At 37.1% G+C, this 144179-nt stretch overlaps 1 long non-coding RNA gene across 1 annotated transcript; it reads right to left on the bottom strand.

Annotated features, from left to right (window-relative positions):
• Window positions 1-68358: 68358 nt before the first annotated feature.
• Window positions 68359-140334, bottom strand: LOC130455996 (uncharacterized). The gene is made up of 3 exons (XR_008914284.1): window positions 140081-140334; window positions 128542-128626; window positions 68359-68674 (listed from the first exon to the last, which is right to left on the bottom strand). It is a non-coding gene; the product is annotated as an uncharacterized LOC130455996 (long non-coding RNA).
• Between the last annotated feature and the right edge of the window lie 3845 nt (window positions 140335-144179).

Raw genomic sequence — 144179 nt, 5'->3', positions numbered from 1 at the left:
AACATACTTAAGCATGCCTTAGGGGAAGATAAAGTTGTAAACTCCTTGCTGAACAATGAAAGATACTTAAACCCATACTTGTAGTAGGACAAAAGTTCTTAAGCTGTGCCTATTTTGGGTTTATTGAATAATTGGGACAAAAGGGTGCTAAGTACCTATAAAGGTCAGACAACTTGTGAACTTACAAGGAGCAAAGAGGTGAAAACTTACTCAGAGATTCTAGTCTACTCAGGTGTGAATTACTCAAAAAAAATTAGTCTACTCAGATGTGTACTAAGAATGGTCTGTCCTTTGAAAAACATCTACTGTGATTGGTATATATAAGGACTTAGGGGAGGTAACATAGGAGAAAATGCCCTTTAAATAGGAGCTCAGATTCATTCAGAGGGGCATTCAGATTAAGGGTTGAGCTGGTGGAGGCAGCTGAGATGATGCTGGCCTGGTGTCACTAGAATCCTTGCTTGGACAGATCTTGTGGTGAGTGATTAAGGACTGACTGATCTTTCTCTTAAGGGCTTAGGCCTGGGTTGGCCAGGGCTGGCCTGGGCTGGCCTATCCTTTTCTCATTATTCCCCTTTTTCTCTCTTTCTCTCCTTTTCTTTAATTCCTCATTTGTACTAATTAAAATCTATATAAAACCCAGTTGACTTGGGTATATTTGAATAATTGGGAATATTTCCCTGGCGACCACCTTATATTTGATTTAAAAACAAAACACTGTAGTGAAAACATATTTCCTGCGGTCACAACATACGCATCCACTCTTATATCTATTACAATTTAAGTCTTCCACTATTTTAACTCACTACAGTTTATGACCTAAACCATTTTAATTATAACAGTAGTATGTTGTTGAAAGATACTAACAGCTGGCAGAGCAGGTCAAATTCCTTCCTTAGGGATCCTCCTTCCTCAGTGCCCTCAAAGCAGCAGCAGCAGCAGCATCTGGTGTGCCTAGATTTAGTTTGTGGTATTTACCAAAGGGTCAAAAATCCCATGGTTAAGACAGGGAGAGACACAGACAGACAGACAGACTGACAGACACACACACACACACACACACAGATTGGTATTAGTTGTTCTTTGAATGTTTGATAGAATTCATTTGTGAATCCATCTGGACCTGGAGATTTTTTCTTAGGGAGTTCTTTGATGGCTTGTTTAATTTCTTTTTCTGATATGGGATTGTTTAGGTAATCTATTTCTTCCTCTGTTAGTCTAGGCAATTTATGTTTTTGTAAATAATCATCCATATCATTTAGGTTGCCATATTTGTTGCCATATAATTGGGCATAATAGTTTTTAATGATTGCCTTAATTTACACTTCATTAGAGATGAGGTTTCCCTTTTCATCTTGGATACTGTCAATTTGGTTTTCTTCTTTCCTTTTTTTAATTAGACTGACCAGTACTTTGTCTATTTTATTTGTTTTTTCAAAGTACCAGCTTCTAGTCTTATTTATTAAATCATTAGTTCTTTGACTTTCAATTTTATTAATTTCTCCTTTGATTTTTAGGATCTCTAATTTAGTATTCATCTGAATATTTTTAATTTGTTCACTTTCTAGTTATTTAATTTGCATGCCCAATTCCTTGACCTCTGCTCTCCCTAATTTGTTAATATATGAATTTAAGGATATAAATTTCCCCCTGAGTACTGCTTTGACTGCATCCCATCGGTTTTGAAAGGATGTCTCATCATTGTCATTTTCTTCAATGAAATGATTAATTGTTTCTATGATCTGTTCTTTGACTAACTGGTTTTAGAAATTTGTATTGTTTAATTTCCAATTCGTTTTTTATTTACCTCTCCATGTTCCCTTACTAATTATTATTTTCATTGCATTGTGATCTGAGAAAGTTGCATTTATTATTTCTGCTCTTTTGCACTCATTTGCAATGTTTTTATGACCTAATACATGGTCAATTTTTGTGAATGTACCATGTGCTGCTGAAAAGAAGGTGTATTCGTTTTTGTCCCTATTTTTCTCCACATGTCTACTAACTCTAATTTTTCTAAGATTTCATTAACTTCTCTTACCTCTTTCTTATTTTTTTTTTGTTTGATTTATCTAGTTCAGTTAGAGGAAGGTTCAGGTCTCCCATTAGTATAGTTTTTCTATCTATTTCATCCTTGAGCTCCACTAGTTTCTCCTTTTGAAATTTGGATGCTATGCCATTTGGTGCATACATGTTGAGTACAGATATTTCCTCATTGTCTATACTGCCTTTTATCAGGATGTAATTACCTTCCCTATCTCTTTTAACTAGATTTAGTTTTACTTTGGCTTTGTCAGATATCATTGATTTGTCAGATATCATGATTGTGGCTCCTGCCTTCTTTTTATCACTTGATGCTCAATTGATTTGGCTCCATCCTCTTACTTTCACCCTATGCATATCTACCTTCCTCTTGTGTATTTCTTCTAGACAGCATATGGTAGGGTTTTGGACTCTAATCCACTCTGCGATTCACTTGCGGTTTATGGGTGAGCTCATTCCATTCACATTCAGAGTTATGATTACCAGCTGTGTATTTCCCAGCATTTTGATTTCTACTCCTAGTCCTGCCTTTTCTTCTTTCACTATTTCCTTCTATACCAATGTTTGTTTTTAATCAGTCCCCCTAGTTCCCACCCTTATTTTACTTCCCTTTCTACCCCCCTCCCTTCTTATTCCCCCCTTATTTTCTTTGCAGTCTTTATAAAACTATACCTCTATCCTTTCTTTCCCTTATACTGCTTCTCTCCCCACCAGTCCATTTGTTACCCTTCTACTCGCCTATAGGGCACGAATCTATTCTCTGCCACATTGGGTTGGATTGTTCTTCCCTCTTTGGGTCAGTTTCAATGCACATAAGAGATGAGTATTTCTTGTCTCCAACCTCTTTACCCTTACAGTGTATTGATGTTCTCTTCCCTCCTGCTATGAGCTTCTTTGTGACATATAAATTTACCCCCTTTTGTTTCTTTTCCCATTACTTTTAGTATTAACCTCTTTTTTAGCTCTAGTTGTATATATATATATACATATACATATGTATATATATACATAAACATGTATATGTATTTATACATACATATATCTATATATTTATTTATGTCTTGTTATTTCATCCTATACAGTTTGTCACTGTTCCCTCTAAGTGTAATTCTTCTAGCTGCCCAGGTGATAGCAACAGTTTTTCTTATAGGGATACATATCATTTTAACTTATTGAGTCTCTTGAAAAAAGTTTTTTATTTTGTTTTGTTTTGTTTTTCTCCCCCCCCCCTTTTTAATTACCTTTTGATGGTTCTCTTGAGTTCTGTACTTGGACATCAAATTTTCTGTTCAGATCTAGTCTTTTCTTTACAAATTCTTGGAATTCTTCTATTTTGCTGATTGACCATACTTTTCCCTGTAAGAATATAGTCAGTTTTGCTGGGTAGTTGATTCTTGGTTGTAGACCTAGGTCCCTTACTTTCTGAAATATCTTATTCCATGCCTTTCAGTCCTTCATTGTAGATGCAGCCAAATCCTGCGTTATCTTCACTGTGGTTCCTTGGTATCTGAATGACTTCTTCTTAGCAGCTTGTAATATTTTTTCTTTGGTCTGATAGTTCTTGAATTTGGCTATAAAATTCCTGGGTGTTGTCAGTTGGGGATTAAGTACAGGAGGTGATCTGTGGATTCTTTCAATCTCCACTTTTCCCTCTTGTTCTAGAATATTGGGGCAGTTTTATTGAATAATTTCCAGTAGTATTATGTTTAGGCTTTTTCTTTCATCATGGTCTTTTGGTAGACCAATGATTCTTAAATTTTCTCTCCTTGAATGATTTTCTAAATCTTCTGTTTTGTGAATGAGATGTTTCATATTTTCGTCAATTTTTTCATTCTTTTGGTTTTGTTTTATAGTGTCCTGCTGTCTTGTGAGGTCACTTAATTCTAGTTGTTATATTCTGGTTCTTAAAGACTGGATGTCATCCCTGGCTTTTTGGTCATCCTTCTCCTTCTGGTCTGATTTTCTTTGGAGGTCATCTTTCATCCTCTTTGCATTATCTCTCATCTCCTTTGCCTCATCTTTCATCTTCTTTGCCTCATCTTTCATCTGCCTTGCCTCATTTTCCAGCTGGTTGATTTTGGCTTTCAAGACACTATTTTCTGTTTCCTGATGACTTATCTTAGTTTTTAAGTTCTTTTCCCAATTGTCTTCAGCCTCTCTTAATTGTGTTTTGAATTGCATTTTGAGTTCTTCCAAAGCCTGTATCCAATTTGCTTGGATTTCTGATTTATTGTTTGCTGATCCCTCCTCCTCTGTTCCGTTTGCTCTTTGCTTGTTGCTTGTACAGAAGCTGTCTATTGTAATTTCTTTCTTCTTTTTCTGTTCTTTGCTCATATTTACCTCTTCTTTGCTCCCTGTATTTGTCTGTGCTCTTGCTCCTCTCATTTTTTTGGTTTTGTGGTTTTCTGTCAGTCTCCCCTCTTGGAGCTTTGACAAAAGATCTCTCCCTGCAGTGTGTCAGGGAAGGGTGTTGGAGTTTGAGCTTCCCTGTCCTCTGGAGGCTTTTGATTGGATTAAATTAAAGTCCAGCAGTCTGTGAGGGAGGGGTGTTAGAGTTTGGGCTTCCCTGAGTTCTGAAGACTTTTGATGGGATTAAGTTCAGCTGGGTTGGGTTGGATGTGCCCTGAGGCCAAAACCTCCTGGAAGACTGGAGAAATATGGAGGGTCTCAGCTGCTGTGACCAGGCTGTCTGCTCTTTGCTCCCTCTCCAACTCCTTTCCCACTGCCTGTGTTCAACACTCTGAGCCTGGCACAGCTCTGCCTGCAAGGTACTCCCTCCAGACCAGTGCCTTTGCCCACCCAGAGGTTTCTGTTGCCAGTGGAGGCTTAGCACTCTAGGTGGGGTGTGGGAGGGGTCCTTGGACCTTCCTTCTGCCTTCCACTTAAACCCGAGTGTTCTTGGATTCTGGCTTTTGCGAGGGACACCTTTTGGATTGAGTCCAGCAAGAGGGCTCCTTGGCTCTGTCCTGTTGTTAGGTTTGATTTTCAGTCCCCTAGGAGCATTCAGTTTGTGATCAGTAAGGAAGGGTTTTCAGAGTTCTGAACTTCTGTTGCTTCTAAGCCACCATCTTGACTCCACTTCCCCTATAACTACTTAATGGTAACTTTGTCAATAGCAATAGTGCAGTAAAGAAAAAATACAAAATTAGGCATCTGTAGTGATAGAGACAGTGACAGAAAATGTGTACAATGCGTGCTAAATGTATGCCAAAAATAATTTTGGTGACAGTTTTAGATTTTATAAACAATAACTTTGTTGTTTAGTTATTCAGTTGTATCCAACTCTCCATGACCTCATAACCACATGCCAAGCCTTCTTTTCTTCCCTATCTCCCTAAGTCTGTCCAAGTTCATGTTTGTTATTCCCATAATGCTATCTATCCACCTCATCCTTTGCATTCCTTTCTCCTTTTGCCTTCAAGCTTTTTCAACACCAGAGGCTTTTCCAATGAGTACCAGCTTTTCATTATTTGGTCAAAGTATTTAAGCTTCAACTTCAGTATTTGGCCTTTCAAAGAATAGCCTCAATTGAGTTCTTTAAGTATTGACTGATTTGATCTCCTTATTGTCCAAAGGACTTTCAAAATGCTTCTACAGCACCACATTATGAAAGTTTTCCTTATAGTTCTAATCTCACAGCCATACATTGCTACTTGGAAAAACCATAGCTTTGGACCTAGTAATTTAAATGTAAGGTCCTATTTATTGGTTCACTATATATGTTATAGAATTGTATCCATCTTAACATTCCTACTATAAATGAAAATAACAGACAAAAGAAAGTTATGAATAAATGGAAGGATGGTTCATGGATTCTCCCTAGAGAGAGTTTCTTTCTCCTTTGCCTCTCTAATGATGGAGATGATGAAATTGCCTTTTACTATGCATCCAAAGTAAAAGAAAAAAATATATCACATACATTTGGTCATTTCACATTACAAGGATTCATGATGACAATTTGAAAAATATGGTCTTGAAAAGAATTGGATTTTTTTAACCCTTGCCTTCTATCTTAGACTTGACATTAAAGTATTGGTTCCAAGGCAAAAGATTGGTATGGGCTAGGCAATTGGGGTTAAGTGACTTGCCCAGGTCATGCAGCTAGGAAGTGTCTGAAAACAGAATTGAACCCAGGACCTCCCATCTCCAGGCCTAGCACTCTATCCACTGGGCCAAGTAGCTGGCCCCAAACAATTGTTCTTTATGTGAAATGCTTTGTCAATAGCAACGAGCATGGTGAAGAAAAATATTGACTGAATGGAAAATGATGAGGTGGAGAAAGTCTATGCAGCATTTACTAAAATTACTACAAGACAAGTCTACTATTTAGTGACTTTCATGCAAAGAAAGACATAGTAGAAGATAGCAAAAATTATGTTGCAAAATATAGTTCTTATTAAAAATCAGGAGAGTTAGTTTGTAGATTATAGAGAACCCTCATTCCTCTAGGTCATAAGTAATTTGTTTATGTGAAGAGAATTTGTAGGCACTGAATATGGCTAGCAGCTAATAATACAGAAAACAAAATTGATTACATTTCAACAGATAGAAAAGGAATCTGCTATCTCTGTACAATCAGATCACTGATTTATTAGAGCAAAAATCAAAATCAATAAAAACTAGAATTATAAAAATGGGAAAAATGTGGCATGTAATTAAAACAACTTCATCTTACTTATTTATGTAAGATATTGATGCTGAATAATGGAAATGTATGTATAATAGTTGGTGGGCTTGTGAAAAGGCAGGCAGAGCTTAGACTCTTTACTCTCTAGCATTTGTGGCAGCAGAGCTCTTCCAGCTCTCACCCCCTTGTGGGATTCCCTTGTTCACCTCCCTTTCAGAATCAGGAATAGTATTATCTAATTCACCCCAGCCATTCACCATTGTATTAGTCATTTGTTTTAATATTAAGGGACAACCTGGGGAATCTATTCTTTCCATACAATAATCAATAAGTTCTCTCCTTTTCTTTGAATATAAGTTCCCAAACAGCGAACCCCAAAGACGCAGTGGTTTTAAAAAATAAGTTCCTTTATAAGTTCCCAATTGCCTACCCATAATGCAGCTTAACTGTGCTCTAAATAAAGGGAAATAGAGAAAACTTAAACATAGAATTTCCAAATCCCAGTGATTTAGTCAAATGAGAATTATTAATCCATGTGTCAAAAACTGTTAGAAGAATAATTTACAAATACTTTGAAACCATCATTTGTGAGGATTTGAAAAGGGAACAGGAAGGTTTGTAAACAATATTCTATATCTGACTACATCTTTACACTTTCCCAGTTGACTGAAAGATGTGTAAAGTACAAATCCTACTGAGCTTCCTTATTGTTGATTATAAAAAATATTGATTTGGTGGAGCAAAATGCTACCTTTAACTCGCTATTCCTCCAGGATGACTTCATAAATATGTCAAACTCATATAAGATTACTTGATAGATGTAACAAGCACATTTTCTTCAGCAACTTATCTGAATATTAATGACAAGTGAGGCATGAAGCAGGGAGACATTTCTTCACCAAAGTTATTTGCTACTATCTTGGAGGCTATGATATCTACCCAATCAACCAATAAATCAATAAGCACTCTGTAACAGGCCCAAGACACCATGCCTACAAAGATAAAAATCAAATGGTTCCTATTCACATAAAAATATGCACAAAATAAATAAAATAATATAGACCAAACATATATAGATAACATCCTCTTGAGTGTTACTGTTTGCAGATTATCTTGTGTTGACTGCATCAGAAGATTATGAATATAGAACTGAAAGGGACCTCAAAGGTCTTCCAGTCCAACCTCTCCATTTTACAGATGAAGAAATTGAGACCCAAGGAGGTTGTGATTTGCTTACGGTCACACAGATCCCATGACTCCAGGGTCAGCACCCTTTTCAGTGTACCTTGATCTATCAATTATTTCAGAGTCTCTTAAAGGAAATTCATATTCATTTAAAAACAGCAATGCTCTATGGATACAGAAATAGGTGAATGGAAAAATGACTATTGTGCAGGCAACAATGTGCACTTAGATTGATAACCCATACTTGTGAACTAAAATATGTATACACACATATATGAAATATACTCATATTATATTATATATGTACATATCTTTCATTCACATATTTAAATTCGTATTTCTTGGACACATACTGAACTGGACCAAAACTGAAGAAGAAGAGAATGAGCCTGTAACTCCTTTAGGGAACAGAGTAGTTCTTTCAAGCACCAAAATTCTTCTGGTGATGTCATGGAGCTTCAAGTAATAGAATTCCACTATTTCTGAATAACTGAGGTTTATACTCACCCCAAGGGCAATGGAGAAACACATGGTTGATAGGAACAAAGTGTAAAGTTACAAAGAAAGAATTGTACAGGTAATATGACACTAAATGCCCACTGGTCATTTCAAACTGAATGTGCTGACCATAACTCAAATTCGACTTTTCCCCAGCAGAACTCATTGCTCAATCTCTCTAAACTCATTCTTCTTCCAAAGTTATATATTTCTGTTGAACATACCATTATCCTTCTGGTCTCTTAGGTGTGTAACTTTATAGCATCATCATCTTAAAATTATAAATGTCTCACTCAACATGTGCAATCAATTGCCAGGTCTTAATGTTTGTATCTCCATAACATTTCTCACTTCTCAACTCCTCTTTTTTGGGGGGGGGTAGGGGGGGACACCAAGGTCTTGAGATCCCTTCTTTTTACCAAACTTCACTCCCTTTAAAAGGCACCCTTTGCAACAAATAAATATAGCCCAATATAATCTATTGGTCATTTTTGAAACTGAATTTGCAACTGAAAATGTATTTGCAACTGAAATCCATCATTTTTTTTTGTTGTTGTTAAGAGCTAAGAAGATTTTTATCATTAATTTTCATGGGATTGTGGTTGGTTACTGCTCAGATGCTTAACATTTTCAAGTTGTTTTTCTTTACAAAGTGATAGTCATTACAAATGTTCTCCTACTTTTGCTTACTTCATCCTGTGTCAGTTCATACAAGTCTTCCTAGATTTTTCTGAATCTATCACTTTCATCATTTCTTAAAGCACAAGAATATGTGATTATATTCATATACCATAATTTGTTCACTTTCTCCTAATTGATAACTCCTTAGTTTCCAGTTTCTTGCTATAATAAAAAGTATTCCAGTAAATACTTTTGTATACAGGGACTTTTCCTTTTTTTATTCCTTTGGAATATTTCTAGTAGTGAAATCACTGTGGTAAGAGGTACATAGTAGAGTGACTTTTGTAGATCCAAATTACTTTCCAGAATTGTTGGATCAATTTTCAGCTTCATCAATAGTGCATTTGCTGTGTCTCCTCTCTGCCAATTGTCACTCCTTCTTTGTTTCATCTTTGTTGATATGATATATATGAGGTAGAGTCTCAGAGCTGTTTTAATTTGCATTTCTCTCATTATTAGTGATTGTGATAATTTCCCCCCATATAGCTACAAAGAATTTGCATTCCTTTTTATGAAAATATTCTGATCATATCCTTTGACCATTTTTCTATTGGGCATCTAATCTCTTTTCTCTACTCAGATAATTACCACCTTAAATCAGGTCCTTACCACTTCTCAACTGGATTACTTTAATGGCCTAATTGGTCTCATTGCTTCGAATTTGTTTCCCCTCTATGCTGGGAACAGCTGCTGAACTACTTTCTTTAAGCGTAGCTCTTGCCATGTCAGTTCCTACTCAATGAACTCCAGTGACTCCCTATTGCCTCTAGGACAAAATACAAATTCTTCTGTTAAGCCTTTGAATCTTTCTCAACCTGAACCAAACCTGTTTTTGTTTTGGCACTGGACAGCTGCAAGATATTTAGTTAGGGAGAGGATTATGTGTATTAATGACAGAGTGAGAGTCAACAAGGCATAGGTAGACTTCACAGGCAGATAGGCTCAGTCAGGAAGGTCCCCATCCAAAACCTATCCTTTGTTCATATGTGCTGCATGACTAGATACATTATTTAACCTTTCATTGTCCCCCAGGAAACCCCAAGACTCAAAACTGCGCAATAGCTGCAGATCTGCATTGATAGGGAGGGAAGGAGGGAAGATATTGAGTAAACTAAATGATTGTATCTTAGAGGTAATTTCCTCACTGGGACTTCCTGCATAATTAATTCATTGTTTAGCCTCGTCCTCTCCCATTTCCTGAGGAAAAAAGTGGAAGAGTGACAAAGAATATATCTAGAGTTATAACACTGCCATGTAATCCATATGCATAAGGACTAACTTGGTGGGTGTGTCCTGAGAGGGAAATCTATTCTTGTTTGGAGTCCATTTGGATTTGTTTGTAGTGGGTGTTCCAGTCTTAAAAAGAATCATGATTTAACTAAACTACCTGGGGGGAATTTAGTTAATAATTAGAGCAGAGAGGCAGCTAGGTTTGCACAATGGTTAGAGCTCCCTGTCTGGAGTTGGAAGGACCTGGGTTCAAATGACCTCAGACACTTCCTAGCTGTATGATCCTATATGCCACTTAACTCTGATTGCCCATCCCTTGCCACTTTTATGTCCTAGAATTTAAGCATATGTATTTTTTCCCAGTTACATATAATAGCAATTTTAACACATTTTCCAAAATTTCAAAATCCAAATTGATTCACTCCCTTTCCTCTCCCCTTCCTGAGATGGTAAGCAATTTGATCAGGGTTATACATGCAAATCATATTTCCATATTGGTCATGTTATGAGAGAATACTCATATAAAACCAAAAAAACAAAATAAAAATACACAGATATAAAATAAAGTGAAAAATGGTATGTTTTGATTTGCACCCAGACTCTTATCAGTTCTTTCTCTGGAGGTGGATTGCATTTTTGTCATAAGTCCTTCAGAATTTTCTATAATTGTATTGCTGAGAAGAGTTAAGCCTTTCATATTTGATCATCCTACAATATTGATGTTCCTGTGTATAATTTTCCTGATTCTGCTTACTTCACTCTGCATTCCACTCTTCCAAATTTTAAGAAAATCATCCTGTTCATTTCTTATAGTGCAATTGTACTCCATCACAATCATATCCCACAATTTGTTTAGCCATTCTCCAATTGATGGAAATCCCCATAATTTCCAATTCTTTATGACCACAAAAAATTTGCTCTCAGTATTTTTATATGAATAGGTCCTGTCCCCTATTTTTTCTGTCTTAGAATTAAAATTATGGCAGAAAGTGAGAGTTTAAAAATTAATTAGAGATCACATGGTTTGATGGGGATATGATTGGGGACGTAGACTCTAAACGATCACCCTAGTGCAATTATCAATAATATGGAAATAGGTCTTAATCAATGACACAGATAAAACCCAGTGGAATTGTGTGTCAGCTATGGGGAGGAGGGGGAGGAAAGAACATGAATCATGTAACCATGGAAAAATATTCTAAATTAATTAACTAAACAAAAATTAATTAGAGTTTAAAGTTTCTGAACAATTCATTTCACACTAGTAAGTTTCAGTGATGGCCTGGGAAAGAATGGAGAGGCGAAGGGACTGGAGATCAGAGTGAGGACAAAGAGCAGAATTTGAGGGTTGCAAAGGTAGAGATCATTCCCCACTCCTTCCTCCAAGAAGCTATTGCTCAAGAAATGACAGTAGATTATGAGCAAATAAAGGAATTTCAGAGTTCTTGATATGAACATGAGTGATGGTAAGATTAAGGTTATTGTCATACCTGTATGTAGCTGTGGTGGACTGAAGGAGTAGTAAGTTATAGAAAATAAGAAAGTTAAGGAACTATGAAGAGAAAAAGTTTATGGGAATATTATTATTGATGTTGAATTACCTTTTTATGCAGACAAGTCTTAGAAGAGGTGAGCGAGGCATTGTACTCACTGAGGAAGGAAATAGCATCCTGCAGGTCAGTAGAAAACAGCTACTAGACTATCAATTGAATTTTAAATGTGAATTTATTAAATATGGGACCTCAAGCTATTTGTACAGGCAGTGCCTGGAAGTAGAGGTCAAAGGCAGAGAGTATTCTGGCTGACCCAACAAGACCAATGAGCTGGAAGGTATGAGGGGAATTGCCAGCAGTGCTGGTAAAGGGTGGCTAAGGAAACTATATCATCAAGAAGGAATTCTTGTATAGAGAATACAAGAAGGAAGAATGAAAATGGTTTAAGATGAAGGCAGATTTGCTACTTATGGAACAGGCATTATAGAGAGCACAGTGGAGGGGAGGATAGCTTTAGAGAGGGATCCTGGGTACAAGTTTGGGTTGAAGGGGATGGGAATTAAGAGACAAGACAGTAAGTGATGTAGAATAGGATTTGTATAATGATAGCTGGAGATTTCAAATCATTGGAATGAGAAGGGTATGATGGGATAGGGGTATGTTATTCACTGAAGAATGAATTCAGAGAAGTTACTAAGGTTAGAAGCAGGATTTGAACTTGATCCTCCTTCCTCTGAAGATGACCCTCTAATCACTATCCCATGATACTTCCCCGTGGACATGATGTGCTACTGTGTTTGTTTATATATTTCAATACATCAAGGATCTATTATTTTCTTAGTGTGGGAACTAACTCTACCTTGCATATTGCAACTTTTATAATATAGATGTCTTAGAATGTTATCTTAAGTTTGAAGAAGTGAATTAACTAATCCAACTTCACAGAGCTAACAAGTATCAGATATGAGATTTGAAGCCAGACATTTCTAACTCAAAGTTCAGCAAAATATCCACTACATTCTGCCTTTCAACATATTAATATCACCTTGAAAAGGTTATGACTTTCTACTAAGATTAAATGTGGGGGAAACATTTCATACATCTTCTTCCAGACTAATACAGCCCTCCAGCCAGCACAGAGCAAGGAAATTAAAAGGATCATAAATGATATAAGTGATTAAATTTAATCTTGGTTGAGTACATAAAAGAGAGGGTCAAATAGGCCATCAGCAAAATAACACAGGTTTGTTCTGACTGACAAAAGGTCAATGAATTGGTCTAGAATAATGGAGTGTGATGTGATGAGGAAAAATTATGTGGGAGGGGAGATAGTATATCGGTGAATTATCTGTCTGACATGTGAAGGGTAGATTTATTATGAAACAAACAGATTATCTCATTGTTATGCTTTGGCATATTTTGAGCCCTTCTTCCACTCCTTTTTAACTTTAGTCAGAAGTGTGAATCATGGTTTGAATGGAAATGCTACTCTGGGATTTAGAAATATTAACTTTGACACTTCTGTAGCAAAGTTTGTGAAGTAAGGAGCAGAAAGATGTTTTGAGATTGCAAGGGAAAGAAATTAGAATACTATGTGGTCACAGAATATAATTTCAAACTCTATAACTAATGTATTAAGTTCTAATTGGAATGAGCAGTATATGGATGATGCACTTTTTCCTCCAAGAAGTTAGCTGTGCAAGGAATGCCCTTTCTCTAGAAGGCTTGATCTCTGAATTTTTGAATTTAGGGTTCATTTTTTTAACTAAAATTTTTTCAGCAAAAATCTATTTTCTATCCTTCCCACCTTCCTATCCCCAAAACTAAGAAAGTAAAACAAGCCCTATTAAAGACATGTACAGATAAACAAAACATGTCTTCATTGACCATATCTTTTCCCTCACCTCCCCAAATATTTTTCATTCTTTATTCTGAGCCTTTCTCCTCCATTTTAGGAGGTGGATAGCATGTATCATCATTAGTTCTCTGGAATCATGGTTGGTCATTACACTTCTAAGAGTTTTTAAGTCTTTCAAAGCTATTTATCTTTAGAATATCATTGTATAATTTATTCAACTCTTTATTCTCATTTTACTTTCTATCAGTTCACAAAGTTGCTTGGATTTCTTGGGTACCATCCTTTTCAATATTTTTACTAGCATAATAGTATTCCATGACATCCCAATTCTTTGCCACTTCAAAAAGAGCTGTAAGTATTAATATACAGCTTTGGTTAGAGTTGTTTTGTTTAGGACTAATCCTTCCATTAATGTACCTTCCCTCTTATTCCCCTTTCTCCTTTCCCTCCTGTTTCTCTGTTGAATACAATTTTGCATCCAACTTTGTGTGCATATTCTTCCTTTCTTCAACCAGTTCAGATCACAGTGAGATTTAAGCATCAGTTGCACCCCTCCCCTATTCTTTACTCCTTGTTTGAATAGATGTTTACTTATATACCCTGGTTATATTAAATAATTTTTGCTAACCTTCCTCCCTTTTTTCCCACTCCTTGAGTATTCCTTTCTCTCTCCCATTCCATTCTTCTTTTGAGATTACCAAGATGTATTACAACCATTTCCATATCGTTGACAATGTTACAAAACAGAGGAAACATTTCATCTTACCATACTGAAATGTAAACAATTTATTCTTGTTTATTCTCTAATGATTATTCTTTCATGTTTATCTTTTTATGTTCCTCTTGATTCCTATGTTTATGTTTCAAAGTTTTTATATATTATTGGTCTTTTTATCAGGAATCCTTGAAAGTCTTCTATTTCATTAAAGATTTATTTCTCCCCCTAAGAGATTATACTGTTTCATAGGGTGAGTTATTTTTTGATTGATATCCTTTTCATTCCCTGAATTCTAAACTCTCTTCTTTATATTACTGTCTGCTAAATCGAAGGTCTGTGATCCTGAATGGTTTCTTGGTACTTGAATTCTTTCTTTCTGACTGTTCACGGTATTTTTTTTCAACCTGGAAGCCCTGGATTTTAGCTCTAATATTCCTGGGAGTTTTCATTTTGGATTTTTCTTCAGGAGGTAAGAGTGGATTCTTTCTATTTCTGTTTTCTGCTTTGGTTCCGAGGAGCTCTGGGCAGCTTTCTTTTAATAATTGTTAAAATAAAATGTTTATATATATATATATATATATATATATATATATATCCCCTTTTTGTTTTAAGGTTTTTTGGGGGAGGCCAATGATTCTTAAATTATTTCTCCTTGATCTGTTTTCCAAGTCAGTTATTTTTGCTCTTTGATACCTTATTTAGTTTTTTACTTTTTAATCTTTTGATGGAGACTTATCTCAGATAGTCATTGGTTTCTATTTGGTCTATTCTCATATTCAGTGAGTTTGTTGCTTGGGCAAAGTTTTGTGACTTATGACAAGCTATTAATTTCCTTTTAATTCTTTCTTCTATATTCATTTTCCCCATTTTTTTCTTTTAGGGCTCTTATGGAATAACATATGTACAGTGCATTGTAAACTTTAAAGGGCTACATAAATGTGAACTACTTTTGCATTTACAAAAATTAAATTCCCTTTTTAAAAACTCTTGCTTTAATTCTCCTAGGGATTCTAATTTAATCTATGCCCAAGCTATGTTTTTCTTTGAGGCTTTGCTTATAGATCTTTTGAATTCATTTTCTTCTTCTGGGCTGATATCTGAGAATCTCTGGCCTTGTAGTTGGGGGGGGGGGGGTTTGGTGGCATTATTTTCTTGTTTAGTCATTCTTTCAGCCTAGTTGCTGACTTTAGATTTTATATTAGGGTCAGGCTCCACACACTTTTGGAGGACATGTCTGGGTTGGTCCTACTGCTCTTTTCTTGGAATATTGGGATAATGTGCCATTCTGAGATTTCAGGGACAACTTAGACAGGGGACCTGTAATCATTTAGTGCTCCCAAAATGGTTTGATCTAGGTAATATCTGACTATTCTTCTTATCTGAGCTTTTCATGCTCCCAGCATGGGTTTGGGTCTGAGCAATAGATCTGTGAGAATGTCCTTATAAAGTTTCAGACATTTAGTAGACTTCTGCTGGCCTCAGTCACCATGAGCCAGCTGTAAAGCTCTACTGTTTTTGAATGACAGAACTGTAGATTTCCCTTTGTTCTGGGATTTCTGCCTAGGGCAGGAGATGGAAATGAGGACCTGCTCTGTTCCTAGGGTCTGAGCCACAGAGTTGCTGCTCACCATTGAACTTGCCCCTGGTTCTAGATATACATCCTAGGACCCATGACTACTCCCTATCCAGGAATGCCACCCCTAGGTAAAGGTCCCTTAATCAGTTAGCCTTGAATATAAGACCCAGAACTGGGTAGTAAGCAGTAGCGCTGCCAGGTGGCATTTGTTCCTGTACTCTAAACAAGTTTAGTCTGTTTGGGACCTCCTCTTGTCCTGTAGCATGGCACTCTGTGTCTGAGGCATATTCTTTGGCCAAATTCAGTCTCCAGTGTCCATTGACTTTTCTATCTCACTATACCAACCTGGGTTGGAAAATACCTCCCTGCAATTTTTCCTGGATTTCCTGATCAGGATTTGATCTGGTATGTTTTTTAGATCTGTTTGGAGGAACTTGGGCAGGAGGAACAGCTTGCTGTATTTCTTTTTGCTTTTGTATCATCTTGGCTCTGATTTCTTCCTGGGATTACTCCTGAGGTGAAATCCAAGGGTGATGCTTTCCAGAACTTCTTTTTTCTAAATAGTAGATCAGGTTTTAGAATCAGACTGCTAAGAAATTTAAAAATTCTCCTTCCTCTACACAATAGATGGGGGTTCAGGAACACTGTCTATGAATTACTTCTTATGATGTATGGAAAAACAAATAACTTTTATGCTCTTCTCCAGTGTAGCATACCAGGCATGTTGGCATCTAGGAAGTATGATTGATGTATTGATATTGTTTTACCAGATACATGGTCAGGCCTCTTGATGGTCATTGTGTGGAAAGGGATAGACTGAAGCACTAGCAAAGGACGGGCAAATTCATGAGCTGGGCCTTGGCCACACTGCCTCAGGGCCACGCTGCCTCAGCTTGGAGTACTTTTATTAACATAGCACATTCTATTAGGGCATTGCTCTGCTTGGATTACACTCATTTGCAAACCGCAGTTGGATTAATCCCCACCTCTTTTATCTCATCATTGTCAATTCAACCAATGTTAAAACCTATTTTATGTTAAGTATTTGTTGATCCACAGTCCTAAAACCTTCAATAAATACTAGGGGAACTAGCACAGAACTTTTTCTCTTTCAAACTCTTTCTTTCAAGCTCTCTTGCTAGCTCTCTCACTTTTACACTTCCTCTCTCCCTCTGTTCCCTCCTCTCCTCTTACTCTCTTGCTTCACTGTATCTCTTCCATAGTGACGTTGTCGCCCCCAGTGCATTGGCACCAGGAGTTGAGACTCCCCCTTTCCTAGTGACATGGTCACCCTCAAAGCAGACTCTCTTGTCTAGGAGTATCAAGGGGTTGATACTCCCCACCTATTCTCTTGTTCCTCTTATTTTCTTGGAGTTCATGTTACTCCCTATGTGTTTCTACTTCTGCCTTTGAGTCATTATTATTCTCCCATTTCCTTAGCCTCCTCTCCTCACCTCAGGATATTACCCACAGATAAATGTTGTTGCACTCCTGTGAGGGGTTGCTATATCCAGGATACTCCACAACTCTCTCAGTTGCTCCCATCTCCTGAGCTGGGAAAATCCATTCACAAGAATTCTTCTCTCAGGCCAAGACAAAATTGACCAAAAAACAGGCCAAGTGACAAAAGGCACAAGTGAACACAATGTGCTCCAAAGAAGCCATCAGTGGCTCTTGAAGAGGAAATTATGTGCAATCTCCAACACAGAGAAGATTAATAAGAGACTAAAGCCAAGACATCAAAACATGAGGCTGGGATTGGCATAACATGTGAACTTTGCTCCTCACTGTTTGTGTGGTACAATAGAAATAGCAATAAATTTGGAGTCACATGACTTGAGTTCAAATTCCAGACTTACCTTCATGATTGTGAGAAAATTACCAAACCTCTCTGGGTCTTTATTTTCTTGAATGTAAAATGAGAGAGTTGGACTAGATGACCCCCTAAGATCCCTTCCAGCTCTCAGTCTGTGATCCTATTATTCAGGCAGTACCCATCCAATGGTGTTGCCTGCCCAGCAGCCCCAGCGCATGGTTGCTTTCTGGAGGGAGTCCAAACCATATATTGGCACTATGAGTCTGGGCTGGGCTGGGTAAGAGCCATGGGAAACTTTGGGATTTCCCAGAATGGCAGGGTGTTGCCCCACTGACAAACCCAAGTTCTATTCCTTTAAAAAATCTAGTTTACACAAGCATCATTCCAATATTTATTAATGAGACAATCATTTAAATTTTGACCTGTGAGAGGTAAGGGACAGCTCAGTGGTGGAGGGGATAGTGCATGAGGCTTGGAGTCAGAAATACCTAAATTTGAATCTGGCTTCAGTCACTTTCTGACTACGTGACCTTGAATGTGTCACTGTTAATCTCAGTTTCTTCATCTAGAAAATAGGAAATGGCAAATCAATCCAGTATCTTTGAAAACCCCCAATGACATCATGAAGAGTCAGAGAAAATGCTATTCATAGAAAAATAACATTGATTATAGGTAGTGTTCAGACCTTATTCTAAAATTTTGGAGAAAAGTATTGGTTAAATATGAACTTTACATTAGTATTGGACTAGAATACAATATCTGAACTTACAAAGAACTTACCTTCCCACTGGATAGAATGAATGTCAATCAAAAATGAAAGCCACCAGATAATTAAAATGTCTTTGTTGAATACATAGATATTGACTTTTTTAAAAATTATTTTCAGAAGACGTAAAAATGTTGGATTGAATTGAATAGGCATAGATTAATTAAGGGGAACTCTGTTCTCTAGTTTGAGGGTCAATTAAGTCTTTGACATTTAACAATATGTCACAAATCACTCCCTTGTCATGATGAAGGGGCTCATATAAGTCAATGAAAATATGAGTTTTGCTCTGCAGGATTACCTGACAGACAGGTCATAGAGGAGAGTTCTGACAAAAGGTGATCCATTGGAAAAGGAAATGTTAAATCACTTCAATAGCTTTGCCAAGAAAACATGGAGAACAATATTGGGCCTGGCATGGAACAGTCCATAGAGTCAAGAAGAGTAAGGCACAACTGAACAACAACAATATATCACAATAGTATACCCATTTTTTTGGTAACTCCTTTTTGAAATACAAAAAATTTAGTCAATCAGATACATGGCTTGATTAGATCTATAGAATCCCTTATCATGTTTCAGATCTCCATTTTGATATATTGCTTTCAGAGTAGTAAGGCACATGACCATGGATCCACACATGGACATCTAGAAAGGCAGATATAACACAGGAACTTCTGAGCACCTTTCCCAGAGTTTCAACAGTCATGCCCACTCAGAGTAAATATTGAAGGAGAAGAGAAGGAACACCAAATACCTGTTAATGAGCTCCTTTTCTCAGCTTCCCTGGCTATTTTTTGCCACACTCTGACACACTGTACCAAGGATCATCCATAAAAGGTGATTTGGCCTGGCAATCATATATCAACAGTGCTTGCAGAACTCAGCTAGGACAGAGTTTAAATTGTTTTCTCTCCCTTGACCCAGGTAAGGCTAAAGCATGCAGAGTTAAAACCAGACATTTTGATACCTCAGTTACATTCTTACGCTGTTGTACCTGTTTTTAAATAATGGTAAGAGGATCTAGGAGTGGGAGGGAGAAAATATGAGACTATTTTAGAAACTACAATGAAAAAAAATTTGTTATTATTCTCCTTGATTCACAAATATCTGAGAATAGAGAAGTAGAAGCTAATTGGCCACTGGTCTGCTTCTTTTATAAATCTTCTAATCTCAGTGATAAGTAAGCTTTAAAAATGTTTAGTTCAATTCAAGAAACTTTTATTAAATATTCATGAAGTGTGAGGATCCATGATAGGTACTAGGAATATGGAGACAAAACCAAAACAGTTTCTGCCCTCAGTGAGCTTACATTCTACTGTGGAATATATCATAAGAAAATAAAAATACATATTCAAGTGAAAGAGTGCTAAAGCTTGGGAAGACAAAAAGTTTGCTATAGGAGGTAGCATTTAATCTATTTTTTGAAGTAAACTTGGGATTTTACAATTTGCAGATGAGGAAGAAATGCATTCCAGAGATCTAAGATCACTTTTCCAAAGGCACGGAAATAGAAAGGTGTGTCGGGATTAAATGAGAGAATGCAGGAAGGGCAATATTATGAAGTAAGACTAGAAAGATTAGGTGGGAAAAGCCTTGCTTTACATGTCAGGTTAATAAGTGGGAATTTTACTTAGGAATCTATCTGCCAAGACAAACACAGGAACTATTTGAACATAACTACAAAACACTTTCCATACAATTAAAACTAGATCTAAATAATTGGAAAAACATTAATTGCTCACGGGTAGGACAAGCTAACATAATAAAAATGATAATCGTACCCAAACTAACTTACTTATTTAGTGCTATACCCATCAAACTACCAAGAAACATTTTTACTGAATTAGAAAAAAAATTATAACAAAGTTCATTTGGAAGAACAAAAGATCAAGAATATCAAGGGAAATAATGAAAAAAATGTGAAGGAAGGTAGCCTAGCAGTACCAGATCTCAAACTATACTCAAACAAAAAATACCAGTTACTCAAACAAGCAGTGGTCATCAAAACAATTTGGTACTGGCTAAGAGACAGAAGGGAGGATCAGTGGAATAGACTTGGGGTAAGTGATTTCAACAAGACAGTCTATGATAAACCCAAATATCCCAGCTTTGGGGACCAAAATCTACTATTTGACAAAAACTGCCAGGAAAATTTGAAAGCAGTATGAGAGAGATAAGGTTTAGATCAACATCTAACACCCTACACCAAGGTAAACTCAGAATGGGTGATTGACTTGAATATAAAGAAGGAAACTATAAGTAAATTAGGTGAACACAGAATAGTATGCTTGTAAGATCTTTGGGAAAGGAAAGATTTTAAGACCAAGCAAGAGTTAGAAAAAATTACAAATTGTAAAATAAATAATTTTTATTACATTAGATTAAAAAGTTTTGTACAAATAAAACCAATGCAACCAAAATTAGAGGGGAAGCAACAAATTTTTTTTTGGGGGGGGGAATCTTTATAACAAAAAACTCTGACAAAGGTCTAATTACTCAAATTTATAAAAAGCTAAACCAATTGTACAAAAAATCAAGCCATTCCCCAAAGACAAAGGATGTGAATAGGCAATTTTCAGATAAATAAATCAAAACTATCAATAAACACATGCAAAAGTGTCCTTAATCTCTTGTAAACAGAGAAATGTAAATCAAAACAACTCTGGGGTACCACCTTATACTTAGCAGATTGACTAACATGACAGCAAAGGAAAGTAATAAATTTTAGAGGGGATTTGGCAAAATTGGGACATTAATACATTGCTGATGGGGTTGTGAATTGATCCAGTCATTGTGGAAGGCAATTTGGAAGTATGCCCAAAGGGCACCAAAAGACTGTCTGCCCTTTGATCCAGCCATACCACTGTTGGGGTTGTACCCTAAAGAGATCATAAGGAAAAAGACTGGTACCAAAATATTCATAGCTGCACTTTTTGTGGTGGCAAAAAAAAATGGAAAAGTAGGGGATGCCCTTCAATTGGGGAATGGCTGAATAAATTATGGTATCTATTGGTGAAGGAATATACTATTGTGCTGAAAGGAATAATGAACTGGAGGAATTCCATGTGAACTGAAATGACCTCCAAGAATTGATGCAGAGTGAAAAGAGCAGAACCAGGAGCACAATGTACACAGAGACAGATACACTGTGGTACAATCCAATGTAAATGGACTTCTCTACTAGCAGCAATGCAATGATCAAGGACAATTTGGAGGGACTTATAAGAAAGAATGATATCTACACTCAGAGGAAGAACTGTGGGAATAAAAACACAGAAGAAAAACAACTTCTTGATCACAAGGGCCGATGGGGATATGATTGGCTATCATGTCTGCCCCTGCTCTAGGCATCCCAGATTACAACAAGCCATTTACTTTATATGTGCATGAGTGAAGAGGAGTAGCCTCTGGCATGTTAACTCAGACTTTGGGACCTTCTCAGCGCCCAATTGCTTATTATTCTGCCCAACTAGACCCAGTAGCAGCAGGAGCACCACCATGCCTTAGAGGAGTAGCTGCTACAGCCGTACTAGTAACAAAAACCGTTGATTTAGTATTGGGATGTCCATTAACAATAATGTGCCCACATGAGATAGAAGCATTATTGATAAAACATAGAACACAGGCATTCTCGGATCAGAGAATTACAGGGTATGAAATAACCTTATTAAATAGTGAAAATATTACCTTGAAATGCTGTTCAACTCTTAACCCTGCCACCTTGCTTCCAGATTTACCTACTTCAGGAGAACCATTACACAATTGTGAAACATTAGTGTCCATGGCAGAAAAGCCTCGAGATAATCTCTTGGACACTCCCTTAGACAATGCAGATCTGATTTTATTTACCGATGGTTCCTCTTTTATGAGGGATGGCATACGTTACACTGGAGCTGCCGTAGTCTCAGAATTTGCCACTGAATGGTCAGCTTCACTACCTTCTAACATTAGCGCTCAAGGAGCAGAACTCATAGCTCTAAAACAAGCTTGTATAATTGCCAAGGATAAAAAGGCAACAATTTATACGGATTCTAGATATGCTTTTGGCATTTGTCACTCGGTCGGGATGCTATGGCTCCAGAGAGGATTTTTAACCTCAGCTGGAAAATCCATAGCTAATGCAGAAATTATTAATGAAGTTCTTTCTGCTCTCAAACTGCCTAAAACCCTAGGTGTAGTTCATTGCTCTGCCCATACAGGTGGCTCTGACCCTGTCTCTAGAGGAAATGACTGAGCAGATGCCACTGCAAAACTAGCAGCCATAGAAGGACCTGGATTAATTTTAACATTAACAACCACTGATAATTTAAATTTATCACTTTCCTATAATGAAAAGGAAGTGGAAAAATGGAAACAAAAATTTAAAGCAAAACAGATTAATGGAGTATGGGTGTCATCTGAAGGAAAACCCCTGCTCCCTAGAAGTTTCTATAACCAAATTTGCCAATCTATTCACAAAAATGGTCATTTTGGCACCCAGGGCATCGTGGACTCTGTCAAGAGAGTATGGATAGCCCCTGGTATAACTACTGTAGCCTCTAAAGTATGTTCAGCCTGCCCTATCTGCCAGGCATATAACCAACATGCATATCGTGGAAAAGCCTTTGGGGGATGTCCTCTGGCTTACACACCTTTTGAACATCTACAGATAGATTTCATAATGATGCCAAAGGCTGGACAATAGAAATTTTGTCTAGTAATTGTAGATCAACTAACCAGATGGCCGGAAGCATTTCCTATGACCCGAGCCACAGCAGATTTTGTTGCAAAGATACTTTTAAAGGAAATTATTCCTCATTTTGGCCTGCCAGCACGTATTGACTCCGATAGAGGGAGTCATTTTACCAATTCTGTCTTAAATCAAATATATTCTTGCTTGGGGATAACTCCAAAATTCCATGTTCCATATCACCCCCAGAGCTCAGGCCAAGTGGAGAGGATGAATAAAGAACTTAAGACTATGATTGGCAAATTATGCACTGAGACTCGTTTAAAATGGCCTGAAATTCTCCCTCTGGCCCTATTTTATCTTAGAAGCAGGCCTAGAGGAGACTTACATATTTCACCATTTGAGATGCTTTTTGGACATCTGCCTATACAGGCTAAGCCTTTCTCCCCGGCTTATACATTGCTATTAGGGGGAGATATTACTATTGCTTCCTATATACAAGAGTTACAGCACAAACTACGTGAACTTCATGAATCTGGAGCTGCAGTACAAGCTGGACCATTAGACTTTTCTCTGCATGACCTGAACCCAGGAGATAAAGTTTATATCAAGAATTTCAAGCGAACTGGAGCAACTCAACCTTCATGGGAAGGACCATTCCAAATATTATTAACTACTCCAACATCTATAAAGATTAGAGAAAGAGACTCTTGGATTCACTGCTCACATGTGAAGAAAGCATCTTCTGCTGAGACTGATTGACTCTATCCTATCATATGAATTATGACTATATCTTATATGAATTGGAGATAATAATCTATAGACAAATGGATGCTGTTTTTTCAAGAATATATTGAATTACTGATTTTTTTCTTATTTTTCTTATTTCTTTTCTTTTATTTTTTGATCAGAATATTTGAATTTTTTCTCAGTTTTTGTACTGAAGGTACACATAATTAATATTAATATTATTTTTTCCCTGCAGTAATACAAGTTAATATATATACTCTTGCTATAATATCAATATATGCCTAAAATCTTTAAACTATGGGAACCTGCCATTTATTGATAAAATATTATAGGACTGTGATTAATGTTTGTGTCTGATTCCAGGAAAAGGAATAAAAACAAGGAGCACAGACTAAACCTGAATAGTGCCAATAGAGCACACAAGAAATATTAAAGTGAGACTCGAGGTTGTGACGTTTAACTTATGTTTAAGTCGTAGGACTTCCTTGTATCTACACTCTTTGTGAAGTACTCAAACAAGTACAAAGCTTGACTATCATGCTGGCTCCCTATATCCCTGAGAATGACAAAAAAAAATCAGACGAGGGAACGACATTTCCCCATCAAAATAGAATTCTAATTCTTTTCTTCTTATATTATGGCAACTTCCTATAGTCTTGGCTACAAATGGCTAAGTGAAATATTACTGCAATCTGTCCTACATACTTGTGGGATAGAAATTACTTTAAACTGGACCTATACAAGGCCCATTTTGAATTTTTCTTATGTTTTTGATTATTTTTCTATTCTTTTGATAATTGACACATACAACCCCATAACTGAACATTGCATTCTGAGCTAAACTTGATATTTTTTTAATACTTACTTCAGGGGGGATTGTATTTTAATTTAAAATTTAAGAATTTTTTTATTTTTGAATTTTTTTTGTTTGAGATTGTATTTTTATAAAAATCCAAGAATTTTGATTTTTGTTTAAGATTTTACTGTTATAAAAAATCAAAGATTTTGATTCTGTTCGAGAAAAGATCTTCAAGAAAGAAGCTTGAAATTTTTATATCCAGAGAATGAACTGTTGCAGAAAGATGCCGAAAACCTACACTTCATCAAGAAGATCAAGAATGAACTTTGGATATGATTGATTGGACTAAACTTTTGATTGAACATTTATTGTAATTGTACACATTTATGCCAAAAGGGACTGCCCCTAATTTGGCTTTCTGTCAATGCGCCTAGCAAAACATTGGTTTTGCTTTCTTTTCTTTTCTATTTCCTCTCTCACTATTCTAATTTCTCTTAGAAAATTTAATATTGTGTATATCTATAGTTAGAAGTGCATTTAGAACTACAAAATGATTATTTTAAATGATCAATGGGGAGACTAGTCTCCCAATGATCATCGGGGGGGATTGTAAACCTTAAAATTTCTTAGACTTATGAATATTGGAAATTTCCCCATTGGGAAATTTCATACTGGAAAAAATTTCCTACTGATAGTAAGAACTCTATTGGAATGTGAAACCCCTTGGCATGGGAGGATCCTTCTCCTCTCTACTTAAGACTACTTTAGGACAGAAACCTTTTGCTAAACAATGGAAAGGGTTTTGACCTATGCTTAAGCATAGAACAGGAAGTTCTTTGAGTCATGATTGATTTTAGAATTGATACAATAGAGATACTTGGAATGACAAAACCAGGTCTTGGAAAATACAATCTCCACCCTACTTAGAGTAACAGGATTTAGGAAGGGCTGCAGCAAAGATCAAGATTTAATTATTTGAGAATATGACCTTCAACAGACATGTGCAAAGCCACAGACCTCTGGGCGGTCCTGGGTTAAACTAGAGCCACCATTGGCACAGGGGAGACATCAACAGTGATTGGTAGATGTGAGAACTGAGGGGAGGGAACTTAGATGGTTTCCTTAAAGATAGTGGGGTCTGAGGACAGAGGGAGAGAGTTTTTTGCTCTGAGGAGGTTTTGCTCTGAGCGAGGTGGCTCTGAAGGAGGACTGAGGAGGTTGCTCTGTTGGAGGACCAGGAGAGAAGGCTGGCTCTGAAGGAGGAGAATTCTCTGGAAACATTTCTTGAAAGGAGGCTCTCTTGAAGGTGGAGCCTGAGGTTGGCATGAGAAGCCTTACCTAGAGCGATCTTGGGTGAGTGATAAAACCAACTGACTGATTTATTCATTCTTATTCCTTTCTTACTTTCTCTCTTTTTCTATTGATTAATCAGTGTATTATAAATTAAATTTCTCTATAAAATCCAGTTGGCTTGGGCATATTCATAAATTGGGAATATATTCCCTGGCGACCATCTTATATTTATATAAAACCAAGACACAGTAGAAAACATATTTCAGCGGTCATAATTGTTATATATTTCCCTTGCTCCCAAACATTTTAATTATCACAGTTTATGGCTCCCACTCTCTTATCTACAACTAATTAACACTCAAAACTATTTTAGATCTAACAGGATATAGACTCTAAATGATCACCCTAGTGCAAACATCAATAATATGGAAATAAGTCTTGATCAATGACACATGTAAAACTCAGAAGAACTATGCATCAGCTATGAGAGTGGGGTAGGGAGAGAGCAGGGAAAAAAACATGAATCTTGTAACCATAGAAAAATACTCTAAATTAATTAAACAAAATTTTCAAATAAAAATAATCAGTAGGAATTTTATACTAGAGTTAATAGAGATCCACTGAAAAATCTATAGTAGCAGGGTGATTTGATCGTCTGTATTTTAAGATACATGTTTTATATGTTTTGAGAATATGAGTTTGGAAGTTGTGTAGAGGATGGATTGTTGAGAAGAGACCAGTTAGGAGGCTATTGCCATCGCAAGAGGTAGTGAGAGTTTAAACTAGGGAAGAAATGGTGAGGGTAGAAATAAGTAGATGAATATTAATTAAGTAAGAGATATTGTGGAGGTAGACTTGATAAGACATGGTTAGTTGCCACATGGGTATGATGGTTAAGGAAAAGGAAAAGCTAAAGATGACCAAAATTTCAAAACTGAACAGTTGAAAGGATGGTAGTGCCCTCCACACAGGTGGTAAAATTTGCAAGAGAGATTCATATTCATATTCATATTAACCCTCTGGTTAGTTCTGACTGTGAAACACAGTGAAACACTTGTAGGACACTCAACAGTTAACCAAGGAGGTTTTCTTAGCCATAGCATGAAAAGATACTCAATAAGAATGTAACACTTGGGTCAAGTAGAGCAGCAACCCATCCCCTAGAAATGGATTTGGCTAGCAGGATAGAATATGGTGTAGTGATTTGCAAAGTCTTGGGGTACAGGTCAAGTGTATGCTCTTGGATAGTCAGGAAGTTAGTTGTCCTGAGGTCAATAGGAAGCTGATTCAACAGCAAATGTGAATTGAACTCGAGTCTCTTGAACCAGTCAAATAGCAATTACAATTTCAATTTCTTTTAAGGAGAAACTAGCCAACTTTCAGGAATCTTGGGAAACTTTGGAACTAGAGACTGGTAGATAATATTTCTCTAACCATAGACAAGTTTCAGGGGGGAAATTACCTTTCTTTTGAACACTTAGGAATGTAGTGGAGCAAATAAATGATTAGTAGATCAACTTGAATCACCCTGAATTGTAAATTACATAAGAATTTTATCATACTTGCTCTAGGCAAATGCTCTATTCCTTGAGCAGCTTTTGAAACACTGTGCTCTTTCCTGTTAGTAAAGAGATAGGTCCCTACCTTCCTCCTCAGAATGTGTTTTAGTAGAACTGGGAGTATCGATGTATATGACTGGGGTTATACTTGTGTTGTAGGCCACCCAAGGTACTTGGCATTTGGATCATGCACAACTGAACATAATCAATCAACTAGTATTTATGTCATGCTCACATAGCTTCCAGGCTATATTTATTCATTTGTCAGTGAATATGATGCTTGCCCTCAAAAATAGGCTGAATTTATAATTTGCTAGCTATTTCTTTCTGAGATTTTATGCCTGCAATTCTGATAGATGCTTCCATATGGCAATGGTATTTGTTAAAATAGTCTCAGTCTGGATGATAGACGGTCCAGAGATAACTGTCTCAAAGATCATTCTTTTATTCATTGAATAAAATAATTTTTGGAGCTTACAATATGTTCATTTGGAGCTGAGAAAATGAGGCTTAGAAATATTTCCCTGGACATTAATAGCCATGCTGTCTCTGCTTGGACCATCACCTCTACTCTCCCCATTGGAAAATTGGATAGCCCCTAAAACCTTCTTGGACTTTGATAAGCCAGTTTGGACTTCAACTTGCTTCCAGGCCTTCAAAGTTGTATTCCTTTCCATTCCCTTCCTCTGTTAGTAATATCTAATCCCTTACTCCAATTTCCCACCCCAATCCTGCCTACCTACCAATCCAGTGACCCATTGTGCTCTCTGGAATGGCTCATGCATAATGAACAAACCTTCTTTTTCTATATACCCTTAATTTCTGCCTTAGTATCAATTCTAAAATAGAAGAGTGGCAAGATTTGTGCAATGGGGATTAAGTGATTTGCCTGGGGTTATACAACTAGGAAGTGGCTGAAGTCAGATATGAACCCAACTCTTTCCAACTCCAGGTCTAATGTTCTTTTTACTGTATTACCTAGCTGTCCCTCTTTCATGTAAAATTAAATTTTAAAAAATCTAACTACATGTAAAAACAATTGTTAACATTCTTTCTTTAAAAACATTTTGAATTCAGAATTCTCTTCTTTCTTCTGTCCCTCCCCTTTTCTTCTTCTGGAGATGGTAAACAAAATGAAAGAGATTTTACATAGCAATCATATAAAACATTTTCCCACATTAGTCATATTGTAGAAGAGACCTCAACAAAATAAAAAAGGAAAGAAAAAAGTGAAATATAGAATGTTTTGGTCTACGTTCAGACTCCATGAGTTCTTTCTCTGGAGTCAGTTGGCATTTGGAATTGTCTTGGATCACTCTATTGTTGAAAATAGTAAGATTATTCAGTTATTCATGATACAGTATTGCTGTTACTGCATCTTGCCCTCATTTTATTTCTTTCTCACTTCTTCCATGGTCAGATACTCATTGAGACCTCACTTCCTCCTGATAACACCATATCTCTAGCTATCCTGTTTAGTACTAGTTGCATTTCCATTGACCATTGTAAAGGAATTAAAATATTCCTTTCTTCTCCTTGCCACTTCTAGACTCATTCTCCCCCATAACTTAGTAACCTTTACTTATCTGAAGTTCATGCTCTTCAAACTTTTTATACAATCCAGATCCTAATGGCCATTACTTATGGACCCTATGGCATGCTCCTTTCTACTTCAGTGGGTTGATTATACTGCCTCACAATCTTTTTCTTCACCATGATTCTTACCTACATAGAAGGAGATTTCAGCATGTATATTTATACTCCTTCAAAAACTCTAAGCTTTCATGATCTCCATTTCATCTAAGTTATGTACAGAAATGATTATATCCTTAATCTTGCCATCTCCCCACAAATATTCCAATTTTATGTTCATGAAACTCTGAAATTCCTTTATCAGATCACAATCTTTCATTGTTCCATCTTTCTCTAGACCTATGCCTCCTAGTCCAGTTTTTTATTCTCACCATGTCCTCCATTTCCTCCATTTCTTTTTTTGCCCAGGCCATTACCTCTTTACTGGTTAGATTTTTCTCTTTTCCCTATATAAATATCTTGATGAATCAACTCAATTTTAATTTATCCTCTACACTCAAATCCCTCACCTCTCTGTCCTTTTATGGATCATGCCTTGCCAAACTTTAATCTTGGAGTGTTCCCACCATCTGTTGTCTTCACTTCTATTCACGTGTTGATGAATAGTGCTGGAGAAAATAATAAAATTGTGATGGCTGAGTCCACTATAAATTTATGTTTCCTAAAATCAGCTGGGGAGTCACTAAAGAAAGTCAATTCATTAATTCATTTATACTCTGCCTAATCAAGTCACTATCCCACTTGCCATAGTGACTGCCCCAACATTCTCATGTCTCCTCAACTTCCCCACCTGCTCAACTTCACCAAGTACTTCACTGAGAAAAAATAAGCCAGTGGTCAAGAGCTCGCTCTTCTCTCTTCCTCCTCATTTCATATCATCCACAAATTTTTCTTCATTATCCCCTCCTTGTAATCTGTCTCAAATGAAAAAGTAGTCCTCCTTGCTGAAGCAAATCTCTCAATATGCATGCTTAAACCTAAACCATCATGTGATCTGACCATTCCATTGCCTATCATCCTATTTCTTTCCTCGTCTTTGTGACTAGACTTGGGAAAGTCTTCGCTACTAGATTCTTACTCTTTTTCTCTTCTCTCTTCTTTGTACTATGTTTTCAGACATCATCATTTAGGTGAATCTACTTTCTCCAAAATTGCTAATAATCTCTTTATTTCCAAATCTAATAGCTTTTTCTCAGTCCACATTAAAAAAAATTATTTTGCTTTTGACTCAGTTGCTAAACCCTCTCTTGAGAGAGAGAAAGACATTAGAAAAAGCTGACTTATAGAGGAGCTGGCACTTCAAACATGTCAGCTTCTTCCCAGAGTCCATTCTCTCATATTAGGGATAGAAGGAACATCAGACAATATATGCCTTCTTCAAAACTAGAAACACTTGAAGACCAAAATCTTTCTTCTCTCCAACTCCCACCTACCACCCTGTCTTCACATCCTTGTCCCCAATGCAGGCATGGAGCACTAACCAATTAATTTCTTCTAATGAGGATATTCCCATGCAACTGACCCTTTGAGCTGGGGTTACTTTATCTTACCTCCCCAAACTCTCCTCTTTGAAAATTTTCCTATTGCTAGCAAGAGAACCATCATTCTGCTAGTCCCCAGGCTCACAACCTACGTGTCATCTTTAATTCCTCACTCTCAGTTACTGCACATATCCAAGAGTTGTCAAGTCTTTCTCATTTCTTCTTTCACAGCATCTCTTGTATACATCCCCTTTTCCCCGCTCACACAGTCACTACTGTGGTACAGACTCTCATTAACTTTTGCCTAGACTCTTGCACAGTCTTCTAGTTTTGCTTACAGCAGTCCTACTAAGTCCTTCCTTGTATTGAGGGAAGCCTGAGCTCGCATAAGTTATGCTAGTTTGATGTGCAAGCTTTGGTAGTTCTACCGAGTTGAAAAGAATTCTACCAAGCACCTACTGCTTTGCCATATGTCTGATATGGTACATCAATTGTATATATGTGTATATATATGCATGTATGTATTTATATATAACTATTTACACATTAATAAGCATAAATATGGTATTTACTATATAGAAAGATAAGAATTTCTGGAGTTTAAGTATTTTCCTGTAAAAATAGAATAGAAAAAGATGATTGCATATGCCGCTGTGAATCTATTCATGGTCTTATATATTTCTGTTAATTTCTTATCAGACGTTCATCAGATATTTATTGAAAAGACATTTCCCAATAGTTATTCCTCTTATCTAAATTGAATTGTTTTTTATTTCAAAAGTCTTTCAGTTTCATGTAATGAATGATTATCTCTTTTATCTTTAATGTTCATAAATCTAAAGGTAGAAGGGATCTTAGAGGACATGTAATCAAACCCCCTCATTTCACAGATGAAGGCCCAAGGTTAAATAGGTAGCAACTGTCAGAGGAGAGATTTGAAGCTACATTTCTTTTACTCTAGAGCTTTTTCTATTATAACATGTTTCCTTCCTCTTCCTTTGTTCCTTCCTTCCTTCATTTGTTCCTTTGTTTCTTCCTTCTTTTCTTCCTCACTCTCTCCTCTCCTTTCTTGATTTCCTTACTCCCTCCCTTCCTCCTTTCCTTCCTTTGTTCCTTTGTTCCTTTGTTCCTTCGTTCCTTCCTCCCTCCCTCCCTCCCTTCCTTCGTTCCTTCGTTCCTTCCTCCCTCCCTCCCTCCCTTCGTTCCTTCGTTACTTCATTCCTTCATTCCTTCGTTCCTTCGTTCCTTCCTTCCTTCCTTCATTCCTTCGTTCCTTCCTTCGTTCCTTCCTTCCTTCCTTCCTTCCTTCTTTCCTTCCTTCCTTCCTTCCTTGGCTCAGAGGTTTAAGGACTCTCTCCAAGATGTGGCCTTTTACATTCACATACTAAGTGCTTAATGAATGTTTGTTTATTGATTGATTGAATCAATCACATATATATCTTATAAACATTTTGATATATGGTGTAAGATGTTGGTCTATGCTTTTTTTTTTTTAAACCAAACACTTTCCAATTATCCTAGCCATGAATGAGAAGTTCTTCTCTTGGTAGTTTATGTTCTTGGGTTCAATAAACACTAGGCTGTTTGTTGCTGATTCTTGTTCATTGAGTGCTACCTTCTATATGAAGCCTTTCCTAATTCTCCATGTGATTGTGGAGATATCCCACAATCATCTTTCGATTAAGTTACATTTATTTTGTATGTGTTTTATATATATATATATATATATATATATATAGTCTTATGCAATAAATAAATTTCAAGAAAACAGAGACTATTTTGTTTGGGCCTTTTTTATATCTAGCCTCACACAACATCTTATGTGACATAAGCAACTTATAAATGTGTGTTAGTTGATTTATTTTTCCAATTATCTCTATTTTAAATTTATTTAATTTTTAATTTAAAAAATCCTTGCTTGCTGTCTTAGAATCAATACTAAGTATCAGTTCCAAGGCACAAGAGTGTTAGTGGCTAGGCAATTGGGATTAGAGACTTGCCCAAGGTCACATAGCTAGGAAATGTGTAAGGCCAGAGTTGAACCCATCTCTAGGCATGGTTCTCTAGCTACTGAGTTACCTACCTGCCCCTATCTTTATTTTTTTAAAACTGATTCCAAATAGTTTTGAGTTGGCTATTTTTTATCATATAATTTGAGACCTAGAAGAAATTTTATCAAAGAATTTGTGGCTATACTTTTATTTGTACTTTTTATGTATGATTTTTGTTGAGATTCTAAAACTTTTGTTTCTCCAAATGAATTTTGCTATTTTTTGTCTTCTGCAAAGTAACCTCATGCTAGCTTGGTACAATACTAAATCTGGAAATTAATTTAGGTAATATAATTTTTACTATATTGTCATAGGCTAAAAATGAGTGATTAATATTCTTCTGTTTGTCCTTCCCATTTTATTTTTTAAATTATTGAACTTAAAAAAATCAAAACACTCAAAAGCCACCTTCTTTCCACTTTCATAGAATATTCCTTTGTAACAACAATGTATTGTTGAAGGAAACAAGCCAAATAGTAGCCATGTTTAAGAATATATTCCTCATTCTTCATCTATAATCCACCACCATTTTATGAATCGAAAGTAATCTTGTTTTGTTACCAATTTTATGAAATCAAGACTAGTTATTGTATTGAATAGAATTCTATTATTTTTCAGTGTTGTATTACTTTACAATATTATGGTGCATTAGATAGAGTGTTGATGGACCTGGAATCAGGAAAACTCAGTTCAAATCTAGCCTCAGACTAGTTAGTTGTTTGACCTATAATTAGATAATTAGAAAACAGTTTGATCAAATAAATAAATCACTTAAATTTTGTCTGCCTCAATTTCCTCAAAATGGAAATCATATTAGCACCTATCTCACAAGGTTGTTGTGAAGATAAAATGATTTAACACCTCTAAGGTTGTAAGCACAATGATCAGCACATAGTAGGCACTTAACAAAAGCTTTTCCCCCTCTCACTCTTGGCAAAGTGCTTTACAGTGCTTTGTAAATACTTATGGTGATATATAAATGCTAACTATCATTATTATTGTGGCTAAGCTTATACTTTTAAAAATTGCTTCTATTAACTTTATTTTGTATAGGTTCAACCTTTCTAAGTTTCTCTGATTCTTCATATTCATCACTTCTTGTAGTGTAATAATATTCCATTATATTCATATACCACAATGTGGTAATGTACCCCCTAATCGATGAGCACCCACTTTGCTTCCAGTTTTTTGCTACCACAAAAAGCATTGCTGCTATAAATATTTTTGTACTTATGACTTTCCTTCTCTCTTTCCTCTCCTTGGGATATATGCCCAGTAGTGGTAACTCTGGGTCAAAAAGTGTATGTTCAGTTTATTGAATTTTCTACTATAATTCAAACTTTTCCAGAATGGTTGAGCTAATTCATAGCATCACTGATAGTTCATTAGGCCTTTCTATATAGACTCTTGGACTATTTTTGTCTTTTTTCATCTTTGTCAATCTAATTATTTTAAGAAAAGTGTTAAAAATCCATTTATTTAAGTCTTGTAGGTATCTTGGAAGATTGACTCTCAGATATTTTATGTATTAAAATGGGATTTTTTTTCTTTCTATCATGTCCTTCTGGTTACTGTTTAAAACACTGTGTTGTCTACAAATATAACTAATTTTGTCTCCTTTGACAAAGTTTAAACCTTTCTTTTGTCCATTCTATCACTAGTATTTCTTTTTTTTTTTTTTTTTTTTTTTTTTTTTATCACTAGTATTTCTTAAACTATATCAAATAATAAAGAGGAGAAAGTCTCATATCTGATAGCACAATTATATCTTCTGCTTTATTTGGAACTGTAAAATTCACAGTAGACTATTCCAATCTCTCATCTGATAGGTTTTCATTTTTAAAATTAGGAGTAGCAAATAAGTGAACAAATTATTGTAAGACCACTTGGTTTTCTCGTGATTTTTGTACATATTGGATTTGTTAACCAAAAAATAACATGTTATTCTTTATTATAACTGTAAACTATAATACCATGAAATCATTAAAATTTTAAATAAAACATTATAAGAGGATATTTCTGCCTGAGAGATGCTCTGGTGTTGTGCAACAAAACCAAAAGACTAATAAAACAATAAATAATTTAACTTTACAAAAACTGTGGTTAATTTTCAATTGAACACTAGAAAAAAATATTCAGAAAGCTTGAGAATGTTGAAAAAAATCTGTTTTTGTAAATTCCCTTCTAGAAAGATTCTAAGATCCATTTAATTCTTATATTGCCGAGATGGGAATTAGGATAACAATTTCTTAGTTTAGTGCACATCATGGCCTTGGGATGAGCCAAGCTGATGTCATGCTGCATTCCTTTGGCATCCACAAGTTAGAATGCATCACATGTTGGACTTGGAGTCAGGAAACCTGAATTCAAAATCTTCCTAAGACATTTACTAGCTGTTTAATCCAGGACATGTCACTTGACTTCTTTCAGACTCAGTTTTTCACATGTAAAGTGGGGATAATAATATTTGTGGACCTTGTCTAGGATTTAGAGAACAGCTTTAATAGTGTGGAATCTGAGTGGTTAGGTATTTCTGTTCTGGTTTGTAATGAAGCAGGAGAGTCAGAAGAAATGAGACTGGTCCAACTTCTATTAATCTCACCTACATTTGGTGGTGGGCAGGAAGAGTGCATTGGGGAGATTGTGGGAATAAAGGTCAAGTGAGCCTTGGAGAAGGGATTCCTCCGGAGCTTGTTGAGCCTTTAGAATTTGTTCTCCTTGAGTCTTAGTAGAGAATTATAAGTTTTTTAAGAGGAATCCTATATTGATGAGGAATAAGGATCCTAAGATTATGTGTGTGTATGTGTATTATTGTTGTTCAGTCACTTCAGTCATGCCTGGCTCTTCATGACCCCATTTGGGATTTTCTTGGCAAAGATATTGGAGTGGTTTGCCATTTCCTTCTCCACCTCATTTTATAGAGGAGGATATCGAGGCAAACAGGGTTAAGTGATTTGTCGAGGATCACACAACTGGTATATATGTATGTACATGTACACACACACACACACAGAATGGGGCTGAAAGGAACCTTAGATAGTATCTCATCCAACAACTTCATTTTTTAGATGAGCAAGCTGAGGTTCAAAGTAGTACACAGGACTTGACCAAAGTCATACAGATACAATTCTCCTTGCCTCATCCACACAGAGAATAAAGGTAGTCTGAAAGTTGTCTATAACTTCCTATAATGGAAGAAGAACTTGCCCTGTGAGAGTAGGAGGAAGAATGCCTGTGACCAAGATAATGTCAGCTAGAGTCACAGGCAGATGGCAAAAATTTTTGAAGGTCAACAAAGGAGAATTTGAATGGTGATTAGGTCTTGGATCATATGCTTATGCTATTCTGGAAAACCTAGACACGTTTTACAGAATAAATGAATGGATGAAGCACTTATTAAGGGATTACTATATGCAAATCATTATTATACTAAGAGCTATATAATTAGAAAAGTAAAAGAATTCCTGCTCTCAAGGGGTTCACCTCCTAACCAAGATGATACAAATGGAGGGCAGGTCAGACAGAAGGTCTCGTGGACCTTAGAGGTTCAGTTGTGCAGAGGATGATAATGTCTCTTCTTTAAGGTCATTCCCACTGATTAAATCACATCCATTTCTGATGCTGAACCATTTGGTGCTATGCTGAACCATTTAGCACCATTTAGATGGTGCTAAAAACTCTGGTGACAAAAGTGTTCTCTTCTACGTCTTCCATAGACCAGGCAGTACCTGCAGGAGTAGTTGTCAGCGTGCATCTCCCCTGTGGTTGCTAGCTGTGGGCACTGGAATGGATGCACGGCCACTACCAGAGTTCTTGGGTTTAGGATCCTGGGCTGTGTCCACCAGGGCCTGAGGGGAGCTAATGGTCAAGGGTGGGAGTGGTAGCTTGCCCTGCCTCCTGCCCCTCCCCCTGGCATGTCTTGTTCCTTCAACAAGGCTGACTCACCTGCCTTGAAGAAGAATAAAATCGAGAAGCTGGGGTTCAGATTTAACCTAGAGATACTTATCTGATTGTCTTTACCAAGGCTAGTCCTCCAGCCTGCCCAAAGGGAGATGTGCCCAGTCATGAGCACTAAGACATGAACATGAAAATGGAAACAGGTGGGAATAAAAGACAACTGCAGAAACATGGCTGGGAATAGAATGCCGAAAAGACTGGAGCAAAGAGCTTTGCAGAAATCCTCTTCTCTCCTCACTTCCAGGCTTCTCAAAGAGGGAAGGAAGGAAGGAAGGAGGGAAGGAAGGAAGGAAGGAAGGAAGGAAGGAAGGAAGGAAGGAAGGAAGGAAGGAAGGAAGGAAGGAAGGAAGGAAGGAAGGAAGGAAGGAAGGAAGGAAGGAAGGAAGGAAGGAAGGAAGGAAGAAACGAAGGAACGAAGGAACGAAGGAACGAAGGAAGGAACGAAGGAACGAAGGAACGAAGGAACGAAGGAAGGAGAAGAAGCATGCATGAGGCACTGTCTCTTTCACACACCGACCTTTTTATTCACTGAAAGGGAGAGAAAAGGACATCTGTATGAGGAACACAGATAAAAGCAACCCGAGAGGAACTGAACCCCTCGCACACACGTTTTTGAGGAGAGAGAGACCTAGATGATTTTTGGGGGGGACCTGAGTAACTGCGTGCCCCTCAAAGACATCTGTATATAATGAATGAAAGCAGAGATGGCCGCAAGATACTGCTGTTCCTCATCCAATTTGCAAATGATGTTTTCCGAGCTTTGAAGGACACAGCGAGAAATGACAAATCAAAGCATGTCGTGGGGACTATGAGAAAGCTGGACTGAGTTGTTGTGATTTGTGCTGTACCTGATAGCCCTGTGGGTTTGGGGTGGCTCAGCCTGACTTAGAACGGGACATTATTCACGCAGCTTTGAGGCATTCGGGCCATTGAGAAGTTAGATAGGATGCAATCGTCAAAGGAAGCAGAATGGGAAGAGATCAGAACCAAGGTGAAGTATAGCAAAAAGCTGAAGAGAGTAGCTGAAGACAGAGGTAGAGGCAGAACAGAGACGGTCCCCTGCCAGTGAAAAGCCCTCCCTCCCACTTGACTGCTTCTTCCCTCTGCTGCTCTTTCTGGCTAGAGGAAGAAACTTCTCAAAGCCCAGAGAGTATGTCTAAGGAAGGAACTCGCGAGTTCTCTGGCTTATGGAAACTGTTCGTCATTGAAACAGGCAAGGAGTGCTTCAGTGGCCAGCCAAGGGAGCAGACCTGGAAAGCTGCAGACCTTGGGCTTAGGGCGTTTTCACTACAAGTAGTGTGCTTCGATGGTCCAAGAGCAGTATAGATCAAGCTTAGTCCAGCAGGAGAGAGAAGAGGCTCAGCAGACAATGGAATGCAGGATACAGACGATTTCCTAAAATAGAATACTAATGGCCTGAGGTTCAGAGTCATGAGTTGCCTTGGGTTCATGGGTTTCCTTTTACATGTGACTCACCTCTAAATGTCTTCAAGTTTGTGCTCCCCACTACTAACAATGGAGGCATTCGTAGAAGAGTATTACCCAGATTTACTGGAGGATTTTTATTTTGGGGGATTTATGCTTTTTGTCTTTTATTCAGTACATTTTATTATTTTTTCTTTTGGTTTAATAAATATTTCATAACTAAGAGTTATTGATCAGGGGGCAGCTGCGTGGCTCAGTGGATTTAGAGTCAGGTCCAGAGATGGGAGGTCCTGGATTCAAGTCTGACCTCAGACATTTCCTAGCTATGTGCCCCTGGGCAAGTCACTGAACCCCTGTGGCCTAGCCCTTACTACTCTTCTACCTTGGAACCAACACACAGTATTGGTTCCAAGACAGAAGGTAAGGGTTTTAAAAAAAAAGAGTTATTCATCAAGACTGATTTGCGAAAATTGGGAAACATACCAGTGGGAGCTCAGGAGAAATAGTGATGAATGGGAGATCTCTGTATCTCTCTTTGCCATAGTTACCCCAGAACTCTGAGAGTAAGAATTAGTCCTATAGTTCCTCTCCTTCCCAGAAAGTTCTGTAGACCTGTGTAAAAATGGAGATTTGAACACCAGACTTCAATCCCCAGAAGTCCTTGGTACTTCCCAGAATTCCCTATAATCTCACCTGAGTCCCCACCTGGGTGAGAACACAAACTGTATTTAAACTGGCTGCAATACCTACTTGGGTCTCTTCTTCCGCTTCTAAGCACACGCAGCTCTCTACTTGGCAGGCAAGATGTAGTAAGGGAATTGTGAATGTGCTATTCAGCCCTAGGCACATGCTTTTCTTATTTTTTATTTTCTTATTTCCTTGATTTCTGATAATCTTAATAAACCTCATAAAATATAATACTTTTAGTAGAGAAACTAATTTAACTGTTGCACCTGACAACACGAATTCAGGTTGAGGTGAGTAAACCAACCCAGAGAGGAAGAAAGTATGGTACATATGCCATGTTGGACACTATGCATCAGGACATTTCCAGTGTGAATTGGTACCACATCTATGCTATACATATATAGTAGGAAAAGGAAGTGTGATGAGACACTGTAGAAATTACATCAAATTGACCTTACCTGAAGATCTTTGGACATCAGCTCAAGATCAAATCATCCAACCTGTGTTAGGAATGAGTTTTTGGTGAAGTGAAACAGAAATCTCTTCTTTCTCTCCTCCCTCCCCAGAGTTGATATCACGAGTAGTGTGACATTTTGTGGCAGGAGTAAAATAGGATAATGAAAGCAAAATTTTCTATTTCTGAGGCTTTCGATCTGGGTATTATATAATAAGTCTCTCAAATGTACCCTTTTTATCTCTATTGTTTTGATCTGGGACAGAAACAATTGAGTGAGAGGTGAAGGGAAGGTGTGTCATGGGTGTAGTTACATCAGGAGACAAAGAGATCTAACCCTTTCCCTTGCCAGCTATTGAAAGGAGAATTCTGGAGGTGGTGACTAGAGAGAACAGTGGTGAGGGCTTGAGGAGAACCAAGAGCCAAGACAAGGAGATAGCAATGGGAAGAGGAAGTGTGCCTTCCAGAGAGATACAGGGTCCCTCTGGATGTCAGTGCTTTGGAACATAGTCCCATTCACTTTATGCCAATTGAGACTAGGTCAAGTCATCAGGGACTGGAGAAAAGTAATGCTAACTAGGAAACAAAATGAATAACCAAATTAAAATAGTATTTCTTTTCTTTTTTTTTCTTTTCTCTTCTTTTTAAACTCTTACCTTCTGTCTTAGAATTAATATTGGGTATTGGTTCCAAGGCAAAAGAGTGGTAAGGGCTAGGCAGTGGGAATTAAGTGACTTGCCCAGAGACAGTTAGGAAGTGTCTGAGACTTGAACCTCAGACCTCCCATTTCTAGGCCTATCTCTCAATCCATTAAGGCACCCAGCTGACTCCTACTCTTTCTTTTCTAAGCTCAGTAAGACTGTAGATATACATTTCATGCTTAATATTTCTTAATAATTATTTACTTAATTTCTTAAGTCTTTCCACTCACACAACTAGCACCTTAGTTCAGGTTCTCATCACCTCTTGCCTAGATTGGTTTTCTGCCTCAAGTATCTTACCATTATATTTCATCCTACACACTGCTGCCAAAGTTTTCTTTAAGTGCATATCTGATCACATAATTTCTCTTCTTTGCCAACTTAGTGCCTTCCTATTGCCTCAAGGATAAAATCCAAATTCCTTTGTTTAGCTTTTAGAGTCCTAAACAATCTGGATCCAACAAATCTTTTTACCTTCATTGGACATTATTGCCACTCCTGTCCTCTGCCATCCAGTCAAACTGGAATTTTCTCTGTTCCTTACCCATGAAATCCTATCTTGGATCACTCTGCCTTCCTGGAATGTACTCCCTCACCTTTACTTCAGAGACTTCCTCCTTTCAAGATACAGCTCAAGCATCATCTTCCACTTGAAATCCTTGCTGATCCCTGCAAATACTAAAGGTCTTTCTTTCTAAACAACTTTGTAGTTAATGACTTTTGTTTATTTTTATTTATTCCCTTTTTATTAACGTGTGTATGTACATTCACAAATGGATTAATACACATATATTTCATATATATGGAGTATTCAAGGAGGATGAGCACCTCTGGTGTGAAGACTTTCCAAGTCCTTTTCAGGACAGCCCTTTTATCATTGGTGTCCATTTGGCACTCAACTCTCTTATGTGGCTCTACTAAGAAGCTATAATGTTCACAGTGGCCACATCCCAGTAAACCATATCAAACAGGTAAACTAAACCAGACTGAGGGTAACCAACAGGCTTCAACCCATTGGTGAGTTAAGGGGATGTCTACCTCAAGCAGATGAAGACTTCCCCTATCAGAATGGGTGGATGAGAACAAATAATTGTTCCAGTGGCCATGAAGGAAGCTGAAGCAGGGGGAGTGCTTAGAGCTTGGTCAGACATTGAAGACGCCAAGATCATCTACTGCATCCTGACCCATCGCCAGTCATCTTGATTTTTGTCTAGTCATTAAACCTTGATGACCCTGGAAGAAACAGTGAAGCTGAAAACTTGGGGCAACTCTGTCTCACTTAAATCTAGTTCATACACAAGTCAAGATATCACCCATGATTCCATTGATCTTCAAAACAAAGGATCATCACCACTGTATATATGTATGTGTATATGCCTATATGTATGTATTTGTGTATGATATGTGATAATGAATATATATATATATATATATATGCCTTTCTCTATCAGAACATAAGTTCTTTGGGAAGAGATTTTTTTCATTCTTTGTAGTTGTTTTTCCAATGCCTAGCATATTCCTGGCACATAGTACTTACTTAATAAATACCTTGTGATGGGCTGATTAATTGGATACACAATGAACTGTTTTCTATGTCCTTTGTGAATGTCATTATCTCTGAAACCCAACTTCTTATTTGCTACTAAGGAGCAAATCAGAGAAGCACAATTTTTCAACTGTTTAAACCAATTTTCCATTAAAAAAAATGAACAAGGATATTCTTCTTTGTATTAGAGCTAAAGTTTCAATGTATATGTGCTGAATGACTAGCCAGTAGGGACTCAGTCTCCTTAGCATGTACAATCTGCTTGGCCTAGTATTAATTCATGATGAACAATTATTGAAATGAGCGATGATATATAATCAAGGGCCCTGACTTCCACTTCAGAGTATAGACAAATATTCTGCTACTAGTAACGAAAAATCCTATATGTAGCAGGCTGCTGATCCAGAACTGAGTATGCCTATAAAGGATTCCAGTGGAAGAGCTTCACCCCTCCTTCTCTCTGGTGGCTTTGGACTGAGGAGGATGAAATACTGTGGACCTCCAGGTAGAGGAGAGTCCTCTGGCCCTCCCTCTCACCTGGCCACCATGATGAATCCTTCCTGTGCCCTGCATTTCTTTTGTTTGTTTTATTTTTTATCACTATTATGTTTCATTCTTTCCTGCTCTTATGAAGATGAATGTAGGAGATGTAATGGACTAATAATAGCTATGAGCTCATAAATTTCGAAGGCTAGGAGACATACCATTGCCAAGGTCAAACACATTTTGAGCTCAGAAGAGCCTTAGTATCTGCACACGAGAGACCCACTCTCATGCACGGAGTCCTACTAGCAACTGACCTTTATTCTTCTTGGGAGCAAGTAAAGCATTTATAGAAGCCATTCTTTTATTTAAATCATTAAAGAAATTTTAATATATTATGGTTTCTAGGAATGAAACAAACTAAAATAAAAATATAATACAAATGTGAATGAAGAAATGGAAATAAAATCTTAAGTCTAGAGAGGAAGATTTGTGACGAACTCTTTCCAACAGTTAGACATGAATGTCTCATAGAGAAATTTCTGCCATCAGAAAACACTCTAGTCCTATGTAGAAGCATTCTTATGTCAGTGCACTGAAAACTTCCTAAATTTAAAGGTGAACAACTGGAGATAAACATTGAACTAGTGTACCTTTAAGAGTAACAGTTTAAAAGGTACAGCTCACCTCAGACACTTTCTAGCTGTGTGACCCTGGGTAAGTCACCTAACCCCATTTACCTAGCCCTTACCACTCTTTTGCCTTGGAATCAATTCTTAGTCATGATTCTAAAAGGTTTTTTGTTTGTTTTTAAGTATAGCTTATATTTATAAGTGGATATCAAGGAAGGGGGTTTGATGAGATAGTGTGTCATAATGGAGAGAGCATAAGAGTTGTCAGACAGCAAATCAGAAAGACCTACTTCAAGTTCCTCCTGTTAGATTTAATTGAAAGAATGAAAAGGCATTTATTAAGTTGATGCTCTGTATTAGATACTGTGCCAAGGGCCAGGAATATAAACAAAAGTGAGATAATTCCTGCCCTCAAGGATCTTAGGTGTGAAAAGGGAGGCAAATTACAAATGTAGAAAAATGGTGTTCGGGAAAGAGAATTTTAGCCCAAGTAATCATAGAATCTGTCAGTTGGTTTGAAGAGCATTTCATTGACCTGCTCTTTACAGAAGCAATAATCAATGATGGTACTGATTTTATTACTGGGATGGAAAGGGCAAGAGCCAGTGGGGTTACTTGTATGGGGTTAGGACATATGGTAAGACAAACCAAAGTGGATGACTAAATGGGATGTGAGAAATAGTCAGTTCAGAGTTGATTTTGATGGTGTACTAATAAATATTTAACAACCAGGATTTCTTCTCACCCCATCCTCAGATGTTTTCTTCTTCCCCACATATAAATGTATACATGAAACGCTTTTTTTCCCAAAAACTTTACTTTTTGTCTTTGTAACAACTCTAAGACAGAAAGGAAAGGATCAGGCAAATCAGGCCAAGTGACTTGCCCAGAGTCACATAGCTAGGAAGTGTCTGAGGCCAGATTTGAACCCACATCTTCCTGACTCTGGGCTTGACACTCTATACACTGTACTACTTAGCCGCCCCTAAACACTTTGAAGTTTAAGCTACATTATTAACATTTTTCCATAAGTCCAACAACCAACAAACAATAAATCAAGCTCTGAATTATAGTATCTGTCAATTTTTGAGATATGAATGCTTACACTGAAAATTTAACAATTGACTCTTCTGAGTCATTCAAGTTGGCCACAGCACATTCATGGTTGGCTTACTAGCTTTGGGACTATGAGTAAGTCACTTAATTTCTCTGAGTCTCAATTTCCCCCTCTGTTAAATGGGAATAAAATATGTAATAAACAGCTAACAGGGTTGTGGTGAATCTCAAAGGATATAATATAAGAAAAATTCTCTGTAAACTTTAAAACCCCATAGAAATGTCAGGTATTATTATTATTATTATTATTATTATTATTATTACTAGTAGTAGTAGTAGTAGCAGCAGCAGCAGCAGCAGCAGCAGCAGTAGTAGTAGTAGAAGTAGTAGCAGCAGCAGTAATAATCTTGGTATATCTCTAACATAAGTAGATGATGAAGAAGAGACCTGGGAGAGAAAAGTTGCTAGAAGCATGAAATCGGAGCAGTTGTTCCTGGAGATAGTGATGGAGATGAGTTCTAAATATAATAATGGTAAGGGATGGTCAGATAAATCATATATAAAGAACAGAGACTGCTAATATGCTACTATAGCTTTTAGCATCTTTCCTAGACTTCTGTCCTCTTTCACAGATATGCAGGTGATATTTCAGTTATACACTGATGGCATCTAGGTGATCTGGTACAGAGCTGGGCTCAGGAAGAACTGAACTTTTATCCTATCTTGGCCATCTTATCTCAGGCATTTACTGGCTATATGGCTCTTGGCAAGTTAACCACTCAATGTCATTTTCCTCATATATAAAACAATAGCATCTACCTGGCAGGGATGTGAAGGTCTTAGGCAATAATATCTGTAAAAGAGGCAACTGGGTGGCTCAGTGACCCAGAGAAGGGAGATCCTAGGTTCAAATCTGGCCTCAGACATTTCCTAACTCTGTGACCCTGGACAAGTCACTTAACCCCCATTGCCTAGCCCTTACTGCTCTTCAGCCTTATTTTTATTCAGCTAATACACAGTACTGATTCTAAGATGGGAAGTTAAGGATTTAAAAAAAAATCTGTAAAGTTTTTTGGGAACGTTAAACAGCTATAGAAATGTCAATTCTCATTATAACATGGTATTATCTATATATTTTTAAAATAATATTTATTTGATCATTTCCAAGCATTATTCATTAAAGACAAAGATCATTTTCTTTTCCTCCCCTCCCACCCCCCATTGCTGATGCGTGATTCCACTGGGTATCACATGTGTTCTTGATTCGAACCCATTGTCATGTTGTTAGTATTTGCATTAGAGTGTTCATTTAGAGTCTCTCCTCTGTCATGTCCCCTCAACTGCTGTAGTTGGGCAGTTTCTTTTCCTCTGTGTTTCTACTCCCACAGTTTGTCCTCTGCTTATGAATAGTGTTTTTTCTCCTAGATCCCTGCAGATTGTTCAGGGACATTACACCACTACTAATGGAGAAGTCCATTACGTTCGATTATACCACAATGTATCAGTCTCTGTGTACAATGTTTTCCTGGTTCTGCTCCTCTCGCTCTGCATCACTTCCTGGAGGTTGTTCCAGTCTCCATGGAACTCCTCCACTTTATTATTCCTTTTTGCACAATAGTATTCCATCACCAACATATACCACAATTTGTTCAGCCATTCTCCAATTGAAGGGCATCCCCTCATTTTCCAATTTTTGGCCACCACAAAGAACACAGCTATGAATATTTTTGTACAAGTCTTTTTGTCCATTATCTCTTTGGGGTACAGACCCAGCAGTTCTATGGCTGGATCAAAGGGTAGACAGTCTTTTATCGTCCTTTGGGCATAGTTCCAAATTGCCCTCCAGAATGGTTGGAGCAGTTCACAACTCCACCAGCAATGAATTAATGTCCCTACTTTGCCACATCCCCTCCAGCATTCATTACTTTCCTTTGCTGTTATGTTAGCCAATCTGCTAGGTGTGAGGTGATACCTCAGAGTTGTTTTTATTTGCATCTCTCTGATTATAAGAGATTTAGAACACTTCTTCATGTGCTTATTAATAGTTTTGATTTCTTTATCTGAGAACTGCCTATCCATGTCCCTTGCCCATTTATCAATTGGAGAATGGCTTGATTTTTGTACAGTTGATTTAGCTCTTTATAAATTTGAGTAATTAAAACTTTGTCAGAGGTTTCTATGAAGATTTTTTCCCAGTTTGTTGTTTCCCTTCTGATTTTAGTTACATTGGTTTTGTTTGTGCAAAAGCTTTTTAATTTGATGTAGTCAAAATTATTTATTTTACATTTTGTGATTCTTTCTATGTCTTGCTTGGTTTTAAAGTCTTTCCCCTCCCAAAGGTCTGACATGTATACTATTCTGTGTTTACCCAATTTACTTATGGTTTCCTTCTTTATGTTTAAGTCACTCACCCATTTTGAATTTATCTTGGTGTAGGGTGTGAGGTGTTGATCTATTCCTAGTCTCTCCCACACTGTCTTCCAATTTTCCCAGCAGTTTTTATCGAATAGTGGATTTTTGTCCCAAAAGCTGGGATCATTGGGTTTATTGTATACTGTCTTGCTGAGGTCTCTTACCCCCAGTCTATTCCACTGATCCTCCTATCTGTCTCTTATCCAGTACCAAATTGTTTTGATGACTGCTGCTTTGTAATATAGTTTAAGGTCTGGGACTGCAAGGCCCCCATCATTTGTGTTTTTTTTTTTCATTATTTCCCTGGATATCCTTGATCTTTTGTTATTCCAAATGAACTTTGTTATGGTTTTTTCTAAATCAGTAAAGAAATATTTTGGGAGTTCCATGGGTATGGCACTAAATAGATAGATGAGTTTGGGTAGGATGGTCATTTTTATTATATTGGCTCGTCCTATCCATGAGCAGTTAATGTTTTTCCAATTGTTCAAGTCTAGTTTTAGTTGTGTGGAAAGTGTTTTGTAGTTGTGTTCATATAGTTCCTATGTTTGTCTCAGGAGATAGATTCCTAGGTATTTTATTTTATCTAAGGTGATTTTGAATGGGATTTCTCTTTCTAGTTTTTGCTGCTGAGCTGTGTTTTAGTGATATATAGAAATGCTGATGACTTATGTGGGTTTATTTTGTATCCTGCAACTTTGCTAAAGCTGTTGATTATTTCAATTAGCTTTTTGGTTGAATCTCTAGGATTCTTTAAGTAGACCATCATGTCATCTGCAAAGAGCGATAATTTGGTCTCCTCCTTGCCTATTTTGATGCCTTCAATTTCTTTTTCTTCTCTAATTGCTACTGCTAGTGTTTCTAGTACAATGTCAAATAATAGAGGTGATAATGGGCATCCTTGTTTCACTCCTGATCTTAATGGGAATGGATTTAGTTTATCCCCATTGCAGATGATATTAGCTGATGGTTTTAGATATATACTGTTTATTATTTTTAGTAATGACCCTTCTATTCCTATGCTTTCTAGTGTTTTCAGTAGGAATGGGTGTTGTATTTTATCAAAGGCTTTTTCTGCATCTATTGAGATAATCATGTGATTCTTGTTGGTTTGCTTGTTGATGTGGTCAATTATGTGGATAGTTTTCCTAATATTGAACCAGCCCTGCATCCCTGGTATAAATCCTACTTGATCATGGTGGATGACACTTCTGATCACTTGCTGGAGTCTTTTTGCTAGTATCCTATTTAAGATTTTTGCATCTATATTCATTAGGGAGATTGGTCTATAGTTTTCTTTCTCTGTTTTTGACCTGCTTGGTTTTGGAATCAGTACCATATTTGTGTCATAAAAGGAGTTTTGTAGAACTCCCTCTTTGCTTATTATGTCAAATAGTTTGCATCGTATTGGGATTAACTGTTCTTTGAATGTTTGATAGAATTCACTGGTGAATCCATCGGGCCCTGGGGATTTTTTCTTAGGAAGTTCTTTGATGGCTTGTTGGATTTCATTTTCTGATATGGGATTATTTAAGAATTCTATTTCTTCTTCTGTTAGTCTAGGCAGTTTGTATTTTTGTATATATTCATCCATATCACCTAAATTGGTGTATTTATTGCCATATAATTGGGCAAAGTAATTTTTAATGATTGCCTTAATTTCCTCTTCATTGGAGGTGATGTCCCCCTTTTCATCTTTGATGCTGTTAATTTGCTTTTCTTCTTTCCTTGTTTTAATTAGATTGATCAGTACCTTGTCTATTTTGTTTGTTTTTTCAAAGTACCAGCTTCTTGTCTTATTTATTAAATCAATAGTTCTATCACTTTCGATTTTATTAATTTCTCCCTTAATTTTTAGGGTTTCTAGTTTGGTTTTCTGCTGGGGGTTTTTAATTTGATCGCTTTTGAGTTTTTTTATTTGCATTTCCAATTGATTGATCTCTGCTCTCCCTAGTTTGTTACTATATGCACTCATGGATATGAATTTACCTCTGATTACCACTTTGGCTGCATCCCAAAAGGTTTGAAAGGATGTCTCGCCATTGTCATTTTCCTCGATAAAATTATTAATTGTTTCTATGATTTCTTCTCTAACTAAATGATTTTGGAGTATCATATTGTTTAATTTCCAATTAGTTTTTGATTTGGTTTTCCATGTACCATTACTGATCATTATTTTTATTGCCTTGTGATCTGAAAAGGCTGCACTTATTATTTCTGCTTTTCTGCATTTGTGTGCCATGTTTCTGTGACCTAATGTATGGTCAATCTTTGTGAATGTGCCATGTGGTGCTGAGAAGAAGGTGTATTCCTTTTTATCCCTATTTATTTTTTTCCATATGTCTATTAATTCTAATTTTTCTTAGATTTCATTCACTTCTTTTACCTCTTTCTTATTTATTTTTTGATTTGATTTATCTAAATTTGATAATGGTTGGTTTAAGTCTCCCACTAATATGGTTTTACTGTCTATTTCTTCCTTCAATTCTCCTAGTTTCTCCATTAGAAATTTGTGTGCTATATTATTTGGTGCATACATGTTGATTAGTGATATTTCCTCATTATCCAAAGTCCCTTTTAACAAAATATAATTACCTTCCCTATCCCTTTTGATCAGGTCTATTTTTGCTTTGGCTTTATCAGATATCATGATTGCAACTCCTGCCTTCTTTCTGTCAGTTGAGGCCCAGAAGGTCTTACTCCATCCTTTAATTCTGACCTTGTGGGTGTCTACCCACCTCATGTGTGTTTCTTGAAGACAACATATGGTAGGGTTTTGGATTCTAATCCATTCTGCTATTCATCTATGTTTTATGGTTGAGTTCATCCCATTCATGTTCAAAGTTATGACTGTCACTGGTGGACTCCCTGGCATTTTGATATCCTTCCCTAATTTTAACCTTTCTTCTTCAGCTCTACCTTTTAGTCCAGTGATTTACTTTAAATCAGTCCCCCTTGTCCCCTCCCTTGATATGTTTCCCTTTCTAGTCCCTCCCTTTTTGTTCACTCCCCCTCCCCCCTCTTCTTCCCTCTCTTTTTTGTGTTCCTTCCCCCCTCCCCCCTTGGTTTTCCCTTCTCCCTTCCCTTGTTGGGTAAGATAGAATTCAAGATCCCAATGGATCTGGATGTTCTTCCCTCTCAGAGTTGATTTCCCTGAGAGTAAGGTTTAAGTAAAAACTCTCTTCCTCTCCTTCTTATAGGAGTTTTCTTCCCCTCCCCTTCCCATGTGAATCTTTGTGTGAGAAAGATTATTCTATTTGGTCTTTCTTTTCCCCCTATTTACACATTACATTTCCCCCAAATGTTAGTATACATAGATTGATATAATTGTAGTCCTTATAGAAGAGAGTTTGGGTAAAAGAAAAAGATAACATTTTTCTCCTTTTCCCTTTCCTTCATATTTACCTTTTCAGATATTCCATGCTCTTTGTTTTTCGATATCGAAATTTCCACAGAGCTCTGGTCTTTACTTTGCAAAAACTTGGAAATCTTCTATTTTGTTGAATGCCCATACTTTCCCTTGGAAGTATATAGTCAGTTTTGCTGGATAGCTGATTCTTGGTTGAAGACCCAGCTCTCTTGCCTTTCTGAAAATCATGTTCCATGCCTTACAATCATTCAGAGTAGAACTTGCAAGGTCTTGTGTGACCCTGATTGGCATTCCTTTATATCTAAATTGTCTTTTTCTGGCTTCTTGTAGGATTTTTTCTTTTGTTTGAAAGCTTTGGAATTTGGCAATTACATTCCTGGGAGTTGTCTTTTGGGGATTTAGTGTAGAGGGTGTTCTGTGAGCTCTGTCAGTGGCTGTATTGCCCTCTTGTTCTAGAATCTCTGGGAAATTTTCTTTGATTATATCTTGTATTAAGATGTTGAGTTTGCTGTTTATTTCTGGCTTTTCTGGAAGTCCAATTATTCTCAAATTATCTCTTCTTCCTCTATTTTCCAAGTCTGTCACCTTGTCAGTGAGATATTTTATGTTCTCTTCTAATTTCTTGATCTTTTGGCTTTGCTTTATTGATTCTTGCTCTTTTACCTGCTTGTTGTCTTTGAGTTGCCTAATTCTGACCTTTAAAGCCTGGTTTTCCTTTTCAGTTTGGTCAAACTGGTTTTGTAGATGCGTGAATTTCTTTTGCATTATTTCCGACTTTTCCTCCCAGAAGGCTTCCATCTTTTTGATCCTTTCCGATTCAAATTCTTCATGGGTTTGTGGAGAGTTTCCATTTCCTTTGGAAGGTTTCAGAGCATTTGCTTGTGTTTCCTCTTCTATATCCTCTGTATTTTATATTTTTGCTCCATAAAATGTGTCCAAAGTCACCCCCTTCTTCTTGTTTTTCTTGGAATTTTGGGGCTTTTGTGCTTCTGTGGAATTTGCCATCTCTATCTGAGTGGGGAGGACTAGCTTTTCTTATCTCTGTCTGGTGTTCAGAGGTTTTAGCCCTAGGCAGATTGTCCATTCTATGCAGTTGTTGTTCTGTCTTCCTGTGGAAGCCAGGAGTTGTTGGTGTTTCCCTGTTACTGCCCTCCTCAGTTCCCTCCAGATGCTTCTCTGTTGCCTTACTTCCATGCTCTGAGCCTGGATCGGCCCTTTACTCTGGGTGTTTGTTTCTGTGCCTTAGCTGGCCAGGAGAGCCAGCACTCTGAGGGGGAGGGGCCATGGCTTCCTGGAGCTCCCAGGGCTCCTGATAAGATTAACTTTTTCTGGGTTGAACTGAGTATGCTTTGAGGCAGAGACCTTGAGACTCGGATGGAAGGATCCAGCCAGGGGGCTGCAGGCTCCCCCTTATCTTTCTGTTTCCCTGCTGTCTGGGTGCCCCCGCGACTGGGTCAGGTTGTTTTCAGGATGTGGCCTTCAGAATAGCCAGCTCCCGAGGCCCTTTTGCCAGCCCTGAGGGTTACTGTTGTTTCAGAGGACCCTGCTCTCTGAGTGTGTGTGTGGGGGGCATGGCTTCCTGGAGCTCCGAGGGCTTGATAGGATTAACCTCAGACTGAGTATGCCTTGAGGCAGGGACCTTTGGTGAGACTCAGATAGAAGGATCTGGTCAGGGGGTTATAGGCTCCCCTGTCTCTCTCTGTTTCCCTGCTGTCTGGGTGCCCCCTCGACTGGGTCAGGTTGTTTTCAGGAAGTGGCCTTCAGGATAGCGGGCCCTGAGGCTCTGAGGTTCCCTCTGCTGCCTCGGACTCAGCGCTCTGGGTTGGGGGGATGGGTCCTGGGACCTTCCTTCTGCCTACCCCTTAGGTCCAAGTGATCTCGTGTTCTGGCTTTTGGGGGGGCCGTACCTTTTGATCCAGGTCCAGGTCCAGGAGGAGGATTCCCGGGGTCTATGCTGTTGTTTGTTTTGAATTTCGGTGCCTTAGGAGCATATAGTTTGAGTTCGGTAGGGAAGGGTTTCCGGAGATCTGAACTTTAGCTTTCTCTAAGCCACCATCTTGACTGGAAGTCATTATCTATATTTTTTATGGAAAGCATACCTTGTTTATTAACCAAAGAATTATGAAAGTGTTCAATAGCAAGTGTTGTTGTTGACTCCTGTCCAACTCTTTGTGACTTCATTTTGGGCTTTTCTTCATAAAAATCCTGGAGTCATTTGCCATTTTCTTCTCTAGCTCATTTTACAGATGTAAGAAACAGAGGCAAATAGGATTAAATGACTTGTCCTGGGTCACACAGATTTGAACTCAGCCTTCCTGACTCCAGGCCTGGCACCAACTGGATGGCCCTTTAATAGCAATTAGAATACTTTGTGTGTAGGGAGTTCTTAATCTATTTTAAGAGCAAATAAAATAGTTGTCTTTTTTAAAAAATCAAGCTTTAAAAAACTATGTGTAAATGTTGGGGCATATAGTTTATAATTGATACTTTAGGAATAAAGAATAATTTTTTATTGTTGAATTGATACTTACTTTATTTATGTGAAAATAGCTACCAAAAAAATAAGCAGTCATGGAGTGACAATCTGGCTTAACTATTATTTCTGTAAGGAGAACAATAGATATTGTTACCAGGAGGACAGGCTTTGTAGGAAAAACTAAAGGGAAAGAAACTGTTCCTTTTAGGAAACCAAGTTTCAGGGAAGTCTTTCTGGGAGAAGAAAGGCACTGAAAAACTAGTATACTATGGAAGCAGCCTTGCCTGGAGAAGACTTTGCCCCAGACCAGACCTCCAGCATAAAGGTAAGGTGCTAAATGGCTAGCTCAGTGGATGATTAAGAGAAAAGTCTATTGCTTTTTAACAGAGTAGTGAAATTTAAACTGGCATTACTCTGCTTTGACCAATTCTTATGTTATTGGATAATGCTTACAAAGAAAGGATTATGGAACCTGCCTAATTTCATCCCAGTGAGTCAATGATGAAGTGTTTATGTCCCCATAACCTGACCCTCTACTTAGCTACTCTCATGTTTATGGTACCATTGGAGGGAGACGAAACTATCCTTCTAAGATGCCACTGATGAACACAGTAGAGGTTTATTGTTTATTGAGCATACCCTTTGATTCAGCGAAACCACTACTGGGTTTGTACCCCAAAGAAATAATAATGAAAAATATTTGTACAAAAACATTGATAGCTGTGCTCTTTGTGGTGGCAAAAAATTGGAAAATGGGAGGGTGTTCATCAGTTGAGGAATGGAGAACAAATTGTGGCATTGTATGGTGATGGAATACTATTGTGCTGTAAGTAATGATGAACTAGAGGGTTTCTATATGACCTTGAAAACCAAGAACTGATGCAGAGTGAAATGAGCAGAACCAAGAGAGCATTATACACTGAAAGGGAGACATTGTGGAACACTCCAAAGTAATGGACTTTGCTACTAGTAGCAATGCAACAAGCCAGGACATTCCTGAAGGATTTATGAGAAAGAATGCTATCCACATTGAAAGAAAGAACTGTGGGAGTAGAAATGCAAAAGAAAAACTTATGACCTATCACTTGTCACTTGTTTATCTGTATATGACTTGGGGTGTTGGCTCTATGGTAAAAATGAATAATGTGGAAATAGGTATCAAGTGATAACATTTGTATAACCCAGTGGAATTGATTGTTGGCTCTGGAAGAGGGGAGAAAAAAGGAGAGGGGAAAAAAATGAATCATGTGAACATGAAAAAAAATTTTAATAAAATTTTAAATAAAAAAAATTTGTTTATTGACTAACTGAGTGACTCACTGATCCTATGCCAGGACAAGTCGAATGACACAATGACTTAGAGCATTTAATGAACTAGAACAGAAGATAATAAGGAATTGATTTAGGCCTTGCTACCCATACCTAAAGATTGTCCATCCTACCCCTTCAAGGTAGCTTCTCCATTCATTCCACCTATGCCCTCAACATATCAGGAGGATATAATCCATTCAAATTCATGGTAGAGTGTGGGAGTATCCTCTTTCCATCTCAGTACAGAGTCTGATGAAGTTTCTTTTTTTCAAGAGCCAGAACCTTAAGATGTTAAGATGTTGGCATACATAAATCTCCCAGCATCTCCATACTTTTTATACCATGCCACATCTGTGCCTTCAGTTTCAATATAGCGGTCATTTGTTTTCCATCTCTTTCTACCCCTGTCAGGTACCAGTCCTGTTCTATCACACCTGAAAAAATTCCCTAACCTTATAAGCCCAATATGCTGGAAATACCCCCCAACGAATAGGGCTGAGTGACATCAGTCACTGCTGATCCCACCTATTGGCATCTGGGGATTCTGGTTCAGTAAATTACCCACAATGAGCAAATCTTTCTTTCAGCCTTGACTTGGGTACTGGCAGAGATCTCTTGGATGTCTAGTGCCGTAAAAACAGATGAAGTGAGTCCAGGGTAAGGAGGGAAGAAGAGAAGTGGGTTGCAAGAAGTAAGAGTGAAGTTTTTGTAAGTGCTGGCCAAATGCCAGGAGTTAATTATGCTGTATTCTCGAACACAGAAAAGGGATAAAGAGTGAACACCAATGGTTACTCGGGGTTCTTGAGCTTCCTGTCTCTGGAGCTGAGGAGAGTTTGACTCCTGTCCCCTGGAGCTGAAGAAGAATATCTCTGTTGGTTCCTGATTTGAAGAAACCCTACAAACAAACCCTAAAACAAAGTGTTCCTGGCTTGAAGCAAAACCCCAAAGAAGAATAGTGGCCATCATACTTGAGCTAAGCCAATCCAGTGGTGATGAAGGGCTGAGGCCAACTAGGGTTGAACCCAGCCATAAAGGGTATTTAAAGATCTATTTTGTCCTATAAACAACTAGGGAGGATTAATTAGAGCCAGGCTTAGCTAGAGTTTGGGGAATCTGGTCAGATAGAGCAGGGCCTAAGGAGCATCAAGAAAGAAGAAGAAACCTCCATGAGGAGGTGTATAAGGGGGAGGTCCCTTAGAGCTAGGGAATCCTTTTCCTTAATCCTCCCTTCATACTTCTTTGCTGTTTTAAAAAGAAATTCCTGTTTCCTGGTTTTACCACCTTGGCTGAGAGACTCAAAGCACCCTGGTCACAGTGAGGCAGGCTCACAGGCCTGAGAAGTCCCGAGGAATCCAATACCCTTAGCATCTCCATATCCCAACACCACCACCTTTATTATTATCCGTTATTTCAATAGGGATGCATTTTTTTGCTCATGAAGGACCAGAATCCAAGAGGTGGGCTGCCTTCACAACCAATTAAATGAAAGATTAGATTATCCAATGCACAGTGTTTGCATACTCCAGTGGCACAAACAGTTATAAAGAGTCAGTGGCAATTGAGAGAGAAGGTTGAATCAATAAGCCAAGGTCAAAGTGAGAGTCTATCCATACTATAAAAGGCAGACCAAGTGAAGGGCTTTAGTCCCACAATGTGTTAACATCACGGAAGGGAGTGAGCATGTTTCCAGATAGCCACAGCTGTGGACTAGACTACTCCTGGCCATTTATCTCCCCTACTTCCTGAATAGGAGACAGCTATCTTGATGGTGGTGGGCTCCATAATGGATATCACCCACTAAGATGATAGAACTAACTGTACTGACTTTCTATGTACACATGAAGACAAGCTGCATAGAGACATAATTGTCATGTGATCTGATCATTTCATTTAAATTTGATTTTCCTCAATCTACCAAATCTTCCCAGGCACATGACAATAATTTTCTTTTACATTGTTCCCACCACCTCCATTTTTTACATTTCTTCTCCTTTACGGAAACTACAACTTTTAGAAAGGTACACAATAGTTTTTACAGGAATTCGACTGTAAATGCCAATTTTATAATTTCTAGTTCTGTCTCTGGACTCTCCGGCTCAAAACTTTTCCTTCAAGCCCCCTTGATGACAAAGGCTTATTTGATGCAGGGTGAGAAGAAAGGTTGAAGGGGGAAATACTGTTTATTTTCTTTATTCCTTCAGATTTGAGTTAAAAAAAATAGAATTTGCAAATTAAGCTTCTTAAATTGTTCACCAGTACTACTTTTAATTATTTAACATATGAAATTAAGCATTCACACAGAAGCATGAGAAGCTCTAATCATGCAGGCACAAATAAGTCAATAGTAAATATTTGTAAGTGTTTCAGCGGTGCTAATGCACATTCCAAGAAGCACTTAAAGCTATAAATATCTCCAGACGATAGTGGGATTTGAAGTCTAATCCTTTTAGGGGTAGTGGTATGAATTCCAGCCAGACAGGTAGTGACTCAAAGTGACCAACCCTCCCACCTTCCTTCCCCTCTCTCTCTCCAAAAGGTGGTTAGAAGGAGTTTCTAGAGGAAAAGAAGAGAAAAGAAAAGAAATGAAGGGAAAAGAAGGGAAAAGAAAAGAAGAGAAAAGAAAGGAAAAGGAGTTTTTAATGGCAAAGAATTATTCACGTAAATTTCAAATTTTCTGTTCAGTGTTTGGAATCTTCTCTAAAAGTAGGTAGATGCCTACTGTGTGTGCCACTTGAGGGGTGCCCACTATAGCTTTCTACTCCAAAATATACACTTCTTCACCATGAGAAGTACCAGAAATCTGAGGTTTAATCCCTTGAATCCTGAAGTCTTTCCATTCTTGAAGAATGTCCTATTAAAATATAAGCAACACAGAGAGCGTTTACCCTCTAATTAGGATCTGCTCTTACTTTAAATAACCACTGGTTGAGAGTAAGGCCAGAAGAATGGGGTGCAGAATAGATTCTCAGAGAGAAGGTAGGTAGCATAAAGGGGAGAAGAGATTTGAACCCAGGCCTTCCTAACTCCAAGTGCATCACTCTTCCCACAAGTCCTCTTTAGAACACATATAAAGGGTCAGTGTTGGGGAAAGTAAAAACCAAAAAAAAACCCCAACTGTTTATGATGTTTCTGAACTAGTTACACACATTTTATGTATAATATTTGAATTTACAAAACGTGTGTGTAAAGAGATGATCCTTTCAGCAAAGTTACAATGGATTGTTCAATAACATGAATTGGACTAGATGCTTTCTGAAGTATTTGGGATAGTGAGGGATGTTGTTGAGGTATAATACTTTGATGTTCACAGAGAATCTTTCAGCTCCCCTCCTTCAAGGAAAGCCAGGAGTGACTTCCCTTCTCTGGGCCAGTATACAGTTTGCTTCAAGACTAAATAATTATATAAAAATCTATTTATTTATATTTAACAAATATTAACAAATAAGGATTAGTAACAAGGAAAGCCTTAACACAAAAGGGAAAACTAAATATTCACCCACTTTTCCAAGTTTACCTCATGGCAAACTCTGGTTTCTTGACACTACACTGAACTTCCTGTCACTTACTAAAAACCCATAAACACACTATCTGACTAAAACCAGATCTATAATCCTTATTAACAGTAACTTAAAGGTATCTACAAGCAAGCACAGAGTCAGTTAGCCCAAAGAACCTAACTGCTTAGAGGGCAACTCTGAGATGGCTCCCAAAGTTCAGGCAAACAGGCCTGAGGTCTTTCTCCTCAAAAACACTTCTCCAACACAGCAGATATTACAGTTTCTTCTCCATGATGATTTCTCGTGGTCAGGAAAGTAGAAACCTTTTAAGATGGGTTTTATTTCTCTCTTTCCTATCACCAACTGAGAGCAAGGTCTGAGACGAGTCTGTCTTCACCAGAAGTTAGAAAGAGACTCTCAACTTAGTGACCAACTGTCAGAATTTAATCTGCTTCTTTCCTTCCAAGTTCCCATCTCACGCCCAGAACTCTGTCTTGTCTGCAAACCCAGAGATACTTTCCTAAAGTTCCCTATCTTATCAATATTTAATCAATATATTTCTTATTCCATTCCTACACTTCTAAGATCCCTTTCAGCTCCAGTTATATGATCCTATGATTCTATTTCCATTCTCCACCCTCTCCTCTTCTCTTTCAACCCCTTAAAACTACAGGAATAGAAAGCTGTTATGTTTTTCCTGGAAGATTATACAAAGAATCCCCCTTATTTTGTAGACAGAAATAGTCTATCAATGCTACAAAGTAATGATATCCAAAATGGAGGCCCCAGTATTATTGAGGGAGGTGCTGTGACAAGACCTCAAGAGGGCTGTGGGATGACCAGAAGGGTGTATGATCAACCAGTTTGGAAAGTGGGAAGATGGATTACATCATACCCTCCCCAATAATTAACTATAGCACTTATCTCTCAAACTTTCCCACCATATTCCCTACAAACTCTACACAAAGTTCCCAACCTCCTCATTCTGGAACCAGGTGTAGACCCCTCAAGAAGTTATAAACCACCAGTATACCTGTCTCTCGTCATATATGTAGTAGGTGCTCTTCAGATGGTGGTCTGTGCATGACTAGTAAGAAATAGTTTTAGGTAAGACACAGGGAGTGGCGCAGCATGAGCAGACATGGTTACTTATTTTGTATTCCAGATCATATTATCTTTCTCCCTATATCCTCCTCCCCTCCCAATCTCAGCCTAAACTTCCTGTTCCTGTTTGGGGCACAACCATCCTTTGCAAACTGGGTGTCATACTTAATCCCTTACTTACCCTCATCTCACATATCTAAGTGGTTGCCAAATTTCTGGGTTTAATTTCTCTCTCTCTCTCTCTCTGTCACCTTTCTCCTCTTTACTCACATAGCCACCCACCACACTAGTTCAGGTCCTCATCACTTTTTGCTTATATTATGATAATGGCTTGTTAATCCATTTGCAAACTGTGCAATCTACAATTTTCCTAAAGTATAGGTCTGCTCCTGAACAACTAGGTGACATGGTGACTGCCTCTCCTAGAGTAAGGAAGACTATCTTTATGAGTTCAAATCTGGCCTCAACTCCTTACCAGCTCTGTGGTCTGTGGCAAGTCACTGAACTCTATGTGCCTCAGTTTCCTTGTCTATAAAATCAGCAGGAGAAGGAAAATCTGGTAGCTTTGCCAAGAAAATACCAAATGGAGTCATGACTGAACAAGATTTTGAGCATGACAACACTTCCCCCAACACCCTCAACTCAATAAACTCCATTATCTTTATGATCACATGTAAATTCCTCCATTTGGCATTTAAAGCCCTTCATAATCTATCCCCAACTTACCTTTTCAAAGTTATATTACGCTCTAGTCCTTCCTATCCTGTAGGGCCCACCCAAAGTGTCTTTGCTGTTTCTTACTTATTGATTGGTCTTTATATGATCTATGATTGTTCATTTTTCCTATTTCTATGTCAAATGTGGAGACAATTCTCCTAACTTAAGGAATGGATTCGAGGAATGTTACAGCAATGGATTACAAAGACTTGCAAGTAGAAATAATTAAGGACCATAAGATTTAAATGTGGATGTGTCTTTAGAGATCTCTATAAAATTTTAATCCACAGAGAAAGAACCAGAGGAAGACAAAAGATTGTGTAAACTGCTAGTGAGATAAAATCTTGGGAAGTATTTCAAATTTAAGTCAATAAAGATAAAAAAAATGAAGTGCCATTGAATCAGAAAGGAACAAAAGGAACCTTTCCATTTCTTGGCTTATTGTCATGGTCTTAAATTTATGCTAACTGGCCACCTATTTTTTTTTTCATTTTTGGAGGAGGAAAACAAAATCTATTTATTGCATGTCCTTCATATTTAGGTAAGTTGAATTCATTTTCCCTGGATTATTTTCTATTGCAGTGAAAAAGTACATCCTTTGGAGAGACTTGAAAGGAAGATTCTGAAAAATTCCTTTATTTTTAATTTGTCCAGCTTCCAGGGTTTCTAAACCATTTTATCTCCACATGGAGCTGTGAGGTAGGGTCCTCAAGAGGACAATAGGCTTATTCTAACTTGGGCAATAAGATGTCCTGCTTTGGTGAAGAAAGTTTATTTTTAGGCCTATTTTTTCCAAGTAAAAATAGTATCCTAGTTCCATAGATTGCTGGAATCATTAAAACACAAATTAAATTTGAAAATCAGAAAGCAACTTACCCTGTCAAATAATAACAAAAATGTTTCTAGAAAAGAATTTGTTACTATTTTAAAATGTCAATGCGTAAATAGGGAGATTATAGTTGACTCTGGTAGACTATAAACCTAAAAATAAAAACAACAAAGCACAGAGAAATAGATTTCTTATATATATGCTAATTTTCTCCATGTAAACAGACTGCTTGTATTGAACTGCCCACATTAATGGCAAAGGCAAAGGGTAAGAGGATCTAAAAGCTTCCTGGTTTTTGAATAGGAAGGGAGATGGGATATAAGTGACCTTGCTTGTAGAAACTCAGCAAGCAGTGGACTTGAAAGCATTAGACTTCATGTTATTTCCCTTACCTTTCCTATCTTGAAGCAAGGCAAAAACAAAAAACCATGATGTATTCTATTGTCCATTGCCTTTGACCTAAGGTCAAAAAATCTGACAGCCCAAAAAATGGAATGGAAGTGGGACGAAGGAAAAAATGCAGAAAACTTAAGGAAAGTAGGCCAGATCCTTTTTCTCCTCTTTTCCTTACTGTTAATACTTTATCTCTTTTCCAACCAAGGAGAAGCGGAAACCAAGGACAACAACAGTTTGAAAGAAGGTGGAAGAAGATAATAAGGGATTCTTGGCAAAACAACCAAACAAATTGAGTTACGACAAAGGCATTTCTGGAAAAAATGGGAAACAAACAAAATCAGAAAAGATCTATAAAGATTTTGGTAACAATCTTTTCAATGAAAATGCATCTGGCATATTTAGATTCTGACATCACAGCCCTGGATGTTCCACATGATAAAGTACAAATGGCACTAAAAATGGAATAGCAGCCATATTAAACCAAATATATGAAGAGATGGTCTATGTCAGAACCAATCCCCAAATTATCTGAAAGAGAAGAGAGATACCAAATACATGGGGGGAAAAAGATCACAGATCCCAAAGAAGGCAACCAAGAAAAAAATATCAATGATTAACATAGATGCCATCTTTTAAATCTCTACAAAATCTTTATGACAATAATCTACATATACATTAAAGACATCCTTGATTTAGGTGTAGTAAGAGAATAGGTAAGTGTTCACGAATAATATTCTACAATAGACAAAATTTTTACATTAAAAAAAATAAGTGAAAGGTGTAGCGATCATGAGCTCCCACTGTGCTTATTTGTTAACTATAAAAAGCATTGCATCAGGACAAACTTCCTTTTTAGAAATTCTATTACAACAAAATGTCTTTTGTGCATGTGTTTGAATCATACAAGATTCCTTGAAATGAGTAATAGAATACAGAGACTGACACACTGTGGTACAATCAAATGTAATGGACTTCTCCATTAGTGGCAATGCAGTGATCCTGAACAATTTGGAGGGATCTACCAGAAAAAATTACTATCCACATTCAGAGGAAAAACTGTGGGAATAGAAACACAGAAGAAAAACAACTGCTTCAATACATGGATTAAAGGGACACGGTTGGGGATGTAGACTCTAAACGAATATCCTAGTGCAAACAACAACAACATGGAAATAGGTTCTGATCAAGGATACAAGTAATACCCAGTGGAATTGTGGGTGGGCTATGAGAAAGGGTGGGGGGAGGGAGGGAGGGAAAGAATATGATTTTTATAACCAAGGAATAATGTTCTAAACTGACTAAATAAAATTTTCAAAAAAAAGACATGAATAATAGAAAACTTTGTTTGACCCTCTGATAATTTATAGCACACAAGGCATAAAACAGGAAGACTAAGGTTCACCGAATATGTTTGTCACTATCCTTGATTATTTTCCTATCACAGAGACTTAGTTATAGTCTTCCACTTGTTATTGTTTATAGATGATATTGTGCTGATTGTAGTAAACCCCCAAACTGTTTAGTGCCTCCTAATGTAGATACATACTTAAGAGTTCACACTTAATTAAGATGATGAAGAGTGTCTAGTTTTCAGACCTTGTTGTTTTCTAAGTAGACCATAGATAGAATAGAGCTGGTCTACCATTACATACATCTAAGAAAGACATCAGATGGACAGATATATAGTGATCCAGCCCCAGGACAGGTGAAAGGGATTGGATTGAATTCCTTTGGGAAGCTGTAGCATATGTAGCAGCCACACAATCACCCCAACACAAACCATCAAGGCAGATGCAGATGGGCTAAGCCATACTGAGGATAACAGTTAGGACTCAACCATAGATAGATAGGTAGATAGATAGATAGATAGATAGATAGATAGATAGATAGATAGATAGATAGATAGATAGGGAGATGTCTACTCAAGCATGGGAAGACTTCCCTTGGTAGAATGGACCAATAAGAGAGATTTCTTCCAATGGCTATGAAGGAGGCTGAAGCAAGCGGGATGGAGTGCTGAGAGCTTTGTTAGACATCAAAGATGCAAAAGTCATTTACTGCATCTTGACTTTTGATTTAAGACTGTTAATCTCTGTCTTGCTTAAATCTGATTCACATTCAAATAAGACATCACCCTGTGTCAATGATCCTTTGGGGGAAAGCAAAGGACAAACAATAGCTAGCTAGTACAAAATATAGAAGGTCCAAGTCCTACAATTCTGGATTCTCTGCTGAGGAGTATTAAGGTAGTTATTTGGAGTGTTGAAAGGAAATATAGTAATAAATGAAATAATATATGTAAAAACTGGGTGGCTAAGTGGATAGAGAGCCAAGACTGGAGATGGGAGGTCCTGGGTTTAAATCTAGCCACCCACTTTTCCTAGTTGTGTGACCCTGGCAAGTGACTTAACTCCAGTTGCCTAATCCTTATCACTCTTCTGCCATGGAACATCAATTGTAAGATAGAAAGTTAGGGATTTATAAAAATAAAAATAGTAATAAATCAGGCCTTTCATTTATACTTTATATATCTTGTATGTACAGTTTTTTGTGTACTATTTCCCCCATCAGAATGAGAACTCCTTGAGGGAAAGGATCAGGGTTTTTTTTTTGCTTTTCTTTGTATCCCAATGTCAATCAAAGGACATTTATTAAGTGCCTGCTTCGAGCCAGGCTCTAATAAGCACTGAGAATACAAGAACAAGCAAAAGATAGTCCCTGACCTCAAGGAGATCATGCTCTAGCACAAACAAACAACTGCATACAGGATAAAAAGGAAATAATTAAGAGAGAGCAGATATTAGAATTAAGACGAGTAGAAAAGACTTCCTTGAAAAGATGCAGTTTTAATTTGGATTTAAAGAAAGCCAGAGGGGCAGCTAGGTGGCTTAGTGGACAGAGTATCAGGTCTGCAGACAGGAGGTCTTGGGTTCAAATTTGACCTCAGACACTTCCTAGCTGTGTGACCCTGGCAAGTCACTTAACCCCAATTGTCTAGCCCTTACCACTCTTCCACTTTGAAACCAATACTTAGTATAGATTCTAAGACAATTGGTAAAGGTTTTAAAAGATAAATAAATAAAATAAAGGAAGCTAGGAAAGCCTGTTGATAGAGACTGATTCAAACACAGACTGAGAAAAGTCAGGGAATAGGACAGGAGGGAAAAGATGGTGTCTCGTTTGTGGAACAGCTGAGTCTGGAAGTACAGCGACACTGGATTGGATTGATTGAAGTTAAGGCACATTATGAGGGTGAAGGCAGGGAGTTGCTAGGATTAATGTAAAACTATAATACTGTGCCTAGGACATAATAGCACTTAATAATTTCTTGTTGATTGATTTTAAAATTCTTTATGAATAAATAGCTATTATTATAGTTCATAATATAATAGTATTAGTAATAATATTAACACTTTAATGTTGAACATCATACAGCCACCTAAGTTGGCCTAGTAGTCCCTTATATCTGAATTAATTTCTGCAGATAAAATATCATAACAATTTTTAATCATTATCTCTATATCTTGATCAGGGTACTTTGTCCATTCATTCTCATTCTCTTTATTATAGACATACTATATTTTGTGTTGCGAGGTCATCCCCTCCTTCTTTTCATCAGTGACAAGAGTCTTATGTAAATGATCCTGACTTAACCCCCAAATCACATTTATATTTCTTATACTTGTCTTATTTGCATTACAGATTTCTATTTCATTCATGGAATTAATTTAATAAATTATTTAACCATTTTTGGTTATTTAAGTTATTGTTCTTCTTTAAAAATATATACATATTATACACATGCAACAAAAAATCTTTAAATAAATGGCTCCTTATTTTTGTTTTTTATAACAATTTCAGGGCAGGTTTCTAAAAATGGAATTATTGGTTCAAAATTATTGGTTCAAATGATATAGTCAATTTTATATTCTTATTGAGATTTTTCTCCTTAAAAAGTCTTGTTGCTAAGTTATCTCAGTTCTGTTTAACTCTTTGTGACCCCATTTGAGGATTTCTTGTCAAAGATTCTGGAATGGAGCTACATGCTGGGAGATAAGATGACAGAGTAAAGGACGTTCCACAGCTGAAACTTTGCACTCTCACATTGCAGCACAGTGCTCAAGTCAGCAAAGCCCAGAGCAAGGGACCTACCCGGCCAAAGCCAATAGTTCACTACAGGAAGGCAGCAGAGCTGGGACCAGCCCAGCACATGAAACAACAGGGAAACAGCTAGTATGGGTTGCTCAGTATAGCTGGACAAAACAGGTGTAAACCCCCTGAGCAAGCCAGCAGGGTCACCTCCTTGACAGATACACTGTGAGAAACAAAGGTACACCCCAAATACCAGAGAAGAGTACTCTGCAAGCTTGGAACAATGTGCCCTCTACCCCAGGCACAGAGAAGATCATCAACAGATAAATAAAGGTAATGGGGGAAAAACTAAATAGAAAACTGAGCAAATGACAAAATAGAACAAAACTCAAACGCCATAAACCCTGACTTTAGAAAGTTTCTTTAGTTACAGGGAAGACGAAAATACAAACTCAGAAGAGGCCAGCAATGTCAAAAAGGAAACATGTAAAGCCTGAAAAGAAAATGTGAAAGGGAGTCAGACTCCAAAAGAACCCCAGAAGAACTTGAAAAGAAATTAAAAAGCAAATAATAGGAGAACTGACAGAAAAACCTCAACAACTGGGGAAAAAAACTCACTAAATAAATCAGATTCCTAAAAACTAGAGGCCAAAAAGAAAGGTGGACACAAAAACACATGGAAAAAAATGACTCCCTAAGGAATAGAATGGACCAAATAGAAATAGAGGTGAAAAAAATAGGACACCCCCCACACTCTTTAAAGAGAAGTGGAAGAGGCAAAACAAAAAACTCAAGGAAGACAGTAACTCTCTAAAAATTAGAATTAGACAAATAGTTGCTAATGAAACTACAGAACATCAAGAAACAATAAGACAAAATAAAAAAAAATAGAAGAAAATCTTAAATATCTCACTGGAAAAATGAGTGTCCTGGAAAATAGATCCAGAAGAGAGATCAAAAAAAAGAACCTGTATACCATACTATAAGAAATCATCAGGGAGAAATTGTTCTGATACCCTCAAACAAGAGGGGAAAATAGAAATTGAGATAATTGACTAATCACCTCCTGAAACAGACTCCAAAATAAAATACCCCAGGGTTGTTGTAATAAAAATACTGGAATGGTTTGCCATTTCCCTCTCCAGCTCATTTGACAGCTGAAGAAAATGAAGCCAAAAGGGTTAAGTGATTTGCTCAGGGTCACACAGCTAGTAAATGTCAGAGACAGATTTGAACTCAAATCTTTCTCTCTAGGCCTGACACATTCTCCACTGTGTCTCTTAGCTAGAAACAGATAATTTTTAATTCAACTACTATGTTTTGGAGTCTGGGATCACAAGCATCTTTATCAGTTTTTCTATTCAGGATATTCTTTTATATTCTTGCCCACTTGTTTTTCCAAATGAATTTCATTATCATTTTGTCTAATTTTATTTTAAAAAGACCCTTGGAATTTTGGAAAGTATTTCAAAGAATTGATGAATATAAAATGTCCACCTTAAAGCCTGCCTTTAGTTTGGTCATCATAATTTTATAGTTGCTCATAATTATATAGATCCTGTCTATTCCATAGGTAAGCTAATTCTCTGTTGTGTTTTAATTTTTGTTATTATAAAGGGTTTAAAATTTTGTTTTCTTGTTCCTTATTAATAGTAAACAAGGATTCAAATGACTTTTATGGGTTAATACTGTATCCTGCTACTTGAGAGAATTCATTATTTATCTCTAGCAATTTTTTTAGGTTGAGGTGATCAGATTTCCTAGATACATTATGAAGTCATCTACAAAGAATTATATTTTGAACTCTGCATTTCCTATGGTAATTTCTTTAATTGATTTTCATTTCTTTCTTGCTAAAATTTCCAATATGATCTCAAATAAAAGCAGAGAGGGCGGATATCCTTAAATTGTACCTGATTTTAGTGAGAGTAACACTAATGTTTTTCTCCGTTACATATTATGTTGACTCCTAACTTTTTATTGCATTAAGGAAAAAAATCACTCAATACCTATTTTTTATTGTTTTAAAAAATCATAAATTTTGTTGAAGGCCTTTCCCTTATCTATTCATATAATCTTTTTTAAAAAATAGTGTTTTAGATTATATGCTTTGTTAGGTTTACTCTTTTAATCACTTATTATCTACTGTCAGTCATATCTGGTACAAACCCTGCTTGGTCACGGTAAATAATTTTCTTGATGAGTCACTGTGCCAACCATTTGGCTAATATTTTATCTAGTATTTTTATTTCTATGTTCATGAAAGAGCTTGAATTATAATTCTTTTTTTAACTGTTACCTCTATGTGGTTTTAAAATAACACTATATTTTCCTCATAATTGGCATTGGGTAATGTTCCAGCTTTCTCTAATTATCCCACATAAGAGGCATTATTTGTTTTTGGAAATTTTTAAAAGCTCTGTTATGCATCCGCCTAGGCCAGGTGTTTGTTTTGTTTGGGTAGGGTAATTCTTTAGTGACTTGTCTTATTTGTTCCTCTTAAATGGATCCATTTAAATTATTAATTTCCAGCTGTCAGTTTTGCAAATTTGTATTTCTAGAGATAATCATCTATTTCCTTTAAATTGCTTAACTTACAAAGATGTAACTAGATATAGTATTCCCTAATAACATTCTTAATTTCATTTTTTCTTGTGATCTGTCCATTTTCATTTGTAATTGTACTAATTTGTATTTTCTTTATCCCTTATAAAAATTAAGTTTCCTAATGGCTTCCTGAATTTCTTGAACTTTTAAAGAAAAAGCACATTTTTATTTATCATTTCAATTTTCTTTCTTTTTCTATACTATTTATTTCTTCTCTTTCAATCTTTCATCATAGTTTCCATTAGATTGCCTTCTTAGGGCCTTTAGAGGTGTACTTAATTTATTACATTTTCCATTTTCTTCCATGTTAATATAGGCACTAAAATAAACATTTCCTGATACAGCAAGTATGGACCTGATAATGAATGTTTTACTATATACCTGGCACATTTACTGTAGGATTTGATACATCTAGTGTCTATTACCCACTTCTGCTGATGAAAGGTGAACACCTGAGGTAGATGAGCAATCCTGAAAATGGCCCTACTGCCTCTCACACTCAACTGTCACCTTTGACTCCAAGGAGCTGTAGCATATGCAGCAACCACACCCTGGCAAGTGGCTAAAGCAGTTAGTGGATAGACCTCACATCATTCAATGAGTTAGAGGGATGTCTACTCCAAGCAAATGGGGGCATCCCCTGGAAGACTGGGTAGATGAGAACAATTTGCTTCAGTGGCCATGAAGGCAGTGGAAGCAGAGTGCTATTGAGTACCTAAAGCTTGGTTAGATATCGAAGACAGTAAGGTAATTCATTGCATCCTGGGCCATGGCCAGTCATCCTGATTTTTGTTTTGCCACTGGACTTCAATGGCTCTGAAAGAGACTTTGAGCACCTCTGCTTCACTTAAATCCAATTCACAAGCAAGTCAAGGCATCACCTTTGCCTGCCATTGGTCCTCCTTGAAACAAAGGATGACCAACTTCTGTTGATTCACATGAATGCAAATGATACTGCTGGAAGTATTGCTAAAGATTATAAAGACTTGAGAAGGGAGAAACTATACAAACAAAAGAAAGCAACACAATTTCTGTTCTTCCATAATTTTCATTCTAATAGAATGTAACACGTTTCAAGGCATGATGGTCAAGGAGAAGAATTTTGGATAGGAAAGTCACAAAGATGGCAAGAGGAGTTATATGGTAGTTGACTGATTAACTCATCCTTTCTAGGATTGCTAATATTAATGTGATTATTGCTTTCAGATTAAAATTGAATAGACATAAAATTGAAAAGTGAAGTTTGGGGGAGAAAAAGAGGGTGTAAGTAGTGGTATTACATGAGAATGATTGGGAAATAACATGGTGAGTTTGATTTGGGACAAGTTAAAGTGAATGATCAACACTCAGAAGTCAAAGATCCTAGGGTAGGAGCTTGAGTTCCATGCCAGAGGTAGAGTTTGGAGTACAGGATCATGGAAGTGTGAAGAAGAAGTGGCATAGGGAGTCTGCTTCTTCCCCAGATGCTATCATGAAAAGGTATGAAAAAAGAGTATAAAAGGGAGCTTCTTAGAACCAGTCCTCTAGAAAAATAGGCAAACCAATCTAGTCTCAGGCCAGTTCTTATGAGCAACAAATTCTTCTAATCTGACTTTTTCAAAGACCCCTCCTTAGATCCCTCTGGTTATTTGCAAAGTTACAAATAAACAAGTTTCTGACCTATGATCCTACCACATCTGGGAAACACAAAGAGAAGATATTGCTTGTGAGATCCAATCATGAATGGACTGTTTCCACATATATGCCATAGGCTAACTTGAGCAGACAAAAAGGAAGAAGACAGTCTGTAGGTACAAAGGTCACCATCTAGCTCAGCCCTACAAGTATTTCTCCTTGAACAGCTAACCTTATTTCTCAATAATAACTTGCCCTAAAGGAGTAGAGTTCAGAAATCACATCAGGTCAATAATATCTGGGCTTTGCTCCCACTAGACTTTATTGACTGCCATCTCAGGGAAAGGAAGCATCAGCAGGTGAATCATCTCTTCTAGCTGCATGACAATAACTGCTTCCCTTTCAAGATAGTATATATCTTCAGTAAACCTGTCAATTTATTTCCCATTCTCCCAAGGTCAGTGTTTTGATAGTAAGACCTGCTGTGTCTGTTTCATGAAAGACTTTTCCCGAATTCACAGGGCCTTTTTTTGATAGCTGTTTCCACTAGGCATCATGGGGAATAGGGGCTTGGACCAGCCCCCTTATGACTGTGGTTATTTCCTCCTGCAAAGTATCCCTGCAGATAAATTAGAAAATATGTTATCAGTGCATCCTAGTAATGGTCATTACGGACTTTTCCCTTTCTTCCCATATCCAGTCACCAAATCCTATGGATTCTTAGTTTATAATGCCTTTCCCTTCTATTCCTTTTCCATTTTCCCTATCATTGACCTTATTTTTGGCACACATTTCCTCATACCCACATTATTGTAACAATTTCATCCCTGTTTTAGCCTCTTTTCCTTTTCAAACCATCCTATATTCTCCTGTCAAATTAGTCTTCCTAAGGCCCCCATTTCAAAAGCCACTGTTAAAAAACCAAAACCCCAAACTTTAGTAGTTTCCCATTACCAGTGGGTCAAAGTTCAGACCCCTGAGGCTCACAATTGAGACCTTTACAGTCTAGCTCCAATCTACTTTCCAAATTTTCTCTCCCATGATTACCTCCTAGTAGGCTTCTCTTCCAGTCAATTTAGTATATTCGTAGATAGAGGTTTCTCCAGGATGGAAATGAAACTGGCACAGATCGAGAAATCTAGATAGTGAAGAAGTATGGCTGGGGCTCGTCATTAACCGAATGATGATGTAAACCTTAAAATTTCTTAGACTTATAAATGTTGGAAATTTCACCATTGGGAAATTTCATACTTGGAAAATTTCTTACTGATAGTGTATTGGAATGTGAACCCCATTGGCATGGGAGGTTCCTTCTCCTCCCTTCTTAAGATTACTTTAGGACAGAAACCTTTTGCTGAACAATGGAAAGGGCTTTGACCTATGCTTAAGCACAGAACAGGAATTTCTTTTAGTCGTGATTGATTTTAGAATTGATACAATAGAGATACTTGGAATGACAGAATCAGGTCTTGGAAAATACAATTTCCACCCCACTCAGTCCTAACAGGATTTAGGAAGGGCTGCAGCATAGATCAAAATTTAATTATTTGAGAATATGACCTCCAACAGACATGTGCAAAGCCCAGACCTCTGGGCGGTCCTGGGTTAAGCTAGAGCCACCATTGGCACAGGGAAAATGATGGACAGTGATTGGTAGATGTGAGAACTGAGGGGAGGGAACTTGGATGGTTTCCTTAAAGAGAGAGGGGTCTGAGGACTGGGGGGTGGTTGGAGAGTTTTGGCTCTGAGTGGTTGGAGAGGTGCTCTGAGAAGCTTGCTCTGAAGGAAGCTGAAGGTGGGGGCTTCTGAGACTGTTTCTCCATTTTGGTCACGTGAGTAATAGGGACTGATCTCTTTTCTTTGCCCCAGCTATCTAAGGGCTTGGGCCCTTTGGCCCAGCCTAAACAGAAGGGGTATTTAAGCCCTATTCCCTTCTCTCCCCTTTCTCTCTCCCTCTCTCTCTCTATCTCTAATTCCTTTCTTCCTCCTGTCTGTAATTAAACTCTATAAAAGGTTGACGGCTGACTTGAGTTTTCATTTAGGAATTACATAGCTGAATTCCTTGGCGACCTTAAATTAATATATATCAGTCTTTTAAAAGTGATTCCCTTGTCACAATGAAGATTGGCTATTGTCCAAATTATAACATAATTAGATGTATAGCCTATAAACATACACACACATAATATTTATAACTAATTAAACTCAATCTCAGAATGACTGCAGAGAGACAACAACAGAATTGGGATTGACTCTTCAGAGAATAAGAAGCTTTATGGATAGATGAGAAGTTGACTTAGGGCCTGACGTTTGAAAAGATGGGCCAGTTCCATCTAGGAACTGCTAGTTTAATAAAAAGCATGGCTACTAGAAGGCTCATTAGATTTAGAGGACTTTGGTTCATAGCCTGACCCTATTTCATCTTTACCTGAGTGTCCATGAACTAGTCCCTCAATATCCTCATTCATAAAATGAAAGGTTTGAATAATAATTATCTCTCAAGTCCATTTAAGCTCTAACATTCTATAATTTTTAATATACAGTTATTTAACTCTGTGCAGGTAATTCCATTCTTTGTTGCCTGTCCTCCAGCCTCCACCTCTGACCCGGCCTTGCAACAACCTTTCTATCATCCTTGTGACCTTGGGATCTAATTGACAAGTCTTTATCTTTTCCTGCCCAATATCAGGGCCTACGATGCTACTGTCCAGTCATGTCTGAGCCATGCCTTAGGTTCCCTCCCTGCTCTATTTTCCAACTTTAGCTCCAAAATCAGCAATCAAATCAATCATTATCATTCCTGACACGGGCATGTTAATCATTTACCCTATGGTTCCAATCACCGTTTTTAAAACTACTGTGAGTTTTAGAATTACTCCACCCTGCTTAGTCTAACAAAACAGGAATGTCTACACCCCTATTTAGGGATTAAGTATTGAGAAGGATGGCCTATGACAGACATGCGCTAGGAAATGACAAATCAGAAACAACTGATAAACCCCAGGGCTGTCCTAAGTCAAGTTTAAGCTACCATTGGTATATGTGAGATGAAGAAAAGTGATGTAAAAATAGTCTATATATTTGGCATCACTTCCTCTCTCCAGCTCTTTTTCATGGAGAGGTGGCTCTGGAGGCCGTGTGCTGAGAGTCTTGGCATCTTGGCATGGCTGCAGCTATTGCCCGGTTTTGATGGTGATCTTCTTTGATACAATATGGGGAGAAACTTAGTAACCTAGTTCAGGTGAGGCATCTTCTCTGAGCTCTCTCAGAATTTAGGCTGATTCCTTTCTCCTTTACCTTCCAAAACACTATCCTCTTAGGAAGCCTCTAATCTTCTGAAAAGACCTTGTGGCAGAGGTCTTTGAAACTCCCCCTGGCCCAGGCTAGGCTGGAGAAATCCTATACACTTTCCCTCTCTCTTCTTCTCAATTCCTCCCTCTATATTAATTAAACCACCATAAAATTTCCAAACTGACTTGGGTATTTTATTTGGGATTTTCCCTGATGACCCATTAAATTTAGATTAAGTCACAACCCTAAAATTTCCCCTTATATTGCCTTGCCCAAAACATTCTTCCCTGGCAACCTCTCCCCTATATATGTGGTCTTTTTTTCCGTATTAGATTAGAATATAAGATCTTTGAAGTCAGAAACTATCTTTTTTGCTTTTTTTTTGTATCCTAGATGCTTTCTAGGCATTGTGCCTGACATAGTATAAGCACTTAAATATGTTTTCATTTATTCATTCATTCATTTATTTGATGGCCTTATATAGTTAATTCTATTTTAACATTGTTATTTAACTCTTTATATGGGTATGTCTTATATCTTTAATTAGATTTTGTGATAGAGACATGAGAGAGAGAGATTTTTCAGGACTTGTGGACCAAGATGCAAAGCTGGAGATCTAGCTCTAGATGCCTGTCAAGAGAAGATTCCAATGGAATGTCCCCATTTGTTGCAGTTTGAGCTGACAGGGGAGAGGGGCTTTTGAACTTTGTCTCTGACTGGGAGACACACACTCTCTCCCTGGAGGTTTGAAGCTGGCTGAGAGACTTTAGTGAGGCTGACTTGGCTTTTGGAGATACCTGCCAGACTGATTTGTGAAGAAGAAGAAAGAAGATTTTGAACTGCTATTGTCCTCCATCTTTCTAACTGTCTAAGAGTTACACTTGTGACTCCCCAAAATCTCAATTTTATCTCATTTAGATTAGGGAAATTCCTCATCCCTCTTACCTCAGTTTCCCATCCTGTTATCCCAATAAACCCCTTGATTGAGAAAGCAACTAGAGTATCATTATAGTTCAACTCAGGAGGGAGGGAAGGAGCCAAAGGCTTCAAGAAGATCTGGGAGGTGATGGAGAAAGGGGGTTAGGAAATATTGATCCATCAGCAAGTAGTAGGGATTAATTAGCAGACAAACCCCAGAGTAAACCCTAGTATCTATCTAGAGCATCTCCCAGAGCAGTGTTCCCTGTGTACGAGTATTCCTGTGTGGTGGTATCCCTGTACCTCAGCATTTTCTCTGTTCTGCCTCCATTAAAAATAAGCAGCCTCAGGTCCCAGTAGCAGCCTCTCTAGTCACAGCCAGCCAGAGAACAACAGCCATTGCAAAGAGAAGCAGGTTCCCTTCAGTTTACCTTCTCCATTTCAACAAGCAACAGTTTCTCTCAGTTTACATTCTTTATTTCAATTTCAAGAATCTTGAGGAATCAGACCATATCTTATAAAACTTTTTTTCTCCTATAGAACCATATTATAATATTCCTACATTAAGGAACTCAATAAACATTTCTCTAATTTCATCTGTTCAATTTAATTCTTTTGTCCATTTCTGAGCTCTAGAACTTAAAAAGGACATGGAGGACTTAAAAAGAAGTAGGAAAAGAGAAATGAAAAGAAACAAAAAATGAAATAGCTTAAAGGAAGCAAGGCCCATATAGTTATAGTTGCTAGCATAGAGCAATCAAAGCAAACAAAGAACAATCATCTAAAATATAAAATGAATATGATCAGCAGTTTCTTGGAGCATCATTTTTACTTGAATCGGTTCATATTAGTGAGAGAGCAGCTTGCTAAAATGCAGCCTTTCCCAAAAAAGTGCCCCCAAATCAGCCAGTTCTTAATTGACCCGCTATGAGATTTCTGGTATTATTCCCTCCTTGTTGGGTAAGTGGGAATTGTAACAAGGATCTAGTTTTCAAAAGTGAGATCATATTTATTTACGTAAGAATTGGAACTCAATTGCCTTCATCCTAATATTCTTTTGAAAAGAATTCTGACCTGTTTAAGAATACAGTTAACTGTCTCTTTAAAGTCTTAGCCTATTGCAGGAGTGGACAAACTATGACCTGAGTGCTAAAATTCAAAGGAAGTGTAATTCTTAGTGGAACTGACTTCACTGGCCTCAGGTAAAATTGTGAAGTAGGGAAAAGTCTCTTTGGTGCCTTTCCCTTATTAATAGAACTGTTATTTGGGTGAGGAGAAGGGGGCAATAAAAACTTAAGATGTAAAAATTTAATATGTATACTTCTTCAGCAATTAAAATCCTTTATACACATATACAAATACACAAATATATAAAGTGTGTAAATATATATGTATATATATCTTACTAATTTTCTCTAGTAGTCAATTTAATCTACCTTAATTCTTGTATTATTTTAGAACCATAAATTGCAACATTGTTCATATTGTTTGCCCTAGACATCATTATTTTTGGAGTTATATCTCTGCTTATCAGCTCCCCTTTCTACCTACCTGTTGCTCCCTGCTCCCTCTGGCACCTGGCCCTATTCTCTGTTAGTACTTATCCAATTCTTGTTCTTAGTTGGCTAGTAATTAATCCCTACTAAGATGTTAACTGATAATGAAAATGTTAGCTAATAATAGTAGGTTATAGTTATAACTTCTCCTGGAGACATAAGTTATGAAAAGGGAATTCATAAAGGTAGTAGGGTCAAAATGTTTGGACCATCTCTCAGGAGGCAATGGGACCTCAGATAGAATCATGGCTCTGTCACTATCTGTGAAGCCTTGGGTAAATCATGTAATCTCCTTCTGCCTCAGTTTCTTCATTTGTACAATGAGAGGAGGGTGGTCTAGATTGCCTCTGTTATTTCATGTCCCTATGATCACACTTGTGAGGATGGACTTATGCTTTAGAACTGTAGAAAACATCAGTGTCTCATCTATATTCTCCTTTTTCCCACAATTATCTTGTCCCTGTCCTTCTACTTATTACTTGGAATGACCATGAACAAGTCACTTAAATTATCTTTATGTGTAAAATGAAGGGTTTTGGATTAGATTGTGGTGTCAAACTCTTGAGTGTAGGCTGAACCAGATTAAAATATAACTGGGAAATATTTAAAAAGAAAAATAAAAACACAACAAAGAATTGTGATTTTCCAAGTCAATTAGTAGTCAGTAGCATGCGGCAGCGGCCACACTCCGGGCAATGGCTTCAACAGGCCGGCTAGACCTTGTGAGGGTAGCCATAGGGTCATAGACCCCTGGTGAACAAGGGCTTTGTTCACCCAGCATGTGAAGACTGCTTTGGCCAAACAGACGGAAGAAACCAACAAGAAGGTTCAACGGCTGAGATGGCAACGCAGCAAAGCACTGTGGAGTGCTTAAGGCATGTTGGAGCACAAAAGACAACATGGCCATCCAATGCAGCTGAGGAAGTCTCCAGGTGTAACGACCTTTCGGGCCAATGGACCCAGGCTTTCAACACCGAGAGAGTGGGACTGTCTCTGTGCATCGACTTTTCCACTTAAAATCTCTTTCATGCACAAGTGTCTTTGTGCACACTCATCTACATCACAGATGAAAGCGCACAAAGACAATCGTCATCCTTGGTTACCAAGAGACTAGTAGTCAGTAGGGATCTGTTTCTATTTGTGTGTAATACAACTGGACTAGGTAGACACTGTGGCCCTTCCATCTTGAAACTTATGCTATCAGTTTTTTAAATGATTTCTTAGAGAATCTTTAATCATATATTTAATTTTTCTTATTTTGTGTGAGAGAGAAAGAAAAGGAGAATGGGGAATTACCTACAGGTAGTCACAGTGTTTGCTTGAGCAAGCTATATTGAGACCTAGGGTATGTGAATACAATACCCCAATTTTAGCTATTAAAAAGAATAAGCTAAATGAAGATGGCACTCCTGCCTGGAGATTTGTGATGGATTTCAGGGCTGTGAATACTTTTATAAAGAAAAGACATACTGTAACACCTTCTCCAAATGATATTATAACTCAGATATCTGCAGAGGCTAGGTGGTACACAGTGTTAGAACTGAGCAAAGCTTACTTTACTATGCCGTTGCACCCTGATCCTCAAAATACTTTTGCTTTCCAATGGGGACAATCCCAGCTGTGCTATACTAGATTAGTGCAAGGATGTTGTGAGTCTGCTTTAATATTTTGTCAACTGTTGCAAAGAGATCTAGATACCATAACTTTCAAATGTAGCAGATTGATACACTATGTGGATGATTTGTTGCTAGCATCTCCTGACCCTAAGACCTGTTTAGAAGATTTAAAGAAATTATTGATAAAACTTTATAAGAGGGGATATAAAGTTTCTAAAAAGAAAATTCAATGGGTCCTTCCAATAGTGGAATATTTAGGATTTGTCCTGGAGGGGGGCACCAGGAAAATCTCTAATAAAAGGATAGCAAACAAACAGAAGCTAGGCATCCCTAGAACTAAGAAAGAACTTAGAGCTTTTCTGGGGGTTGCTGGTTTCTCAAGGCAGTACATAGTGGGATATTCTCATATTTTCAAGTGCTTAACTGATTTGACAAAGAAAGACATCAAAGAACCATTAAAATTGAATAAGGAACATTTATATGCTTTGTCACAGTTGAAAGGAGCTATTCTATCAGCTCCAGCTTTGGGAATACCTGATTATAAGAAGGAATTCCACTTGTACATCCATGAAGCAAAAGGCATCACTTCTGGAATGTTAGCACAGTATTTTGGGTTGAATTTAAAGGCTATAGCGTTTTACAGTTCTATCCTCAACACGGTTGCACAAGGAATTGTGCATTGCCTCAGGAGCGTAGTAGCTACTGCTCTAATGGTCAAGAAGTCCTATGATATAGGACTGGGATGTAAATTGCATGTGTATTCTGCACACCAAATTGAAAAACTGTTACAGTCGCAAAGTATGCATTCATTCACCAATGCAAGAATATCCCAGTATGAAGTCATATTGTTGGGCAATGATAATATCACAATTCATAGATGTGCACCGTTGAACCCAGCAACTCTGATCCCTGATTTGCCAATGAGTGGAGAAGTATTGCATGAATGTGATCAAATAGTGGAACTCATACATAGGCCAATTGAATGCCTTAAAGATACACCTCTTATTGATCCAGAAATTGAGTTATACACAGATGGGTCGTCCTATGTTCATGATGGGAGAAAATTCACAGGGGCAGCAGTTGTTGACAATGACAAAACACTTTGGCATGCATCATTGCCAAGTCATGTCAGCACCTAAGGAGCCGACCTCAAGGCTCTGCTCATGACCCTGGAATTAGCTAGAGGGGAAATAACTAATATATTTCTGGGTTCACACTACACTTTCTCCACTGTACATTGGTCATCATACATATGGAAAAACAGAGGGTATAAAACTTCAGCTGGGAAACCAATTGCATATAGCAATTTGATAGATCGTATTATAAGTACTGTAGACTTTCCTAAAGAGGTGGCCATAATCCATTTTAAGGCACATACTCATGGAAAGGACAGAACATCCCTAGGGAATGACAGAGCAGACATAACATCAAAATATGCTACTAGGTTCGGTCCCCACCATGTGCTGAATTTCTCTCTGATCGAAAGGCATAATATCACTGAAGCCTATGACAGAGAAGAGATACAGTCATGGAAAGAGCAGCTTGGTGCTAAACTGATCAAAGGCATCTGGATTGCTTGAGGGGGCAAACCTATTCTCCCTAAAAAGTTATATCAACGTCTATGCACTGTAATTCATGCAAAGGGACATTACAGAATGCAAGGGACTCTGGAGACCATAAAAAAATATTGGACAGCACCAGGAATAACTACAAATGCCATTAGAACTTGTCAGGCATGTGAAATATGCAGGAGATATAATCAAGGACATTTTAAGAGTGTTGCATTGGGAGGCAGACCACTCAGCTATATGCCTTTCCAGTGTATTCAAATTGATTATATCAACATGCCTAAAGACAAGAGATACAAATATGCATTGGTTAGTGGATAGATTGACTAGATGGGTTGAAGCATGTCCATCCAAGAAAAGTGACACTGCTATGGTAGTGATATTTCTATTGAAGGATATTATACCAAGACATGGCATTCCCGATACCATTGATTCGGACAAGGGGTCCCACTTTACTTCTCAGGTTTTACAAGAAATCTATAAGAAGTTGGGGATTAAGTGCAATTACCATTCAGTATATTGACCTCAAAGATCTGGGCAAGTCAAGCGTATGAACAAAATTAAAATCACAGATAGGTAAACTGTTCAGATGCACATTTAAAATGAACAGATGTTTTGCCTCTTGCTTTGTTCAACATCAGAACCAGGCCTTGGTTCTACCTACACATGTGACCTACACATATCACCTTTTGAAATGTTATATGGTCAGCCACTTTGGCATGGTAGGACAGTAAAGCCACCTTACTTGTCCATATTGAGAGGGGAATGTGTTCTTCATGAATACCTAAAACAGATACAATGTAGGATTGAAGAACTAAGGAAACTGGGTTTGCTTGTGCAAAGAATACCACTAGATTTTTCATTGCACAAGATAAAACCAGGTGATAAGGTATATGTCAAAAACTTTAATAGAGAATCTCCTACAGAACCAAGATGGATCAGACCAACTACAGTCATAATGACAACTCCAACATCTATAAAGGTGGATCAAAGAGATCCATGGTTCCATGCTTCACCTGTGAAATTGCATCACACCCATAATATTGAGTAGCCCTAGGGAAATAATTGATAAGCAAATGCAGTCCATACCGGAAACACAGGAAAACACATGAGAACCACCAGAATACAGTAGAGAGAGCCCTGCACATGTCGCAATGATTAAACGATAGCACCCCAGAACATATGCAGCCAGTTACAGCCAAAAGGACAACATTAGGGGGTGGAGTCAAGATGGCAGCTTAGCAAGCAGCAAAAGTTCAGACCTCCTGGAAGACCCTTCCTTACCGATACAGACTGAATGCTCCTAGGGCACCAAAATCCAAGCTGAACAACAGGACAGAAGTGGGGAACCCTCCTTCTGGACTCAAATCAAAAGGTATGCCCCCCAAAAGCCGGAATCTGAGAATACTCAGGGCTAAGGGGAAGGCAGAGGGTAGGTTCCAGGACCCCTCCCCCACAACCCAGAGTGCCCACGGCAGCAGCAGCAGGAACCTCTGCGTGGGCAAAGGTGCTGGTTTGCAGGGTTTACCTTGTGAGCAGTGGGGAGCTGGGCTCGGAGCATCCAGCTTGGACAGCAGGGAGGAAGCCAGGGAGAGACTGTGCTGTGGCTGGGTCCCTCCATCGAGCTCCAGCCTCACCTTTGCCTTGGGGCACAATGAAATCAATCCAGCTGAACCCAATTCAGTCAGAGCTCGTCAGAGTTCAGGGAGGTGGGCAAAGGCACTTGCAAACAGCAGAGAAGCAACTGGAGAGAACTGGAGAGAGTGCGGCCCAGCCTTCCAGGAGTCTTCAGAGCCTCAGAGCTTCATACCACATACAGCCCAACCCACCTGAACTCAATCCAATCAAAAGCCTCCAGAGGACAGGGAAGCTAACATTCCTCCCCTTGAGACTGTACCAAGAGATCTGACAAAGCTCCAAGAGGGGAGACTGGCAGCCCCAAAACTAAAACAAAATGAGAGGAGCAAGAGCACAGCCAAATACGGGGAGCAAAGAAGGGGTAAACTCGAGCAAACAACAGAAAAAGAAGAAAGAAATTACAATAGACAGCTTCTGCACAGGTAATGAGCAAAGAGTGAATGAAACAGAGGGGGAGGACCCAGCAAAGGAAAAATCAGAAATCCCAGCAAATTGGATACAGGCTTTGGAAGAACTCAAAATGCAATTCAAAACACAATTAAGAGAGGCTGAAGACAATTGGGAAAAGAACTTAAAAACTAAGATAAGTCATCTAGAAACAGAAAATAGTGTCTTGAAAGCCAAAATCAACCAGCTGGAAAATGAGGCAAAGGAGATGAAAGATGAGGTGAAGAAGATGAAAGATGACCTCCAAAGAAAATCCAACCAAAAGGAAAAGGATGACCAAAAAACTAAGGATGAAATCCAGTCTTTAAGAACCAGAATACAACAACTAGAATCGAGTGACCTCACAAGGCAGCAGGACACTATAAAACAAAACCAAAAGAATGAAAAAATTGAGGAAAATATGAAGCATCTCATTCACAAAACAGAGGATTTAGAAAATCATTCAAGGAAAGACAATTTAAGAATTATTGGCCTACCAGAAGACCATGACAAAAGAAAAAGCCTGGACATTATATTATAGGAAATTATTAAAGAAAACTGCCCTGAAATCCTTGAAAAAGACGGAAAAGTAGAGATTGATAGAATCCACAGATCACCTCCTGTACTTAATCCCCAACTGACAACACCCAGGAATGTTATAGCCAAATTCAAGAACTATCATACCAAAGAAAAGATATTATAAGCTGCCAAGAAGAAGTCATTCAGATACCAAGGAACCACAGTGAGGATAACTCAGGATCTGGCTGTATCCACACTGAAAAAAAGAAAGGCATGGAATACGATATTCCAGAAAGCAAGAGAACTAGGTCTACAACCAAGAATCAACTACCCAGCAAAACTGACTATATTCTTACAGGGGAAAGTATGGTCATTCAACAAAATAGAAGAATTCCAAGAATTTGTAAAGAAAAGACCAGACCTGAACAGAAAATTTGATGTCCAAGCACAGAACTCAAGAGAATTAGCAAAAGGTAATTTAAAAAAAGGGGGAAAAAGAAAACAAAAACAAAAAAATTTTAAGAGACTCAATAAGTTAAAATGATATGTATCCCTATAAGAAAAGAAGTCATTGGTAACTCTTAAAAACTGTTGTTATTACCTGGGCAGCAAAAAGAAGTATACTTAGAGGGAACAGCAACAAACTGTATAGGATGAAAGGACAAGACATAAATAGGTATATAGATATATGCATGCAAAAATACATATGCATAAGTATGCATATATATATATATATATAACTAGAGCTTTGAAATAGGTTAATATTAAAAGAAATGGGAAAAGAAACAAATGGGGGTAAATTTATATGTCATAAAGAAGCACTGGAAGGGTAAAGAGGTCAGAGACAGGAAATACTCAACTTTTATGTGCTTTGAAAGTGACTCAAAGAGGGAAAAACAATCCAATCCATTGGGGGCAGAGAATAGATTTGCACCCTATAGGGGAGTAGAAGGGTAACAAACGGTCTGGTGGGGAGGGAAGCAGTACAAGAGAGGGAGGGAGCGGGGGTTTAATTTTAGAAAGACTAGAGGGAAAATAAGGGGGGGGATAAATAGGGAGGGGGTAGAAAGGGAAGTAAAATAAGGGGAACAAGGGGGACTGTTCAAAAGCAAATATTGGTGTAGAAGGAAATAGTGAAAGAAGAAAAGGCAGGAAAAGGAGCAGAAATCAAAATGCTGGGAAATACACAGCTAGTAATCATAACTCTGAATGTGAATGGAATGAACTCACCCATAAAACACAAGTGAATAACAGAGTGGATTAGAGTCCAAAACCCTACCATATGCTGTCTACAAAAGGACAACATTAGCAGCCATAGAAAAAAGCCTCAATATAAAATATAAAATAGTCTCTGCCTGACACAATAACAAAACAGAAAGAAACAATGTTTTTATAAATGAATATACAATTCTTTAGATTCTATCTCCAAGATACAGAACTAAATTAACCATAAGACAAATCTTTTAGTGAAAGGTGAAACAAGATTTAACAAACTTGTACTCGCTACTCTTATGCATAATGCTCACACCCATCCATGTAAAACACTTGTACACCTTACTTGCAGGCACAAAGAGAAACAAGGGCAAAACTTACCCCCATGCATGAAGAAAACCACATATAATCCTTACTTGCATGCAGGAAGGAAGATTGAAAAATTCTGACATATATGCATGAAGATTTCCACTCATTTCCATGCAAATGTACTTTTCACTCTTACTTGCATACATAGGTAAAAATCTTAATTGCACACAAGTTCGTGGTTTATTCATGTGTTCCAGGTTCCTGATTATTGCAGTGGATCCTGATGTGAAGAACACAAGTCTTCAATCAAGTGACAGAAGATGGAAGAGTGATGGGCTGACCAGAGAGGAAGGAAGAGTTTCTATAAGCAACATGACTGGACATGGAAGGACTTTGGAACTTTGAAACTTTGGAACTTTTGATCATGAGGATATGTAAGGATGCGTCACACATGTGAACATCACATATATACATGCACATCCTATATAGCAAAGTAAGATATCTCATGGATTGGGCAAGTATATAACATGCATAGTGGCATTACAAAAGACACTCTGATGAAATTTCTGTGGGAAATTCAGATAGAGATATTTCTTTTCTGCATGAGTTTGCACGGAAATTTAGAATGATGTACATATGTAAATCTGTATTAAGTATACCCTGTGGACACATGTACTTACTAATTAACTAATTTGCTAACTACATCAGAGTAACTTATTAATAGTCTAACCACTAACAATAGTAAAAGCCTAGTGAATTTGTTTAAGGCTTAAGAAAGTAGAGACATAGGTGTTCTGAAGTATAGGAGTTAGATTGCATTATAATTGTACATTAGCATTTGTTAGTGATGGGATAATTTTCTTAGTGACTATATAGACATTAGGAAATAGGATATTTGCATATTCTTAATGTTAGTGGAATTGTTGAGATGATTTGAAAATTGTTACTTGATTTGTTATGAAATAACTATGTTCATGTACATCCCTTACCTAAACCATTTTCCTATAACCCATACTTAGCTTAGCATTTAAATAGATAGAATAGCTAAGATGAGCTAGGATTTTGTTAGGTTACATTTATAACAGAGCAGAGTTAAGATAGATAGATGAAATTATTGTTAAGGTAAGTATCATTAAAAAATGCAAGTTGCATTTTTTATGGAATAAAAGGGAGGGGTTGTGGTAGAGACATGAAGAGAGAGAGGTTTTGCAAGACAAGCCAAGATGCAAGAACCAAGGCTGAGGACCTGTCTGCAAAATCAAGAAGGTTCCAAACAGAATGTTCCCAGGATGAGAGGCAGTTGAAGCTGCCTGAAGGACCCTTGGGGGGGGCCGGTTTGGCTTTGGGCTCTGACCAAAGGAGGAACTATTTCTGTTTCTTTCTGGGGGGTTGACTGACCAAGAAAGGAGGCAAGCCTGGCTGTAGGGGGAAGAAGCTGAGAAGTATTACTTAGGTTTTGTCCCAGGCTGAAGGGCCCTTGAGGGGGGGGGGGCTTCTTGAGTTAAGTTGAGAGACCTTGGTGGCTTTGTGAAGAAGAAAGAAGATTTTAAACAGTTGCCCTCCATCTCTCTAACTGTCCCTCTGTCACAGTTGTTACTGGACTGATTTCTTAAACCCTCAAATTCTTATTATAGATTAGGGAAACCCTCATCCCTCTTAACTCAGTTTCCCATCCTGTTGTTTCCTAATAAACCCCTTACCTGAGAAAGAAAAAAGGAGTATTTTATAGTCCATTCAGGGGGGAAGGAGGAAGCCAAAAGGCTTCAAGAAGCAGGTGGTTAAGGGAGGGAGTAAGGGAGGAAGAGGTTTGGAAATAGATTGATCTATCAGCCATCAATAGAGATTATAGACAAACCCGAGTGCAATCCCCTGTGTCAGCATTCCTCTATTTGTGGCAGCATCTCTTAACATCTCTCTCAGTGTCTCTCATCTCTCCCCATTGTAACTAGGAAACCCTCAGGTGTGTCCCCATACTAGTAGCAGTTCTCTAGTCACAAGCCAGAGTACATTAGTCATTGCAACAAGAAATAGTCAACAGATCATCACGTCTATTTCACTTAGTGCTATGTTAATTTTTTTTAATGAAGTGCTTCTTAATAAGTGCTTTATGGATAAAGTATCTTACAAAGAACTCATTTACTAAGATGATGATGTTTTTTCCTACTTATATAAAAAAGCAGAAAGAATTTTTGTAGTCATGGATTTAAAATTTTTTCCCATAGTCATAAAATGTGCTTTTTGCTTTGTTTTAGAACTTGATTACCTGAACAATTATGAGTTCTTTTGTTTTTTCTTGATTTCACTAAATTTACTGTCTGTTTTTCTTAGTCAAAAATTTGTCAAACTTCTTGGAGAAGATATAATACATAATTCATAGGGAACTGGTTAGAATAAGTAAATTGGAGTTAATACCCCCTTTCTAAAAAGCAAACTTAAAAGTACAAAGCCCTTCACATATCCATGTGCTGATGAGATATATTCATGTATCTTTCATATAGATATATATTCATATCAAGAAATGCATTCCTGTAACATCCTATTTCATTTTTGCTCATCTGATTCTTCTTTCATAAAGCTATTCTTTGCTTGCATATCTTATAAGGTCTCTGATTTGGGTACTATAGTTAAAAACTTTGCAATTCAATATTGTAATATATATTTTTTTAAATCCTAAGAGATTAGACTATTAAAATGTCCAGATATATATATATATATATATATATATATATATATATATATATATATATATATATAATGATTGTACTTTGGTTGAGTTTCTCAAGATATCTTCTATTTGACATATATTAAAAATAGAAACGTTAGGGGGCAGCTGGGTAGCTCAGTGGATTGAGAGCCAGGCCTAGAGATAGGAGGTCCTGGGTTCAAATCTGGCCTCAGACACTTCCCAGCTGTATGACCCTGAGCAAGTCACTTGACCCCCATTGCCTAGCCCTTACCACTCTTCTGCCTTGGATCCAATACACCTTATTGATTCTAAGATGGTAGGTAAGGGTTTAAAAAACAAAATAAAACAACAACAACAACAAAACAAATATAAAAGGTGGTGAGCATTTTACCACTTAGTGATACTATTGGGTTCCTGAATCCCTCTGCTTAACAATCCACTCATTGGAGAGAACTTTGTTTACCCCAGGGGCTTTCATATGTGTATTGGGTGTATAGGAAGGACTAGTACCTTTGGAGTGAGGGCTTGCTGAGCCCTTTTCAGGGCTGCTTCTCCACTTTTGACATCTGCTTGTCACCCAACTGCTTCACCTGTGACTCCAAGAAGCCATAGCATAGCAACCATACCAGGATAAAACCATCTTGGCAGACAGGCTAAACTAGGTTGAGGGTAACCAACAGACCTCAAATCTGTGAGTTCGGGCATGTCTGACCCCAAGCATGTGAAGATTTCCTCCTTCAGAATGAGTGGAAGAGAACAATTAGTTCCAATAACCATAAAGGTGGTTGAAGCAGGTGCTACAGAGCACTTAGAGCTTGGTCAGACATTGAAGAAGTCAATATCATCCGAAGCATGCTGCACCATGACCAGTTGTCCTGACTTTTGTCTTGCCACTAGACTGATGACTCTGGAAGAGAGAGGGAGGGCGATGACTTTGGGCAACTCTGCCTCACTTAAATCCAACTTGTGTAGAGTTTAGACATCATCTCATGATATCATTGGTCCTCTTTGAAAATGAAAGAATAACAACAACAACTACTGAGATGCAACTGCTGTTTTCTATGGATTCTAAAAAGTCAGTAACCTTCTGTTGTTCAGCACTTTTCTCTCTTTAAGGAAGTTATGGTCACCAAATGTGTTGATTTATTGAATAATACAATCAAAATTTGTTCTGAGATCCCATCCACTGGTAAAACCCAGCTCCTACTTTTAACCTTGTGTTTCAGCGACTACTAATTATATGGCCTTGGGCATTGACTCTATATGGAAATGAACACATACTTGAATGGTACATATTATTAATTTATTTTTCTCAGCATATGCTGAAAAGCAAATAAGTAGTACTTTATAAGAAGACCATAACACATAACAAAATAGTAAAACATCTATGATGGGGCTGTAGGAAGCCTGATGAAAGTATCTCCATACATAGGATTGATCTAGACCCAGGAGTTCAAAAATATGAATGTTTGAGTTTATTTATTCTCTTTGGATGTATCTCTTATGAGTTTGCAAAGACATGTGAGCAACACATTTTCCATAGGATAATTGATTTAAGTAGATGAAGAGACAGAAACTCAGGAGAAATGGGAACTCATGGCGTGGGAGTGTGGAATTCAGGAGCTGATATAAAGTAAGACTTAGTAGGTGCTTCCCCTAATATTGGTGATCTACTTTCTCCGTTGATATCAGTTGATAGCTAGTCAGTCAGAATTAACTAGGTTTTAGGAATGGTGTGAATTTTAGATTTTCTCCACCCTGATTAGCCTTTAAAATCCCAGCAACCAGGAATGTATACACCCCTACTTAAGGATTAAGGGTTGAGGAGGATGGCCTATGACAGACATATGCTAGCAAGTGACAAATAATAAACAACCGATAGACCCCCTGGGCTGTCCTAAGTCAAGCTTAAGCTACCATTGGTACATGTGAGACTCAGGAAGTGATGTAAAGATGTAAATATTTCTTGTCACTTCCTCTCTCCGGCCTCTCTCGCCGGAGAGCTCTCTCCTGGGGCTCATGGCAGCATGCTGGGCGTCTTGGCAGTTTGGGGGTTGAGGTGACTGGAGAAGCTCTGTAGCATGGGTTAGGTGAGGTGTCTTCCCTGAGCAACCTTGGTGAGTGGTTTAGGCTGATTCCTTTTTCCTCTACCTCCTAAAGCACTATCCTCTTAGGAGGCCCCTCATCTCAGAGTAGACCTTGTGGCTGGAAGCTGAGCTAATTTTAATCTTCTGAGGAGGCCTCCTGGCTGAGCTCTCTGAACTTCCCTTGGCTTAGACTAGGCCGGAGAAATCTTATACCCTTTTCCCTCTCTCTTTTTCTTAATTTCTTCCCGCTGTTGTAATTAAACCATCATAAAAATCCCAAACTGACTTGAGTATTTTATTGGGATTGAATTAATCCCTGGCATCCACTAGTATAATATATTCAGTCAACAACCCCTAATTTTACCCCTTACAATGGGAAGTTAGTTATTGAGGAAGTATGATAAGAACAATTGGTACAAAACACCCCCAAACTGTGATATTCTCTTTCATACTTTCTTAGAGAATTCAGGGAAAGTGGGCTCGTGTTTAGAGAATATATGTCAAAGAAGGGTAACAGCTCCTGGAAATTCCTTTTTTCTGGAAGTCCTTTTCTCTTTTTTCAATTGGCCTTTATAAAGTTCAATCCAATTAACATTTATTAAGCACCTATCACATAAGCCAGGAATTGTGCTAAGTACTTGAGATAAAAAAAGAGGCAAAAGACTATCTTTGACCTTAAGGAGTTTACAATCTAATGGGAGAAACAACATGCAAACAAATATATGCAAGGTAAACTAGGTATAGGATAAATTGGAAATAATTAAAAGAAGGAAAGACTGCAATTAAGAGGGGTTATGGAAGGCTTCCTGTAGAAAATGACATTTTAGTTGGGACTTAAATGAAACCAGAGAAGTCAATAGTTGGAAGCAAGGAGAGGATTTCAGGGCAGGGTATGGCAGAGAGCCAGAGAAAATGTCCAGAGCTGAGAAATGTAGTGTCTTCTTCATGGAACAGCCAGGAGGTCAGTAACACTAGATTGAAGAGTATGTGTGTGGGAATAAGGTACAAAGAAACTGAGAACATAGAAAGGACTCGGTTATGAAGGACATTGAATGCCAAACAGAGTGTACATATATGAAAGATGTTACAAAGGTCAAATAAACAGACCTTGGCAATAGATTGGATATGGGAGATGAGAAACAGAGAGGAATCAAGCCTTTGAGGCTGAAGAACTGGGCTGATTGTATTGCCTTCTACAGTAATAGGGAAAGTAAATGGGGGGGGGGGGCGGAGATTTTAGGGAGAAAGATAATTGATTCTGTTTTGAATATATTGAATTTAAGATCTCTACCAGACATCCAATTCAAAAGATATTATGTAGCTTTCTTCTTGGCTTCTTGTCAGATTTTAACAATTATAACAATATATATTTCTTTCTTTCTTTCTTTCTTTCTTTCTTTCTTTCTTTCTTTCTTTCTTTCTTTCTTTCTTTCTTTCTTTCTTTCTTTCTTTCTTTCTTTCTTTCTTTCTTTCTTTCTTTCTTTCTTTCTTTCTTTCTTTCTTTCTTTCTTCCTTCCTTCCTTCCTTCCTTCCTTCCTTCCTTCCTTCCTTCCTTCCTTCCTTCCTTCCTTCCTTCCTTCCTTCCTTCCTTCCTTTCTTTCTTTCTTCCTTCCTTCCTTTCTCTCTCTCTCCCTTCCTTCCTTCCTTCCTTCCTTCTCTTTCTTTCTTTCTTCTCTTTCTTTCTTTCTTCTCTTCTCTTTCTTTCTTTCTTTCTTTCTTTCTTTCTTTCTTTCTTTCTTTCTTTCTTTCTTTCTTTCTTTCTTTCTTTCTTTCTTTCTTTCTTTCTTTCTTTCTTTCTTTCTTTCTTTCTTTCTTCTTTCTTTCTTTCTTTCTTCCTTCCTTCCTTCTTTTTTCTTTCCTTCCTTCCTTCCTTCCTTCCTTCCTTCCTTCCTTCCTTCCTTCCTTCCTTCCTTCCTTCCTTCCTTCCTTCCTTCCTTCCTTCCTTCCTTCCTTCCTTCCTTCCTTCCTTCTTCTTTCTTTCTTTCTTTCTTTCTTTCTTTCTTTCTTTCTTTCTTTCTTTCTTTCTTTCTTTCTTTCTTTCTTTCTTTCTTTCTTTCTTTCTTTCTTTCTTTCTTTCTTTCTTTCTTTCTTTCTTTCTTTCTTTCTTTCTTTCTTTCTTTCTTTCTTTCTTTCTTTCTTTCTTTCTTTCTTTCTTTCTTTCCGGGCTTTGCTCACTCAGCATGTGAAGACTGCTTCGGCCAAACAGACGGAAGAAACCAACAAGAAGGTTCAACGCTGAGATGGCGACACAGCAAAGCACTGTGGAGTGCTCAGGGCATGTTGGAGCACAAAGGACAACACGGCCATCCAATGCAGCTGAGGAAGTCTCCAGGTGTAACGACTTTTCGTGCCACTGGACCCAGGCTTCCAACGCCGAGAGAGTGGGACTGTCTCTGTGCATCGGCTTTTCCACTTAAATCTCCTTCACACACAAGTATCTTTGTGCACACTCATCTACATCACAGATGAAAGCGCACAAAGACAATCATCATCCTTGGATACCGAGAGACTACTACTACTACTATAGTGAGTAAAGTGTAATAAGACTTGGCAAGTAGATTGGAACCAGATTGAAGAGCCTTATAGGATGCTAAATAGAGGAGTTTATATTTGATCTTAGAGGGGATCATTGGAATTTATTGAGAAGAAGAGTAACATGGTCAGTCTGGAGCTCTAGGAAAAAAGTCTTGACAGATATAAGGAGGATGGATTAGAGTGGAGAGAGACTTGACACAGAGAAATGTCTTAGAAGACTATTGCAAAAGTAAAGGCAAGCTGTATGATCCTGGGAAAGTCACTTAACCCCTATTGCCTATCCCTTACTGCTCTTCTACCTTGGAACCAATACACAGTATCAATTCTAAGGCAAAAAGTAAGGGTTTAAAAAAAAGATAAAACATAACAGTAAAGGCAGAAAGTGATGAGCATTTGAAGTAGATTGGTTTTTGGATGTGTGTGTGGGGAAAGAATGAATGGGAACGATGGAGAGACAGAAAGGAGAAAATTTGGCTACTGAATGGATATGAGGTGAATGAGAATGAGGAGTTGAGAATGACTCTGACATTAGTATCTGAGGAAGTGGATGATGATGTTCTTAACATAAATGGTGAAGAATTTGGGAGTGGAAGAATCAAAATTAGTTCACTTTGGGCTATGTTGAATTTGAAGCAAAGAGAACAAATTCTATTACTCTGGGGAAATTGCCCAAAGGTATCAGCAATCCCAAATTACTCCTTCATAGAGAAACTAATTTTTAAAAAACACCAATTCACTTCTCTCAGTGATGTTATTAGTCAGAAATCATTAAATACCATGATTTCCAGCCAAGAAAAATTGCGGTTGATCCCATGGGAAATGAGGAGAGGTGGGGTGAGTATAATTTGGATGCGATATAATCCTAATGAAGACTTTTCTGAGAAAAATGTATTAAAAAAACAGGAGCAAAGGACCTATATGAAACAGAAAATGGGATGGATTGGTCATGTAGCACAAGAATAAGGGATAAGAAAGTCCAGTTATTGCACTGGTACCAAAGAAGTGTTAGAAGCCCTAGAAGAAGACCTCTGGCAAGTTGGATAGATCTTCCATGGACTTATGAGAGGAAAGTAACAAGATTAAACAGTCTAGAGGGTCATCTTCGGTGGTAGGGGGAGTACCCATGTCAATGATATCATAAGAAGTCTCCGACCACTCTCAGAAAACCATTAAAAGGTTTGTGAGGTAATTTTCATGAAGTGCTTGAAGTCCTGCCTGACAAAAATAATGTTTGAAATGTTATTGTTATTTTTTATACATTGAGTTGATCTCCAAGTTGAAAATTCTTGAAAATGAAATAATTTTCGGATCCATTCAGTATGATAAAAGTCTCTGGCTTTTGTGTAGGCTAACTACATAGTAACATACGGCCATAATAGAAGCAGAGTCCAGGCTTCTATCAGAATCCCCTCAAAATGTTATCCTGCATGTCTTTATCTTTTCTGTCCCTGTTTCTGACTCTTCAAAATAGGTATTTGTTCCACTCTTTTAGGAATAAAGGCAAGGAGAGGAAGAGAGGGGATATTTGAGAGCTACTACAGTAAGAAGATTGTTTTGGGGCCAATGCAATTATCTGACGACTAAGGAAGTGATTGCAGACTTTCCAAGCTCCTGGATGATTGCAAAGAGATTTCAGGGGCTATAACATTCAATTTCAGAACTATTGCAATATGTGAAAGGCTAATGAGGAACCATGTTCAACTGATTCTTCCTCTGTCTCTTTGCCTTTTTACTTAGGAAATCTTTATCCAGGTATCTTTAATAAACAATCACTGGAAACTAAGGAGATGATGTATTTAATTCAAATGGAAGGAGGATATTTCCTCCCTCACAATCATTAGGTTATTGTTCTTTGGTTGTGAAAATTTTGTCTCTGAGTGTTTGAATATATATGGTATGTCTTCCTCCATCAAACCCTGAATATGTGTGTGTGTGTGTGTGATTTTCCAAATAAAGAATGTGAGCCAATGGTTTAACTTTTAAAATATTGTAAGTATATTCTCCAAGTTTGTGGTTCAGACTTAACAGTATTATCTACTTATTATTTTGCCTTTTTGGATTTAGGAAACCTCTGGACCACAGTAAAATTAAAGCATCATTAATATACAAGTAAATTATTGAATAACTCATAGGTTTAGAATTGGAAGGCATTATAGAGTCAATCAAATCCAACTCCTTCATTTTAAAGATGAAGAAACTGAATGACAGGGAGATTTAATTGACTTTTGTTGGGTTGCCTATCTAGTAAGCATCCAAATTAGGATTTGAACTGGTCTTCCAAAACTCTAATTTCCTATTATTTGGGGTGTGTGGAATGTTCAGAGAAGACTAGTACCTTTGGTGTGAGGACTTGAGAAGACCTTTTCAGGACTGCTTCCCTCCTTTGGTGTCTATTTGCTACCCAACTCCCACCTGTGGCTCCAAGAAGCTGTAGCATGTGCAGTCTTCCTCTTCCTTCTCATTGTAGTGTGAGATACCATATGGAGTAGTAGATGGAAGGCAGGTCTTAGATTTAGGATCACACTGGTTCAAAACCTGACTAATACACACTGGTTTCTTTCCCCGGGCAGCTCTCAAGTCTATGATTTTTAGAACAGTTACTCATCTTTATTGGTGAAGGGATTTACTTTAATAGAGGTTCCTTATACTTATGAAATCACAGGTCCAAATTCCACCTCAGCCCACCCCATTGCCAAATGTAGCATTGATCAAACCTGCTCTAAAGAAGAACCCTGATATTCTACCACCAGAAAGAGACTTAGAGATCATTTAGGCTAATACTTCCATTTTCCATTCAATTGAGTCAAAAAGTATTCATTAAATACTTACTATGTACCAGGCCTTGTGCTAAATATTGGGATACAAAAAAAAAAAAGAGGTGAAAAGTAGTCCCTGCCCTCAAGGACTAGAGGGGGAAACTCAATACCCATCCAGTTATTCAAAGGTAATGCCAATGTGGTTGGTGTGTGACCCAGGTGAACTCTGAAATTCAATTTAGGGAAAGTCAGAAAATAGGGCAACCAAATGGGAACTGGACATAAAAATGTCCACCCTGATGAAAGTAGAAAATTATCTCAGGCTTTATCTAACTTGGACTTTCCTCATTCTCCTGGTATTGGAAACTTCTGCCTAATTCTAGAGCGTGTTTGTTTATCTGTCCCTTGACCTGTTAATCTTCTCGTGCTGATTCCTGTTTCTGATTTCAACTGACCTCTTGTCTCCAAACCCTCTGCTTCATGAGCTTATCCTTTCAGGGAAATTTGCTTTCGAAATTTAATTTTCTTACTAGTTAAACCCTTTTAAGAAGGTGATCATCTGTGGGTTTTGCTAATGATTGGAACACTGAAGTAATAGTACACTAATAAGTAGTGTTGGAAGAAAAATGAGTGTTATGAAAATTAAAATTCCCATTTACATAACCTTCTTTGCACTGTTTGTATGTGTTAAATGAAACTGTACTTTTTGTGTTTTATACGGGAAATATTGGTTGTGAAATAATTTCTTTTTCAAAAGATCGTATTGCTAATTTTAAAGTTATTTTGTTCTCTGTTCAGCAATGAAGTCTGGAAGGGCACATCCAGGGCTCAAGTAGTTTCTCCAAGGTCATCCTGGGAATATTTTTGTCACAATGACATATTTGCAGAACTTTCTGAAGGACTAGTCCCAGATAAAGTACCAGGAAATTATGAAATAAAGTGCCAGGTATAAATATACTGCACCATATGTTGGAGGGTCCTTCTCTAAAATGTGTTCCCCTTTGTAACTTTTTTCTCTTTAAAATGCAAATATCTATTATTAGCATACTTTCTCTGTGAATGTATCTTCTTTTTTTTCCATCTCCAACATTAAAAGAAGGAATTTAAAGTGGACAAAAAAATTCAAGAGGGAAATATTTGGCATAGTTTTCTGAGTGCAATCTAGATTTTGTTATTTAACCAAAAGAGATGTGGATATGGAAAGTTTTGAGTGATCATGGTGTTATCAAGCCATTTTTGAGTTGCAGAGGTCAAATGGGCAAAAAATAAAAGAACAAAAAATCACTAGGTTGTTCAGTAGATAATGTTAGATCTGAGACAGGAAGACCTGAGTTCAGATCCCACCTGAAATATCTACTAGTTGTAGGATCCTGAGTATATCATTTAACTTTTCCCAGCCTCAGTTTCCTCATCTGTAAAATGAGAATAATAATAGCACTTCCTTATAGGATGTTGTAATAGTCAAATGAGATAGTGCTTTGCAAACTTTAAAGTGCTATATAAATATTAGTTACTATTATTATAATTAAGTAGCATTAGTGTGGAAATGTCTTTAAAGCAGAATCAATTTCATTTTCTTCTGTAGTTTATGCTAGTAATTAGAAATCACCAAAGGAATGTGCTCAGAACACTAATCTATACTGATTGGGTGGAATGAAGGGCTACTAGATTAAGTTATAATGGCAGCAAATTAATATGTATCATTTTAAGCATTCATTTAATTCTTTTATTAACCTTGCGAGACAACTCTATGATTACTTATTAGTTTGTCTCCCTGTTCTTCCTGTGAATATTAATGCTATTGGGAAAATACAGAATAATACTGTATCTGTGTCATTTTAGCCATTTAAAAAATAAACATTGAGTGGTTTAGTGGAAAGACAATGAACCATGAAATCTGGGTCCTAGTCTTGATTTTGCCATAAATATCCCATGTGACCTATGAACTATGTTACTTCAGTTACCCCTTCTGTAAAATGACGGGGGTGGTAACTATAGATCACAGCCATTCTGAAAGTAAGAATCCTTTTTTGATGCCCCCAAATTTCTCAGGTCCCTGTGATAGTAATTGGGCTATTAAGATTTATAGACTAAAAAAAAATACACGATTACCAAAAGATTGAGATAGCTAAGTCAACAAATTGACAAGCAAATATTAAGCTGTTACCATGTGCCAAGACAGTGCCTGGCACATGGGGACAGGACCTGGGATTTCACTGTGGTAGGAAACTTTAAGGTAAGGAAACTCCCCTTACTGATGTAGATTGACACTTTCTCTGCAAATTAACACTCTTCTAGAGTGTTGTCTAGAGCAACTTGATGAAAAGGTGTGACAAAATCATTGATATTAAAAATAATTTTATGTTTTGTTCATTAAAATGACAATTAATATAATAATAATACACTATGAAAACAATAGCAATCTACATAGATTTGGAAAATGGCCACATATTTAAGGGTAGGAATAATGCACACACATGCTGTAATTAGTATTCTGTAAAAAGAGAAGACCAAGACTTCTAAGTTGAATGGAGGCATCCATTAAAGATCCAAACTAGGCACAAAAAGGTTCTTAATCATTTTGGGAAGAGTGAAGCATTTGGGTCATTGAATGAAAAGAAAAGATGCTACTTGGGAAATATTTTGTAATTTACTAAAAGAATCAGCTATTCCTCTGGACCTATGTAAAATATAGGATGCCAGTTCAGAACTGTCAGTCCAGCAAACAAGCTTTGTGAGCTTGTAAGGTCCAGGGAACTTTAAGGAGACAAGTCCTTCTATCTGTACCAGAGGGCAGCAAGAGGTAGGATGAATAAGCCTAGAAGGAATGTTGCCCTCCCTTCAATTCCCCTTTGATCGTGTCACTGGAGAGAATGCATCCCCAGGAGCATACCAAGGACCCAGTTTTATCCTGAAGGATTCAGAAGGATCTCCATTTGAGGAAGGAAGCAACTTCAAGACATAAGACCATTTGAATTAGGAGAATTGTGAGTTTATGCTTATACCATATCTCTACACAATTGCCCCACCACCATCACCTTCTTTCCCTAGATGATGGGTGTATTTTTGAGAGAGTGGTCCAGAATTTGGGGGTGGGAATAGGATTTGCTACCAACTGTTCTTATACTAATTTAATAAGTACTCTTTTCTAGATGACTATCTGATTCATAATCAGAGGAGCATACTGATCATGAGGAACAATACTGAAAATCACAGCCTCTCAGGGTTGCTCCTGTATCCCTGAGGAAAGAAGTAGCCAACTGACCTCTGAGGAACCCAATTTTCCAATGCTATTTGGAATTAAGGAAGTAGCCCTAGAAAGGGTTGTACAGATATTTATATGGCTTTGTTGTTGTGCGGTTGTTCAGTTGTGTTCAAATCTCTATGGCCCCAAGAACCATAGCTATCCTTGGCATTTTTTGTGGCAAGGATACTTGAGTGGTTTGCCATTTCCTTCTCCAATGGATCCAAGGGATCCTTTTGTCAGACAATCAGAAATTAAGAGACTTGCCCAAGATCACACAGCTAGGAAGTGTCTGTGGCTGAATTGGAACATAAGTCTTCCTAACTCTGAGTCTAGCACGCCAGTCATTGAACCACAGCTGCTTCTTATGTCTAGAGAAAGCATATTTACTTTTTATTACACTGTCAAGCTGCATGTTTTATTGGAGCTAAATAAAGATCAAAATGAAAATACTTGGTGCAGATATGGATTTTCCCAGTGTTTAAAATGAATCTTCAGACACACCTCAAGTGTCTGGAATCAGAAGGTTTCTAAGGTCCCTTCCAAACCTGCAGTTCTCTGACTTCAGAATGAAATAAACTAGAATTATCTAATTACTTAGATTATAATGTGTGCAGCGTACAGCAAGACCAGCTATTTTTTTCCTTAGTTCAGCCTGAGGATAAAAAAAACTAAACAATGTACTGTACCTTAGCTAGGGTGGAAAGAAGGGGAAAAATGAGCAGTTAAATTTTTTTCCACTTTAGAGAACTGCTTAGAATCTGGTGAGCCAGACCAGAACACAATTTTGTGAGCCATACTCTTTTCTTGGCTGTCTATGGTAGTAGAAACAACTGAACAACGTTCAAAACCAGAAGTGATTGAATTAATTATTTAAAGGCCTCATACAATCAATACAATATTGCTGGTGTGCTTCCTTTTAGTTATTTCTGGTGTTTGCTTTGAATATTTAATTCAACTGAAACTTCTAGGTCACTCAAAATAGATCTATTTCAGGCTACCCTAGAGGTAGAGATTTATTGCACACTAGAGTATAATCACATTACCAATTGGAATTTTTTAATGAAGTTTTTGCTTAAAGGCAAAAGGCCTTAAATACTAGGTCTTTAGCATACAGGCCACCATTTATGGGCTTTTAAAAAAATGTGTTTTTAATAAAATGGTATAACTTTACTTGAAGAGCCCCTTCCACAATATTTAATGTTCTCAATCTGCCTTAAAAAATATTTTTTTCTTCGGGTAGTGAGATGGCTCAGTATATAGAGAGCTAGGTTGGGAGGTGGGAAAACTTGGATTCAAATCTGAATTCAGTCACTTCCTAGCTCTGTGACCCCCAATTACCTAGCCTTTACTGCCCTTTTGCCTTGGATCTGATTCTTAGTATTGATTCTAAGAGAGAAGGATTTAAAATTTTAGATTTTAAAATTCTTTTTCTCTATGAATCTCACCCACCACCCTGAACAATATGGATCCTTGTGTAATTGGAAATCTTGTGCCTTTGAACTACATTTCCCAGGAACCCACTGACTTCCTGTCATTACATGCTGAGGTAGACAGGGGATAAATAGGGTGGTCTTCCAAGGCTAGTGCTCTTTCCTTTTTGGGTTGGGACATTGGTGGAGTGGGCTGTTTGAACAGGTAGATTAGCCATGGGCATGTGGTTTTATTTTGTTACCTTTTAATTTTGTTTCTTCTTGTGATTATTAATAAATCTTATAAAATATAATATTTGAATTATTGTATGTTAATTTTTATTTTTACATTGATACTAAATGACTGTTGAATGATCAAATTATTATAATACTAAGAATCCCCTTAATATCCCATTTTCTAAGTATGGAGTTTTACTCCAACATCTCATGTATAATTTAGATTTTGTTAAATATAAGCAGCCCTGTACATGTAACTCTTAGTATAGAATATGCATTAATGTTCTTTTTATAATTATAATTTCTTTTAATAGAGAAAACATTTTTATAGAAGATTAATGTAAAACAAAAGAATTTCATAATAAATTTTTGTTTATCCTATACACATAAAACAGAAAATCTAATTAATTTGGTGTTTTTTTAAACTGTAATTTTATGACAAGGGACAGATAATTAAATATAAGACTTTTTAAAAAAGTGACTTTCAGGGAATGTCATAGGGTAAGTACCAATTCAGGCTAATCTTATGCTTTCTACATTTATAATATTGTAACTGATATTTGTGAATATGATCAGAAGGTATTAAAGGATTCCAAAATTATTTTTGTGATCAATATATTAAGTACCATTTTAGCATTGTGTGTTTTATTATATTTTAATTATTTGTCCTTTAATAGTGTATTTTATACATATGTATGCACATACATATACAAGTATAGAATAATTTGGGTCAAGTCCCCACTTTCACATATATTGACTGTGTGATCCCAGGCAAGTTACTTGACATTATTGGACCCTGAAAACTCTCTGAGACTTCTTATTTGCTAAAAAATGTTATGTTGATTTGCATTGGCAGAGGAAATTTTTTAAATTCCTTATACTGAAAAGAGAACAGGTTTGGATTATATATACATACAAGGCCTATACCTACACAGACACTTGTATATGTGATTTTATACATATATATAGAAACATATATTATATATATTTTGTACATATTGTGATTTGTAAAAATGTAAGTATTGTGATGCATAATTTCTAAATTTGTAAAATTTGTAAATATAAATATATTGTAAATATTCACAGTTTTAAAAATTGAATTGATATGGCAGGAAAAAAATTGAATTCTAAACTTAAAAGAGAACTCAGAGGATAATCAAGTCCAAATCTTAATTAAAACATAAATACTGTTTACAACTGTGTGTGTATGCACACACACTCGCTAACATTAGAATTTCCAGTTAGGGCTACTTGACTACTTGTCAGAGATATATTTCTTGTTTTGGGTAAAAGTTGGATGAGTTTACTTTTGAATTTATGGAGAGCAACTAGAAGATCGATTTGCCAAGAAGAGTTAGCATAAAAAAGGGAAATTGTATGAAAAGACTAGAAAGGAAAGTGGGGACTATACTGTATGGTAAATATTTAGGGAGGATTTTGTGTTTTATCCCGTAGATAACAGAGATCCACCAAACACTTATGAGTAGAAGCAAAAAATTGACAGATCTGTTTTAGGAATATCAGTTTGGCAAATATATAACAATGAATTGAGGAAATAGAAAACTGGAAGCAGAAAGACTAATCAGGAAATTATTACAATATTCCATCTCATATATCCTATTCCCTACCCTAAAGAGATAAGGAGAGAGACTTGTACAAGAATATTCATATCTGTGATCTTTGTGGTGGCAAAAAATTGGAAAAAGAGGGGATGCCCTTCAATTGGGGAATGGCTGAACAAATTGTGGTATATGTTGGTGATGGAATACTATTGTGCTAAAAGGAATAATAAACCGGAGGAATTCCATGGGGACTGGAACAACCTCCAGGAATTGATGCAAAGTGAGAGGAGCAGAACTAGGAGAACAATGTAAACAGAGACTGATACACTATAGTACAGTCGAATGTAATAGACTTCTCAACTAGCAGCAATGCATTGATCCAGAACAATTCAGAGGGACTTATGAGAAAGAACACAATCCACATTCAGAGGAAGAACTGTGGGAGTAGAAACACAGAAGAAAAACAATTGCTTGATCACATGGGTCAATGGGGATATGATTGGGGATTTAGACTCTAGATGATTATGGAAATATCAATAATGCAAATATCAATAATATGGAAATAAGTTTTGATCAAGGACACATGTAAAACTCAGTGGAATTGTGTTTGTGTCGGCTATGGGAGGGGCTGGGGGAAGGGGTGGGAAAGAACATGATTCTTGTAACCAAGAAAAATTTTCTAAATTAACTAATTAAATAAAAATTTCAATATATATATGTGAATTCAAAATTACAAATATATATCCTATTCCCCTAGCTAAAACAGACTACTTCTTATATCCTGAATACAACCTGTGCTTCTCAAATGTTCATGCCTTTGCTCTTGCCATTCCCTGTGTTTTAAGCCATTCTCTTTCCTATATCTTTACCAGGTAACATTCCACCCATCAAATAAGGCTCAGCTTATGATGCCATTTCCTCTATAAAGTCTTCCTGATCTTTCCATAAAGAAGAGAATGAATGAATGAATGAATGAATGAATGAATGAATGAATGAATGAATGAAAATTTCTCTAAGGACATAAAACTAATTGGTACAGCAATTTCAATTGCTGAATTTTTGCTGTTAAGGTTAATGAGTTCTTTGCTGAAAGTTCTTAGAAACAGTTATTAAAAAAGAATCTCAAGGGAAATAATGAAAAAGAAAAAAAGAAATGAAGGAGGAATAGCAGATTTAAAATCATGCTTTAAAATAGTAACCCTCTAAACTACTTGGCATTCATTAGAAAATAGAAAATTATATAGTGGATCACTAGATGAAGAAGAATCAGAAACAATAAAAAAATGAATAATGTTATGTTTGAAAGAAGAGCTGAGTATTTATTAAGAAAGGATGCTGTGACAAAACAATGTTAATTTTGAAAATATTTAGTAAATTTCTTGAATGGATTCCTTGGACACTTTCTATGGGCTTGAGGAAGCCACTGAGAGCTTTGCTGTATGGATTTTGTTGGAACTTTTGAGCGCAAAGTACTAAGAAGCATACTGGAAAGAATAATATTTCAGCCTGTTAGATCTTTGAAGAATTTAGAGAAGATAAGAAATTGGGACTTGGAATCAGGAAGATCTAGGTTCAAATCCTTCTTATATTTACCAGCTATGTGACCCAGGACAAATGACTTCATTTCTCTATGCCTCCATTTTCAAACCTATAAAATAAAGGGCTCTCTTCCAGTTTTATTGGTATTATTCTATGAACTGCAGAGAAATGGGAATATGGCAAAATGTGCCAAATATACCCTTAGTTTATTTGCTAAGGACAGCAGAACAGCAAATATCTAACTGACCAATAATTAATTTCTCGCCTATGGTTCCAAGAAGCTGTAGCATGTGTAGCAACCAAAACTCAGTAAAACTGTCTCTGAAGATGAGCTAAACCAGGTCGAAGGTAACCAACAGGCCTCAAACTCCTTGGTGAGTTAGGGGAGTATCTAACTCAGCCATATGAAGACTTCCCCCAATGTAATGGGAATTTTTTTTTTTAAAGCAATAAAGACAGCTGAAATGGTGATATGGAGCACAGAAAACTTGGTCAGACATTGAAGTCACCAAGATCTTCACTGCATCTGGGGTCATTGCCAGTCGTCTTAACTTTTGTCTTGCCACCAGACTTAGAAAACTCTGGAAAAGAAAATAAAGCTGAACACTTTGTGCATCTCTGCCTCACTTAAATCCAATTTACATGCAAGTCAGAGGTGAGGAACACCTATTTTGAATAGAAATTATACTCTTTTTTTCATTTATTTTTATTGAATTTTATGGTCTGCAAGTATTTTATTGTGTTCCATTTATAGACTTTATCACTGGACTGGGATAAAGAAGGCCTGACCCTGTTCTCGGCTGTATAATTGAAAATCTGTTACCCTAAAAAAAGAACTACATTTCCCAGGATCCCACTGACTTCCTGTCATTATGTACTTCCTATAGATAGGGGATATTAGGTGGGGATGTGGAAAGTCCTACATCTTTACTTCCTGTCCCAAGCTTGGTGGTGGCAAGATGGGCATTTGAACTGGCTGATCAGTCATGGGCATGTGGTTTTTATTTTGTACCCACTTTATTCCTTGATTTTAATGACCATTAATAAATTTCTTAAAATATAATATTTTTATTATTGAGATTTAATTTTAATTTTTACATAGTTGGTGAACAAAAGGGACGAGAAACTCTCTCAATTTTTTTTAAGATAGCCTAGATAATATTTTTTAAACCACATTTCTCCTGCCAAGGCTTTTTGCCCACCTCACCCACCATCTCAAACTCCAATTCTTTTTGGAGTGGCTGCATTTTTCTTTTCCTACTTTTTGTGGTTGCTTGCTCTCCCTATGGGCTAGGCTATTTTTAGCCAGAGGACTCTTGGTGAAGAAGAGATAAACCTCTTCTCTCACTCAACTGCTTGAGTCCTTCGTTCCTTGTTCCACCTTTGTTCTTGTTCCTCACTGCTGACTCTGGTGTTGCTGATACTGCTTCCTCCTGACCTTCTCAACCCATATCACTCTCCCACCCTGACCTGTCCCCAGACCTTGGCCCCCAGATATCCTCCTCCTGAGCGCCAGCTCCAATCCGAAATTGGTCTACCCAATTCTGCCCCCTGTTGCTGCCCCTGCTGGGCTGATTGCTGCCTCCAAGAAACTAGGAGTCCTTGGAGCCACTCCTCAGGGAAGATGGTGTCTTTCTCCTTAGGCAACAATTAGCTTCCTAACTCCCTCTGGGGAAACTAGCATTTTACCTCAGGGGGAACAAGGAGAAGGAAGAGACTCTTCCAAATAGGAAGTTGATTACAAGCATGGCATATTCTATGAAAGAGCAGTGCATTATATATTTCAAACAGCTTCCAGTTTTAGGATATTTTTTCTTTCTAACATGGATACTTTCAATTATCTTGCCTGAGATTCAGGGGAGAAATTCATCCCCCTACAGCCCTTTGTCATTTGGGCCTGCCCAGTCCCTAAGATTCATCCAGTTTTAGATTCATGAAACTCATGTTCTCCCTCTGAATTTAAGAAAAGGGAACTTTAAAGGTTCTGGAGGTGGAATTTTAAGCCTTTTCAGACTCCATTTTTTTAAATGAAAGTCTATGTATCTTATTGTACTTTTCTGGTTGTTTTGTTTATGATTTAATTTTGTTGTTTTAAGTTCATATATTAATGAATTCACTACCATTCTGTTACACTGAATCCGTTTAATCTACTATGTTTTAACTAATCAATATATTCTGTTTCCTTTCCCCTGTAACTATAGTGAACAAAATATTGTAAAGCCCATAAACACCCTGCCTTTTCTTCCATTTTACATTTGTTAAGTGTCACATAGATGATGGATGAACTCAACCTAGCTTACAACCTTTGGAGAATTTAATGAGCTAAGAATTTAATGGTGATTCTAAGGGCTATTCAGAAGTAATTTTAATTACCTAGTGGTTTCTGAATGGATGAGGTTTTTTTTTTATATTTATATTTTAAAGAATGCTGTATTAAAGGTGGAGAAACAAAGAAATGTTCCTACCAAGGTGTTTCTGTGAATCAGGAAGCTGAAAAAAAGTACCTGAAAAACCTCTTCAAGTTAATTTACTTCCACCAGAACAATCTAAATTTCTTGGTGATGTTCTAGACCCAAATTTACTTTCTCTAAAAATATATTTGCCAAGGTTGAAATATTTTCTATGTATATAAAATTGTGACAAATATCCATCAGTTCATTTTTGTCATACAGCAACTTATATGAAATATGAGAGTGGAATTGTTTGCTATTGTAATTAATTGGCCTATTGTGAATGTTGGGGACTTTGATACTCCTTTGAATGTATGTTAAATACTGTATTACTGTTTTATTCTGAAAATAATTGGACTCACACAGTTGGATCTCATTTTTTTGGTGAGAAATCTTTGTATGCTACCTTTCCTTAGCTGACACAAAGTGTCAATGACTGTAAGCTATATATTTTTTATTTTTAAAACTTTTAAAACTTTTTGCTTGCATGTGCAATATACTAGTTCAGTTTTATTTTTTTTCCTTTTTGTATTTGAAGCACGTGTCACCAGTATCGAGACTTTCTTTAACTTTTTTAATTTTGCAGTAATATAAGCTTAAAATATATTTGCTATAATGGCAATACATACCCAAAAAGCTTTAGACTATAAAAATGATACCACTGATTGTTTAAAAAATTATGGGACTTTGCTTAGTGATTCTGTCTGATTCTAGGACAAGAGAAAAAAAAGAGCCATTGCACAGTGCCAAAGAAGCACAAAGCTAAACTGCATAGTGTCAATCAAACACAAGGTCAAAGAGACCAACCAATCCTGATGGGATTGATGAAAATTTTGAGCCAAGACAAGAAGACTTGAACTTGTTTGGGATTCGAGGTTGCAGCTGTTTAACATGTGTTAAAGGCATCCTTGTCCCAGATTCTACCAAGTATCTCAAATTTGGCTCCTACCTGGCTCCTATAATCTAGTCCCTTTTCTATCTTTCATGGTCTTTCTATAGTCCTGGCTACTAATTAGTTAAATGTATAATTACTTAAATCATTTTAATTGGGCCCTGATTCAGGGATCTGTTATAGAGTTATATTTCCCTTATTTAGAATTTTTACACATAAGGCTTTGATTGTCTATATTTCATCCAGAAATTATCTTCTTTATTTGGATTTTTTTACGTTTTGATTTCTCTTGCCCATTGATTCATAAACCTCACAACTCAGCCATGCATTCCTAAGTGATCCCTGTGTTTTTCAACACCCTTTTCAGGAGGGAATGTATAATTATTCTAAATTGCAAAGTTTAAATTCTTTTTGAGAGTAATTTTAGGTCAAGAATCATGCTACCTCTCTGAATCCAGAAAGTGAACTGTTTGAAAAAGGCACCATAAAGGTGCTAACTATACATTTTCCAGCTGATATTAAAAATCCCCTTTGAAGCCAAAGCATGACATATTCCAAATGCATATCTAGAATCTGTAAATTGTTCCCTTCTTATCTGTGGCAATAATGCAGGCATGATTTAGAGCCATGAGTTCTGCACCTTGATCACTTATATTTGAGGGCAGAGAAAAAGACCCATCTGTAAATAATACGAGGTCTGGATTGGTTAAAGGAATGCCTAATAAATAATTTCTAGGCTTTTCAGCCAGGAACACTAAAAATTCACAAATGTGCAAAGGTTCTCCTGAAACTGGTAAATCAGGAAGCAAGACTGTATTTTTTATTTCTCTTGCCAGTTGATTCATATACCTCATAACTCAGCCATGCATCCCTAAGTGATCCCTGTGTTTTTGATCACCATCTTCAGGGGGATATGTATGTATGTATTATTATTATTATTCTAAATTGCAAAGTTTAAATTCTTTTTGAGAGTAATTTTAGGATAAGAAACACTCTACCTCTCCAAATCCAGAAAATGAACTATTTGGAGAAGGCACTATGAAGAAGCCCCCACAGAACACAAGCTCCACCAGGAGATTCAGAGTGAACTTTTGGATGTGGTGATATGAACTGTGTGGGGTTGAATGTATTTGTTTTGTATGTATACTATTATGCTAAAGGGGACTGCCCCCTAACTGGCTTTTTGTAAATGCATCTAGCAATCATTAGTTTTGTTCTCTTTTCCTTTTATCCCCAAACTATTGTAACTTCAAAGTTGGTCATGTTTACAAGATCCATTGGAGAAACCAGTCTTCCATGGATCTCAGGGGGGATGTATAATTGAAAATCTGTTACCCTAAAAAAGAACTACATTTCCCAGGAACCTAATGACTTCCTGACATTATGTATTTCCTATAGATAGGGGAGATTAGGTAGGGACATGAAAGGTTCCACATCTTTACTTCCTGTCCTGAGTTTGGTGGTGGTAAGAAAGGTATTTGAACTGACTGATCAGCCATGGACAAGTGGTTTTTATTTTGTACCCTCTTTATTCCTTGATTTCTAATGATCATTAATAAGCTTCCCTTAAAATATATTTATTATTGAGATTTTAATGTTTATAGGGCCCATAAAAAGGAGAAGACATTCCAACCCAACTGGGCCTTTACAAACATAATATATATTATAGTAGTAATCTCTTGGTAACCCAGCATGACGATTGTCTTTGTGCGTTTTCATCTATGATAGATGAGTGTGCACAAAGACACTTGTGCGTGAAGGAGATTTAAGTGGAAAAGTCGATGCACAGAGACAGTCCCACTCTCTCAGCGTTGGAAGCCTGGGTCCAGTGGCACAAAAAGTCGTTACACCTGGAGACTTCCTCAGCTGCATTGGATGTCTGTGTTGTCTTTTGTGCTCCAACAGGCCCTAAGCACTCCACAGTGCTTTGCTGTGTCACCATCTCAGCCTTTGAATCTTTTTATTGGTTTCTTCCGTCTGTTCAGCCGAAGCAGTCTTCACATGCTGGGTGAGCAAAGCCCTGGTTCACCAGGGGTCGATGACCCGATGGCTACCCTCACAAGGTTTAACCGGCCTGTTGAAGCCGTTGCCCGGAGTGTGGCCACTGCCACATGCTAGCAGCTACTGGGAGCCACAAGTGAGAGCTGGGTGTCAGGTGAGGGTCATAGGTTGGAGAGCTGCCCTAGGAGGGCACGACAAGCCATCCATACCAGAGATACTACCCCTCCCTGAACACCCCATATACCCCATAATAATAATAATAATATATATTAGAATGTGATAAATAACACAAATATCACAAAGTGCTGTGAAATCAGATGAAGGAGAAATTGCTTCCAATTGGTCGAGTGTAGATATTATGTAAGGTTTCATGGAAAAGGAGATATTTGTACTGAGCCCTGAAGGATAGATAGAACTGATACCTAGATGTCCATAAAATCTTAGAATTAGAAGATGTGTCAGAAGCCACCTAGTCTAATTGATCTCTTACCAAAAATCCCATCATCTAGAACATCCCTCCTCCTCCTCCTTTTCTTCTTCTTTCATTCTTTCTTTCTTTCTTTCTTTCTTTCTTTCTTTCTTTCTTTCTTTCTTTCTTTCTTTCTTTCTTTCTTTCTTTCTTTCTTTCTTTCTTTCCTCTTCCTCCTCCTCCTCCTCCTCCTCCTTCTTCTTCTTCTTCTTCTTCTTTCTTCTTCTTCTTCTTCTTCTTCTTCTTCTTCTTCTTCTTCTTCTTCTTCTTCTTCTTCTTCTTCTTCTTCTTCTTCTTCTTCTTCTTCTTCTTCTTCTTCTTCTTCTTCTTCTTCTTCTTCTTCTTCTTCTTCTTCTTCTTCTTCTTCTTCTTCTTCTTCTTCTTCTTCTTCTTCTTCTTCTTCTTCTTCTTCTTCTTCTTCTTCTTCTTCTTCCTCTTCTTTTATTCTCCTCCTCCTTCTCCTGCTCTTCCTCTTCCTCCACCTGCCTCTTTTTCTCCCATAGTTAATGTCTTAGTATCAATTATAAGAAAGAAGAATGGCAAGGGCTAGAAATTGATGTTAAGTGACTTGCTCATGAGGTCACACAGCTAGGGAGTGTCTGAGGTCAGATGTGAACATAGTCATTCTGGCTCCAGGCCTGACTTTCTATCTGCTGTCCTACCTGGATGCCCCTATAACATCCCTACTAAATAAATGGTCATCTAGCCTCAACTTCAAAATCTCCAGTGAAGGGGAATTTGCTTCCAAATCATCCTAGGACTGCTCTAATTGTTGAAAAGTCATTCCTTACATGGAGGTGATGGCACTATTACACATTGGGAAGGAATGATATGAGCAAATGAACAGGGAACAGAAAAGGTGGAAAAGTTATATTAGACAATTATTTATTAAGTATTATCCATGTGCTACATAGGTACTAGATACACAAATTCAAAAATGAAATAGACTTTGCTCTCAAGGAGTTTATATTCTACTCTATAAATTTGGGGAATATCATATTATCTAGGTTGGCAGAAGTATATGATATTCCATCTGGTATGTCATGGAGATCTAATGAAAGTTTTTATTAGTAAAGTGATATGAGCAAAGTTGTGCATTAGGAAAATTAATCTGATTGTGGTTTTTAGTATGACTTGGAAGGAGACAAAGTGGGAGGTGAAAAGACTTGCCAGGGGGCTATTACAATAGTGTAGATGAGAACTAATTAATAGTATTAACACAGGTAGACAGTGAAAATTCTAAAGAAGGGATAGAATAATGAGATATTGCAGCGTTAGAATTGACAGGAGTTGGTGACAATCTGTGGAAAAGAGGGAGAGAGAGGACCCAAAGAGGCAGTGAAATCAGGGATAGAGATAATTTGCACAATGATGACACCTTTAGTAAAGATGGGTAAATCAAAGGAAAAGGTAAATTTATGGGAAAATTTAGTTCAAAGTATCACAGATTTAAAGTTGGAAAGGACCTCAGAAGCAATCTAGTTCAACCTCTTATTTTATGGTTGAGAAAAAATGAGGCTTAAAAGGGTTTTAACCAAAGTCTTACATCTAGTCCAGCATTCAATTCACTAATGCAGTTCAGTTTTAGAAAGATTGAATTTGAAAGGTTAGTTGAATATCACAGTGTAAATGATCAATAGACAAGTGGAAAGAAGGGGCCTGCATCCTAGGAGAGAGATTAAGTTGCATATATGGAGAGATGGTTGAATAAAGGGAGTACTTGGAGTGGAGTAGGAGTGGCCAAGACACCAAAGGAGAGGTTTCAGAGAGAGATGATAAAGGACCTTAGTGGATGCCAAAGCCTAAGGACAGTAGTGATAGCCTTTAAAAAGGTAATATCTCTACCCAAAGACAAAGAGAGTTTACATATGCCCCTGGCTGTGTTGAGTAGCAACAGTGGAAGATGGAAGACACCAATGTTGCACTGGTATCTAGAAGTATCAAATGAACCAGAAGAAAGTCTTTGGACATTAGTAAATACTACAAGGAGAATATCTGAAAAACAAAAACAAAACTAAGCAAAAAATATAGCATTATACACTCTGACTCACTCTCCAAGAAACAGAAAGGCAATATCTCCTCCTTAATTTTTCAGTGGATCTTAGTGGAAAATCCTGAAGGCTGAAGTATCTCTTTCTAGACTGCCATTAGTTCAATCCCCTATTGGATATGTTCCCCCAGCCCTTCCTCAGCATTTGTTATAAGCTGGTTACTAGTGTCCCAGCTCCATTTAACCCTTGACATCAATTAACTTTTGCAAAAGAATATTTAAAGATATAGATACTAATTTCTTTGACTTCTTTGAAGTCCCAAGTAAAATCCCATCTTCTGCAAGAAGCCTTTTCTAATCCCTCCTTAATTTCTATGCTTTCTCTGTTACTTATTTTCCATTTATCCCATATATACTTTGTTTCTTATACATTTTGTTTGCATCTTGTCTCCAAAATTAGATTATAAGCTCTTTTTGGGTAGGTACTACCCTTTTTGCCCCTTTTTGTATCTCTAGTGCTTAGCATAGTTCTTGGTACATATTAGACACTTAATAAATGTTGATTGTATAGTAAGAAAAAATCTACAACCATTTCCCTCAGTATTTCTATGATATAATATCCACTATGCCAAGTCAATCTTGGGAGGAAGCAGGCTTGAAATGCTCAGTTTCTGTGTAGCACTGGTCCCATCAAGTTTATGTCCAGATTCAGCATGATGGCTGGGCTGGGATCACAAAAGTAATTCCAAAAGATCACTCTTTGTTCCTTGGGGAAATTATGCTGCATAACACACAAAACCTAGTCTGGAAGCTGACTCCTAAATTCCTTTCTCATTCTCCTTACTTTTGAATTTTCAAAGTTGGAGACTATTCTTTTACCTAAAATGGAAAAGAAAAAATGAAAAAGTTCAAGGATAGAGACCTGTTGCTGGAAGGTACATGGCTTCAGAGGACAGAGCATAGTCTCTTACTAGATTCCATCAATGGAAGAGTCATCAAACTACTCCAGCCACAAATGAAAAAAAGTAGAAGCTACTCAAAGAGGTTTGTCTTTGATACATGATGAGCCATACACACACACACACACACACACACACACACTCCCAATAGTGATGAACCTCACGTAGACCTGAAAGTTGGAAATATGTATTATGATTGCCTCTTAGACACTGGAGCCTCCAGATTGGTATTGATGAATACACCTGATTCTGATTGTGATTCCATTGGCTCACTAAATATAGTTGGAGTATCAGGGCCACCCCTAAAGGTCCCAGAGATTTCCCCTCAAATGGTGTCAATGGGACTCTTTTATAAATTTGCCAGGGAGAGTACAATCTTAGAGCCACAATAACTTGTTTTCCAGACAGCTCTATGTCACTAGAATTGCCTGAGGAATCCTTAAATTTGCTCCCTATACTTATTTCAGACAGTCAGGAGATTAAGGAGTTTCCCACCTTTGAAATCCTAGCTGATATTCCTGAGCCTCTCTGGGCCACATGATCTTCCGATGTTAGCCCACTTAAATCAGCTATTCCTGTTCAAATCAAAACAAAAGGTCTTCCACCTCCTTCCATTACTCAGTATCCTCTATCAAAAGAGGCAATTGAGGGAATTACCCCAGTGATAGATTCATTAACTAAGCAAGCATTTACATACTTCCATTCAAATCTGAATATAATACACCCATCTTATCTGTAAAAAAAAAAAAAAGCCAAAATTAGGCCACAATGGAAAAAATGTCTGTAGATTAGTGCAGGAGTTAAGGGCTATAAATAATCATGTCATAAAGAGACATCCTGTGGTTCCAAACACAACCACAATTATCTCCTCTACTCCCAGCACATCAAAATATTTTACTGTGGTAGACCTCTGTTCATCTTTCTTCTCAATCCCTGTTCATTAGAATTCCAGGAATATATTTGCCTTCATCTGGAAAGGTTCTAAATGGGCCTGGTATTGTTTGCCCCAATGGTATGTGGACAGCCCCATGTGGTTCTCAGATTTTAACACAAGATTTAGCAAATATTAAGTTTAACGATAGAAGTTTGATGCACTTTGTAGATGATTCTCTCTTGGCCTCACCAAATGCCACAGTATGCCAGGAAGATAGTATAAGGATAAGAGTGGTATTTTTTGTTTAGATAGTATAAATTTGGGTTAGTTAGAGTAGGGAGGATTAGTGAAGCCTGTGAAACACAGGAGAAGCAGTTCCTAGAGGATCCTGGGTGTTTATTTTGGATGATTTAGAATCCCTTGGAATTAGAAATCCTTTATTTATCCTTATATATTTCAACAAACATTTCATGTTTATAATAAGACTCTCTTTAGAATCCTTGCTCCTGGCCCAGAAGGAAAGTTCACATTTGGGCTTCACTTCATCACTGAGGAAACTTTTGATTACCTCTATCAAAAGTCTCTTAACAGTTTGAACCTGATGGGTGAGTTAAACAGTTTTGAACTTATATTGGAACAGTTTTTCCATCTAAATATTTTATCCTATAGCTTCTAATTTTATTTTTATAATAGCAAACATCTCCTTTTAGAGCTGCATAAGAGAGGCCACAAGGTCTCAAAGGTAAAAGTTCACTAATGTCTCCCCAAAGTGAAATATTTAGGGTTTATTTTAAATATTGGTGCCCAGTCCATTTCCTCTAATTGCACTGAAGATATTCAGGAATCAAGCACCCCTTCCACTAAGAAATAGTTGAGGGCAATTCTTGGAGCAACAAGGCTCTCCTATTATAGGCAGTGGATCCCTTGCTATGGGGAAATCACATAACCCCCCTTTTTTTTGAACTGCTTAAATTAGAGGTGGAAAACCTGTCAATTCTTCCTAACTTAAAACAGGCTATCCTGTCTGCCCCTGCTCTAGGCTTCCCAGATTAGAACAAGCCATTTACTTTGTATGTACATGAACAGAGAGGGGTAAGCTTCAGGTGTTATAACTCAAACTTTGGGACCTGCTCAGTGCCCAGTTGCTTATTATTTGGCCCAGCTGGGCCTAGTAGCTTCAGGAGCAACACCGTGTCTTAGAAGCGTAGCTGCCAAAGCCTTGTTAGTAACTAAATCTGCTGATTTAGTCTTGGTATGCCCTTTAAACATAATGTGCCCACATAAAGTTAAAGCATTGTTGTTAAGAGATAGAATATAGGCATTTTCTTTTTTTTGGGGGGGGGTTAAACATTATTTTATTTGGTCATTTTCCTACATTGTTCATTGGAAACAGATCATTTTAATTTCTTCCCCCCCAAACCCCTCCACTCCTTCCCTAGCCGATGTGCGATTCGTCTGGGTATCACATTTGTCCTTGCTCTGAACCAATTTCCTTGTTGTTGGTATTTGCATTAGGGAGCTCATTTAGTGTATCTCCTCGATCATGTCCCCTCAACCTCTGTAGTCAAGTTGTAGCTTTTCCTCCGTATTTTTACTCGCTCAGTTTGTCCTCTGTTTGAGGATAGTTTTTTTTTTTTCTCGTAGATCACTGCAGGTTGCTCAGGCACATTTTAAAGCCATTACTGGAGAAGTCCATTACGTTCTCTTCTACCACAATGTGTCAGTCTCTGTGTACAATGTTCTCCTGGTTCTGCTCCTTTCACTCTGCATCACTTTCTGGAGGTTGTTCCAGTCTCCATGGAATTCCTCCACTTTATTATTCCTTTTAGCACAATAGTATTCCATCACCAACATATACCACAATTTGTTCAGTAATTCTCCAATTGAAGGGCATCCCCTCATTTTCCAATTTTTGGCTACCACAAAGAGCACAGCTATGAATATTCTTGTACAAGTCTTTTTCCTTATTATCTCTTTGGGGTACAAACCCAGCAGTGCTATGGCTGGATCAAAGGGCAGACAGTCTTTTAGCACCCATTGGGCATAATTCCAAATTGCCCTCCAGAATGGTTGGATCAGTTCACAACTCCACCAGCAATGAATTAACATCCCTACTTTGCCACATCCCCTCCAGCATTCATTACTTTCCATTGCTGTCATGTTGAACAATATGCTAGGTGTGAGGTGATACCTCAAAGTTGTTTTGATTTGCGTCTCTCTGATTATAGGAGATCTAGAACACTTTTTCATGTGCTTATTAATAGTCTTGATTTCTTTAGCTGAAAATTGCCTATTCAAGTCCCTTGCCCATTTTCAATTGGAGAATGGCTTGATTGTTTGTACAACTGGTTTAGCTCTTTATAGATTTGAGTAATTAGATCTTTGTCAGAAGTTTTTGTTATGAAGATTGTTTCCCAATTTGTTGTTTCCTTCTAATTTTAGTTACATTGGTTTTGTTTGTACAAAACCTTTTTAATTTGATGTAGTCAAAATTGTTTATTTTGCATTTTGTGACTCTTTCTAAGTCTTGCTTGGTTTTAAAATCTTTCCCTTCCCAAAGTTCTGACATGTATACTATTCTGTGTTCACCTAATTTACTTATAGTTTCCTTCCCTATGTTCAAGTCATTCACCCATTCTGAGTTTATCTTGGTGTAGGGTGTGAGGTATTGATCCAAGCCTAATCTCTCCCACACTGTCTTCCAATTTTCCCAGCAGTGTTTATCAAATACTGGATTTTTGTCCCAAAAGCTAGGGTCTTTGGGTTTGTCAAAGACTGTCTTACTGAGGTCATTTACCCCAAGTCTATTCCACTGATCCTCCTTTCTGTCTCTTAGCCAGTACCAAATTGTTTTGATGACCACTGCTTTGTAATATAGTTTGAGATCTGGGACTGCAAGGCCACCTTCTTTGTATATTTTTTTTCATTATTTCCCTGGCTATCCTTGATTCTTTATTCTTCCAAATGAACTTTGTTATGGTTTTCTCTAATTCAGTAAAATAGTTTTTTGGTAGTTCAATGGGTATGGCACTAAATAGATAGATAAATTTGGGTAGGATGGTCATTTTTATTATGTTAGCTCATCGCACCCATGAGCAATCTATGTTTTTCCAATTGTTTAGGTCTAGTTTTAATTGTGTGGAGAGTGTTTTGTAGTTGTGTTCATATAGTTCCTGTGTTTGTCTCGGCAGATAGATTCCTAAGTATTTTATATTGTCTTGGGTGACTTTAAATGGAATTTCTCTTTCTAATTCTTGCTGCTGAACTGGGTTGGAGATATATAGAAATGCTGATGACTTATGTGGGTTTATTTTGTATTCTGCAACTTTGCTAAAGTTGTTGATTATTTCAACTAGCTTTTTGGTTGATTGCCTGGGATTCTTTAAGTAAATCATCATATCATCTGCAAAGAGTGACAGCTTGGTCTCCTCATTGCCAATTTTAATACCTTCAATTTCTTTTTCTTCTCTAATTGCTACTGCTAGTGTTTCTAGGACAATATTAAATAATAAAGGTGATAATGGGCATCCTTGTTTGACTCCTGATCTAATTGGGAAGGCTTTGAGTTTTTCCCCATTGCAGATGATGTTGGCTGATGGTTTTAGATAGATACTTTTTATTATTTTTAGGAAAGGCCCTTCTATTCTTATACTTTCTAGTGTTTTCAATAGTAATGGGTGTTGTATTTTGTCAAATGCTTTTTCTGCATCTATTGAAATAATCATGTGATTTTTGTCGGTTTGCTTGTTTATATGGTCAATTATATAGATGTTTTTCCTAATATTGAACCTTCTTTGCATTCCTGGTATGAATCCTACCTGATCGTAGTGGATAACCCTTGTGATGACTTGCTGGAGTCTTTTTGCTAGTATCCTACTTAAGATTTTTGCATCTATATTCATTAGGGAGATTGGCCTATAGTTTTCTGTTTTTGACCTGCCTGGCTTTGGAATCAGTACCATGTTAGTGTCATAAAAGGAATTTGGTAGAACTCCCGCTTTGCTTATTATGTCAAATAGTTTGTATAGTATTGGGATTAGCTGTTCTTTGAATGTTTGATAGAATTCATTTGTGAATCCACCAGGCCCTGGGGATTTTTTCTTAGGGAGTTCTTTGATGGCTTGTTCAATTTCTTTTTCTGATATGGGGTTGTTTAGGTAATTTATTTCTTCCTCTGTTAGTCTAGGCAATTTATATTTTTGTAAGTATTCATCCATATCACTTAGATTGCCATATTTGTTGCCATATAATTGGGCATAGTAGTTTTTAATGATTGCCTTGATTTCCTCTTCATTAGAGGTTAGGTCTCCCTTTTCATCTTGGATACTGTCAATTTGGTTTTTTCTTTCCTTTTTTTAATTAGACTGACTAATACTTTGTCTATTTTATATGTTTTTTCAAAGTACCAGCTTCTAGTCTTATTTATTAAATCAATAGTTCTTTGACTTTCAATTTTATTAATTTCTCCTTTCATTTTTAGGATCTCTAATTTAGTCTTCATCTGAGGATTTTTAATTTGTTCACTTTCTAGTTTTTTAATGTGCATGCCCAATTCATTGACCTCTGCCCTTCTTAATTTGTTTATATATGAACTCAAGGATATAAATTTCCCCCTGAGTACTGCTTTGGCTGCATCCCATCGGTTTTGAAAGGATGTCTCACCATTGTCATTTTCTTCAATGAAGTTATTGTTTCTACAATTTATTCTTTAGCTGGTTTTGGAGAATCATATTGTTTAATGTCCAATTAATTTTTGATTTATCTATCCATGTACCCTTACTAATTATTATTTTTATTGCACTGTGGTCTGAGAAGGTTGCATTTATTATTTCTGCCCTTTTGCACTTGTTTGCAATGATTTTGTGCCCTAGTACATGGTCAATTTTTGTGAATGTACCATGTACTGCTGAAAAGAAGGTGTATTCCTTTTTGTCCCTATTTATTTTTCTCTACATGTCTACTAACTCTAATTTTTCTAATATTTTATTTGCTTCTCTCACCTCTTCCTTATTTATTTTTTTATTTGATTTATCTAGTTTGGATAGGGGAAGGTTCAGATCTCCCACTAGTATAGTTTTTCTATCTTTTTCATTCTTGAGCTCCTCTAGTTTCTCCTTTAAAAATTTGGATGCTCTGCCATTTGGTGCATACATATTGAGTACAGATATTTCCTTGTCTATACTGCCTTTTATCAGGCTGTAATTACCTTCCCTATCTCTTTTAACTAGATTTAGTTTTACTTTGGCTTTGTCCGATATTATGATTGCTACTCCTGCCTTCTTTTTATCATTTGATGCCCAATAGGTTTGGCTCCATCCTCTTACTTTCACCCTATGTGTATTTACCTTCCTCATGTGTGTTTCTTGCAGACAGCATATGGTAGGGTTTTGGATTCTAATCCACTCTGCTATTCGCTTGCATTTTATGGGTGAGTTCATTCCATTCACATTCAGAGTTGTGATTACTAGCTGTGTATTTCCCAGCATTTTGATTTCTACTCCTGGTCCTGCCTTTTCTTCTTTCACTATTTCCTTCTATATGAATGTTTGTTTATAGTCAGCCCCCCCCCCGTTCCCTCCCTTATTTTACTTCCCTTTCTACCCCCTCCCTTTTTATTCCCTCCCTTATTTTCCCCTGTAGTCTTTTAAAAATTCCCCCCTCCCTCCCTTGTACTGCTTCCCTCCCCACCAGTCCGTTTTTTACCCTTCTACTCCCCTATAGAGCACAAATCTATTCTCTTCCCCACTGGATTGGGTTGTTCTTCCCTCTTTGGGTCAGTTTCAAAGTACATAAGAGTTGAGTATTTCCTGTCTCCAACTTCTTTACCCTTCCAGTGTATTGATGTTATTCCCCCTCCCACCATGAGCTTCTTTGTGACATATAAATTTACCCCCATTTGTTTCTTTTCCCATTTCTTTTAGTCATAACCTCTTTTCTTTTTTAGCTCTAGTCATGTATATATATATATATATACATATACATGTATATGTATTTATGCATGCATATATCTATATACCTATTTTTGTCTTATCCTTTCATCCTATACAGTTTGTCACTGTTCCCTCTGAGTGTAATTCTTCTATCTGCTCAGATGATAGTAACAGTTTTTTAAGAGTTACCAATGACCTCTTTTCTTATATGGATACATATCATTTTAACTTATTGAGTCTCTTAAAAATTTGTTGTTGTTGTTGTTGTTGTTTTTTCCCCTCTTTTTAAATTACCTTTTGATGATTCTCTTGAGTTCTATGGTTGGACATGAAATTTTCTGTTCAGGTCTGGTCTTTTATTTATGAATGCTTGGAACTCTTCTGTTGTGTTGAATGACCATCCTTTCCCCTGTAAGAATATAGTCAGTTTTGATGGGTATTTTTATTCTTGGTTGTAGACCTAGTTCCCTTGCTTTCTGGAATATCGTATTCCATGACTTTCGGTTCTTCAGTGTGGATGCAGCCAGATCCTGTGTTAACCTCACCGTGTGTCCATGGTATCTGAATGGCTTCTTCTTGGCAGCTTGTAATATCTTTTCTTTCATCCGATTGTTTTTGAATTTGGCTATAACATTTGTTGGTGTTGTCAGTTGGGGATTAAATACAGGGGGTGATCTATGAATTCTTTCAATCTCCACTTTCCCCTCTTGTTCTAGGATCTCGGGACAGTTTTCCTGGATAATTTCCTCTTTTATTATGTCCAGGCTTTTTCTTTTGTCGTGGTCTTCTGGTAGTCCAATTATTCTTAAATTGTCTCTTCTTGAACGATTTTCTAAATCGTCTGTTTTGTGAATGAGATGCTTCACATTTTCCTCAATTTTTTCATTCTTTTTGTTTTGTTTTATAGTGTCCTGCTGCCTTGTGAGGTCACTTGATTCTAGTTGTATTCTGGTTCTTAAAGATTGGATTTCATCTTTGGCTTTTTGGTCGTCTTTTTCCTTCTGGTCTGATTTTCTTTGAAGATCGTCTTTCATCCTCTTCACCTCATCTTTCATCTCCTTTGCCTCATTTTCCAGCTGGTTGATTTTGGCTTTCAAGACACTATTTTCTCGTTTTAGTTCAAGTGCCTCTTTTTCCAGATGACTTATCTTAATTTTTAAGTTCTTTTCCCAATTGTCTTCAGCCTCTCTTAGTTGTGTTTTGAGTTCTTCCACAGCCTGTATCCAATTCACTGTGTTTTCTGGTTTATTGTTTGCTGATCTCTTCCCCTCTGTTCCATTTGCTGAGTAGTAGCTGTCTATTGTAGTTTCTTTCTTCTTTTTCTGTTATTTGCTCAAATTCACCCCTTCTTTACTCCCCATATTGGTCTGTGCTCTTGTTCCTCTCATTTTCTTTGTTTTTTTGGGACTTCTATCAGTCTCCCCTCTTGGAGCTTTAACAGAAGATCTCTTGGTGTAGTCTCTGGGGGAGGGTTGTTGGGGGTTTGAGCTTCCCTGTCCTCTGGAGGCTTTTGATTGGCTTAAAGTCCAGCAGTCAATGAGGATGGGTGGGAAGCCTGGGCTTCCCTGCATTCTGGAGACTTTTGATGGGATTAGATTCTGCTGGTTCTTTCAGAAGACTCTGCTCTCTAAGAGGGGAGGGGTCATGGCCTCCCTGGGCTCTGAGGGCTCCTGATGGGATTAGGACTGAATGTGCCCTAAAGCAAAAAATCTCCTCCTCCACAATCTGTGTTGAATGCCCGGAGACTGGCCCAGGTTGCTTTTAAGGTAAGCCCTTCCCCAGCCCTGTTTCTGTTCTTTCAGAAGCTCTGAGGGCTCCTGATGGGATTAGGTTCAGCTGGTGAGGGCCGAATGATCCCCGAGCCAAAAAAAAAAGATAGAAAAAAAACCAACCTCCTCCTCAACAATCTGTGTTGAATGCCCGGAAACTGGCCCAGGTTACTTTCAAGGTAAGCTCTTCGGAGCAACCTCTTTGCCAGCCCTGAGGTTTCTCTCCTTTCAGTAGCTCTGAGGGCTCCTGATGGGATTGGGTTCAGCTGGTGCCCTAAAGCTGGGACCTCCCTTGAGACTCAGTTGGAAGAACCCAGCCAGGGGGATAAAGGCTTCCCCCTTCTCTCTATGTTTCCCTGTTGTCTGTGTTGAGCGTCCCAGAGACTGGCTCAGGATGCTTTCAAGGTGAGTCCTTGAAAATATCCAGCCCTGGGGCACTTTTATCGCTTTTACCGGCCCTGAAGTTCCTGCTGCTGACATGGGCTCAGCACTCTGGGTTGGGGGGGATGGGTCCTGTGACCTTCCTTCTGCCTGCCCCTTAGATCCGAGTGATCTAGGGTTCTGGCTTTTAGGGGGCCATACCTTTTGATCCAGGTCTGGGAGGAATGTTCCCCGGGTCTGTCCTGTTGTTCAGCTTGAATTTCGGTGTCCTAGGAGCACTCAGTTTGTGATCGGTAAGGAAGGGTTTCCAAGGTCTGAACTTTCGCAGCTTCTAAGCCACCATCTTGACCGGAAGTCCGAACATAGACAGACTTGCAAGGTATAAGAAAACCTTGTTGGCCAATAAAAATATTACCTTGAAACACTGTACAGTTCTTAATCCTGCAATCTTGCTTCCTGATTTACCAGTTTCAGGAGAACCTTTGCACAGCTGTGAATTTTTAGTGTCCATGGCAGAAAAGCCTCAAAATAATCTCTTGGACCCTCCAGATTTAGTCTTTGGTTCTTCTTTCATGACGGATGGCAGACACTACACTGCAGCTGCTGTAGTCACAGATTTGTCACTCTGTGGTCAGCTTCATTGCCCTCAAATATAAGTGCTCAAGGTGCAGAACTGATAGATCTAAAATATGCCTGTATAATTGCCAAAAATAAGAAAGCAACTATTTACACAGACTCTAGATATGCATTTGAAACATCATGCAGTGGGCATGCTATGGCTTCAAAGGGAATTTTTAACCTCAGCTGGTAAATGCATAGCTAATGCAATAATTATTAATGAAATTCTTTCTGCTCTTCAGTTGCTTGAAGCCCTAGCTCTTGTTCATTGCCCTGCTCATAGAGATGGCACTGACTCTGCCTCTAGGGGGAATGACCAGGCAGATACAGCTGCAAAGCTAGTGGTCTTAGAAGGGCCTGAGTTAATTTTAACATTGGCAACTAGTAATGACTTAAATTTGTCCCTTTCTTATAATGAAAAGGAAGTGGAAAGATGCAAGCATGAATTAAAATTAAAATTGATGAATGGAGTATTGTTATCATCTCAAGGAAAACCTCTACTCCATAGAAGTTTTTATCACCAAATGTGCCAATCCATTCACAAAAATGGTCACTTTGGTAGCCAGGGAATTGTGGACTCTGTTAAAAGAATATGGATAGCCCCTGGCATAACTACCATAGCTTCTAAAGTGTATACAGCCTGCCCTACCTGCCAGGCTTTCAATCAGCATGCCTTTCATGACAAAGCTTTTGGTGGGCTTCCTCTGGCTTATGCACCTTTTTAAAAAATTTTTTTAAACTCTTACCTTCCATTTTGGAATAAATACTGGGTATTGGTTCCAAGGTAGAAGAGTAGTAAGGGCTAGGTAATGGGGGTTAAGTGACCTGCTCAGGGACACACAGCTGGGAAGTGTCTGAGGCCAGATTTGAACCTAGGGCCTCCCATCTCTAGGCCTAGCTCTCAATCCACTGAGCTACCCAGCTGTCCCCTTGTTGACACACTGTTTGAATACCTGCAAATTGATTTTATCACTATGCCAAAAGCTAGGCAGTATAATTTTTGCCTGGTCATAGTGGATCAGCTGATCAGATTGCCTGAAGCACTTCCCACTGTTCAAACCATAGTGGCTTTTATTGCCAAGGTGCTTTTAAAAGAAATTATTCCTCACTTTGGCTTGCCAGCACGAATTGATTCAGACAGAGGAACTCATTTTATTGATTTGGTTCTGTCTTAGATTTATTCTTGTTTGGGAATAACACCTAAATTCTATGTACCATACCATCTCCAGAGCTCAGGCCAACTTGAGAGAATGAATAGAGATCTTAAAACTATGAATGGAAAATTGTGCACTGAGACTCATTTTAAAAGGCCTGAGATTCTCCCTCTGGCCCTACTTTATCTTCAAAGCAGGCCCAAGGGAGATCTACACATCTCAACCTTTGAAATGCATTTTGGACATCCCCCTAAGCAGGCTAAGTCTTTCTGTCCTGCATAAACATCATTACTAGGGAAAGACATTTCTAGTGCCTCTTGTATACAGAATTTGCAAATCAAATTACAAGAACTCCATGAATCTATAGCTGCTGTACAAGCAAGACCTATAAACTTCTCACATGACTTGAACCCTGGTGACAAGGTATGCATAAAAAACTTCCAGCTCACTAGTGCAACTCAGCCTGCCTGGGAAAGTCCATTCCAAATCCTGTTAGCCATTCCAACAGCCATCAAAATTGGAGAAAAGGACTCTTGGATCCATTGCTCACATGTAAAGAGAGAACGTTCTATAGATAGAGTGACTGTATCCTGTCAAACATTATATTTGCTGATTTGTTTGTTTTAAGATTTAGTTTTGTTTTTAAGTTTACACATCAATTTAATCTATAATATTCTGTTACACTGTTTTGGCTATTAGCTATATATATATATATATATATTCTGTTGCACTGTCTTTATTTGTACCTTCCTATGTCTAGACTGGAGAAAATGCCATTAAAAAAGTCCATAAACTAGTTGGACAAAATCTGTATTAGTAACCTTTGGAGAAGTTGATGTTTTCTTATGATTTTGGTGAATTTTGGTACTTCTTTGAATGTGCATTATCTACTGCACTACTGTTTTAAAAAGCAATTACTTGAACATCTGGGTAAGCATGGTGGCAGTCTAGACGCAAGACACTTCCTCTCCCTAGCACCCACCAATATAGACTACCTCAAAAGATCATTAAAACCATTTTCATAAGAAAGGAGGGACCCTATAGAAGGGCGCAGCATTGAAGGTACATGAGATTTGGGCATGTCCACACTATAAGAGGGTGAAAAAGCTCCCACCCAAAACTTTAGCAAAGTTGCAGGATACAAAATAAACCCACATAAGTCATCAGCATTTTTATTTATCTCCTACACATCTCAGTAGCAGGAATTAGAAAGAGAAATTCCATTCTAAATCACCCTAGATATTATTAAATACTTAGGAATCTATCTGCTGAGACAAACACAGGGACTATATGAAAACAACTACAAAACACTTTCCATACAACTAAAACTAGATACAAGCAATTAGAAAAACATTAATTGCTCATGTGTACGACAAGCTAACATAATAAAAATGACCATCCTACCCAAACTTATCTATTTATTTAGTGTCATACCCATTGAACTTCCAAAAAACTTTTTTACTGAATTATAAAAAATCATAACAAAGTTCATTTGGAAGAACAAAAGATCAAGGATATCCAGGGAAATAATGAAAAAAATACAAAGGAAAAGGAAGGTGGCTTTGCAGTCCCAGATCTCAAATTATATTATAAAGCAGTGGTCATCAAAACAATTTGGTACTGGATAAGTGACAGAAAGGACGATCAGTGGAATAGACTTAGGGTAAGTGACCTCAGCAAAACAGTCTATGATAGGCCCAAAGATCACAGCTTTTGGGGCCAAAATCCACTATTTGATAAAAACTGCTGGGAAAATTGGAAGACAGTGTGGGAGAGATTAGGCTTAGATCAATACCTCACACCCTAAACCAAGATAAACTCAAAATGGGTGAATGACTTGAATATAAAGAAGGAAACTATAAATAAATTATGTGAACACCAAATAGTATACATTTCAAACCTTTGGGAAGGGAAAGGTTTTAAAACCAAGCAAGAGTTAGAAAGAGTCACGAAATGTAAAATAAATAATTTTGACTACATCAAATTAAAAAGGTTTTGTACAAACAAAACCAATGTAACCAAAATCAGAAGGGAAATAACAAACTGAGAAACAATCTTCATAACAAAAACCTCTGACAAAGGTCTAATTACTCAAATTTACAAAGAGCTAAATCAATTGTACAAAAAATTAAGCCATTCTCCAATTGATAAATGGGCAAGGGACATTAATAGGCAATTTTTAGTCAAAGAAATCAAAACCATTAATAAGCACATGAAAAAGTGTTTTAATCTCTTATAATCAGAGAGATGAAAATCAAAACAACTTTGAGGTATCACCTCACACCTAGCATATTGTTCAACATGACAGCAAAGGAAAGTAATGAATGCTGGAGTGGATGTGGCAAAATTGGGACACTAATGCATTGCTGGTGGAGTAGTGAATTGATCCAATCATTCTGGAAGGCAATTTGGAACTATGCCCAAGGGGTGCTAAAAGACTGTCTGCCCTTTGACCCAGCCATAGCACTGCTGGGTTTGTACCACAAGGAGATAATAAGGAAAAATACATATACAAGAATATTCATAGCTGTGCTCTTTGTGGTGGCAAAAAATTGGAAAATGAGAGGATGCCCTTCAGATGGGGAATGGCTAAACAAATTGTGGTATATGTTGGCAATGGAATACTATTTTGCTCAAAGGAATAATAAAGAGGAGGAATTGCATGGGAACTGGAACAACCTCCAGGAAGTGATGCAGTGCAAAAGGAGCAGAACCAGGAGAACATTGTACACAGAGACTGATACACTGTGGTACAATCGAATGTAATAGACTGTTCCATTAGTGACAATGCAGTGATCCTGAACAACCCAGAGGCATGTAGGAGAAAAAACACTATCCACATTCAGAGGAAAAACTGTGGGAGTAAAAATACCAAAGAAAAACAACTGTTTGATTACATGGGTCGAGGGGGATATGATTGGAGATGTAGGCTCTAAATGAATACCCTAGTGCAAATACCCACAATATGGAAATGGATTCTGATCAAGGACACTTGTAATACCCAGTGGAATTGCACGGTGGGAGGAGAGAGAGGAATAGAAAATGATTTTTGTAACCAAGGAATAATGGTTGAAATTGACCAAATAAAAAAATAAATTCATTTTTTAAAAAAAGCTGTTACATGATGAAAATTAAGTGCACTCACACTGTGGATAATGACCAAATTCAAAAGGAAATGGATCTCATTTTTGAGTGAGAACCCTTAGTATTCTGCCTCTCCTTGGGTAACATAGCATGTCACTGATTGTGCACTATATATTTTTGCTTAAAAAATTTTTATTATTGTTTTCCTTATATGTGCAATAGAGTATTTGAGGTTTTTTCTCTCATTTTTTTTACTTGAAGCACATGTTACTAGTATTAATTGTTTTTTGACTTTGCACTAGAATAAGTTTAAAATGTCTCTTTACACCTAATATCAATGCATATGCAAAAGCTTTAGACTATGGAAACCTGCCATTGATTGTTAAATACTATGGGACTTTGATTAATGATTGTATCTGACTCCAGGAGAAGGGATCATAAAAGAGCCACTGCATAATGCCAAGGAGCACAAGGTCAAGGAGCCCAACCAATCCTGGTGGGATTGATGAGATTCTGTGCCAAGAAAGGGGACCTGAAATTATTTTGGGGTTTGAGAGAGCAGATATTTGCAAAGTCAGACATAGAATTCTTTGTGCCCGATCCAGACTTCTGCTAAGTATTTCAGTTTGGTTGTCATTTTGGCTCCCCTATCCTTGAGAGAAAAGGCAAAATCAGACCAGGGACTGCTTCAAAAATCTAGTCCATTTTCTCTTTCTTTGGCAATTTGCTTTAATCCTTGATGCTGATTGGGTAAGTGCAAAATTCCTAATACAGGCTTGTGGAACATAAATCACTTCAATTGAGCCCTGGTTCAAGGACCTGTTATAGGCTTATTTTTTTCTTACTTAGAATTTTTACACATGAGACTTTGATATTTAATGTTTCATCTAGAAGTTATTGGTATCTCTTTTATTTTTTTAATGTTTTTTATTTTCTTTTGATAATTGATTCATATACCTCATAACTCAGCCCTGTATTCCTGGGAGACCCATGTGTTGGTCAATACCCTCCTCAGGGAGGATTGTATTATTGTCATAAAATTCTATATTTATAAAATTTTTTCTTATTGGAGAGTAATTCTAGGATAAGAAACTTGTTACCTCCCCAAATCAAGAGACAGAACTGTTTGGAGAAGGCACCATAAAGAAACCTGCAGAAACCACACAATGTACCAAAAAACCCTGAATAAACTTTGGGGTGTAATGAAATTTAAATGTGGGGGGTTGAACACATATATTTCAAATGTGTACTCCTATGCCAAAGGGAACTGCCCCCAATTGGCTTTTTGTCAATGTACCTAACATTGGTTTTGTTTTTTTTCTTTTATTTACCTCTTCTCTCCAAATTATTATAATTTCCCCTTAAAAAGTGCAATATTCTATGTACCTCTAGTTAAAGATGTTTAGAGATGTAAGTTGGTTATGTGTACTGATTCTTTGGGGAAACTAGGCATGTAAACCTGGGTGATTTCTACATACTAATTTCACAATGGAATCACGGGGGTGGGATTGTATAATTTGGATTTGCTCTCCAGGAACTCTCTTTCCAGCTTCCCATGTTCCTTCTCACATTATGTGCTAACATAGGGAGGATATAAGTTTTGTGTAGCTCCACCCTTGTGCTCTCTATTTCCCTGATCATGGCTGGGAAAGCTGGCTTTTACTGAAGTTTTTACTTTTGTCCTTTTATTTCTTCTACTTCAAGTGATTATTAATAAATCTTATAAAATATAATACTTGGAGTTATTGGTTATTAATTTTAATCTTGCAAAGAATTGCTGAAAAACAACCAGAACCAAAAAGAAATTTTGATAATGAAATTCAGCACTTAAGAGATGCATAAACAAGGTGAACAGAAAAAAACTCAGGAGAATACATGGGATTAAACTAAACATATTGCATGGGAAAATGATAGCTAGGATACTTAAGATTTCTATGGTGCCAGAGATGTCTAAATTACTTAATATAGTTAAGATAATCTAGGAAAACCATGGGTTTAAAATGATTACACTACTAGTTAGAAGGTGATAACTAAGATGATTAAGATATATATGATATTTGAAGTACCTAAGATACCCAAAGTACTTTCAGTACTGAAGATACTAAAGAATTTTATTATTATTGGGGTAATGAATAAGAGCATATATATAGATAGAGAATAGAAAATAAGTTGAATATGATTAGATGATATCCCTCCCTCCAAACCAGTCAAAAGATAAGAAGGAGAAATATATTTAGAAAAGAGTAAAGGAGAGAAAGTTGGGGATAAATTATCTCACATGAGGAGGCATGTAAGAATTAATACAGTGTTAGAGAAGATGGTTGAGAGTAATGCTTTAACCTTACTCTCATTAGAATTGATACAAAATGGGAATAATATCCATACTCAGATATAAAAATCATTCTTACTCAATAAGGAAGTAAAAAAGGAAGGAGGAAAGAAAAGAAAGGCAGACAAATAGCAAAAAAAAAAAACCTCATTTGTGAATAGGGAAATGTTGAAAGGAGGGAGAAGAATAAATGAGAAAAATAAAATGGAGAGAAACACCCAGTTAGTGATCATAACTGTAAATTTGAATGGGGCAAATTCACCCATAAAATGGAAAAGGATATCAGAATGAATTAAAAGTTAGAATCCTGCAATATACTGTCTACAAGAAATTAATTTAAAATAGGGAGAAACACATGAAATAAAAGTAAAGAACGAGGGTAAAATTTACAATGCTTCAGCTAAAGTTTAAAAAGCAGGGTTAGCAATTATGATCTGAAAGTAAAAGTGAAAATTGTCCTAAAAGTATTAAGGAAGTAACTTATATATTGAGAGAAAGAATAGTAGATGATGAAGTAATGCACAAAATGGCATAGCATCCAGATTCCTAATGGAGAAACTACATGAGTTACAAGAGGAAATTGAAACAAAAACTGCCATTATTACTTTATATCAGCAATTTTAAAACAAAGTCACATATAATCAGTTAGTGCAACTATGATTTTAAAATGAGTTAAACCCAGGTAAAAAAGTGTATAGTTTACTATATTTACTATATATAAAGTATACAAGATATCCATTAAAACAGTAATAGAAAAGAAATAGAGTGGAGTATTAGAATATTATAGATACCAATAAAATTAAGAGGATCTGTTATTAACTTTAGAATGTTAAGTGTTCAGCTTGACTGATTCTTGATTCCTAATAAAGATAACAGAAATAATCATTGATTGAGTCAGTTATAGAAATTAGGAATTTATTACGAGGGCAAGATAGTATTTGTTTTTGTGAAGGAGTTATAATCACTATAGTTTCCTCAGTTTACAGTCCAGAAAGATGCCTTCTGGTGTAATTTTAAGTTTACTCTCAATATTAGTATGTTATATATGATTATATTAGTCTATTATTTGTAGTATCAATTAGAAATGACCGAAAATTGTATTCTGATCAGAGTCATTCCCATATTTTCTGTTATTGTTACTTTCAAACTGTAATAATTAAAAGTGCTTGGGACATACTATGAATTATATATTCTAGTGATTAAGACATTTAACTGAGGCCCTGATCTTTGTAAATCCTTCTAATGTCCAAACAAGAAGTCTTAATTAGTGCTAAATCACCAGATGGACAAATGCAAATGAGGGCTACCTATCTTAAACCTTTATTTGGAATTTATCAACTCTCTAGGCAGATATTTCCTATACTTCAGCAACATATTCTGTTCATTTGGTGTTAATCATTGACTTGTATTAACTGTCAAACTCTATAAAAATAACTGTGAACATCCAAAAGAGGTCTTTGCCACAGGCTGTGTGTGGTGAGACCCCCAGTTCTTATTTCCATAATTAAAGATTCAGCTCAGAATGATAGCCCAGATATTTTAATTTCTTACAAAATAGACAATAAAACTATATTAATAGAGGACATTAACCTTCCCTTCTTAGAATGAGATAGATAAAATAAAAAATAAACAAGAAAGAAATTAAGGAGGTGAATAGAATTTTAGAAAAGTTAGACTTGACAGTCTTTTGGAGAAAACGGAATTGGAATCAAAAGAAATATGCCTTTTTCTTCACAGTACATGGTGCCTTCATAAGAATCAATCATATAGTAGGGCATAAAATCCTCACATTCAAATGCAGAAAAGCAGAAATATTAAATGCAACCTTTTTAGAACATAATGCTATAAAAATGATATGGAAAAAAGGGCTAGAGAAAAAATACTAAACATTAATTGGAAACCAGATAACCTTATCTTAAAAAATGAGTAGTCCAAAGAATAAATCATAGAAACAATCAACAATTTCATTACAGAGAATAAAAACAAGGAGATAACATACAATAAAAATAAGGAGACAATTTTGGGGATATAGCCAAAGCAGTACTTGAGGGAAAGTTTCTATCTCTAAATTCTTATATCAAGATAATAAAAAGAGTAGATCTAGGTGTACAACTAAAAAAAGCTGGAAAAAGAACAAAGTAAGAACCCTTAATTAAACACCAAATAATAAATCCTAAAACTCATAGGTAAGATTAATAAAATTGAAACTAAGAAAACCATTGAATTAGTAAATAAGAGCTGGTTTTATATTAAAAAACAAACAAAAAAGATAAACCATTGGTTGATTTGATTAGTTTATTAATTTCTTTATTACAAAGAAAGCAAATTATCAGTATTAAAAATGAAAAGGGTAAAGTTAAAGCAATTATAAGGAGATATTTTGCTCAATTATGTACCAATAAATCTGATAATCTAAGTGAAATAGTTGAGTTTAAAGAAATATAAATTGCCTAGATTAATAGAAGAGGAAATAAAATACTTAAGCAATTCCATCTCAGAAAAGAAATTGAACAAGACATCAATTAACTCTACAAAAGAAGCCCATGGCCAGATTAATTCACAAGTGAATTGTACCAAATGATTAAAGAACAATTCATTCCAATTCTATAAAAACTATTTGGAAAAGTAGCTGAGGAAGAAACTCTACAAAATTCCTTTTATGGCACAAATACAGTGTTGATACCTAAACCACGAAGAGCAAAAATAGAGAAAGAAAACTAAAGATCAATATCCCCAATGAATATTGATACAAAAATCTTAAACAAAGTACTAGCAAGGAGATTATAATAATATAACACCAAAGATCATACACTGTGGTCAGATTGGTTTTATACCAGGACTATAGGGATGGTTCAATATTAGGAAAATTATCAGCATAATTGACCAAATCAATAACAAAGTCATATGATTATTTCAATAAGTGAAGAAAAAGTTTTTGACAAAATACAATACCGATTTCTAATAAAGAGTCTATAAAACACTGTAATGAATAGAACATCCCTAAAAATTGTAACTAGCATCTATTTAAAACCATAAACAAACATCTATATTGGAGATAAGCTAGAACCCTCATACTATATGTGCTAGCTATAACAATATGAGAAGAAATAAAGGAATTAGAATAGGCAATGAGGAAGTAAAGCTATAACTCTTTGCAAATGATATGTTGGCATATCTAAAGAATCAACCAAAAACTAATAAAAACAATTCACAACTTTAGCAAAATTGCAGGATATAAAATAAACTCCCACAAATCTTTAGTATTTCTATTTACCACCAACAAAGTGTTGAAGGGAGGTGGGAGAAAGGGAGAGAATATCGATTGAAAAATGTCAGAAAATGAATATTAAAAATTGTATTGATATGTAATACTGAAAAAAAAACTTTTTAAAGAAAGGGACATGGAATGGCATTGAAGACAGACTTTATCTATCTCACGAATTTCCCTAAGACAAATATTTTTATGTGAGATGAATAAATAGTAGGTGACCAGAAAAGAGTTTTTTTTTTTTTTGAGAATTTGGCATTTGAGAATTTGCCCTCTTATTGACCAGCTCTGTTAAATTGAGCTAGGGAATTCCCCATCTCCTGCGTCTTAGTTTTCTGATCTATAAAATGGAGGTTGCAATCCTTGGACTACTTTCCTCACAGAGTTGTGAAAAGCAAATGAAATAATGTTCTTAAAGCACTTGGTAACTTGTTATTAAAATTTGAGCACCAGTTTTCTATATTGGTAACTCTACCTATGAAGCTGATTAAACCAGATGCAGCTTGAGTAAATTGATATCTAAGCTGGGATTAGATGAAACTTTGCTGTCATGCCAATAATGTATAAAGTATAATTATGAAATAAAGTCTCCACGAGTTATAAACCACCATCAATTGCATCCCCTTGTGGTCCTCGCTAGGTCTGTTTTACTGCTTTGCCTTAAAACTCAGAGTTGTAAAATGAAAGTGATTCTATTTTGACAGACTATCTACTTGTTGGCTACATTTTTCTGTGTGGATAGAAGACAAATTCTAAAAAGTTCAACCGGTAAACCATAAATACTTGGTAAAGGAAGGAATGAAAGAATTTTTGTATTTAGTTCTTAAACCAATGCCATTGCTACTGCTCATGGTTAACTAATGTCCTTTAATTATAATGAATGAATGAATTAATCAATAAGCATATACTAAGGGTCTGGAATTGCTTTAGGTCCTAGGGATGTAAATACAATAAATAAAGCAGCCCCTGGCCTCAAGAAACTTTCATTGTACATGGGAAGACAACACATACAATAGGTGTGCCTGCATGAATTTGGAAGGAAACCAAATGTTCAAGAATTAGTGGTTTTATTACTTCTGGGGAGAAAAAACAGAATGTCCTATGACTTGAGAAGTGGTGTTTCCATTGAAAGAGGAATTTTTTACTTTTTGATGTCTATTTTATGGGCATATTTTGAATTGGATTTTTTGTATACATGTCACATTACCTTGAAAGATGATAAACTCCACGAGAGCAGCATCTCTGCCTTATCTAAATTTGGCATCTCACTTTCCTTCCATAAATTTATGTAACTGAAGATACAAAAATGATTGGAAAAGCAGAATCATTAATGCAAAAGAACAAAAACTTGTACATAAAGGCAAAGAAAATTGTTTTGCAGTGCATGTAAAATCTCATGGGGATAGTTTGTCTTCCTTCAATCTGGAAATGGGCAGCTTATTCATCAGCACAGTTTGAGAGGGTGAAGAACATCATGCCACCTCCTGTCTGTGATAAGACTATTTTTGGTAGGAAAACTGAGATCTCACATCTGCTGCCATCAGATGACAATATACTTGGAAGAAAACTGTAAAAATGATTGAGTTTTTCCATTATAATGACTATATTAACTCATGTGCACTGTAATTAGATGGATCTCCCACTTCTCTCTACCTGTTACTAAATTTCTCAATGGAAGATGCCATATTATTAACTTTCTCATCTGAGAGACTAATGACATCTTATAAAAAAAAGGTGAATAGTATTAAGTCTATATGACACTGCATCACCTGTTCTGATAATCAAAGTTTTTTTTAAAGTCATCCTTTACAAAGATGGAAGATGAAATTCTATTTTCTTTCAAAAGGGAGGTGGCAGGGGCAGCTAGGTGGCTCAATGGATTGAGAGCCAAACCCAGAGATGGGAATTTCTGGGTTTAAATCTGGCCACAGATACTTCCTGGCTGTGTGACCCTGGGCAAGACACTAAACCTTAGTGCTTAGCCCTTATCATTCTTCTGCCTTGGAACCAGTATACACTATTGACTCTAAGGTGGAAGGTAAGGATTTTTTTAAGAAGGGAAATTTCTTTCAAACAGCTATTCTACTGTCCTTTACTATCATTTAACCAATGTTGGACATATTAATTTCTTGATCCTGAATATTTTAAAGAAAACATTGGACTGACCTTGGGAAACCATTATCTCAAGCAGCTAGTTCTATCTTACTTCCTCTTGTATCTTGTGATACTTAGTAAATTTCCTAACCCATTCAATTCTTCTCTCTGTAGGGTCTGGCACCTCTTATAGGTAAAATGAAACTTGGAAAATTCCAACCTCTTTGGAGGAAACAGTAAGCAAATGCTTCTGTCGCCACAGTGGGGATAAGTTCCACAATTTCTATTTTTTACTGATGGAAAAACTTGGGTCCATGAAATTTAAGAGATTGAACCAGTCATATAGTAGGTCACAGGAGAAAAAAAATGACCCAGGTCTATTTATCTTCAGGTCATGAGAGCATGGGATCTGATCCTTGTTATCTAGGTATCTTCTGTAACTATGTCTTTTGGCCAGAGAGCAGGCTATATTATCCATTCTTGGCATCTAATCATAGTGTTGTTTTTTTCGTTTGGTGCCTTATAAAATTTCATGGCTTCCCAATTTCACATATTGAGCTGCTCCTATTCACCTTTAATCATAATCACAGCTTATGCTGCCTCAGTGAATGCAGAGAGTTTATTGAACTGCACAGGAAAATTCTACCCTCAGGTGAAAAAAAGTCCTCTGGTTTAGCTTCTATTTTTAATACCTTGCATTTATTTGACACTTTGCTTTGAGGAGCCCAAGTACTTTTCAGACATCATCTAATTAATCCTCCCAGACAGGTGGGAGGCAGGTATTATTATCCTCATTCTACAAATGAGGAACCCAAGCCTGGAGAATTTTAAATGACTTTTATAAGGTCACCTGGGGGTTGTAGAGAGGTAGAATGGTTTGTGAGGAAGCCAAGAATAAAGTCTATATTTTCTGATTCTTGATTATATTCAGTGACCAAGGAAAGCAGACACCTGGATGTGGAAATGGTGGAGTTTTATTAAATAACAAGTCATTTCTACATTCCTTTAAGATTTACAAGGAGCTTTCCTCCTAATGAGGCTCTAAGGTGGTTAGTATAGTCATCCTTATTCCCAGATAAGAAAACCAATACTCATGGAAGTTAAGTTTCTTGCTCACGGCCACATAATTAGAAAGACCCAGAGCTCCAATTTATACCTAGGTCTTCCTGACTTCAAGACCAGCATACGTTCTACAATACTATTCTGGAACATAAAAGAAACACAGAACTATAAAAAAATTAAAATCATGAATTTAAAGACCTACTGCAACCACTTCGTTTTACATGATTAAACCAAGATCTGGCGTGGTCTTGAATTGGTCATGAATTCATTTTTAAGTTAAATTTTTTTTCTTATTGAATATTTTTTTCTCCTCACTTTCCCTCCTCTTCTGAGGGAAAAAAGTGGAAAAACAAAACCCTTGTAACAAATAAGCTATTCAAGCAAAACAGATTCCTATATTGGTCATAGACACACTTGCACACTCTCATGGGAAGCCACTCCGTTGCCATAGACCTCAGTAGCAATCAGAACTCTGAGCCTGTTTACCTATTCTTACTCTCCTGATACAGACTTGATGATTAATCATACAGATAGCTGTAACTATCACTTTATCTGTGTAGATACTATAACATAAGAGATAGGATCCTGAGCTAGGAATAAGAGACCTGGCTTCACATCCTCTTCCTCTGATACTAGCTGTTGATTGGTTAGTTTTTCTTACTAGAAGAGGACCAAAATGACAGCAGGTCATGTCTTTTGACTTGGGCATGTTATGATTAAAATTCTCAGGAGACCATTATCTTATTTTGCAATTATTTATTCAATAATAAAAAAATGAGTCAAAGAAAGAGAAGGCATCAGCCACATGTGGCCGGTCATCTTCTCCCCTCCCTCCACCAGGCCTAAACCTGACCACACATCTACTCATTCTGGAATTCCAAGGGAAAAGTCCCGATGCCCTCCCCCTACTCCAATTTATGCTCTTCAGGATGGCCCTTTCCCAAGCCTTGTGGATTGGAGAACTTGGACCTCATTCTGCCTGCACAGTGCCCATGTTCACTTTTCTGGGCTACAGTTGTCTTAAAAGGCTTGTTTACAGAGAAACAAAGAGTTTATCTCCACCCTTATGGAGGGGAGAGGAGCAGTTGTAGCTTAGATTTTAAGATTACACTTTTTTTCCTTTAAAATCCAAAAGCTACTTTGAGCTTCCACAAAAAGGGCGACAGGCTGGTGTCAAATTTTCACAGGCATAGATAGGATTTAAGTGAAGCAGAGCTACACAAAGTCATCAGTTTTACTCTCTCTTCCAAGGACATCCCAATTCAGTGGCAAAACAAAATACAAGACAACTGGAAATGGCCTGGGTGCAGTGGATGACCTCCGTGTTTTCAATGTCTGACCCAGCTCTAAGTGCTCCATGGTATCTGCTTCAGTCACCCTTATTGTTATTGGAACAAATTGTTCTTATTGCCTTTTCTGCCTGAGGAAGTCTTCACTTGCCTGGGTGGTCACTCCTCACTTATGGGTTTGAGACCTGCCAGTCACCTGGTAACCTGGTTTCACCTGCCTGATTAGATGATTTACTGGGGTGTGGCTGCTGTGTATACTAGTGCTTCTTGGGGCCATTGGTAAGAGTTAGGGGTCAGACAGACACCAAAGGAGGAAAGGAACCTAGAAAAGTCCTCCCTCACACCAGAAGTACAAGTCTTCCCCGAACAATCTGTATAATCCTGGGCAAGTCACTCAATCTTGATATGATTTAGGCAAGTGCCTAGGACTCATCTATTAAAATAACTTATTATGGTAGGAAGATCCCTGATTCTGGATTTGAGAAGACCTAAGTTCAAATCCCTCCTCTGACCCTACCTGTGTGACCACAGCAAGGGTGTGCTGGAGCAGGCTTGAACTAGAAGCATTTACAACTCAAAAACAGGCAAATTTATAATTCAGGGCTTGATTGAAATCTTAAATTGATAGAGAATAGAGATAGAGAATGATCTTAAAATGATAGAGAAAATGCTAATAATGCATATTAAACTTTTTATAAATCTGTTTCCAGATTACATATGAATGCAAATTTTAATAATTATTTTCTGACATTTTACAATTCATGTTTTCTCTCCCTACTACTTTGACCCCTCCAAATCCTCCCTCCTCTCCAAGAAGGCACATAATATGATATAGGTTGTACATATGTTACTATACAATAAATAATTTCATGTTCATTATGTTGTAAAAGAAGACATATATCACTTATACTAGAAAAAAATTCATGGAGAAAATAAAGTGAAAAATGGTATGCTTCAATCTACATTCAGACACTATTAGTTCTTTCTATGGCATGAGTCCCTTACAATTGTCCTGGATCCTTGCATTGCTGATAATAGTTAATTCATCCGTAATTGATGTCATAGTATATTGCTGTTATGAATATACTGTTCTCCCACTTCTGCTTAATTTACTTTGTTTCACTTCATATAAGTCTTTCCAGGTGTTTCTGAAATCATCCTTTTCATTATTTTTTATGGCATAATAGTTTTTCCATTACAACCATGTATCACAGCTAGTTCAGCCATTTTCCAACTGATAGATACTCCTTCAGTTTCTAGTTCTTTGTCACAACAAAAAGAGCTGCCCTAAATATTTTTGTACAAGTAGGTTCTTTTCCCCTATCTGTGATGTCTTTGGACTATAGATCTAGTGATGGTATTGTTGGATCAAAGGATATGCAGTTTGGTGGCCTTTGGGCATGGTTCCAGATTGCTATCTAGAATGGTTATATCAGTTCCATTAACAGTGTACTAGTATTCCAATTTTTCCATATCCCTTAAACATTTTCCTTTTTTAGTCATGTTAACCAGTCTGTTGGGTGTGGGGTAGTACCTTAGGGTTGTTTTAATTTGCATTTAATAGTAATTAGAAATATTTTTTCATATAACTAAAAATAATTTTAGTTTCTTCAAATAAGAATTATCTGTTTATATCCTTTCACCACTTGCCAATTGGTCTTGGGTTATAGGCTTCAGAATATGTGACATCTGATGGCCAGATATGAACCCATTTTGACTTTTCCATGGTATATGGCATATAGCAGTTACTTGATAAATTTGGATTGTCTGATTGACTGACACTGACCCTCTTTGGTATGGGAGTGACTCCAGAAATGACTTGGGTAAATCTTTTTATCATAGCCCCACCTAAATTTGAAGGAGAAAGGATAGCACAGGACCCATTCATGAAACCAACATTCTTAGTCTGACTTTATAAGAAAGGAAAGTATATGAGTACTCCAAGGCTTTGCTTGAAGTAAACACTCATGAGCCCAAATGATAGGTGTATACTACTTGGGCTCTCCATCCTAATATCCAGACTCCCTGAAGCTCCCAATAATCACTACTGGTAGCTTAAGGTTAAACCAGCAGCCCTGCTACCAAAACATCCTAATTAGAGATATTAAGGGAAGTCAAATCCAAATCAGGGCAGCTGTAAGTAGCAGCTATAAGATAGCAAAAGCATCTCAATGCAGTATTCTGGACTCCTAGCAAGTCCTCCAATACTCTCCTCTACATATCCACCCTGATGGTATTTCTTTCTTCTCATTGTTCTAACAATAGAATTCACAAAATTATATTTATTAATAATTTTAATAATGTTTTGATCATTGAAACTATACCTCTCATTACTTATACTGGAGTTCAGGCAAGCCTCCCCCTAACCCCTCTGGCTTATGGCATTTATGTCTCCCTAATGAAATTAACTTCCTTAGTTCAGGCTGAGGATCTGGAACAGATTTTAAAATCTGTGTCCTTTGATAATTTTCATTTATATGGACTAAAAAATACTTTTGGGGAAAGAATCTCTGTTGTAGTTTTCTGTGTGATCAGAAAATGGAATCTAGAACTAGAACTAGTTCCTTCTATAACTTGAATCCATGGCCTTCTTCCTGGAAGAAATTTAATCAGGCAACCGTGTTTGTAGGTCTTTAGTGGCTCCTAACTTGACACTGTCTCTTTAATGAGAGTGGTAATTTTATTTAAGCCAGGATATATTGGGGCATGGGAATTTATTGAGGTAGAGTGGAGTTATTACTAGTCATTGACCCAGATGACTTTAGTTTAAATTTTTATTCTGCTGCTTAGTAGCCATTTGTCTTTCAACAAGTCACAGAAGAATTCTGGATCAGTGAAAAAATCATTATGTATTGCTACAGACACCAAAGGTCTTTGGAGAACTTTGGACTCTTATAAAGCAACTGAGAACTATCCTATCTGTTACTTCTGGAGTTTAAGGATAGTTCCATGGAAACATTGGACTACTATTTCCCAGGATGCATAGCTAATATTCAAACTACTTCCCCTGTAGGGTTTTAACACCATGGGAGTAGTAGGGCTGAAGGATATTGAATTCAGGAGCCATTTAAAAATTTTTTTGTTCTGCCTTTCTTTATATCCCTGGGTTTAGCACATAGTAGGTACTTAAGGAATGCTTATTGACCTTACTTACTTCAATATGACATAAATGTTAAAAATCTTCATTTTTATTTTTATTTATATATATATAACATAACATAATATATAACTATATATAACATAATATATATAACTATATATAACATGCTATATATGATTTGTTATAAATGTGTAATAAATTATAATAAATATGCTTATCCAAGAGAAACAAATACCCAAATTGTCTATATCCAAAAATGTGTCATTTTTCCCGTCTCCCCTGTCCTCCCTCTCCAAGAAGGCAGGTAATATGATATAGGTTATATATATATATTATTATTATATAATTCATGTTTCCATGTCCATCATGTTGTGAAACAAATAACATATTGCTTTCATGAGAAAAATTCATGGAGAAAATAAAATGAAGAATGGTATGTTTCAATTTGCATTTGGACTCCATCTGTTCCTTCTATGTCTATGTCTATGTCTATGTCTATGGATTGCCTTTTTTCACCATGAATCCCAGTTGTCCTGAATTCTTGCTTTTTCTTTTATTTTTTATTTTAAAAATATTTATTCATGTTTACATATTTCATTTTCTTTCCCTCCCCTTTTCTCCACACCCCTCCCCCCCCATCCAATAAGCACTTCCACTGGGTTATACAAATTATCACTTATACCTATTTCCATATTATTCATTTTTGCAAAGAAGCAATCTTTTAAAACCAAAACCTCAAGTCACAGTTCTTTCTCTCAATGTGGATAGCATTCTTTCTCATAAGTCCCTTGGGATTGTCTTGTATTAGAAAAGTTCATTACATTGTATTGTTCCACAATGTTTCACTTTCTGTGTATACTGTTCTCTTGCTTCCTGCTCATTTCACTCTGCATCAAATTCTGGAGATTCTTCCAATTCATGCAGAAATCCTCCAGTTCATCATTCCTTACAGCAATAGTATTCCATCACCATCATATATCACAATTTGTTGAGCCATTCCCCAATCGAGGGATATCCCCTCATTTTCCAATTTTTTGCTACCACAAAAAAGTGCAGATATGAATATTTTTGTCAAACATTTTTATTATTATTATCTATTTAGGGTACAAACCTAGTAGTGGTATTTCTGAATCAAAGGGTATGCAATCTTTTAAAGTCCTTTGAGCATAGTTTCAAATTGCCTTCCAGAATGATTGGATCAATTCACAACTCCACCAGCAATGCATTCGTGTCCCAATTTTGCCAAAACTCCTCCAACATTTATTATTTTCCTTTACTGTCATACTGGTCAATCTGCTAGGCATGAGGTGCCTCAATATTGTTTTGGTTTGCATTTCTCTAATTATGAGAGATTTAGAACACTTTTCCATGTGCTTATTGATAGTTTGATTTCTTTATCTGAAAACTGCATATTTATTTCCCTTGACCATTTGTCAGTTATGAGACCCTTGCCTTCTTGATAATAGTTAAGTCATTCACAGTTGATCATACTTTATTGTTGTTATTATGAACAACACTCTCCTACTTCTGAACACTTTACGTTGCATCACTTCATATACATCTCTCTTGTGTTTTTTTGTTGTTGTTGTTGTTTTGATTATCATCTTGTTTGTCATTTCTTATACCACAACAATATTTCATTGCAATCATATACCACAACTTGTTTAAATGGATAATTCTGAATACATTAAATTAAAATTTTTCTATACAAATAAATCTAATTTTGCCAAGATTAGAAGGAAAGCATAAGTTGGGGAACAATTCTCATAGACAATTTCTCACATAGAGGTCTCATATCTAAAATACATAGAGAACTTTGTCAAATATATAAGAATATGAGCCATTCCCCAATTGACAAGTGGTCAAAACACACAGATAGTTTTGGGATAAAAACATCAAATCTATAAAAAACTATACAAAAATTTATCTAAATCATTATTGATTAGAGAAATGCAAATCAAAACAACTCTGAGATAATCATCTCATACTTATCAGATTGACTAAAATTATAAAAAGGCAAAAAGACAAATGTTGGAGGGGATGTGGGAAAATTGAACATTAATACATTGTCTGTGAGACACTTGCTTGTGAATGCCTCAAGGAGAGAGAGAGAAAGGATAGTAGATTGGATTCCGTGGGGGGCATGATGGATCCAGGTAAGAGATGGCAGAATTGAGTCAGAAACCAGGCCATATTGATATCAATGGAGCTCACAGCACAACTCCAAACTCTGGAAATCACAAAGGCACAAACCATCCAGTAGTCCAAATTTAGAGAATTAGCCTACGTTCCTTGGGCTAGTAGCCAAGCAGGAACCTAACGAACCTTATGGCTGAGAGAATAAAGTAGGAATAATAGGATGAATTAGAAAGAGCTAGGTATTAGCATTGGAAAAGAAATGTGCCTGGCCAGAGGCTAGGTCCCAAGTGAGAGAGAGAGAGATAGAGAGGGAGGAAAGGAAAGACAGACATAGGTGAGAGGTGAGGTGGCAAAGAGGCCTGGCCTTCTGTGGAGCTCCTATTTATTACCTTTGTGATGCAAATGTGTACAATACATAGGGATGAGTGCAAGCGTATTATCATTGGTCACTTGTAAATTACAACAAGGTATAGGTGTGGTTTGTCTCAGGCCAGATGACCACAAAGAAACCTGATTTCTCTCCTAACCTGGGGGAAGCTGGGATCAAGGGTCAACAGGCTTTACTAGCCATGTGCAAGACTGAGCATGCTCTCTTCTAAGACAATCTTTACATTCTAACTGTTTCCCTTGTCCCTAGATAGGTGTGGACTGCTACAGTCTGTGGAACTGTGAAGTGATCCAACCATTTTGGAGAGCAATCTGGAATTATACTCAAAAAGTTATAAATCTGTGTAAATATTTAGACCCAGTAATACTACTATTAGGTTTACTTCCCAAGATGTTCAAGGAAAAAGAAAAAGAAATTATACATTCTAAGATATTTATAGCAGTTCTTTTTATGGTAGCAAAGAACTGGAAACTGAAGAAACATCTATCAATTGGGAATGGCTGAACAATTTGTGATATAAAAACCTCCTTTTCCATTTCTTTAGAAATACAGTTTCTCTAGTCTAAAACCCTTTCCCAAACTTTTTTTTCTTTTAGGAAAGCATAAAGAAAAAAAAGGCTGGGATTTGCTTTTGAAATGAAACAGGAGTAATCAAACTTAATTCTTGACTATCTAGGATCATTGCTTTCTCCCCCCTAAAGTGATTGGTGTCATGACTCATCTAGGGTGATTCTTCTCTCTTAAAAAATTCAAGGTTAGGAAATTGATTGTGGAAGGAACGCTGAAGGGAAGTAGTCCAGGAAGGAACTGAGTGGTGTCTGTTCTGGAATGTTAACCTCAAACAGTATTTTAATGTACTTATGATCTTTTTCTTGTTCAATATTCCTATAAACGTTACTTGAAACCTTTTTGTGGTAGAAAGAGCCCCATCAGAAAGGCATGAACTATTATGCCCGTTTGGACAGCTCTCTCTTTACTTGTGTTATTTATATTAATGTATTAACAGCATTATATTCATAATAACATATTTATAACATTCTGTTACTATTAATAATTATAATATGTCATTCATATTAATATCAACAACATGATATCAATATTACTATATTATTAATGTGAATAATATGCTTGGAGAGAGAACTGGTCTAGTCCACCCTGCCTTCCATTGTGACCCTCTTTGCCCCAAGAAGGTTTCAAGTAACTTTTATAGGAATATTGAACAAGGTAAAGATGATCATTATTATATTCTTATATAAAAATTAATGATTCATAAGAATTATTATGATCTTATATTACTAGAAGAAACATTCATGTGAAGCAAGAAGCTTGAAATAATCCTCTCTTTTTACTAAGCCTTAGAAAGAAACATGGTCGCTTCAGTTGGCTTCCATCACTATGGTGGTTTATTTAACTTTAAGAGAGCTTTGGATACATGGGAAAGGACCTGCAGTTCAATGACTAAAATGATTAGACGTCTGGCCTGTGTGACTGCAGCCAGTCTCTGTTACCTAGCAACTGAGAGCAACCGGAAATAGTAGATCTCTAAAGAAAGGACAAAAGAAAAGAAACAAGTCTGGGAGACTAGGACTGGAGAGAAAGGGGGCAGAGACTCTATCTTAAATGCCCCCTGAGCTCGGAGAAGTGAGAGCATTGTGCTTCCCCCACTTCCCCAAATTCAGGGTTTCAGCTGATAGCATCTTCCTTCTCAGCCTCCCCTTCCACTTAGTCTCTTTCAGACTCAGTTTTCTCACCCGTAAAATTGGGTTAATAATAGATAATAATAGCACCTAGCTCACAGGGTAGTGTGAAAGGCAAATGAGATCATGTAAGTAATTTCCTCACTACATAAATGTGAATTATTATTATTGTCTTAACCCCAGTTGAACTTCAGTTTGGGTAAATATTGTGCACGAGATGTTAGACAACCCAGCACAGAAAGTAAGCAAGAGAAGGCAGAAATGCTGGCAGGACTGGAGAAAGCTGAAAATGGCACATTTTGGTTTTTTGGTTTTTTACCAGTTCTGTCTCCAAACACTTCCTATCCTCACTATGCATTTGGTTTGACCTTATAGCTGAGCTTATTATTGCCTCTGCATAGGTTTGTTGAGAGAAAAACATTCTGAAATCCTGAAAATCTTATGTAGATGTGAAATATTCAGCTCAATAAATGTGCATTGAAAAATCCCAGAATATCAATTCCCTAAAACTCATCTGGTGATGCCCTTCTTACTAGTCCTTTGGCTAGCCCTAGGCAAAATTGTGAAGTAGAGAAAAAAGAGTTTTGTGCCCTCTGACTTTTTAATATCTGTTAATTAGACCTGACTCTTACTGACCCCATTTGGAGTTTTCTTGGCAAAGATACTCAAGTGGTTTGCCCTATCCTTCTCCAACTCATTTGGCAGATGAGGAAATTGAGGCAAGCAGGGTGAAGTGACTTGCCCAGGGTCACACAGCGAGTAAGTACCTGAGGTCAGATTTAAACTCAGGAAGATGAATTTTCGTGTCTCCAGGATCTGCGCTCTATCTCCCACGTCACCCAGCTGCCCATCTTTCTTCCTATTAAACCCTCCCTTCAGCTTGTTGTCCAATGAGACCGAGGCAGCTAGATATAAGGCAGGTGTCTGAAAAATAACGTTCAGCGAGTTGTCTCCGTTCTAGGGTATTTGTATCTTACCGGTAACTGAAAAGGGAGCAGCTGCCAGCAGGGATTACTCCTGCCTTGGAGGAGGAGGACACATGAGGGAGTTCTCGCGGAGTCGGTAATCCGCAGAGCAGGCAAAGTTTGGGCAGGCAGGGCAGAGTGCGGGGAAAGAGGTCAGGTTTGCAGTTTGTTTGGAATGATTTCGGATTCCGGGTTCGAGCTAGGTTAGAGAGAGTGACTGGCTAGTCAGCGAAGTGTTGCTGGGTGTCCAGACTAACTCAACATCGACGTCAGGAAGGGTGTCTGGACCGTCAATGGGGGAGTAGAGCTAGTGCGGAACCAGCTGGCTCGGAAGAAAGTGGCTTGACCGGGAGTGTTGTAAGACTCAAATTAGATCATGGCTCTAAAGCCCTTTAAAAGCCTTAAATTTTACTTCTGAGTAGCATTGTTAGCCTACAGTTTCCAGGGCTCCAGTCTTGTGATTTCATTTTCAGAGGCTTCTTACTGGATTGTTGATGAATTCAAGCAATAATAATAATAATATTTTTCAGAACCTTATCTTCCATCTTAGAATCAATACTATGCATTGGATCTAAGGCGGGAAAGCGGTAAGGGCTAGGCAATAGAGCTTAGGACATTTGTCCAGCGTCACACATCTAGGAAGTGTCCCAGGTCAGATTTGAATCCAGGACCTCTAGGCCTGGCTCTCAATCTACTGAGCCACCCAGGTGCCCCCTCAAGCAATAACTCTAAAGTTATATGAAGAGTCTTCTGGTAAACTGCCAGGTTCTCAAAAAAAATGTTCATATAATTAAATTTTTTTATTTTATTTATTTTTAAAATATTTTTCCAAGTTTACATGATTCATTTTCTTTCCCTCCCCTCTTCCCTCCCCACTTCCAGAGCAGACAAGCAATTATACTGGGTTGTATAAATGCTATCACTTGATACCTATTTCCATATTACTCATTTTCATGCAATTAAAAATTAATTTAATGTAATTTAATGTAATTGGCATTATTAAAATTTTCTTATGTGTATAAAATAAAAAATCAATTTGTAGTGATTGCTGATATTTGAGGGGTAGATGCTCACACTGAAAATTTAACAATGAGCTTTCATTGGGTAGAGTCAGCTCTAGTATGCTCCTGGGCTTATACTTCTGGAGTTGATAAAAGATAAGATTGGTTCTTCAAGAGCTGTTTCCTCATGGTTCTCATTTACTTTTGTAGGGTAACCCAGATACATTTTGGAAACTGTGATGCCAGGCTTGGCAGGTCTAGATATCTGACTGTTCTAGGTTTGAGACACTAGTATTTAATTTCTTTTTCTTTTTAAAATATTTTCCCATGTTTACATACTTTATTTACTTTCCCTCTCCTCTTCCCTCCCCCCTCCCAGATCCAATAAGCACTTCCACTGGGTTATACAAATGGGTTATACAACCTATTTCCATATTATACATTTTTGCAATAGAGCAATCTTAAAACCAAAATCCCAAATAATATACCCATATAAACAAATGACAAGTCATTTTTTTTCTTCTGCATTTCTGCTCCCACAGTTCTTTCTCTTGATGTGGATAGCGTTCTTCCTCATAAGTCCCTTGAGATTGTTTTGTATTAGCAAAGTCCATTGTCACTAGTATTTAAATAGAGAGAAGAGAACTCTCATGGGGAAACCAACTGAATCCATTTGGACACAAGTATAATATATATGAATGTATCTATTTGAGTACTACCAGTGCCATTATGAAGCCAAGTATTCACCACTGTCATCTCTTCCCTCCTTCACATTCTAAAGGGAAGAGCAAGAATGGTAGAGAATTTGGGGGTGGCAAATAGCAGATTGGCAAATTTGGGGTAGCATCCTTGCCTTGGGGGAAGCATCTCTATCTATATTTCTGGAGTAGCAGAGGCTGACAATGGAATGTGAGAAGAGGCTGTCTTGTGCACAGCTCCTACAGCTGGGGACTAACTGGTCAAATTGGCAGGTAGCCCAACACTAACACCAATGGTCATAGCATGGTGGTTGTTAGTGGTTCAGAACCTGGAGCCACTTTATTTATGAGAACACCTGGGACTCCCAGAGGGGAGACAACATTTGGAGAAATGGATGAGAAGATAAGGATGATGCTGGATATTCCTGGGACATAGTCATTTTGAATGGCTTTACCCTTTCTTTTTGTTATCTGAAGGTGAGATCAGGGCTTTTTGCACAACTTCAGTGTGAGATCACCTCTCACATTAAGCTTATAGAGGAGAAACAGAGTTTAGCTCAGTATCTGGCACATAGTAGGAGCTCAATAAATGCAAGTTCCCTGGCTGAACAGAAATGCCCTCACAGTGCCTGAGTTCAGAGAAATTAAAGGAAGGAGATTGTTAATGTTCAAAAATATGGCTTTGGGTAGGACAGTTTAGTATCTTGCAGCCCTGAAGGCAGGGAACATTAGGAAGTGGCCCAAAAAGCACCTCAGCAGATGATTACAAGCACTTCTAGTAGTATCTGGATAAAGACTAAGGCTGATGACTAACTTTAGATTTATTTGAAAATGAAAGAGATGCACCTCACACCTAGTAGATTGGCTAACATGACAGCAAAGGAAAGTAATGAATGCTGGAGTGGATGTAGCAAAATTGGGACACTAATGCATTGCTGGTGGAATTGTGAATTGATCCAACCATTCTGGAAGGCAATTTGGAACTATGCCCAAAGGGTGCTAAAAGACTGTCTGCCCTTTGATCCAGCCATAGCACTGCTGGGTTTGTACCCCAAAGAGATAATAAGGAAAATTACTTGTACAAGAATATCCATAGCTGCACTCTTTGTGGTGGCAAAAAAATTGGAAAATGAGGGGATGCCCTTCAATTGGGGAATGGCTGAACAAATTGTGGCATTTGTTGGTGATGGAATACTATTGTGCTCAACGGAATAATGAACTGTAGGAATTCCATGGAGACTGGAACAACCTCCAGGAAGTGATGCAGAGTGAGAGGAACAGAACCAGGAAAACATTGTACACAGAGACTGATACACTGTGGTACAATTGAATGTAATGGACTTCTCCATGAGTGGCAATGCAGTGATCCTGAACAACTTGGAGGGATCTAAGAGAAAAACCACTATTCACATCCAGACGAAGCACAGTGGGAGTAAAAACACTGAAGAAAAACAACTGTTAGAACACATGGGTCTAGGGGATACAGGTGGGGATGTAGACTCTAAATGAACATCCTTGTGCAAACAACAAAATGGAAATGGGTTCTGATCAAGGACACAAGTAATACCCAATGAAATTGCCCATTGGCTGAGGGAAGAGTGGGTAGAGGGGTGGGAGAGAAATAATGTGATTACTGTAACAAAGGAATAATGTTCTAAATTGACTAAATAAACTTATTCAAATGGTAAAAAAAAAGAAAATGAAAGAGATGGAGATGGGGTAGTTTCAGAATGTGGCTAAATAGCAGAAGTGGGAGCAAGAAAGAATTTATAACATAATATTGTGAGGGTAAAGCCTGATTTTAGCATGGACCCCTTTGCAGTCCAGTGAATGGACTCCTTCTAATGTTTTAAATGTATAATAATCTATATATGAGTTAAAATAAAACTAATTATATTTACATATAATTATTAAAATAGTGAAAAACAAATTGTGATATAGTAATAAGAATTTGTGCTTCTCAACACATTAAAGAAAAATTTAAAACACAGAAAAGTTTAAGTTTTATTTTTCAGACATATCAGTGTGAAGGTTGTTGTTTAGCTCAAATAAGAACATTAAACTGCGGGGTGGTCTTTGACAATATATCATGTATTGGATGTATTGGACATTCAATGAATTTTTTGTTTTGTTTTGATGGTTGTCAATGCCGAACACCCCAATTTGCAATAATACACTTTTGCAAATGGAATGAAAGATTTTATAGCTTTTTTAGAAAACAAGGATAGAATTCTCCCATCAAACACCAGAATTCTCTAAGGCCTTGTGAATCAACTGTAGTAAATTCATTGCCTTAAGACTGATGGGTTCAACTTTGTTAGGTCAGCATCTTTAATATAGTTTATGCCCAAAAGGAAAGAACTGTGAATCCATGGTTCAATTTATGCGAACAAGATAGAAAAAACTTTTGAA

Source organism: Monodelphis domestica, chromosome 8 (assembly GCF_027887165.1).
Source record: "Monodelphis domestica isolate mMonDom1 chromosome 8, mMonDom1.pri, whole genome shotgun sequence".
NCBI lineage: Eukaryota > Metazoa > Chordata > Mammalia > Didelphimorphia > Didelphidae > Monodelphis > Monodelphis domestica.
This window is presented reverse-complemented; position numbering and strand designations above follow the sequence as displayed.